At 42.0% G+C, this 102,683-nt stretch overlaps 2 protein-coding genes across 2 annotated transcripts; both read left to right on the top strand.

Moving 5' to 3' along the window:
* The first annotated feature begins 9,069 nt into the window (after positions 1 to 9,069).
* On the top strand, positions 9,070 to 72,039 carry lap3 (leucine aminopeptidase 3). Its single transcript, XM_041190661.1, has 13 exons — positions 9,070 to 9,316; positions 25,400 to 25,515; positions 29,067 to 29,121; positions 35,305 to 35,410; positions 38,298 to 38,457; positions 41,759 to 41,923; positions 48,149 to 48,307; positions 49,948 to 50,072; positions 50,938 to 51,026; positions 55,516 to 55,618; positions 57,139 to 57,218; positions 59,097 to 59,206; positions 71,586 to 72,039. The coding sequence occupies exons 1-13, from the start codon at positions 9,086 to 9,088 to the stop codon at positions 71,779 to 71,781; spliced, it is 1,695 nt and encodes a 564-aa protein (XP_041046595.1). The 5' UTR covers positions 9,070 to 9,085; the 3' UTR covers positions 71,782 to 72,039.
* A 7,306-nt stretch (positions 72,040 to 79,345) lies between these two features.
* Positions 79,346 to 101,731, top strand: med28 (mediator complex subunit 28). Its single transcript, XM_041175568.1, has 4 exons — positions 79,346 to 79,545; positions 84,477 to 84,543; positions 93,782 to 93,894; positions 101,162 to 101,731. Exons 1-4 carry the CDS (start codon positions 79,381 to 79,383, stop codon positions 101,357 to 101,359), a joined length of 543 nt encoding a protein of 180 aa, XP_041031502.1. The 5' UTR covers positions 79,346 to 79,380; the 3' UTR covers positions 101,360 to 101,731.
* Positions 101,732 to 102,683: the final 952 nt, after the last annotated feature.

Genomic DNA, 102,683 nt, shown 5'->3' on the forward strand with positions numbered 1-102,683 from the left:
CTCCACCCACAATTGCATCGATGAGGTCACGGATGCCATCTTTGCGAGGGCACACAGCTTTGCACATTTCGCCCGGGACCTGGACAGCCAGGAGAAGAGCAATTGGATTTGCCCAGATCTCAGGTTCCTCACAGGTGCAGGGTGTCATTGACTGCACTCACGTGGTCAGGTCTCCGTCACAACACGCAGATAACTATATCAACCACAAGGGATTCCATTCGCTGAATGTGCAGCTGGTGTGCAATCACCACAAAAGCATCCTGCAGGTCTGCATAGGGTTTCCAGGGAGTGCGCATGACTCCCACATTCTTAGTCAATCACAGATCCCTGACGTATTCCAGGGTCCACAGAAGCTGCAGGGATGGCTACTTGGGCGAGGGCTACCCACAGAGGATGTGGCTGGAGCAAACTGCCAGGATGCTGAAAATGGGGTTCCAGTGCCTGGAGTCCTGCAATATAGTCCACAGAGGGTGTCACACATCATCGTCATCTGCTGCACCCTTTACAACCTGGCACTACAACGAGGAGAAGAGCTAGCTGAGGAGGAGCTGGAGGTCTCCTTGGCTGAGGAGGATGCTGAGGAGGTCCTCAAAGGACATGATGATGGGGATGAGGCCATTGCATTGGCCAGGCGAGGCAGGCCCGTTCACAAGGCCCTCATAGCTGCTAGATTTGTGGAGGATGATGACATGCAGTGAGGAGACCCCATAGATCCTCACACTGCATCTGCGAACATTTAACTCCAGAATGGCTTCTGGCAATGTACATATCCTCTGTGATAATGCTCCTGTCATGGAGATGCAGTGGAGGCCATAATAGTCGTTCGATTGCAGGAAGATGATAATGACACGCAGTGAGGACACACCATAGATCTTCACATAGCCTCTGAGAATGTCTGACTCCTGTCTGGCCGAGGGCAGCTCGCTTGTGCTCTGTGATCAGGGTCATATCATAGAGATGAAGCCATGAAACTTCAGAAGCATCTGATCCTTTGTCTGCCTTCAGCACCTGACCCCTTCAGCACCATCGAGGTGCAGGCATCAGTAATGTGTCCAGTGAGTGTGACGCTGGACCATCACTTTGGTCTGAAGACTGCACAAAGCACAGGGAAGAGGCCCTGGACTGAGACACCTACCTTTATCTTGTACAGAAAGGTTTCACATCTGAGTAACATGAACATTGCTCTTCAGATCAAGGAGCCATAAGCAGGGAGACATTATTGGGAGTTTATTTACAATGGTGAACATTATGTACAAATGATTAACACATGCCCTGGCTTTGCAACTACATCTTAACTTTCCTAACCCTGCCACTACGTCTTGGTGCTCCCTGGGCATCCACAGCAGAGGTGGAGGCAGCCTGCTGACAGCAATGCCCTGTCTGTGATGACTTTGGCGGGCACCTCTGGAGGGCCGAGACTTGAAAGACCCCAGCCTGCTGTGGGGCAGTGGCACCCTTCTTGGCCTGTGCAGCTGGAACTGCTGAGGACACAGGAAGAAGTGAGTCAGATGGGCCAGACACTCCTGGAGTCATCTGGATGGATGGCCCTGGGTTGGACACCAGCTGATACTCCTCCCTATGGGTGCTCAGGATTCCCAGGCTGACTCCTTGAAGAGAAGGGGAAGCTGGAGTGAGATTGAGCTGTCCTACACCCCTCTCGCGTACACACTGTTGGAGGCCAATAATGAGATCAGTGATGGAATTGAGCCCAGCGCAAGGAGCGATGTCCTGGACCAAGGTCTTCATGGTGGCCGCCATCCTACCAGTGTTGACCTCGGTGCATTGACATGTCAGTGCTATCACCTTAGCCTGAAGGCAAATGGACTCCTCCAGTGTGCTCTGCAATCTGAGGAGTGCAGTGGACATCCCTACCTGATGTTCCTGAGCTTGCCTTTGCTAGTCCAGCAACTGGGACGTGACCAAGTCCAGAGGTTTGTCATCTGACTCGGACTCAACAAATTTCTAGCCTCCAGCTGTCTTCTGAGTGCCAGAGGCCGGGGAAGTCCTTGCCACTGCCTGCTGTGGATGAGACAGTGCAATGTGCTCACCAGATTGTGATTCCAAGGCTACTCCAAAGCTAGGTCCCACTGAGGTGTGTGTCTCTGTGCTGGTATGAGGTGTGGGTGAGCTCTGTGATGGGACTCCAAGGATTCCTTTTCAGAGGTTTCTTCAGGACTTGATTTTAGGCCCTGGGTTGTGGACTCTGTCAGCTGTTTGGCAGATGTGCCTGCGGAAGCAAGGGGAGATAATTAGTGCATGGCAGTGGTCTGTGAAAGAGGATACATCACTCACGGCATGGTTGTCTGATGGATGTTGCACTGCTAGATCCTCAGTTAGTAGAGTATCACTGACCTCACCATCAGCACAAGACCGGTCCAGATTCTCGCCGGCCAGCTGGATGACTCTATTTTTGAAGTTCGTGAGGACCTTGATTTCAGGCATTCCTGCACCTGTGACCACTCCCTTTTGTTGTGTGCCAGCTTATCCTGCATGAACAGAGATGGAGAGAGTGTAAGCAGGACGCCTGCCAGGCCAGATGATAAGTATGCCTGGCATGTGTGGGTGGTGTGTGGTCCCATGGATGGGATGAGGACAACGAAGGTGTGTGTGAGAGGAGTAGTAGAAAGGAGGTTCTGCTGAAAGAATTTGAACAGTTAGGAGTTAAATTAAAAAGCAGAACTTCCAAGGTAACAATCTTGGGATTGCTACCTGAGCCACGGGCAAACTGGCATAGGGTAAATAAAGTCAAGGAATTAAATGCATAGCTCAGAGATTGTTGTGGGAGGAATGGGTTTCAGTTCATGGGGCACTGGCACCAGTACTGGGGTAGACGGGGATAGGCTTCACTTGAACCGTGCAGGGACCAGTGTTCTGGTGAATCGAATAACTAGGGCTGTAGAGAGGACTTTAAACTAAATAGAGGGGGAAAGGGTTCTGGAAAGGGGATACGTAGGCTTACAAAGTGAAAGGACTTGGCAGCCTTCCAGGGCAGCTATTTAGGTAATGGTACCCAATGTGAAAGTAAGGGATGGAATGTATAAACATAAGAAAGAAACAGAAAATAGGGTCAAAAGGGGAAAAAATGGTAAAAAGGCAAAATTAATGGCATTTTACTTAAATGCATCTAGAATTTGGAACAAAATAAATGAATTAATGGCATAAATTGAGGTTAATGTGTATGATCTTATAGCCATTATGGAGATGTGGTTACAAGGAAATCAAAGCTGGGGACAAAGGACAGGCAGGAAGGAAAATGTGGTGGGGTAGCTTTGTTAGTGCAAGATGGAATAAGTACAATAGCAAGAAAGGATCTTGGATCGGAAGATGTAGAATCCGTATGGGTGAAGGGAAGAAATAACAAGGGGAAGAAGACACTGATAGGAGTAGTCTATAGGCCCCCTGACAGTAGCTATACTGTAGGACAGAGAATAAATTAGAAGATAATGAGGGTGCGTAAAAAAGGCAGCACATTAATCATGGGTGACTTGAGTCTTCATGTAGATTGAGAAAATCAAATTGGCAGAGGTAGACACAAACAAGAATTCATAGAGTGTACTCAGGGCAGTTTCTTAGAACAATATGTTGTGAATCCAACTAGGGATCAGGCTATTTTGAATCTAGTAATATGTAAAGAGGCAGGTTTAATAAATAATCTCAAGAGTAAAGGGTCCCCTAGGAAACAGTGACCGTAATATATTAGAATTTAGCATTCAATTTGAGAGTGAGAAACTTGGGTCAGAAACAATTGTGCTAAACTTAAACAAGGGTAATTACAAAGGAATGAGGGCAGAGTTGGCTGGAGTGGACTGGGAAAGAAGCTTAGCAGAAAAGATGGTTGATGAACAATGGCAGACATCTAAGAAAATATTTCATGATTCTCAACAAAGATATATCCCAGTGAGGAAGAAGGATTCAAGGAAGGGGATAAACCAGCCATGGTTAACCAAGCAAGTTAAGGACAGTATCAAATTGAAAGAAAGAACGTACAATGTGGCAAAGATTAGTGGTTAGCCAGAGGATTGGGAAAGTTTTAAAAACCAACAAAAGATGACCAAAAGAATAATAAAGAGGGAGAAAGTAAACTTTGAGGGTAAACTAGCAAGTAATATTAAAATGGACAGCAAGAGCTTCTTTAAATATATAAAAAAGGGAAAGAGAGGCCAAAGTGAAAATAGGCCCCTTAGAAAATGAGGCTGGGAAATAATAATGGGGAACCAGGAAATGGTAGAGGAGTTGAATAAATACTTTGTTTCAGTCTTCACGGTAGAAGTTTTGGATTAGCATTCCAAAAATACTAAATAATCAAGAGGCAAAAGGTGGGGGAGGAAATAAATATAATAACTGTCGCTACAGAATAAGTACTAGGGAAACTAATGGGGCTAAAGGCCAATAAATCCCTGGACCTGATGGGTTGCATTCCAGGATATTAAAAGAAGTAGCTACAGAGATAGTGGATGCACTGGTAGTGATTGTCCAAGAATCCTTAGATTCTGGAAAAGTCCCGGAATATTGGAAAGCTGCCAATGTAACACCCTTATTCAGAATTGGAGGGAGACAAAAAACAGGTAACAATAGGCCAGTTAGCTTAACATCTGTCATTGGGAAAATGATGGAATCTATTAGAAAGGATGTAATAGCAGAGCATTTAGAAATACATAAGGTAATCAAGCATGGCTTAATGAAGGGGAAATCATGCCGAACAAATTTATTAGAATTCTTTGAGCAGGTTAACAAGCAGGATAGATAAAGTGGAAGCAGTAGATGTAATATATTTGGATTTCCAAAAGGTGTTTGATAAGGTACCGCACATACGGCTACTTAATAAGAGCCCATGGTGTTAGGGGTGGTATGGATAGAGGATTGTCAACTAAAAAAAAGAGAGTTGGGCTAAGGGGGGCATTTTCAGGATGGCAACCTGTAACTAGTGGAGTGTGACAGGGATCAGTGCTGGGGCCTCAATTATTTACAATATATATTAGTGACTTAGATGAATGAAGTGAATGTACTATCGCCAACTATGTGGATGACACAAAAATAGGTGGGAAGGCAAGTGGTGAGGATAACACAAGGAGTCTACAGAGGGATATAGATAGGTTAAGTGAGCGGGCAAAAATTTGGCAGCTAGAATATAATGTGGAAAAATGTGAGGTCATGCACTTTGGCAGGAAGAATAGGGGAGCTGAATATTATTTAAATGGAGAAAGACTGCAGAAGGCTGCAGCACAGAGGAATTTGGGTGTCCTTGTGCATGAATCACAAAAAGCAAACACATAAGATCAACAGGTAATAGGGAAGGCAAATGGAATGTTTATTTCAAAGGGAATGGAGTATAAAAATAGGGAAGTCTTGCTAAAACTATATAAGGCAATAATTAGACCACACCTAGAAAACTGTGAACTGTTTTGGTCCCCTTATCTAAGGAAAGATCTACTGGCATTGGAGGGAGTCCAGAGAAGGTTGATCCCAGGCATGGAAGGATTTTCTTATGAGGAAGGTTGAGTAGGTTGGGCCTGTACTCACTGGAGTTTAGAAGAATGAGAGGCAACTTTATTGAAACATATAAGATTCTTAGCAGGCTTGACAGGGTATATGCTGAGGGGTTGCTTCCCCTTGTGAGAGTCTAGGACCAGAGGGAATAATCTCAAAGCAAGGGGGGGTGCCCATTTAAAACAGAGATGAAGAGGAATTTCTTCTCTCTGAGGATAGTTACTCTGTGGAATTTTTTACCGGAGAGGGCTGTAGAGATTGGGTCATTAAATATCTTCAAGGCTGAGAGTGACAGATTTTTAATCGGTAAGGGAATCAAGGGTTATGGGGAAAAGGCAGGAAAGTGGAGTTGAGGATTATCAGATCAGCCATGATCTTATTGAATGGCGGAGCAGACTCAATGGGCCAAATGGCCTACTTCTGCCCCTACATCTTATGGAGAGGGTGATTGGTGATGTCCCTTGAACTGGCAGTAAGATCCCTGTCAATATGTGATAGGTGTTAGAGTGTGAGTTGAGAGCGTGAGAAGAGTTACTTACCCTGGTGGAATGGAGATCATTCATCCTCTTGTGGTACTGGATGGCTGTCCTCTTTTGAAGGGTGATGGTGCTGACCACAGCTGCCATCGCCTTCCAAGCCTGGTTGGTCATACTGCTGCCCATCCTGCAGCCAGAGCAGGGATAGAGGACATCACAGCGGGCCTCCACGGCATCCAAAAGGCAATCCAGTGATGTGTCGCTAAACCTGGGGGCTGCAGCCTTCTTGCCTTAAGTCGACATCTTCCCTCCATTAGTGGTGGCTTGGGAGTACGGCTGCACTTTAAATATGGCGCCCGGCATGATGATGGTGGGCAGGTGAATGAGAGCCCGTCGGCCATGGAAGCAACACATTTCCTGGCAATGCACAAATAATGTGGCAGGTTTGGGACAATACAGAGTGAAAACCCGCCATTGCGGCCTGCGGGTCAAACATTCCTACCCGCTACCGCACTTAGTACAAATCTGGGACAATTCCGTCCACAGTCTTGAAACATAACAATCTTATAAACCTCATCTTTATAACAACTAATAAAATGAAGAGTTAGTCTCACTGAGAATCACTAAGCCAAGTCACTGAAATATTAATAAGAATATTAGAAATGGAGCAATAGACCATCTGGCCTCTTAATCCTGCTCCACATTCAATAAGAGCTAATTTCATCACAGCCTCAAGTCCACTTGCCAGACTGCCTGCCCCCCATAACCCTTGAATCCCTTTATAAATCAAAAATTTCTCCAACTCAGCCCTGAATATATTTGATGACCCAGTCTCCATTGGTGTTTCGGGTAGAGAATTCCAAACATAAACATTCCTCTGAGAAAAGAAATTCTCATCTCCCCTTATTCTGAAACTGTGCCCTCTAGTTCTAGATGCCCCCATGAGGGGAAGCATCCTCACTAGATCTACCCCGTCAAACCCCCTCAGAATCTTACCTGCTTCACTGAGATCAACTTTTATTCTTCTAAACTTCAATGAATATAGGTCCATCCTGCTCAACCTTCACTCAAAATACAATCCCTTCATCCCAGGGATCAACCTAATATGGGATAGATTTCATTAATTTGGAGTAACAGTTTAATTTATTGGGTACGGCATGGGGCAAACTGAGGATCAAATTTATTTGGGATCGAAATAATTCTTAAGCTTAAGAGGAGGGAAGAAGTGTTTGGCTTTCTGAGGATTCAAGAATATGTCTAGTGAAGCTTTTGGAACAAGTTAGTGGAAAAATTCATTAAGTTATTTCTTGTAGCTCCGAAAAGGAATCATTCAAAGAATTCATGAGCTTATCAAACTTGCCTCTAAGATAATTTATTGAAGGCACTTATTATTGAAGGGATCATATTTACATGATAGCAGTTTAGGAATGGAGAATATAATAAAACTGAATTTATCAAAGAAAGCTGCTGGAATTGGCACTCAGCAGCTGGAGTGATTAATTTGCACTCAAGTCTCAGATAAGACCATAAGACATAGGAGCAGAAATTAGGCCATTCGGCCCATTGAGTCTGCTCCGCCATTCGATCAGGCTGATAAGTTTCTCAACCCCATTCTCCTGCCTTTTCCCCGTAACCTTTGATCCCCTTATCAATCAAGAACCTATATATCTCGGTCTTAAATACACTCAATGACCTAGCCTCCACAGCCTTCTGTGGCAATGAATTCCATAGATTCACCACTCTCTGGCTAAAGAAGTTTCTCCTCATCTCTGTTCTAAAAAGTCTTCCCTTTACTCTGAGGCTGTGCCCTCGGGTCCTAGTCTCTTCTACTAATGGAAACATCTTCCCCATGTCCACTCTATCCAGCCTTTAAGTATTCTGTAAGTTTCAATCAGATCCCCCTCGTCCTTCTAAACTCCATCAAGTATAGACCCAGAGTCCTCAAACGTTCCTCATATGTTAAGCATTTCATGCTTGGGATCATTCTTGTGAACCTCCTCTGGACCATCTCCAGGACCAGCACATCCTTCCTGAGATACGGGGCCCAAAATTGCTCACAATAGTCTAAATGTGGTCTGACCGGAGCCTTATAAAGCCTTAGCAGCACATCCCTGCTTTTATATTCTAGTCCTCTTGAAATAAATGCCAACATTGCATTTGCCTTCCTAACTACCGACTCAACCTGCAAGTTGGACTCTCAAGTCCCTTTGCACTCCAGATTTCTGAATTCTCTCCCCATTTAGAAAATAGTCTATGCCTCTATTCTTCCTACCAAAGTGCATGACCTCACACTTGCCCACATTGTATTCCATCTGCCACTTCTTTGCCCAATCTCCTAACCTGTCCAAATCCTTCTACAGCCTCCCCACCTCCTCAATACTACCTGTCCTTCCACCTATATTTGTATCATATGCAAACTTCGCCAGGATGCCCGTGGTTCCTTCATCTAGATCATTAATGTATAAAGTGAAAAGTTGTGGTCCCAACACTGACCCCTGCGGAACTCCACTTGTCACCGGCCGCCATCCTGAGAAGGACCCCCTATCCCCACTCCCTGCCTCCTGCCAGACAGCGAATCTTCTATCCATGTTAGTACCTTGCCTCTAACACCATATACCGATAACAGATAAATGCCAGAACATTCAGTTTTAAGGTGAGAAGTTTGGGTGTGAAACTTGTGCCTTAAACCTAAATACAGGCATGGGGATGAAGATAGAATTGGCTAAAGTGAAATGACAAAATAGGTTAAAAGGTAAGATGTTAAAGAAGCAGTGGCAAACATTTAAGGATATATTTCATAACTCAATAAAAATATATTCCATTGAGAAAGAAAAATTCTACAAGAACGACGCACCATCTATGGCTAACGTAGGAAGTTAAGGATGGTATCAAATTGAAAGAAATGATGAACAATGCTGCAATGATTAGTGGTAGGCCAGGAGATTTGGAAAATTTTAGAAGCCAGCAAAGCATAACTAAAAAATAAAGAGAAAGGAATTGGAATATGAGAGAACTAACAAGAAATGTAAAACCAGTACACCTCGCCTTGAACAGCGCTGTCCCGGGAGCATGTAGCCTTCAGCATTGTCGAAGTTCGCTATGTGTGGCGCTGTTCCGGGAGCATGCAACCTTCAACATTGCAGACTGCCCGCCTTGAGCGGCGCTCTTTGGGGAGGCTGCTGTTTGCAGGCGCCGCTGTTTTGCACGGGGTCAGGGCTGGAGTCGGTCGCTCGGTGTGGGACATGACGGTCGGTGTTTGGAGCAAGTCGCCTCTTCGGTCCATCCTGGGGACGGGTCTGGCTAGGAACCTACTCCGCTTGTCTCCGCTGTCCCGGCCTAGCAGCGGCTCCAAGGTCCAATTTAACATTGACGGTCACTGTTATGTGGCTCTGATTTATTATTAACATTCATTGTTCTTTGGCCATTTCTTTATCCAGCTCAGAATTAAAGAAGCGCGGGTATATTTTCCTCTGGGTCGACAATTGATGGCCATTTCGTAGAATAATACAATAGTGAAGGAAGCCATTCGGCCCATCGTGTCTGTACCAGTTCTAAAGCAATCTAATTAATCTAATATTCCTGCTCTTTCCCATAGTACTATTAATTTCCCCATTCAATATTTATCCAATTCGCTTTTGAAAGTCATAACTAAATTTGCTTCCACCACCCAGTCAGGCAGTGCCATTCCAGATTGCAACGACTTGTCATGTAAAAGAAAAGTTTCCTCATGTCGCCTCTGCTTTTGCGAATCACCTTAAATCTGTGTCCTCTGGTTACCAAACCTTTCTGCCACTGGAAACAGTTTCTCCTTATCAAAACATTTCATATCACGTATTCTCTTAGTCCTTACTTGGTCTACACGTGACTCTAGATCCACAGCAATGTGGTTGATTCTTAACGGCCCTCTGAAGTGGTTTGGCAAGGCACTCTGTTCAAGGGCAATTAGAAATGGGCAACAAATGCTGGCCTTGCCAGCAACACCTACATCCCATGAAAGAATGAATAAAAAAACTTAAGGTGAACAACCCCAACTACTCCAGGTGGGGAAGTTTTTAGAAATGATAAGTCGAGACAAAATGAATAGTCACTTGGGCAAATGTGGGTTAATTTTGGAAAACCAGCATGGATTTCTTGAGGGAAAAATCGTATTTAACTAACTTTCTGGAGTTTTTTGAAGAGGTAACAGAGAGGATTGTTAAGGGTAAGAGGCATTTGATTCAGTGCTGCACAACAGACTTGTGAACAAAATTAGAGCTCATGGAATAAAAGGGCTAGTCGCAATATGGATACAAAATTGGCCAAGTGACGGGAAACAGGACAGTGTTAATGGTTATTTTGCTTGTTAGAGGAAGGTTAATAATAGGTTCCTCAGGGATCGGTGTGAGAATCCCTGTTCTTACTGATATACATTGATGTACAGGGCACAATTTAAAATTTGAAGATGATACAAAATTTGGAAGTTTTGTGAATTGTGTGGAGGATCGTGTAGAGCTTCAAATGGACATAGAATGGTGGAATGGGTGGACAAGTGATAGATGAAATTTAAGGCAGAGAAGTAATTTTCTTAGAAAAAAAAGGAGAGACAATATAAGATAAAGGGTACAATTCTAAAGGGGTGCAGGAGTTGAGGGACTTGAGTGTATAAGTGCATAAGTCATTGAAGGTGACAGGACAGGTTAAAAGAGTAGTCAGTAAAGCATACAGCATCTTAGGTTTTATTAATAGGGGCATAGAGTACAAAAACAAGGAAGTTATGTCAAACTTGTACAAAAGACTGGTTTGGCCTCAACTTGAGTATTGTGCCCAGGTCTAGGCATTGCACTTTAGGAAGGATGTGACGGCATTAGTATGAGTGTATAAAAGATTGACAAGAATGGTTCCAGGGATGAGGAACTTTAGTTACATGGATTGGAGCAGTTGGGACTGTTTTCCTTGGAGAGGAGAAAGTCGAGAGGCGATTTGATAGAGGTATTAAGAAGGGATCTGGACAGAGACGATAGGGAGAAACTATCGATGGAAAGATTGATGGAAGGATTGAGAACCAATGGGCACAGATTTCAGGTAATTGGCATAAGAAGCAATGGTGACATGAAAAACTTTTTCACGCAGGGAGTGGTTTGAATCTGGAATGTGCTGCCTGAGACTGGTGGAGGCAGGTTCAGTCGAGGTATTCAAGAGGGAACTGGCTTATTATCTGAAAAGGAACAATGTGTAAGGCTATGTGGAGAAGGTAGAGGAGTGGCACTGGGTGAACTACTCTGAGAGCTAGCACAGTGACAATGGACTGAATAGCCTTCTGTTCTGTAGTCATTCTATGATGCTGTGTCTTTTTAAAGTCCATATTTACATCAACTGCTCTATCATCATTAACCCTCTCCATTACTTCATTAAACATCTCAATCAAGTTAGTCAAATATGAATTGCTTTTACAAAATCCATGCTGACTTTCATTTATAAGCCCATATGCTTATAGGAACAGGAGTAGGCCATTTAGCTGCTAAAGCCTATTCTGTCATTCAGTAAGATCATTTAAAAAAAATTAATTCATGGAATGTGGGCATCGCTGGCTGGGCCAGCATTTATTGTCCATCCCTAATTGCCCTTGAGAATGTGATGGTGAGCTGTCTTCTTGAACTGCTGCAGTCCATGTGGTGTAGGCACAGCCACAGTCCTGTTAGGAAGGGAGTTCCAGGATTTTGATCCAGCAACAGTAAAGGAACAGCAATATATTTCCAAGTCAGGATGATGAGTGACTTGGAGGGGAACTTCCAGATGGTGGTGTTCCCATCTAGCTGCTACTCTTGTCCTTCTAGCTGGTAGTGGTCATGGGTTTAGAAAGTGCTGTCAAACGAGCCTTGGTGAATTCCTGCAGGGCATCTTGTAAATGGTACACACTGCTGCTACTGTGTGTCAGTGCTGGGGGAAGTGAATGTTTGTGGATGGGGTGCCAATCAAGTGGACTGCTTTGTCCTGGATGGTGTTCGGCTTCTTGAGTGTTGTTGCAGCTGCACTCATCCAGGCAAGTGGAGAGTATTCCATCACACTCCTGGCTTGTGCCTTGTAGATGGTGGACAAGCTTTTGGGAGTCAGGAAGTGAGTTACTCACCACAGATTCTTAGCCTCTGTCCTGCTCTTGTAGCCACAGTATTTATATGGCTAGTCCAGATCAGTTTCTGGTCAATTGTAACCCCCCAGGATGTTGATATTGGGGGATTCAGCAAGGGTTAGATTCTCGCTTGTTGGAGATGGTCATTGCCTGGTATGAATGTTACTTACCACTTGTCAGCCCAAGCCTGAATATTGTCCTGGTCTTGCTGCATTTGGACATGACTTCTTCAGTTTCTTAGGAGTCGCGAATGGTGCTGAACATTGTGCAATCATCAGCGAACATCCTCACTTCTGACCTTGTGATGGACGGAAGGTCATTGATGACGCAGTTGAAGATGGTTGAGCCTAGGACACCACCCTGAGGAACTCCTGCTGTGACGTCCTGGAGCTGAGAGGATTGACCTCCGACAATCAAGCTTTCCCCAAATCCCATTGACCGTTTTGCTAAGGCTCCTTGATGTCAAGGGCAGTCACCTCACCTCATGCCTGGAATTCAGCTCTTTTGTCCATGTTTGAACCAAGTCTGTAATGAGGTCAGGAGCTGAATAGCCCTGGCAGAACCCAAACTGGGCATCAGTGAACTGGTAACTGCTAAGCAAGTGCCTCTTGATAGCATTGTTGATGACCCCTTCCATCACTTTACTGATAAGAGTAGACAGATGGGACAGTAATTGGCCAGGTTGGATTTGCCCTCATTTTTGTGCATAGGATATTCCTGGTCAATTTTCCACATAGCTGGGTAGATGCCAGTGTTGTAGCTGTACTGGAACAACATGGCTAGGGGAGCGGCAAATTCTGGAGCACGTCTTCAGTACTATTGCCAGAATATTGTGTGGGCCCGTTGCCTTTGCAGTTTCCAGTGCATTCAGCCGTTTCTTGATATCATGTGGAGCGAATTGAATTGGCCGAAGCCTGGCATCTGTGGTGCTGGGGACCTCCGGAGGAGGCCGAGATGGATCATCCACTTAGCACGTCTGGCTCAAGATTGTAGCAAATGTTTCAGCCATATCTTTTGCACTGATGTGCTGGGCTGCCTCATCATTGAGGATGGGGATATTTGTGGAGCCTCTCCTCTGGTGAGTTATTTAATTGTCCACCACCATTCACGACTTGATGTGGCAGAACTGCAGAGCTTAGATCTGATCCGTTGGTTGTGGGATCGCTTAGCTCTGTCTATCACTTGCTGCTTATGCTGTTTGCACACAAGTAGTCATGTGTTGTAGCTTCACCAGGTTGACACCTCTTTTTAGGTATGCCTGGTGCTGCTCCTGGCCTGCCCTCCTGCACTTCATTCAACCAGGGTTGATCCCCTGGCTTGATGGTAATTGTAGAGTGGGGGAAATGCTGGGCCATGAAGTTACAGATTGTGGTGATTAGAATTCTGCTTTGTTGATGACCCACAATGACTCACGGTTGCCCAGTCTTGAGTTGCTAGATCTGTTCAAAATCTATATCAATTAGCACGGTGGTAGTGCCACATAACATGGGGTATATCCTCTATGTGAAGACAGGACTTTGTCTCCACAAGGACTGTGCGGTGGTCACTCCTACCAATGCTGTCATGGACAGATGCACCTGTGCAGGATGAGGCCAAGTTTGTTTTTCCCTCTTGTTGGTTCCCTCGCCACCTGCTGGAGGCCCAGTCTAACAGCTATGTCCTTAATGACTCGGCCAGCTCTGTCAGTAATGGTGCTACCGAGCCACTCTTGGTGATGGGTATTGACACCCCCCACCCAGAATACATCTGCGCCCTTGCAGTAAGATACCAATGGACTGGTCAAGTTGGCAGTAAAGTGGCATTCAATACATAGAAGTTTTCAGTTAATACATTTGGAGAGGAAAATGAGGCAAGGGAAATACACAGTAAATGGTGGGATACTGAGAAACACAGGGTTCTTGCAGTGGTTCCTTCAATTGGTGCTTAATATGGAGGAGTACTGATTCATCAGCTGAGGGAGCGCAGTACATGGTAATCAGCAGGAGGTTTACCCTCATGGGATCCGGTATTGATGTTGATGAGGGCAACTCCCTCCCAACTGTATATCACTGTGCCGCCACTTTTGGTGGGTCTGTCCTGCCAGTGGGACAAGACATGGTGGTGATGGTGTCTGGGACGTTATCTGTATTCTGTGGGTATGACTATGTCAGGCTGTTGCGTTACTAGTCATCCCTCCCAATTTTGACACCACCACCCCCCCCCCAGATGTTAGTGAGAAGGACTTTGCAGGGACAATAGGGCTAAGTTTGCCTTCCCGTGCCTAGGTCAATGCTGGGTAGTCTGTCCAGTTTCATTTCTTATTAACTTTCTAGCAGTTTACTACAACTGCATTTAAGAGTCAACCACATTCCTGTGGACCTGGTGAGGACTGCAGATTTCCTTCTCTAAAAAAAATTAGTGAAATGGATGGGTTTTTACGACAATCGACAATGGTTTCATGATCATCATTAGACTTTTGATTCTAGATTTTTATTGATTGAATTCAAATTCCACCATTCCCACCGTGGTGGATTCAAATCCGGGTACCCAGAGCATTATCCTGGCTGCCTTGATTACTTGTCTAGTGACAATACCACTACGTCACCGCCTCCCCCTATCATGGCTGATATGCGACCTAACTCCAAATCCCTTTGCTCCATACCCCTTGATACTTTTGATTAACAAAAATCTATCAATCTCAGATTTAAAATTAAAGGTTGTTGTGACGTCAATTGCTTTTTGTGGAAGAGAATTCCAAACTTGTAGCACCCTTTTTGCGTAGAGCTGTCTCTTAATTTCACTTCTTAATGGCCTGGCTCTAATTTTGTGGCATTGCCTCCTCGACTCCCCAAACAACGAAACGAGTTTCTCTCTATCTCATTTACCTACTCCCTTTACTTTCTTGGAAACTTTGATCCAAGCACCTCTTCTCTTTCTAAATTCTTGGAGATGCAATGCTGGTTTTTGTAATCTCCTCCTAAATTAACTCTTGGAATCCAGATATTATTCTGGTAAATTCACACTGCACTCCTTCCAAAGCTAATATATCCTTCCTAAGATGTGGTGCCCAGAACTGCTCACAGTACTCCAGGTGTGGTCACAGCTGGCCACATGGCACTGAAGGATGTCATCTGGCTCATTCTGCCTGTTCTGGCTGAAACACAGCTATCTAGCCTAATCCCATTTCCCAGCTCTGTATCCATAAGGTTGTGGGTTGCTATACTTAAAGTGCAGATCTAGGTACTTTTTAAATGCGATGAGTGTTTCTACCTCTACCATTCTTTCAGACTAAGTTTCAGACTCCCACCACCCTCCATTCCTCCTATCAATTATTTTAAATCTGTGTCCCCTGCTTAGTGACCTCAGCACTAAGGGAAATAAGTCCTTCCTATCCATTCTATTTAAGCCCCTTTTTAATTTTATTCAATTAAATGTCCTTCACCACCCCCTCAGTTCCAAAAAAACCCCCAGCCTATCCAATCATAGCCAGAAATTCTCCAGTCCTAGCAACATCCTTGTAAATCTCTGTAGCCTCTCTAGTGCAATCACATCCTCTTGTAATGCGGTGACCAGAACTATATGCAGTACTCTAACCGTGGCCTACCAGTGTTTTATATAATTCTAGCATAATCTCTCCGCTCTTGTATTCAATGCCTCAGCTAATAAAGGCAAGTATCCCTTATGCCTTGTCAACCACCTTACCTATCTGTTCAGCCGTTTCCGTGAATCTGTGGACACGCACTGTAAAGACCCTCTGTTTCTCTATAATTCTCAATATCCCACCATTTATTGTGTATTCCCTTACCTCGTTTCTCTCTCCAAATGTATTAACTTAACATTTGTGTATTGAATGCCACTTTACTGCCCACTTGACCAGTCCATTGATATCTTACTGCAATCTCCAGTTTGCTCCCTCACTGTCAACCACATGGCCAATTTTTGTATCATCTGCAAAGTTATTAAACAAGCCCCCTTCAAACACTTAAATCTGAATTCTTGATACACAGTGCAGTCAGTAAAGAACCTCGTACTGATCCCTGTGGAATCTCATTGGAAACAACCTTTCAGTCACAGAAGCAATTGTAACTTTACGTTTTGCTTCCACTGAGCCAATTTTAGATCCAACTTGCCACTTTCCCTCGAGCCCCATGGGCTTCTACGTTTCTGACCAGTCTTCCACATGGGACCTTGTCAAAATCCTTGCTAACGTCCAGGTAGACTACATCAGACATGCTACCTTCATCAACATTCCTTTCTACCTCCTCAGAAAAATCAATTTAGTTAGATATTTCCCTTAACAATTTCATGCTGACTGTCCATGATTAATCCATGTCATTCTAAGTGCCCTTCAGAATTTTTTTTACAATAGTCTGTCCACCATTGTGGTTAGACTGACTGGCCTGTACTTACTTGATATGTCCTTTGCTCCCTTTTTAAACAATGGATCAACATTAACAGTCCTCTGGCACCATGCTTATAGCCAGAGAGGATTGGCAAATGACGGTCAGAGCCTCCATTTGCTTCTCTGAACAGGCTGGAATATGTTTGCTTTGAGCCTGCCAATTACCTACTTTCAAAGATGCTCAACCCCTTAATATTTCCTCTATCACTTTGTTTATCTCATCACACTCCTCTAAACTACAATTTTATATCCTACCCCCTTCTTCGAAGACGGAGGTAAAGTATTTGTTAAAAACCATTTTCACGTCTTCTACCTCTACACACAGGTTGCCCTTTTGGTCTCTAAAAGGCCCTCTTGGTTATCCTTTATCTGTTATGTATTTATAAAACATCTTTGGGTTTTCTTTGTTTTGATTTGTCACTATTTTTTCATGCCCTCTCTTTGATTTCCTAATTTCCTTTTTAATTTCACCTTTGCACTTATTATACTTCCCTGGGCTTTCTGCAGCATTGAGCTCTCGGTTTCTGACATTTTTTGCTTTCGCTTACCCTTAATGCTCCTTGACATCAAGAGGAATCTAGAGTTAGGAGTCCTACCTTTTTACTTTGTGAGAGTGTATTTGTTGTGGACACTCACTGTCTCCTTGAATGCCTACTGCTGCTTTGGCATTGATTTTACCTTTAACTAGTAGTTTCCAGCCCGCTTTTCTGAAATCACAAGTCAGTGAGGGAATGGTAGCGTAGTGATTATGTTATTGAACAGAGGCTGGACTAATAATGATCCAGAAATTTGAGTTCAGATCCTACTACGGGAGCTGTGGAATTTAAATTAAATAAATCTGGATAAATAAAAAGCCAGCATCAGTAATGGTGATAAAGAAACTACCTGATTGTTGTAAAAACCCATCTGGTTCACTAAGTTCTGATCCTTTAGAGAAGGAAATCTGTCATCCTTACACTGTATATCCTACAGCTGACTCCATATCCAAAGCAATGTGGTTCACTGTTAACTACACTCTGAAATAGTTTAGCAAGCCATGATAGAAAAACCAAAAGTGAGAAAGGACCTGGCATCGAGAGCTGAACTACAGACTTGTCGAGCAATGGCCTGACATAAGCTTCCAGGGTCTGTCATACTCACAGAATCATATCTTTCAGCCAATGCTCTAAATATTCCAGGGTGCTTTACTTTTAGAAATTATAGACAAAATCTTAGAATTATTACAGCACAGAAGAAGGCCATTCGGCCCAACATGTCCATGCTGTCTCTCTTAAGAGGCAATTCAAGCACAGGCACTCCTCCGCCTTCTCCCCACATCTCCGCTACATTCCTCCTTTCCGGATATTTAGAAAATACTTTTAAAATTACATCACAGGAGGGGGCCACTCTGTCCATAGCTGTGCTGGCTGAGAAACGAGCCCCTCGGCCTAATCCCATCAACACTATCCAGGACAAATCAGCCCACTTGATCGACCTCCATCCACCGTCATAAGCATTCACCCCCTCCACCACCATTGCAGAGTGGCAGCAGTGTGTACCTAATCCCATTTTTTTTCCAGAATTTGGTCCGTAGCCCTGGAGTTTACGGGACTTCAGGTGCACATTCGGGCACCTTTTAAATGAGTTGCAGGTTTCTACCTTTACTATCCTTTTAGGCAATGAGTTCCAGACCCCTACCACCCTCTGGGTGAAAATATTTTTCATCATCTCCCCTCTAATTCTTCTACTAATCACTTTAAATCAATGACCCTAGTCACTGACCTCTCTGCTTAGGGAAATCAATCTTTCCTATCAACTCTATCCAGGTCCCTCGCAACATAAATACACTTCAGTCAATCCCCCCTCAGCCTTCTCTGTTCCAGGGAAAACAACCCCAGCCTATCTAAACTTTCCTCATAGCTGCAAGTTTCTTGGCAATATCCTCGTAAATCTATTCTATCCCTCTCCAGTGCAATCACACCCTTTCTGTAATGAGGTGATCAGAACTACCGGTGGTACTCAAATTTTTGCATAACTGATGTTTTATATAGCTCCAGCATAACCTCCCTGTTCTTATATTCTATGCCTCGTGTAATAAAGGAATGTATTCCACATGTCTTCTTAACCACCTTATCGAACCATCCGGCTACCTTCAGGGATCTGTGGACATACACTCCAAGGTCCTCACTTCCTCTATACCTCTCAATATCCTCCCTTTTATCGTGTTTTCCTTTGCCTTGTTATCTTCCCAAATGCATCACCTCGCACTTCTCAGTATTGAATTACATTTGCCACTTTTCTGCCCACCTGACCAGTCCATTTACATCTTCCTGCAGTCTACAGCTTCCCTCCTCACTATTAACCATGCCACCAATTTTTGTGTGTCTGCAAACTTCTTAATCATGCCCACTACGTTTAAGTCTAAGTCATTAATATATACCACAAAAAGCAGAACACCTAGCACTGATCCCTGCGGAACCCCACAGAAAACAGCCTTCCAGTTGCAAATAGAATAGAAGGTGAGTTAACCCTGGTACTAGAGGATGAGATAAGGCAGTCATGAGAAATGGTCTTAGCCCAGAAAATCAGGATTTAGAATCAGTATAGGTGGAACTAAGAAATAGCAAAGAACCAAAAACATTGGTGGGAGTAGTTTATGGTGTCCCTAATGATAATTATAGTGTTGCACGGAGTATAAATAAGTAAATTAGAGGAGCATGTAATAAGAGTAGTACAACCATTCTGGGGAGCTTTAATCTTCGTATAGACTGGGCAAACTAAATTAACGAAAGTAACAGGGAGGATGAATTCATGGAATGCATTCGAGACAGTTTTGCAACCAACTAGGAAACAGGCTATTTTAGATTTAGTATTGTGTTTTGAGACAGGGTTTATTAGTAATCTTATAGTAAAGGATCCTTTGTGAAAAGTGATCATAATATATATTTTCATATTAAGTTTGAACTTAAGAGTGATATGGTTGTCCAAATCTAGCATTTTAAATTCAAACATGAGGGCGAATTGCTGAGGTAGATTTGGAAATTAGTTTAAAAGATATGACGGTGAATAAGCAATGACAAAGATGTAAAGAAATAATTCATAATTCTCAACAAATATTTTGAGTATGTCTTCATAGTAGGAGAAAAAATGAAAATATTGGAAAGTATGTTAAACCAAGGGCCTAACAAAAGTGAGAAACTTGAAAGTAATTAATATTAGTAAAGACAATGTGCTGTAAAAATTAATGGGACTAAAAGCCAAGACATCTGGACCTGATGGCCTACATCTTAGATTTTAAAAGGGGTGCTTGCGTTAGTTTTGATCTTCCAAGAGTTCTCTAGATTCTAGAATGATCCCTGTGGATTGGAAGATAGCAAATAAACCACCGTTCTGAAAAGGAGTGAGAGAGAAAACGGGGAATTATAGGCCAGTTAGCTTGACGTCAGTATTAGGGAAAATGCTAGAACATTGTTAAGGATGTGATAACAGGGCACTTAGAAAATCACAAAATTAGGCAGGGTTTTATAAAGGGGATATTATGTTTGACAAATCAGAGTTTTTTGAGGGTGTAACTAGCAGGTAGATGAGGGAGCCCTGTGGATAAAGTATATTTGGATTTTCAGCAGGCCTTCAGTAAGGTATCATACAATAGGTCGTTACAGAGGATTAAGGCTCATGGGATTGTGGACAATATATTAGCACGGGTTGAAGATTGGTTAATGGCCAGAAAATGAGGAATAGGAATAAATGGGTCATTTTCAGGATGGTAGGGTGTAACTAGTAGAATACTGCAAGGATCAGTACTTGGGCATCGGTTCTTTACAATATTTATCAGTGACTTACATAGGGACTGAGTGTAACATACCCAATTTTAATGATAATACCAAGCTAGGGTGGGAATGTAAGCTGTCAGAAGGACAGTCTGCAAAGGGTTATTGACAGGTTATGTAATTGAGCAACAAGGCACTGGAGTATAGTGTGGGCAAGTGTTAAATTATCCACTTCAGTAGGAAATATGGAAAGGCAGTATATTTTGTAAAAGGTGAGACTAGAAAATGTTGGTATTCAGAGGAAGTTTTTGTTTATTGCTTAATGGGATATGGACATCATTGGCAGGGCTAGCATTTATCGCACACCCCAACCTGCCTTTGAGAAGATGATGATGAGCCACTTTCTTGAACTGCAGTCCATGTAATGTAAGTACATCCACAGTCCTGTTAAGAAGGAACAAATCACAGAAAGTTAACATGCAAGTAAAGGAAGCAACTAGTAAGGCAAATAGTATTTTAGCCTTTATTGCAAAGGGGTTGCATAAAAAGACATGGAAGTCTCAATGCAATTATATGGGGCTTCAATGGAACCATATTTGGAGCACTGTGTACAGCTTGGTCTCCTTACCTAAGGAAGGACAGCCTTGCTATAGAGAGTTGCAATGAAAGATTGATTCCTATGGTGAGGAGGGTGTCTTGAGGAGAGATTGACTAGAATGGACCCATGTTCTCTGGATTTGATAAGAATTTGAGGTAATCTCATTGAAATGTATAAAATTCTTAGAGGGCTTGAAAGGGTAAATGTTGAGAGGCTATTTCCCTGGCTGGACAGTCTAGAGCTAGGGATTATAGTCTCAGGGTATGGGGTCAGTGATTTAGAATTGAGGTGAGGAGGCAATGGCATAATGGTATTGTCACTGAACTAGAAATCCAGCAACTCAGGGTAATACTCTGGGGACCTGGGTTCGTTTCCTGCCATAGCAGATGGTGGAATTTGAAAATGAAATGATGACCATTGAAGCGATCGTCGATTGTCACAGAAACCCATCCGGTTCACTAATGTTCTTTAGGGAAGAAAATCTGCCGTCCTTACCTGGTCTAGCCTACATGTGACTCCAGACCCACAGCAATTTAGGACTAGGCCTGCCCAGTCTGTAGTGGTGCTACCGAATCACTCTTGGTGATAGGCATTGAAGTCCCCACCCAGAACACATTCTGCACCCTTGCCACCCTCAGTACTTCCTCCAAGTGGTGTTCAATATCGAGGAACACTAATTCATCAGCTGAAGGAGGGCTCTCTCAAATGCCCTAGCTCAGTTGTATCAAACCGCTACAAAGAAACCGCCGGACCACCCGGCATTGACCTAGGCACTGGAAACAACAACGGCAAACTCAGCCCTGTCGAGCCTGCAAAGTCCTCCTTACTACCACCTAGGCGCTAGTGCCAAAATTGGGAGAGCTATCTCACAGGCTAGTCAAGCAACAATCTGACATAATTATCTTCACAGAATCCTATCTGACAAATAATGTCTCAGTCATCACCATCACCATCCCTGAGTATGTCCTGTCCCAACAGCAGGACACACACAGCAGAGGTGGTGGCACAGTGGTCTACAGTCGGGAGGGAGTTGCCCTGGGAGTCCTCAACATTGACTCCGGACCCCATGAAGTCTCATGGCATCAGGTCAAACACAGGCAAGGAAATCTCCTGCTGATTGCCACCTACAACCCTCTTTCAGCTGATGAATCAGTGCTCCTCCATATTGAACACCATTTGGAGGATGCACTGCGGGTGGCAAGGATGCAGAATGTACTCTGGGTGGGGACTTCAATGTCCTCACCAAGAATGGCTCGGTAGCACCACTACTGACTGAACTGGCCTAGTCCTAAATGACATAGCTGCTAGACTGGGCCAGCAGCAGGTGGTGAGGGAAAAACATACTTGACATCATCCTCACCAACCTCCCTGCCTCCGATGCATCTGTAACCTAATGAGGTAGATTTGGAACAGATCTAGCAACTCAAAACTGGGCATCCAGGAGGCACTGTGGCAGCAGCAGCAGAATTGTACTCGAACACAATCTGTAACCTCATTGCCCGTCATATCCCCCACCCTACCATTACCATCAAGCCAGGGGATCAACCCTGATTCAATGAAGAGTGCAGGAGGGCATGCCAGGAGCAGCATCAGGCATACCTAAAAATGAGGTGTCAACCTGGTGAGGCTATAACACAGGACTACTTGTGTGCCAAACAGCATAAGTAGCAAATAATAGAGCTAAGCAATCCCACAACCGATGGATCAGATCAGCAGTCCTGCCACACCCAGTCGTGAATGGTGGTGGACAATTAAACAACTCACTGGAGGAGCAGGCTCCACAAATATCCCCATTCTCAATGATGGGGGTACCCAGCACATCAGTGCAAAAGATAACACATTTGCCACAATCTTCAGCCAGAAGTGCCGAATGGATGATCATCTTGGCCTCCTCCAGAGGTCTTCAGCATCACAGATGCCAATCTTCAGCCAATTCAATTCACTCCACCTGATATCAAGAAACAGCTGAAGGCACTGGATACTGCAAAGGCTATAGGTCCTGGCAATATTCCAGCAATAGTACTGAAGAGTTGTGCTCCAGAACTTGCTGTGCCCCTAGCCAAACTGTTCCAGTACAGCTACAACACTGACTTCTACCTGGCTATGTGGAAAATTGCCCAGGTACTTCCTGTACACAAAAAGCAGGACAAATCTAACCCGGTCAATTACCGCCCCATCAGTCTACTCTCGGTCACCAGTAAAGTAATGGAAGGAGTCATCAACAGTGCTATCAAGCGGCATTTGCTTAACAATAACCTGCTCACACTTGCCCAGTTTGGGTTCCGCCAGGGTCACTCAGCTTCTGACTTCATTGCAGCCTTGATTCAAACATGGACACGAGCTGAACTCCTGAGATTGAGGTGAGAGTGACTGCCCTTGACATCAAGGCTGCATTTGACAGAGTGTGGGATCAAGGAGCCCTATCAAAACTGGAGTCAATGGGAATCGGGGAGAAAACTCTCCACTGGTTGGAGTCATACCTAGCACTAAGGGAGATGCTTGTAGTTGTTGGAGGTCAGTTATTTCAGCTCCAGGACATCACTGCAGGAGTTCCTCAGGGTAGTGTCCTCGGTCCAACCATCTTCAGCTGCTTCATCAATGACCTTCCTAACATCATAAGGTCAGAATTGGGGATGTTCCTTGATGATTGCACAATGTTCAGCACCATTCGCGACCCCTTCGATACTGAAGCAGTCCATGTCCGAATTCAACAAGACCTGGACAATATCCAGGCTCGGGCTGATGGGTGGAAAGTAACATTCACGCTACATAATTGCCAGGTGTAAGAGTTAAAGAGCAACTTCTATTAGTAAAGCTAAAGGGCAGCATAATTCTCCAGGCAAACCTTGTACACCATGGGGCTGATGTTAGCAGATCTCTCCAGAAAGACCTAGGGGACCATAAGGGATTAATTGGTTAAGATACAGCAGGGAGGGTGAGGATAAACAGATGAGGGTAAAGACAAACAGTGGCAGGGACTGGAGACATATGTTTACCATGTGACAATGTACTGACAAGATTGGAATTTGAATAACGCAATGTGTACGTTAATAGTTGTGTATAAAAAAGATAGTTTTCCTGTAATCGGTAGAGTTCTGTTTTAGCCAGTCTAAGGCAGACTCTCCCTGTGTTCGCTTGAATAAAACAATCGTTAACCTGTATCTGAGTCTCCTGTAGTTGATTCTTAGAAGGCACTACAACATTTGGCATTGTTGGCAGGATACTCGTCTCGAACCTCGGTGCTGCAAAATGGGTGAGTATAGTTTATTTACCACCCGTAGCTAGTGAAGTAAACTGACTCGAGGATGGTCCAGCCGAGTATCAAAGAATCTAAAGGGGAACTCGATACAGGAAGCGTGGAAAGAAGGGAGGTTGCTAGTGATGGGCCAAATCCATGCAGGGGCTGAAAGGGAACCAAATACACGCTGGTGGTATCCGTGCAGGGGCTGAAAGGTAGTCATATTTGTGCAGGGGCTGAAATAGAAGACCGAGCCGGTGGCATTTGTGGAAGCAATATCCTAGGGGTTACCATTGATCAGAGATTGAACTGGACTAGCCATATAAATACTGTGGCTACAAGAGCATGTCAGAGGCTAGGAATCCTGTGTCAAGTAACTCACCTCCTGACTCCCCAAATCCTGCCCACCATCTACAAGGCACAAGTCAGTACTATAATTGAATACACCCCACTTGCCTCGATGAGTACAGGTTCTACAACACTGGAGAAGCTTGACACCATCCAGGACAAAGCAGCCCGCTTGATTGGCACCACTTCCACAAACATTCAATCCTCCACCACTAATACACAGTGGTAGCACTGTCTACCATCTACAAGATGCACTGCAGGAATTCACCAAGGCTCCTTAGACAGAACCTTCTAAATCCATGACCAAATCATCTGGAAGGACAAGGGCAGCAGATAGATGGGAACATCACTGCCTGGGCATTCCCCTCCAAGTCACTCACCATCCTGACATGGAAGTACATCAACGTTCCTTCACTGTTGCTGGGTCAAAATCCTGAAACTTCCTCCCTAACAGCACTGTGGGTGTACCTACACCACATGGACTGCAGCGGTTCAAGAAAGGCAGCTCATCACCACCTTCTCAAGGGGGACTAGGGATGGGCACTAGATGATGGCTCAGCCAGGGAAGCCCACATCCTGTGAATGAATAAAATAGAAAACTAAATTCTTCATTCAGAAAGTTGTAAATCTTTAGAATACTCTGCCCCAGAGGACTGTGAATGCTCAGTCATTGAATATATTGAAGACTGAGAGCATTGGATTTTCAGCTCTAAGGGAATTGTGAGAAATGAGGATAGGGCAGGAAAATGAGTTGATGTAAACTTTTAACCATGATCTTCTTGAATGGTAGAGCAGACTTCAGTGGGGTATATGGCATACTCCTGCTATTTTTATCTCTTGATCAAGATTTTGATCACCAGTCCTCTTGTCCCCTCCTTCAGCTTTGTCAATTTTTTTGCCTTATTCACCCTTTACTATGTCAAAAGTGCTATATAAATGTGAATTTTTGTCATTGATACAGTTTTTGCAATTACAGTATATTGTGTTTAATTTTTATTCCTAACATTTCTCTGTAGGGTCTGGTTCTTGGTGTGTATGAGGGAGAGAAAGGGGATGGCTCGGTTCAGTTCACAAATGCAGGGGAAGTTTTTAGTAATTCCACATCTGGAAGACTTAGAGAACTTCTGACCATGTAAGTATAGTATTCTGAAGTAAATTGGAGACGGTAGATTATTGGGAAGACTGATGGATTAATTTATTTGTTGTACTTTTGCGAAAAGTTTCGTTTTTTGGAGCACTTTTTAAATAAAACATTATATTTGAACTGCATATTCATTGTTTGCACTGAAATAGTAACTCATTGATTTTTATTTTGAAAAAAATGTGAAACATTGTTATGTGGGATATAGTATGCCTATCTTTTGTATTTTTGTCTGTACATAACTGTTACATTAATATATGCGCAGGTATAGATAAAATGCACAAGGTGTTTTGTTCTGGGTTGCAACACAGTGGGGTGAGTATTAACCTTACCTGTCAACTGGGCAGCAGGGCAGTTAAAAATGAGCATGTTAGTTACCTGCTCAAATCTTGACTGTTTCTGACAATTTGCAGTGTAATCTACAGTGGTTTGCAGGCAGAAGAGGCCCAAAGCAGGCAGGAGCCATATTTATTAATGCAATTTGGGGATGAAATTTGATACTGGCCTTGAGGGAGTTGGACCTTTCCTGTGAGGTAAGAAGCAAATCCGCAACCAGTCTGGAGGCAGAATATCTAAAACTTTCCTTTGTGGAGCCAGGAGGAACGGGGTGCTCCTCTGGGCCCTACTCGAAATGGTGTGGTCTCCCCTGCTCTGGACTCTCCTCACCTTCATTCCTGTGAGATCCTCCCAAAGGTGAGGTCAGATGGTTAGAATTATTATAAATTTCTGCTACCTGTTGGGTAGGAAATTAACCCAGTAATGTCTGCACCAGTGTTTAAAAATTGATAGTTAACATATGCCTTTCAAAATGCATAACCTTCAAATGTGAAAATAGAATCCTGAATTTGTATTGCTCTGTATCACTTCCAAATGCAGAGAATTACTTGAAAGTGTTGTGACTAGTGAGGCAGCCATTGTATAAATTGCTTAAAAGTAAAAGATTAATGACCAGTTAATTTGGCCGTTCGTCTCAGTTTGTGGAATTTATAAAAGACAGAAGCTATCATGTTTGGCCTCTGATGGACTACATCCCGGGGCTTAAAAGAGGTGGCTATTGAGGTATTAGATGCGCTGGTGTTAATTTCCCCAAATTCGCTAGATTCTGGAAAGGTTCCATCAGACTGCAATGTAGCAAATATAACCCCTCTATTTAAGAAGGGATCGTGACAGAAAACAGGAAACTATAGGCCAGTTAACATGACGTCTATCATGGGAAAGTTGTTAGAATCGATTGTTAAGTAGGTTATAGCTGGGCACTTCGAGCAGCTCAAGGTAATTGGGAAGAGTTAGCATGGTTTTGTGAAAGGAAATCATGTTTAACCAATTTAATGAAGTTTTTTGAAGGAGTAACTTGCGCTGTGGGTAAAGGGGAAGCCTGTACTGTACTTGGATTTTCAGAAGGCGTTTGGAATGGTGCCACATCAAAGGTTATTGCAGAAAATAAAAGCTCATGGTATAGTGGGTAACAGATTAGCATGGATGGAAGATTGGCTGGCTGTCGCCAAACAGAGAGCGTGCATAAATGGGTCTTTTTCTGATTGGCAGGATGTGACAAGTGGAGACCCGCAGAGGTCTGTGCTGGGGCCTCAATTTTTCTCAATGATTTAAATGAGGGGAGAGATAGCATGATAGCTATATTTGAAGGTGACACAAAGATAGGTAGGAAAATATGTTGTGAACAGGACATGAGATTGTAGATGGAAATAGATAGGTTGAGTGAGTGGGCAAAATTTGGCAGATGGAGTATAATGTGGGAAAATGTGATGTTATTCACTTTGGCAGGAAGAATAAAAAAAGCAGAGTATTACTTAAATGGAGAATGGCTGCAAGATTCTGAGGTGCAGAAGGATCTAGATGTTCTGGTACATGAGTCACAAAAAGTTAGTGTGCAGGCGCAGCAAGTAATTAATACAGCTAATGGAATGCTGTCCTTTATTACAAGAGGAATTGAACATAAAAGGATGTTATGCTTCAGTTGGTGGCATTGGTGAGACCGCATCTTGAATACTGTGTGCAGATTTGATCTCCTTATTTAGGGAAAGATGTAAATACGTTGGAGGTGATTCAGAGGAGTCTTACTAGATTGATACCTAGAATGAGTGGGTTGGCTTATGAGGAAAGGTTGGACAGACTGGGCTTGTTTCTACCAGAGTTTAGAAAAGTGAGGAGTGATTTGACTGAAGTATACAAGATCCTGAACAGTCTTGACAAGGTGGACATTGAAAGGATGTTTCCTCTTGTGGGTGAGTCCAGAACCAGGGGACACTGTTTTAAAATTAGGGGTCGCCCTTCTATAACAGAGATGAGAATTTTTTTCTTTGAGGGTTGTGCAACTTTGGAACACTCTGCCTCGGAAGGTGGTGGCGGTGGGGGTCATTGAATATTTTTAAGGTAGAGGTAGATAGATTCTTGTTCGGCAAGGGAATCAAAGTTTATCATTCTAGGTATCAACCTAGTAAGACTCCTCTGAATCACCTCCAACATATCTACATCCTTCCCTAAATAAGGAGATCAAATCTGCACACTGTATTTGAGATGTGGTCCATTAATGCCCTGTATAACTGAAGCATAACATCCTTACTTTTATGTTCAATTCCTCTTGTAGTAAACGACAGCATTCCATTAGCCGCATTAATTACTTGCTCTCCTTAAAGTGCACGCATTTGACCCAGGTTTTTGTCAGCCCTCTGAATATCAAGGCCCTGGGAGTTGTCTTCCTTCTCTCTAAATGTTGCCATGGAATACAGGCGGACAGGACCTGTTTTAATTTACATTCAAACAATAGCACCCCCAGCAACACAGCAGTCCCTCAGCGCTGCAGCCAGGCTTAAGGGCAGAGGTTCTGCAGGGAGGCTTGAATTCTTGCCCTCTGAAGCGAGCCATGGGGAAATATACAATGTATTGACTAAGCTGCTTAACATTTCATGACAATCTGTTCAAAATTGTCTTTTCAGGAAACCAAGGAAAGAGATTATCAGTTAAATGGGGCGAGTAAGAGAAGTGTGGTGATGTAAAGGATTGTTGTCTTAGCCAGTGAGCAAAACATGCTGTAGGGAGCTTGCATTTTTAAGTTCTGTACCATTAGTTTCTTGTCTTAATGTTTGCCTTAGAACCCAATTCAACAATTGGCACGTTCATAGCAATTCTGGCATAGGAAAACAATAAGGTGCTTCATGGGGATGGTGGGATACTGAGCAGGATCAAAGAGAAGAATTACATAAGTGGCCAAAGGTGAGACTGAAGAGATGGGTTTCGCAGAGGCTTTTGAAGGTGAGGAATGACGTATCACGGTGAACCTGATTTAGGGACTAAACCATCATGAGTTTATAATGGCTGACAGTGCAACTGATTGTGCAGAAGAATGGTGGGTGGTAGGCAAGGAAGTACACAATAGGCTGGTGAGAGGAAAGTAGGGTGCAACCTGGAATCTGAGCTTGGTAGGTGATCCAGTGATGAAGCAAGAATTTGGAGGGATTTACAAGGGCAAACATTTACTTATTTATATTCCTGTTTTTATTGAAGATTATTGCTTTCTTTTTTAGATCTGGACCTGCGCTTAAAAAAGGCAGAAGTCGCATATTTTATGGGCTGCATCAGGTATAATTTCAGATTAAGTATATTTCATACTTTATTAATGTTACTGTGGGAATGTTAAATTTAATTTTACTGATGTTAGTACTACTCTTGATATAAATAGCATATACTGAAAATGATAACCAGTATATGATAATTATAATGTGGAATTGTAGTCCGGATTTTGTAGATGTTTTTGGTTGTATCTGCAAATTCCAGAGCTTCCATGACCAAGTTAGTAATGTTTTATTCTATAACCTAATTAGCAATTACCAAACATCTAGAAATTGCATAATTTGAGACATAGTAATTACAGTACTGCAATCTGAAAACTGATAAGTTAAATTCTGGACAAAAACTGAACTAATAAATACAAGGAAATTATTTTACACTTGGGATACATAACCCTTCACATTGATTCTTTCAGTAAACTTCTATGTTGGAAAAATAAAGTAATTATGCATTTGAATAGTACCATAACATGTCCCACCAATTAACCTGGATTTGAAAGCTAGCCTTCGTAATGGGGGCCATGAAAATATCAGCGATTGTCGTAAAAACACTTTGTTTACTAATGTCCTTTAGGGAAGGAAATCTGCCATCCTTAACTGGTCTGGCCTAACTGTGATGCCAGACACACAGCAATGTGGTTGATCCTTAACTACCCTCTGAAATAGCCTCGCAAGCCTCTTAGTTGCAAGGGCAGTTGAAAATTGACAATAAATGCTTGCTTTGTCAGCGATGCCTACATCCCATGAAAGGATAAAAAAAACATGGTTTTCAAACTCCTCGAGGCCTAATTTTCAGCATGCACCCATTACTCTTTCATCTACTTTTCTACTCACCTAGTTCCATTCTTATCTATTTAACTATAGCCAGAGAATCACCTGTAGTGGCTTCTCACCCTGCTCATGCAACATTACTTCTGGCGTTCCCCATTATGTATCCTTGGACCCTTCCTAATTTTCTTCTCTATTCTGCCCCTTGGTGACATCATTCGAAAACAAAATGAGTTTCCATGTGCATGCTGACTACACCCGGTTCTACCTCACCACCACCTCTCTCAATCACTGCTTGCTTGTCTGACATCAAGGACTGAATGAGCAGAAATTTCCTCCAACTAAATCTTGGGAAGACAGAAGCAATTGTCTTTGGTCCCCACTAGCCACAGATTCCATCCCTCTCTTTGGCAAACGTCTGAGACTGAACCAGTCTGTTCCCAACCTTGGTGTCATACTTGATCTCGAGATGAACTTCCAACCACATATCTGTACTTTCACTAATGACAGCTATTTGCGCCTCCAAAGGTCGCCCAATTCTGCCCTTTTACCAGCTCATCTGCTGCTGCAACCCTCATCCATGCCTTTGTTAACTTCTAGACTTGATTTCCAATGCAAGCATGACTGGTCTTCCATGTTCTACCCTCCATAAAATTGAAATCATCCACAACTACTGCCTGTGTCCTGACACATGCTAAATTCTGTTCACCCAGCACCCCTGTGCTTATTTATCTACATTGGCTTTTGGTTAAAAAATGTCTCAATTTTAATATTCTTATCCTTGTTTTCAAAACTCTCTGTGGACTTGCCCCTCCTTCTGCAGCCCCATAACCCTGTAAGATATCTGCGCTCGTCTCTTCTGGTCTCTTGAGCATCCTCATTTTAATTGCTCCGCCCTTGGTGGTCATACCTTCAATTGCCAAGGCCTTAAGGAATTCCCTCCCTCAACTTCTCCATCTTCCTACATCTTATTTTTCTCCTTTAAGATTCTCCTTAAAACCTACCCCTTTGATCAAACTTGTTGTCATCTACCCTAATATTTCTTTATGTTGCTACCATCAAATTTTGTTTTATAACACTCCCAGGAAGTGCTTTGAAATGTTTTATTGCATTAAAATTGCTTTATAAACACAATGTGCTGTTCCTTGGCATATTCAACCATAAGACTTAGGAGCAGAAATTAGGCCCTTCGGCCAATCGAGTCTGCTCCGCTATTCAATCATGGCTGATATGTTTCTCAACCCCATTCTCCCGCCTTCTCCCTGTAACCTTTGATCCCCTTACCAATCAAGAACCTATCGATCTCGGTCTTAAATACACTCAATGACCTGGCCTCCACAGCCTTCTGTGGCAATGAATTCCATAGATTCACCACTCTCTGGCTAAAGAAGTTTCTCCTCATCTCTGTTCTAAAAGGTCATCCCTTTATTCTGAGGCTGTGCCCTTGGGTCCTAGTCTCTCCTACTAATGGAAACATCTTCCCCAGATCCACTCTATCCAGGCCTTTCAGTATTCTGTAAGTTTCAATCAGATCCCCCCTTCATCTTTCTAAACTCCATCGAGTATAGACCCAGAGTCCTCAAAGGTTCCTCATATGTTAAGCCTTTCACTCGTGGGATCGTTCTCATGAACCTCCTCTGGACCTTCTCCAGGGCCAGAACATCCTTCCTGAGATACGGGGCCCAAAATTGCTCACAATATTCTAAGTATAGTCTGACCAGAGCCTTATAAAGCCTCAGCAGCACATCCCTGCTTTTATTCTAGTCCTCTTGAAATAAATGCCAACATTGCATTAGATGTATTAGATTAGGGTAGATGACAACAAGTTTGATCAAAGGGGTAGGTTTTAAGGAGAATCTTAAAGGAGAAAAATAAGATGTAGGAAGATGGAGAAGTTGAGGGAGGGAATTCCTTAAGGCCTTGCCTTCCTAACTAGCGACTCAACCTGTAAGTTAACCTTAAGAGAATCCTGGACTAGGATTCCCAAGTCCCTTTGCACACCAAGTTTCTGAATTCTCTCCCCATTTAGAAAATAGTCTACCAAAGTGCATGACCTCACACTTGCTCACATTGAATTCCATCTGCCACTTCTTTGCCCATTCTCCTAACCTGTCCAAATCCTTCTGCAGCCTCCCCGCCTCCTCAATACTACCTGTCCCTCCATCTATCTTTATATCATCTGCAAAATTAGCCAGGATGCCCTCAGTTCCTTCATCTAGATCATTAATGTATAAAGTGAAAAGTTGTGGTCCCAACACTGACCCCTGCAGAACTCCACTAGTCACCGGCTGCCATCCTGAGTAGGACCCGCTTATCCCCACTCTCTGCCTCCTGCCAGACAGCCAATCTTCTATCCATGCTAGTACCTTGCCTCTAACACCATGGGCTCTTATCTTACGGAGCAGCCTCCTGTGTGGCACCTTGTCAAAGGCCTCCTGGAAGTCCAAGTGGATAACATCCATTGACTCTCCTTTGTCTAACCTACTCATTACCTCCTCAAAGAATTCTAACAGATTTGTCAGGCATGACCTCCCCTTGATGAAAACATGCTGACTTTGCCTATTTTACCATGCACTTCCAAGTATTCTGAAATCTCATCCTTAATAATGGACTCTAAAATCTTACCAACGACCGAGATCAGGCTAATTGGCCTGTAATTTCCCACCTTTTGCCTCACTCCCTTCTTAAACAGGGGGGTTACATTCGCAATTTTCCAGTCCTCTGGGACCCTCCTTGACTCCAGTGATTCCTGAAAGATCACCACTAACGCCTCCACTATCTCTTCAGCTATCTCCTTCAGAACTCTGGGGTGTAATCCATCTGGTCCAGGTGATTTATCCACCTTCAGACCTTTCAGTTTTCCTAGCACCTTCTCCTTGGTAATGGCCAATGAACTTTGGGGATGTTACTCATGTCTTCCACTGTGAAGACTGACGCAAAGTACCTATTCAGTTCCTCCGTCATTTCTTTGTTCCCCACTACTACTTCTCCAGCGTCATTTTCCACCGGCCCAATGTCGACTTTTGCCTCTCTCTTACACTTTATATATCTTAAAAAAAACTCTTGCAATCTTCTTTTATATTACTAGCTAGTTTACCCTCATATTTAATCTTCTCCCTCCTTATTTCTTTTTTAGTTGTCCTCTATTGGTCCTTGTAGGCTTCACAATACCCTGGTTTCCCACTGCTCTTCGCTGCATTGTATGCTTTCTCTTTAGCTTTTATGCTGACCCTGACTGCCCTTGTCAGTCATGGTTACCTCGTCCTTCCTTTAGTATGCTTCTTCTCCTTAGGGATGAATCTTTGCTGTGTCTCCCAAATTACTCCCAGAAACTCCTTCCATTGCTGTTCCACTGTCTTTCCTGCTAAGCTCATCTCCCAGTCAATTCTGGCCAGCTCCTCCCTCATGTCTCTGTAGTTGCCTTTATTCAACTGTAATACCGTTACATCTGATTCCAGCTTTTTCCTCAGATTGCAGGGTAAATTCTATCATATTATGGTCACTTCATCCTAAGGTTCCTTCAGCTTAAGATCCCTTATTAAATCTATCTTATTATACATCACTAAATCTAGAATTGCCTGTTCCCTAGTGGGCTCCACCACAAGCTGCTCCAAAAAGCCATCTCGTAGACATTCTACAAATTCCTTTTCTTGGGATCCACTACCAACCTGATTTTCCCAGTCTACCTGCATATTGAAATCCCCCATGATCACTGTAACCTTGCCTTTCTTACACACTCTTTCTATCTCCTGGTGTATCTTGTGCCCCACATCCTGACTACTGTTCGGAGACCTGTACATAACTCCCATAATGGTTTTTTCACCTTTGACGTTCCTCAACTCTACCCACACAGATTCTACATCATCTGACCCTACGTCATTTCTTGTTATCGATTTAATTTCATTTCTTACTAACAAAGCAACCCCACCCCCTCTGCCAACCTGCCTATCTTTTCGATCGGATGTATTTCCTTGGATATTTAGCTCCCAGTCCTGATCCCCTTGCAGCCATGTCTCCGTGATGCCCACCACATCTTACCTGCCAATTTCAATCTGCGCCACAAGCTCATTTACCTTATTTCATATACTGCGTGCAATCAGATACAACACCTTCAGTCCTGTATTCCTTTCTCATTGTCGTCCCATTACCTGATGTGCTTGAAGTTAGATTCCTAGCCCTTTCCAAACACTCTGTCCTATTTTGTGTTCTGGGGACTTTAATATCCTCTCCTGGGCTCTCCTTTTCAGTTTTTTCATAACTTTCCATGAAGTTGTATCCACCCCACCCCCAAACGCTAACCTGCTGCTTTGTTTCCCATTAGTCATACTTCTTGGAGCTTTACCCTTCCCTGCACCCCCCCCCCAACCAACTTTCTAGTTTAAAGTCCTGTTGACCAACCTATTTACACTCTTCGCTCGAATATTGGTCCCAGATCGGTTCAGGTGGAGACCGTCCCAACGGTACAGATCCCTCCTGTTCCAATACTGATGCCAGTGCCCCACGAAATGGAACCCCTCTTTCCCGCACCACTCCTTTAGCTACGTGTTTACTTCCCTTATTCTCGCGTCCCTATGCCACTTTGCACATGGCTCGGGTAGTAATCCAGAGATTATAACCCTTGAGGACCTGTTCTTTAATTTAGTTCCTAGTTCCTGATAATCCCCAAACAGGTCCGCTTTCCTAGTCTTACCTATGTTATTTGTCCTGACGTGGACCACAACAACTGGATCCTCCCCCTCCCTCTTCAATATCCTTTCAAGCTGGTCAGAGATGTCCCTCACCCTGGCTCCGGGCAGACAACATACCATGTGGGACTTTCACCTGCTTACAAAGGATGCTATCAATTCCCCTAATTATAGAATCCCCTACAACTACCACTTGTCTTTTTGCTCCCCCCTCTTGAATGGCCTCCTGTGCCACGGTGCCATGGTCAGCTGGCTTATCCTCCCTACAGCCCTGTTCCTCATCCACACAGGGAGCAATCATCATCAACGACCTGGCTGCACCTTTGAATCAGCTTCCTTAATCCTCTGCTAACCTCTCTTCTTGCTTTCAAAAACCTGTCTCTCCAACCGCTACTTAAGAGTTGTAAATTAATGACATTTCAATTCAGTTTCCCTTGTTGTATCTTGTTCAGGCCACTAGATGGAGCACTCTATTGCTCTACACCTATCTGAGAACAATATAGAAATGGTTGGCTGATCATGGAATCTATATGTTAGTAAGCCATAATCATGCAGCAATCCATGGTTCACCTAGATTGACTTGTTCTCTCAACTTAAGAAGGTGATGGCAGAGGATGAAGAATAAGATAAATTGCTAGCTAATACAAAAATGAAGCACTATTAAGTGTACAATTATATGAATTTTAACACAAGATTATGATGTTCATGTTCTTAATCATAAAAAAGATGTTTTGCTTTAATAGGATTTCCCTCATGTTGTAGTTGTTGGTCTTGGTGACAAAAATGCTGGAATTAATAATTTGGAACAATATGATGAAGGCAAAGAAAATATTCGAGCTGCCATAGCGGGTAAAGTGTGCTCTTGGTTAATTTGCATGTGATGGTTATTAACATCAACTGCAAATATAATGAGATCAGTGATATGTTAAAGTAAAACTATTGTTTGAAGTTTGGGGATATGTTTAAGCTGATGAAGAGACTTAGCCTAGAGAAGTATGGTATGTACTGGGTTGTTATTACCACTCCTTGTAGAGTTACTAGCTTTTCCCAAGGCCAGAAATGGATAGATCTTGGTATGAGACCAGGTAAAGGTTGGCTTCATTCATTGAATTGAAATTTAATGCACTTTAAAATTCACCAAACCTCAATGGTAAATGGCTTCAACATTGTGAGACACAGATAGAAGTAAAACGTAGATTTAAAAAAAAACAGACTTTCATTGCTTTATTCTCTGTAAAATGGACGATGGCCCACTTAAATACCAACCTTTCAGTCCTAAACTGGACAGGTGGCAATCTTAACCCTGTAAAGGACAAAACAAAAACAGAATTTTATCTCTGTAAAGGACTTGTTGGTTTCAGCTTCAGCTGTATTCAACTTAGTTTTAAATGAAAACTGAATAAAAGCATAGGACTGATATCTGAAAACTCTTCCTCACAAACAAGTGACCTACTTATGGAATAGATTCACTGATGGACTAATGGAGGCAAAAACTATAGAACCATTTCAGAAACAGTGTGAAACTGGCTTGACCTTTGATTCTTTGAGTGGAAGGGTTTAGATGGGCTGACTGGACTTCTTTACTTGTAACTATCTGATGAAATATATTCTTTTAAACACAGAAGTAACTAGAAAATAATGGTGGCTGTGTTAACCTCACAACCATTTCCTTACAATGTAAAACCAGCCAATCTACAATTATTGTTTGAGGTCAGGTCCTCTCATTATACAATTCTACATGACTGATCTGATTGTAACCTCTCTCCTACGCCCCCCCCCCCACCCCGGCCCCCGCCGATAACCATTCATTGCATTGTTAATCAAGAATCTATCTAGCTCTGCCTTAAAAATATTCAAAGACCCTGCTTCCGCTGCCTTTTGAGGAAGAGAGTTCCAAAGACTTACGACCCTCTGAGAGAAACAAATTCTCCTCATTTCTGTCTTAAGTGAGCGACCTCTAGTGACCCCTAGTTCTAGGTTCATCACAAGGGGAAATATCCTCTCCGCATCCACTCTGTCAAGGCCCCTCAGGATCTTAAAGGTTTCAATCAAGTCTTATCTTCCTCTTCTAAACTCCAGTGGATACAAACCTCACCTGTCCAACCTTTCCTCATTAGACTACCTGCCCATTCCTGGTATTAGTCTAGTAAACCTTCCCTGAACTGCTTCTAAAGCATTTACATCTTGCCTTAAATGAGGAGACCAATACTGTACACAGAACTCCAGATGTGGTCTCACCAGTTCCCTATCCAACTGAAGCATAACCTCCCTACTTTTGTGTTCAATTGCCCTCACAAATAATAACATCCTATTAGCTTTCCTACTTACTTCCTGTACCTGCACACTAGCCTTTTGTGATTCATGCACTAGGGCACCTTGATCCCTCTGAATCTCAGAGCTCTGCAATCTCTCATCATTTAGATAATAAGCTTTTTATTCTTTTTGCCAAATTTCACATTTGCCCACATTATATTCCATTTGCCAGGTTTTTGCCCACTTACTTAACCTACCTATGTCACTTTGTAGGCTCCTTACACCCTCTTCACAACTTATTTTTCTACCTATCTTTGTGTCATCAGCAAATTTAGCAACTGTACCATCTGTTCCTTCATCCAAGTCATTTGTATAAAAAGTTGAGGCCCCAGCACTGATCCCTGTGACACACCACTCGTTACATCCTACCAACCAGAAAAAGACCCATTTATGCCTACTCTGTTTTCTGTTAGCTAACCAAGCTTCTATCCATGCCAATATGTTACCCCGTACACCATGAGCTTTCATTTTCTGCAATAACCTTTGATGTGGCACTTATCAAATGCTTTCTGGAAATCTAAGTACAGTACATCTTCTGGTTCCCTTTTATCCACAGCACATGTGACTCCTTCAAAGAACTCCAGTAAATTGGTTAAAAGTGATTCTGCCTGATTACCCTGAATTTTTCTAAGAGCTCTGCTATAACGTCTTTCTAACACTTTCCCTATGACAGATGTTATAAGCTAATTGGCCTGTAATTTCCTGCTTTCTGTCTCCCTCGCTTTTTGAATAAAGAACTTACATTTGCTATGTTCCAATCTAATGGAACCTTCCCCGAATCTAGGGAATTTTGGAGAATTAAAACCAACGCATCAACTATTTCACTAGCCACTTCTTTCAAGGCCCCAGGATGAAGCCCATCAGGACCTGGGGATTTGCCAGCCCACAGCTCCAACAATTTTCCCAATACCACTTGTCCGGTGATTGTAATTTTCCTGAGTTCCTCCCTCCCATATTTCTGGGATGTTACTTGTATCCTCTGTAGTGAAAACTGATGCAAAATACCTGTTCAATTTATCTGCCATCTCCTTGCTTTCCATTATTAATTCCCCAGACTCTCTCTCAATAGGACCAATGCTCATTTTGTTAACATTTTTCTTATTTAAATGTCTATAGAAACTCTCGCTCTCAGTCTTTATATACCCAGGTAGCTTTCTTTCCTTATTAATCTTTTTAGTCATTCTTTGTTGTTCTTTATATTCTGCCTGATCTTCCGACCTGCCACCCATCTTTGCACAATTATATGCTTTTTCTTTAAGTTTGATACTGTCTTGAAATGTGAAAATTTGAAATCTGATGTGTAGCATTTGATTATAATGAATAACAGTTAAAGCAAATGTTTTTGACTGTTTTGTGGATCTGTTGTGCTAAGGAAGAAGCATATGCACAGTGCTTGAAAATTTAGCATCTAAATTTCTTGTAGTTGGATGCAGGCAGTTACAGGACCTGGAGGTTCCTGTGGTGGAAGTTGATCCATGTGGAGATGCCCAGTGTGCAGCAGAAGGATCTATTTTAGGTTTGTTTGAGTATAATGAGCTGAAGAAGAAAAAGAAGACACAGGTCACTGTGAAACCATTTGGAAGGTATTGAGACAATTATTTACACAATGCATGCTCTCAATTTTACCAAGGATATTCTATTTATTCAGTTGTACTTTGGGAAATCTGCACTTGACCGAAGCACTGAATTGCTAAGCACCCACTATCATTATTATTATGTAACTTTCTGTTCTTGGTAAGTTAGCTGTGACACTATTTGAATTCCGCAATAATTTAACCATACCTTTGAAGGATTTCTAATTTGTGTGCTAATTTCTAATATCTGTGCTGCTGACCCTGGATGTTTTCCTCTGATTTCAACTGCAATGCTGGTCAGTATAGTATTTATAGTTTCAGCTCTTTTTCTGGCATATTTATACCTGAATGTTGCCTGTTGTTTCCACAGATTTTGACTGGCTTGCAAAGTGTTTCCAGCTTTTGGTTTTGTTGCAGATTTCCAGCATCTCCAGATGTTTCTTTCATGTTTTATTTAACTAACTTACTTTTTAAAAATTTTGTAAAGAACATATCTTTTTATTTTTGTCGGACTGTGGACTAAAATTACAATGGCTGCAGTTTGAACGACATACCTACTAGAACAGGGTGAAGGATAAATACAATGTTGCTGTCCTGGAACAGAGTGTGCCATGAAAGACAGGATGGTGCTGAGGAGGAGTCTGGTCTAATGGGGAACTGCCTGGCAACAATGTTTTAATTGGCTCCTGATCAGGTGACCAGGGTTTGTGTGAGAGTAGTGCAGCAGAATAGCAGGAAAAGACCTAAAACTTCTTTCTCCTGTGTGTGTCAGGTTCCACTAATTCTACAATAATAGCTAACGGCTTTTTCTACTTATATCCCTATAACCTGCTCTCTCTCTGAAAACCCCTTTGTCAAGAGGCAAAGGGGAAAATCACTGTTAGAGACATTGAAAGGCAAGTGCTCAACCAGTGAACTAAAGACTGAAAGTACTGGAAAACCACCTTGTGTCATCAACAAAGAACTGAAAGGAATTGGGAAGACATCGATCAACACCGATTAAAGGATTTAGCCGGCAGAGATAGTGGAGGCATTAGTCAAAATATTCCAGAACTCGCTGGATTCCGGGAGGGTCCCAGCAGATTGGAAAACCACTAATGTGACGCCCCTGTTCAAGAAGGGAGGGAGACAAAAAGCAGGAAACTATAGGCTGTCAGCCTAACATCTGTTGTTAGGAAAAAGCTAGAGTTCATTTTTAAGGAAGAAATAGCAGGACATTCAAAAAAGCTTAACGCAATTAAACGGAGACAACATGGTTTTGTGAAAGGGAAATCATGTTTGACAAATTTGCTAGAGTTCTTTGAGGATATAACAAGCAGGGTTGATAAAGGGGAACCAGTAGAGGTAGTATATTTGGATTTTCAGAAGGTATTCAGTAAGGTGCCACATAAAAGGTTATTGCACAAGAGCTCACAGTATTGGGGGTAATGTATAAGCATGGATTGAGAATAGGTTAACACACAAGACAGAGTGTCGGGGTTAATGGGCCTTTTTCGGGTGGAAAGATGTAATCAGTGGCCACAAGGAGCAGTGCTAGGGCCTCAATTATTTACTATCTATATTAATGACTTGGAGGAGAGGGAAGAGTGTAATGTGTCCAAATTTGCAGATGATCCAAAAATAGGTGGGAGGGCATGTTGTGATGAGGACATAAGGGATCTGCAAGAGGATATAGACAGGTTGAGTGAGTGGGCAAAAACTTGGCAAATGGAGTTTAATGTAGGGAAGTGTGAGGTCATGCATTTTGGTTAGAAAAATCAAAAGGCAGACTATTATTTAAATGGGGATAGATTCCACAAAGTGTAGCACAGAAGGATCTGAGTGCTCTTGTGCATGAAACACAAAAAGTTAGCATGCAGTGCAGCAAGTAATTAAGGCAAATGGGATTTTGGCTGTATTGCTAGGGGGTTGGAGTTTTAAAATAAGGAAGTCTTGTTACAACTAAGTCTTGTTACAACTGTACAGGGCGTTGTTGAGGCCTTACCTGGAGTACTGTGTACAGTTTTGATCCCTGTATTTAAGAAAGGATATACTGGCATTGGAGGCAGTTCAAAAGAGATTCACTAGGCGGATTCCTGGGATGACAGGGTTGACTTATCAAGAACGGCTAAACAGGCTCTGTGTTTAATCATTAGAGCTTGGAAGAATGAGGGGTGTTCTTATTGAAATGTACAAGATCCTGAAGGGGCGTGACAGGGTAGATGTTGAGAAGATGTTTCCACTAGTGGGGGAATCTTGAACTAAGGGACATAGTCACAGAATAAGGGGACACTCATTTAAAACTGAGAAGCGAAGAAATTTCTCCCCTCAGAGGGTAGTGAATGTCTGAAATTCCCTACCCCAGAGAGTTGTGGAGGCTAGATCACTGAAAGTATTTAAAGTGGAAGTAGATAGATTTTTGAAATATCAGGAAGTTGAGGGCTATGAAGAATTGGCACGAAAGAGAAGCTGAGGCCTGGGGCAGATCAGCCGTGATCTTATTGAATGGTGGGCAGGCTTGAGGGGCTGAATGGCCTACTCCTGCTCCTATTTCTTATGATCATATTTTAAAATAAATCCATCGAATCCTGTACTCTGGAATCGGTGCTATTGAACTGTTTTATCCCACCTTTAAAATACATGTTTTTGTGTGTCTTGCATATGTGTATATAGGGATTCAAAAAGGGCTAGAGTTTAGGTTATAGAGTTGGAAATTAGCTGTTGATATTTCTTTCTTTTGCCATTGGTTAAAGACAATTTGTTTAATAAACAGTTATTTACTTATTAAGTTTACAAACCTGGTGCTCGTATCCTGTTAACCTAAATTAAACAGTTAGATGGGTTGATCAAACTCTTTCATACTTGTCGTGGCTCAGGGAGCAGTGGGGCTTGATAATACAGCACACTATCCCCTGTGAGTTGTGACAATATGGAATATAATTAAACCAATTTATTTACCCAAAATAAACACTTTCAAGGTATTCAGTATTGTAAATAATAAGGCAATAAGGTGAAACTAATATTTTTTGTCGATTTCTGTGGTTCGGTACAAAAACCCTTTAAAATGAGAAAAGCTTTGGTTCAGCAGCAGCTTAAATTGCTCACATTGTACTTTGTTGGCTATAACGTTTGGTGATTGTGGAAATTGCAATATAAATGCAAGTTTTTTTTTCTTCTACATAAATAAATACTGAAGATTCTCAATTAGATATTTTTTGACCTGTTAGCCTGATTTGATCATTTGGTTATTTAGATCTGAAAGCTGAATATTTTGGCTTCATTAAATTGCACTGTCTTTAACATACTTTAAAAAAAACTTTCTTTTTGCAAGTTTGGAAAATGAAACGTGGCAGAAAGGAGTTCTGTATGCTGAAGGACAGAACTTAGCACGACATTTAATGGAAGCACCAGCTAATTATTTAACTCCAGCCAGTTTTGCAGAGACCATTCAACAAGCACTGCATTCAAGAAGTGATAAAGTCAAAGTGCACATAAGGTAATTCTGACATATTGTTCTGGGAATGATAGTACTAAATGTGGAGTCACAGTATTTGTGAGAAAGGCTTAAGTGGCAGAGTGCAATTGATTCTCTTTTGGCTTTCAATAATTTATTGAAATATAGTAAAGAAAGGCTATGGATGGTGCAGTTAATGCACTAAAAGCTTCTCTTCTTACTATTTCCTCCAACTATATTGTTAATTTTAAGATACACTGTTCACTCTTGACGCCTATTGGTTAGGTGTCAGGACAGTTGTGCACGTGTAGTAGGCTTGCACTGTATCTGCTGGTGCACACATAGTTTCTTCCACTGCTGACATCACTGGAGTGCGTCTGTCAGCTGTGCCGGCACTAGTTTGCATCTGTATGTGGTGAGGTCATCACGCAGCTCACTCAGCCACTGTCTCCTGGACTTTGAGTAACAGTGTGCTGGTCACTCTGCTCCACCTCCCACAGCCTACAACTCGGGGAGCTTTTCTGTCCGCCATGCCATGGCCGTTGCCATGCTCCCTCCACCCCCCTCTCCTGAGTCCTTGTGCCCCTCTCCTGCACTCAGTGCCGCATGGTGTCCTGGTCTCTGGCTGTTGCCAGCCACAGTCAGTCGATCCCTATCTCGCCCCTGCTGGTACTTGGCACCATGCCCTGTAACCCATCAGATTCACTCTCCCCTTTTCTCTCTTTGTGTTTCCTGTTTAAAGTGATGGATCAAACTCCTTCCCATTCACTCCCACTGTACACATTCCCAATGGCAAACCCCTTCCCATTCTTAGATCTGCACCATCTTTGTTGCAGGCAGCTGCCTGGAACATACTGGGTTTGACATCACAGGCACTGTAACTGCATGTGTGTGAGGTATAGCATCTGCAGTAGCGGCATCACCAAACTCAACCTTTTAAGATTTTTGGCAGAATTTTAATGAGATGGACCTGTGTGCAGAGGATGGGGCAGGTAGGTGCAGTTCAGTAGGGTGTCAGGAGCCTGGTTGTTGTTGGAGCTAGGTTTATTGTGGCTGTTTAACACAGCCAAAGCACTGGCATCCACTTTGGGTTTCCTGACTAATCAGAGCATGGGAGTGAAGTTGGCCAGTGGGAGGGATTCTGTTTTTTTATTTAAAGGGACCCCAGCAGTGGTCAGGATGCCTGCGTCCTACATTGGCTTCAGGAAGGAAAAGGATGGAAGTAAGATGCAGGAACGGTGCTCCCTACTCCTCACCGGTTTTCTGACTTTTCCCTGGCGATGATGCTGGAGGCTGCGAGGGTTTGCAGAGAAGCACGGTTTCCCACAGACTGGTGGAAGTGACCAGCTTTACAGAACTTGCAGGTGTGGCTAGAAGTTGTGGAAGCTGTGAGTATCAGATGTGTGGTCCCTTGACCCTGAGTTCAGTGTCACAGGATTTTCAATGACCTCATAATGGCAGAAAGGGTGAGTGGCATGCCACTTTCACTACCTTACCCTTCTGATACTTGATCTATTTGTCCACCTTATTCCCCAGAACTAATTTCAGCAATGCATCCTTCCTGTTGGGCCGGAAGCATACTGATCAAGAAAATTCTTTTGAACACACTTCAGAAACTCTTAGTCTTCTCTGCCCTTTACTCTATTACTATCCCAGTCTACATTAGGATAACTGAAGTACCCAATTATCACTATTCTGTGAGGCTCTGTCTGATTATACCTACCCCTTCTGCATCTGTGTTGAGCTCCTCACAGATTTCATCAGCCTTACTCTCAACGCATAATTCTTGTCTCCAGGAACCTGCAAGCAACTCTGTTTGGAGGCACAAAGATATGTGGGACATGTGACGATCACAGAATTAAGAATCATGGTAACTTCCAGGATATCTTGCACAAACATGCAAGAAAATCTTTGGGTTGTCACATGCCAGCTGAACATCGATGGATTGGAATCTGTTTTGATTGACGGATATTCCTGGATAATCTAAGGCTGCCTTGATTGCCACGTGTGCTGTCTATGAATCCCTGATCCTTTGGAAATCCAGCTAATACAACAAATATGAGAGCGCTCTGGGTCTGACTGGGTCATCAGTATCATAGTAGATGTAGGAGGCAGCCTTGCCAAACATGGCATTGATCATAGGAAATACAATTGTGGAAGCAGATTGTGAAATCCTGCAGATGTCACCAGTAGACCCCTGGGAGGAGTGGGAGGTAAAGAAATACAGGGCTATGGTGACAGTGATGACACTGACACTGCACCCCCTTCCACAACTTGGAATTAAATCTTGTTCCAGGAGGCTGTAGATGTCAGCAATTTTCTGCTGCAGAAGACTGAGTCTGTTGAGGCACTCTTGCTCTGTTATGTTGAGGAAACTGTCCCTCTGTCTGTAGACTGTATGCTGGGAGTAATGCCTTTTTCAAGCTGGAACCCTGTGTCTATTTACTCTGTCCTGTGGAGTGACATGTTGCATTGGAGAAGGCAGCCGCTGTTGTTGTGGGTATTGCTGCTGCTCTTGTTCCTCATCAGAGGTCCATGCTGCAGAAGCTGTTCCCATGATGCAGTGAAGGCTGATAGCAGAGAAATGCAGATCACAGTGGCAAAGTCCAAGATGAGTGAAATACCTTCAAAGAGGTTGGAAATCACCTGTGAAACATTGAAAGCGCTTTCTCAAACAAGTTCTGTGAGCCTAAACCTTCTAAACCTTTCCCTTAGGCAGGGAAGCAATGATAGTTTTTATCTGATATGCTGAAAAGCCTTTAAAATTTAATTGTTCAATGCATCCCTGCTGTACTTTTGCCCTGCAAGTTTCACACAGCTCTAAAATCCCATGGGCTGAATTTTTCAGGCGGCAGGCAGACTCGGCGGGAGCAGGCGAGGGTGGGTCACAGAGCCGATCGCCACCCGCGATCAGCTCACCACTGCCATTTTATGTACGCAGGCCAATTAAGGCCCGCCCAGTGTAAGACGCAAGCGGTAGCACTCCACACTACCTGTGCGGGCAGGGGGAGGAGGGAGAGTTGGGGCCAGCCCTCTTTTGCGCATGCACGGAGCTGCTTCAGGGAGATTGAAGGGCTTTTGAAATGATTAAATAAAAGATTTGAAGATTTATTTAAACATGCCCCCCTCATGTGACTGTGTCACTTAAGATGGCACATGTTTTTATATTTCTGAATTTTTATTTATTTATTTAATAAAAGCTTTAGGAAACCTTAACCTGCTTGTGGACGAGGTTTCCTAAAAAACGCGATGGCCACTTGGCCTTTTCGCCTGCCCACCAACCTTAAGGTTGGACGGGCAGCATTAACGATTACTTCAATTACTTTTCTAATGGTGTTAATAGGCCGTTTACATATTGGCAGGCATGCAGCCGACTCTGGCACGTCCCCGCTGAATGAAACATTGCAACTCAGCGCAATGACGTTGGGACACACACCCGACGTCATCGCGTGTCATTTTACACACGGCATGTCAGGCCCACTCCCGCATGCCGACTGAAAAATCCTGCCCCATGTGTTGGCTGTTAACTTAGAAAGCTAGATTAAAGGCAGACTCAGGTGCCTCTTTGCATACGTAAATTAGAAACCTATCATTTCCACAGGGTTTCCCCCAATCCTCCAAATGTGCCCGTGGCCAGGATTTCCCGAGCGGGGAACAGGGCCCGCTCGTCGATGCGTGAAATGATGCGGGATGACGTTGGGTGGAACTCCCGACATCACACAATTGAAGCCATTGACAAAGTCATTAAACTAATTAATGGACCTAGCGAGCATTAGAAAAAGCATGAAAGCTCATCCACGGGCGGGATGAGGTTTCATGTGGGTTTTAAAAAATGTAATTAAATTGTATTTAAAAGCGATGGACATGTCCCAACTCATTTGACAGTTCAAATGAGGTGACATGTCAGGCAATTTTTTTTTCTATTTTTCAGACTTTTTCTTGTGGAGCCGATCCCCCTGAGGCAGCACTTAGCCTCAGGGAGATGAGTGTGCTCTTTCGTGCGCATGCACGAAAGAGTGCACTCTCGCGTCAGGGAATCCCACCCCGCCCGCACAGTGAGCACATAGCGCTTCCTTGCGGACGTCATGCTGGGGGGGGCCTTAATTGGCTTGTCCACGTAAAATGGCAGCATGCCCCCAATTGGGGGTGCCCACCGGAGGTGGGCCTCTGCGCACCCGCTCCTAAACTTTCCCCCCCAGCGGTGGGGGATCGGGGGTGGGGATTCTGCCCCTTGTAAAAGCTGAAAGTGAGTGGGATCACGTCGAGGTTCTGAGATGCTGGCATTTTGGGGGGGGTTTAACCCTCCTCACCCAAACTCTTGGCAGTTTAAATTCTGCCTATTGTGTTTATGTTGTAAATATAAACGAAGGAGTTTGTTTTCTCCTTCGAGACAGACAGTGGCAGTCTTATTACCTGCTGATGTAACTTCACTGATGGCTAAAACAGGTCTGCGTACATTTCTTAGCAAAGTACAGAATAACAGTAATTCAGTCTTTTTTTGTACTTGCTGCTACTAAAAACTGCCAAGGACAAACCTCACTCCATTAACCCAATGAGGTGAAGTAATGAATAGCTGCACGCGCAGACCGGAAAGATGAGAGGTGGAATTTCCCATTCCTTGTTGAGTTAGCTAGCAATACTTTGCATCAAAATTCATAATGACCATTTTGACGAGGTAATAGAGGGCACCAGTTGCTTGTGAAACCATACTCCAGAAAAAGGTGAAGACCTTTGGAAGAGAACCTGTGAATTTTGGTGAGATCGGGTGAAAGGCTCCAAGAAAAAGGCTGCAACCTACACTTCAGAAGGTCTGAACTGGAAGAATTCAATGCACCTTAGCACAGCTTTAAGCAACATTATTGTACAACTGTTTAATCAGATTCATAACTTTTAACAATTCTTAAGTTGACTAATAAAGAATTCGTGCCATCATCCATCACTTTGTTTCAAATATGTGCACAAGAGATTTTTGTGCACCCAAGAACTAATTCTATTTATATGGTTCACTACATAGGATTGTGGGAAAATCCACACTGAGGAAGCCCTTAACTGATTTCCAAAAATCACAAAGAAAATAGGCTGTAATTAGTGTAGCCCTGTACATTATTTTGAGACCTATATCAGTTATTAGTATTACCCTCAGTTGTGTTATGGTAGCCTGTCAGTTATGTTACTCAACTAGTAATCTAGAAGCCTGGACTAAATCTAGGAAATGTGTTCAAATCCCACCATTGCATTGAAAAACTTGAATTAAGTTATTAAAAATTCTAGTATCAGTAAAAACTTGGGCAGGAAGAATAGAAAAGCAGTATACTATTTAAAAGGAGAGAAAAAGTTAGTACGCAGGTATAGCAAGTGATTAAAAAGGCAAATGGAATGTTGGCATATTTTGCAAGGGGAATGGAAAATAAAAATAGGAAGTTTTACTGCAAATGTGCAAAGCATTGGTGAGGCCATATCTGGAGTGCTGTGTACAGTTTTGGTGCCCTTATTTGAAAAGGGATATAATTGCATTAGAAGCAGTTCAGAGAAGGCTCACCTGACTCATTCCTGGAACAAAGGGCTTATTTTATGAAGAAAGGGCCTACATCCATTGGAGTTTAGAAGAATGAGAGATGATGTTATTGAAACATAAAAGACCCTGAGGAAACTTGATAGGGTAGATACGGGGCAGATGTTTCTCTTGTGGGAGAGACTAGAACTAGGGGACACGGTTTAAGAATAACAGGTCTTCCATTTAAGACAGATGAGGAATTTTTTTCTCTCAGAAGGTCATTAGTCTTTGGAATTCTCTTTTCCAGAAAGCAATGGAGGCTGGGTGATCAAGGTTGATTTAGATAGATTTTTGATAGCCAAGGGAGTAAAGGATTATGGGAGGAACATAGAATGAAGGAGTTGAGACCACAATCTGATCAACCATGATATTTTTGAATGATGAAGCAGGCTTGAAGGGCTGAATGACCTGCTCCTGCACCTAGGACCTATGTTCCTATGCCACCATTAAAGCACTGGATTGCTGTGAAATCCCAACTGGTTAATTAATATCCTTCAGGGAAGGACGCCTGCTGTCTTTACTGAGTCTGACCTATATGTGGTTCCAGTTGTACACTCTTAACTGAAATAACCCAATAGGGGAACTAGGAAGATGATCACTGACAGTCTTGCCAGCAGCAGTAAATTAAAAAGAATGGGAATTATGTATGACATTTTATTGAAGGCCATTTCGAATAATGCTTCTTTTCCATATATTTCTCACATTCCTCATAGACCCAAATCCTGGATTGAAGAACAACAGATGGGAGCTTTTCTTAGTGTAGCTAAAGGCTCAGATGAAGAACCAGTTTTCTTAGAAATTCACTATAATGGTTCCAAAGTATCCGATGAATCACCATTAGCCTTTGTAGGAAAAGGTATAACATTTGACAGGTAGGTTCTGACTTTCCTTCATCATTCTCTGTAAAAAAAAATATTTAAAAAAATCTTTCAAAGTCATGTATTGGCTTTCCAACCAGAAAGTTGGTGATTAAATAATAGGCCAGAACTTTAACTGAAACAAACAGGCAGGTTTGGTTGAGGGGTGGGGCTGCTGGAGCTCAAGTTTCAGAAAATCTGTTTCCAACTCATATCCGCCTCCATTTTTGGCTTTAACTAAAACAGGAAGCTTAGTGGTTGAGCAACTTGACCCAAATGGCAGGTTGGAATTTTAAATATGATAATGAGACTGGGAATCTGATTTTTTTTCTTTTTTTGGGCTTTTGCTGCTGCTGATTGTATTTCCTGGGTGTTGGGTAACCCAGCAGCTTCGTCAAGGTAAGGACAGTGGATTCAGGCTCCACATTTACCTCCTGAATCAAATACCTGTCTGAGGAGCCGCTCCAATCAGAGGTTCCCCCAACTACCTTCCCCACTAGGTCCTCATCTTCTTCACAAACCAAGCCCTGATAGTTCCCACAAACCAGGTCCCAATCACCCCTACCGCCAGGCCCAGATCTTTCCCACAAACCTGGCCCTGATCTCCCCCCATTATCAGACCCCACTCTCCCCATAACCACCAGAACCTGATCTCTACCCCCACCTTCCCTCTAACCCCTGTATGAGGCATTGATTTCTCTACCACTGTCACTATTCTTCCCCAACCCCACCAAAGAGGCCTCTAATCTTGTCTACTACCGGGCCTCTGACTTTCTGCCTCCTCAACCCCCCACCCCAAGATCAGCAGGCCCCTCCATTCAACCCCACCGAGGACTCCCCTTTTGCCTCACCACTCCGATCAACCCTCCTCTGGTCAAACCTCTCCTTAATCGACCCCAAAACGTGATCATTCCTGGCATACCACCACCTGTCACTATCAGTGGCCATCACCCACCCTGACTGGAGGCCCAGCTATCAATCACGCAGGGACTCTAGGCAAGGAACCGATCCCTGATACTAGAGATCTGCTGAAACTGCACAGTGTTGAGGGAATCCCATTTCGTGCAGGTCAGGCCAGTAACAATACTGGCCATAGTTTTTACTGAAGGTCCCACCTGTCCATTATTGATTGAGGTGTTTTAGGACAGTGCTCTTCAGAAATTCTGACTGTGTAAACTCCCATGACAAAGGTAATTATTTTCCTAAATCAAGTTATTTTTTTCCACCTCCTTGTCTCATAATGTGAAGGCATTACGTACTCCAGTAGTTAAGGTTTTCATTGGATTATCATCCAAAGTAAACCACAGATTGGTGTATGATCCCACCTTACCACATCTTTAATCTACCCTGACCTAGCCTTGGTCATGGTAGAAATGGAACCTTGATATCCACTAGCATTTGAACTCAAACTTTTCTTGGTTGAGTTTTTGCAGGCTTTGGTTTAGTTACCACATAGTATTGGAAAGATAACTGGAAAATCCTGCCTGAGAGCACTATGGCCACAGCAATTCACTTAGGCTCTTAGCAAATTCATTCTAACTGAACTTCATACGATAGGAGAAGTTAGCTTTGATTGTAGAACAGAATAGCATTTCATATTTGTGCATGTGGAGTTGTATTTTAGCTGACTGTATCTCCACCTTCTCTTTTGGCAGTGGTGGAATTTCAATTAAACCTGCATCAGGTATGGATGCAATGAGAGCTGACATGGGCGGAGCAGCAACAATCTGTTCTGCCATCATCACTGCAGCATCTTTGAAGCTTCCCCTTAACATTATAGGTAAAGCATTGGGATATGATTCTCCCATAAGGCTGAAAACTTTGAGGTGTTACCAAAATGAGGATCTAGCATTTGTAGTTTGCTCTAGCTGCTCAATTTGAGTTTCCGAACATTGAACCCTTTGGGTACTGAATGCTGTTTCTTGCATTTAAAATGTGGGAGCATTATCTGTACCTACACAATTTATATTTCATCTTAATGAGAGCAGGTGTAGAATCTCATGGTTTATATTCTTGAAATAAATTGCATTTTTTGTGCTGCAAGTACCTTTCTGTTTATATTTTGTTTAGTTCTCAAAGGGTTAAAATCTACATTGCTAGAAGGCAACATTGGCAATTCCTTTGTAATAAAATTAGTTTACCCAAGCAAATCAATATTCTTTTTCTAAATATTTACCTCAGTTGATTTAATTTCCCATCCAGAAGTGGTCTTGTTCAATCTATTATTTATTACTTGAAGAGGCCAGCAAGGAAAGAAGAAAGATTGAAGTACTTTGCTCCCCAGCCTCCCATCCCAAAAGGAGGTAGGTTAGGTGTGCTCAGCACTTCCCCAGAAAGTCCTTATATAAACTATTCTCACTTCAATTAGGTGACCCCCTACCCCCACCCCATTCTATAGGAAATTAGTACTTTACTGGCATCAAGTGCAGCACTGCACCGAAGAATGTTTTAAAATCTGGTCAATGGTGTGTAATTTCTCTAAATTGTGAAAGAATGAGAAGAATCAGGTACTGAGCCAAAGACTTTACTTTGCTGAATAGGGCGTTGCTTTTAATTCTTACCATCTCCTTTAGAGGCTGCCAGGATATGGAAGATGCGTGCTGAGTTTTGGTGGAAAAGTTTTACTAATGACTAATATCTTTAAGGTCTGGCTCCTTTGTGTGAGAATATGCTGAATGGCAGAGCAAATAAACCTGGTGATGTAGTCAAGGCAAAGAATGGGAAAACAATACAGGTAAACCAATGTTTTATTGTTAAAATGCCATAAGCTTATGACCCATGTGTGATTTTGCTAATAATCTTTTGTGCAGAAACTTTTATCAAATATCTTCTGGATATCCATATGATATCCAGAATGTTAGTGACTCAAAATGTCAGACTGGACCTATCTATCAAAAATCCATGCTGATTCTCTGATTAGTTCATACTGGTCTGAGTGCTCAGTTACTCTGTCTCTGGGGATAGGTTCTAGCGATGTCTCCATAATTGATTTAAATTGACAGCGCTGTATTTTCCTGGTTTCTTCCTCTATCCTTGAATAATTGAGTGTCAGTTGCAATTTTCTACGACATCATTCATAAAACTAGAAAGCTTCAGAAAATTGATGAAAACATATCTCATCTAATCTAGTTGACATATTTAAAATAATAAAGTAATTCAATATCATAGATACAAAGAAAGTATTTACACTGATGAGGAAATCTTAAAGTATGTCATTCAGGAGTAAAATCAGAAAGCAGTTTTTCACATGACAGTTAATGGGGTGTGGATATCGTCGGCAAGGTCAGCATTTGTTGTCAATCTCTAATTGTACTTGAGAAGTGGTAGTGAGTTAGAAAGGGGGCACATTGCAAAGTAGTTTGTGAAGCACTGCTGCAGTCCTTTGCTTCACTTTGCATGTACATAATTCAGCAAAGTCATGTTTTGTTGTTAGTTTGGACTTCGTCCTGGATTACATGCACTACTGCATTAAATGCTGAAATGCTGAAGTCACTTTGGTGATTTGGTACAACTGCATGGTTGACAGTCTTGATGGTAATAAAAAGTAAACAAAGGGAAAATTAATGTTTCTACCCACTTGAAGGATAATAATTCCACCTATTTGAAGTGACCAAGAAGCAATTTGTATTTCACTACAGTTCATAATAAGTGCTCTAATTACATAATTCCTTTCTGCAAAAAAGTTTAGATCTTTTTGTCTTCGCTCACTCTCATCCCTGGATTTTGTCCTCCCCTTGTACTGTGAAACTGGATACAAAAAATTAATTTACTCGTCTGCCATTTCTTTATTGTCTGTTACAGTCTTGTCTTTAGCCATGCTGAATAGACCAAATATTGTTGAAATTCAGATGTCAGTGCCCTCTGTAGAGGAATTCTTTGTGTGATGGATCTTTTTAAACAATATTTATTTGAATAGCATAGTTTGAAAAAATTTTAGCATTATATTAAGACAGACCAGTGGATCACAGTATGCTGTACAGTAGAACAATTATACATCAACTGAGACTTCCATTAATGTCAATCAAAATCTCATTAGCACTACTATGGGCATTAAGCAGAGTTTAGAGCAGAGCGTATAGAAAATCAAACAACTAACTATTGAACTGTTGTGTATCTTTTAACGGCTGCCCATGGATCAGAACTGGTAGAGGCTATGTTCCCAGCTTGTCTTCTTGGAGGAAATGGAGGCAGAGTGCCATGGTTGATTTCTTTTTCCAGTGGTCGAAGGTCTGTGGAAGATTATAGAGGTCCAGCAGTTTTGAGGGGATCGTCTGGCAAGGACTGAAAGGCTAATCAGTTGTGGTAAATTGCAATGCATGATTGGAACTGAAAACAACTCCATGGGGCGGTGGGTTGGGTGGGGGCTGAAGGTCCACTGTGAGAGTGAAATTATTATAAATGAGAATGAAGTGGTGTGGGAATAGAGAGGACTTGGATCTTGGTGCTTGCCTAAGAACACAGGAAATACTTGACAGAACCGTAACTGAACCAGCAAGGAGAAAGGTTCCCATATGGGACAGGGAGTGCAAGGCTGATCCAGTAGACCAGGAAATGGAGGCTTTATGCCATGGTGGCCTGGGAAGCTGGATGAGGAATAGGTTACTCGGCAATTGCTTACAATTATCTTTGTGATTACTAAGTGGTAGGGTGGAGATCAAGTATCATCAAAGGATTTAGTCATTAGGTCATGCACAAGGATGTGATGGATAGCTTAATGGGGGTGGAATATTTAATTTAGAGTTTCTAACTTAGCATTAGTAATAATTACTAATATTTAGTTAAAAACTCTAATTAAAAACTGTAAAAATAATTAATACTTCCTCTACTGACATGTTTGTTTGCTCAGACACAAGACTGTTCCACATTGACACTTGGTGGTCAGAGCCTTCAAGCAGACTCCCCTCATGGTTTGAATGCTGTTGTTTTAGGAGATAACTTTATTTTCATTTTATTTTCATTCGGGGATGTAGGTGACACTGGCTAAGCAAATATTTATTGTCAATTCCTGGCTGCCCTGAGTTGACCAGGTAAACCATTAAACGGATGGCATGTTCTGTTCTTTGAAGCACATGAAGAGTCATTAGTGTTTTTATGAGAATAGTTCTTGTGCTCATGCATACAAATTACCAGGTTTATTGAATTGAGTTTTACAGTTTACCACAGTGGGAGTTAAGATCACGAATGCTGGGCTGCTGGACCAGAACGCACCTTAAACACAAGGCTACCATTCCTTTTTGTAGTGTGACACTTAATATTGAAAAAAACAATCACGATGCTATCTACAAGCATAATAGGTACAGGAAATAACTATGAACAATATTATAATATATTTCGTCATTGGCCAGTGATGTCCAATTTGTTAACCATGAACAATGTGTGACTAACTGGAAATCTAGATGTAGCTCATTGCATTTCTGATTTCAATGCTTTTGTGTACATTATGCATGTATACATTAACCTTTTTTGTGCATTGTTGCTAAAATGATAAGATGAATAACAGATTACAAGTGTGTTTTGATAGTTGTCAGTATCATACTTCCTTGGTTGCTGAATGGTCCTGGATGTTAAGTTAATACACACGTGAAGTACACTTATCTGTATTAAGTTTGCTATTAAAATTGGTGCATGCAGCTAAAATGATGTAGCAGTAGCCACAATTGTAGCTAGGGACAGATTCTGTTGAAGAGCACAACCATGGAAGGGGCCTAACACAGGAGTTTTCAATAGATGTTATGATCCACTCATTGATTTTAATATATAATAGATTCGTGTTTTATCAGATGCCTGAAGCATGCCATTAAGTGCTCTCATACAGAATAGCACTTATAACATCTACCCACTACCTCCCCTCCACCATCCCCAAGCATAAGACTAAAAATGGTAAATTATTTTCTTTGAATTAGTGGCACAAGTGTGATCATTGCATATAAAATTTTCAGGACTGTAGAACAGATGGCTGACAGTGACATCATCTGCAACAGACAATTCAGAGATAGAATGGGATGAGATCATGGAGAGGTTTCTAGGGGACGATAAGGATTTTAAATATAATTTGGGGGTCTACGAACTAATGTAAGTTGTCAAGAATATGATTGACTGATGAACAATGCTTTGTGTGAGACCGGACATGAGTGGCAGAGATTATGGAGCACAAGAGGCCAGAAAAAAAAAGGGTTGAAATAGATGAAAAAGGTATTTATACAGGTTCCATCAGCAAAGGTACAGCCAGAAGCAGATGGTATTATGGAGGTAAGCAAATGATCATGGTATGGGTTTATATTTATTTCAATTTAATTTATAATAAAGTGGTCTCTCCAAGTATCAGATGGACTTCCCCAAAAATGCCCACAAAGGAAACACATTTCAGGAAAGCAAGTTCAAGTTATTCTTCATAAATTGGAGGGATACCCGGCTCCTCCCACTTGGAGGGATCAGGATAAGGAAAATGACCAAAGACTGTGTCAGAATCATGCCATAGGTGCCAGAGAATCCAGAACCGCATGAAACCACTGAGAAACTCAGCCTGCAGTGCTTGACTCTTGGTCACTTGTGGATACTGTCGATGTTGGAGTTCAATATGGGCCTCACCACCAGCTCTCCTGATCAGAGGTTTCCCTGAGCTCCAACCCTGCAGTAGCCTGGACCCACTCCACAACATTGCCCGCAATGCCCTCACCGAGGACATGGCATCCACTGTGCCCAGACGAATCTCCTCCACAAGATCAACTTAATTAAACAAGACACTGATTGCAGCTGGCTTGATTCAGTTTGACTGGCTGGTTCGGAGTGGGGTGCGGGTGTAGAATATAAGGGGAGTGGGAATGTGGTGGGACTAAATATTATTCAGTCTCCTGAGCATCAGAATTGAACTCCATTCTTTAATTTGTTTTTATATATGTGATAGTGAAACCTGAGTTATGTTGTAAATTGAAGTGATGATGGAGGATTAAGTATTTCACACACACACAAAAAAAATTGCTGACAGTGTCATTCTGATTTGTGTTAACTGGTAACTGATGGGGTTGAAGATTGAAACTTGATTTTGGGAGGTGTTGTTTGTGGTTTCAAATTGATTATTTGTGAAACCATCAGAAGTAATTGACTTGAACCAGAATTCTAAGTGTTTGTGCCATCCATTATTTTATATGTTGGGGTTCCAGTTGCAGATCTTATTTAGGAAGTTTTCTAAATCCTCCCTGCTTGAATTCTCCTATATTTTTAAGGTGGATAACACTGATGCTGAGGGTCGTTTGATACTAGCTGATGCCCTGTGCTATGCACACAACTTTAACCCCAAAGCAATTGTAAACGCTGCAACGTTAACAGGTATTGTAATGCTGATTTTCTTTGATCTTGCACAAGATCAGTGAGTGCATGAGTAGAATAACAGGGACACCTTAATAATATAACCTAAAAGCAAAAAAACTGCGGATGCTGGAAATCCAAAACAAAAATAAAAATGCCTGGAAAAACTCAGCAGGTCTGACAGCACCTGCGGAGAGGAATACAGTAAACGTTTCGAGTCTGTATGACCACCTTAACAATGATGTTTCCTGAAGAATGAGAGCACTGAAAATGTTGTTCCAACTACAACATTTTGTCATTTTGACAGTGAAACTCCTTTGCTTGACAACTTTAGAAATCTGTTTAGGGTAAAACTTTTAATTCAGAATTAAAAAAAAAATAATTATTTGGATATGGGTGTTGCTGGCAAGTTTGGCATTTATTGCCCATACCCTATTTCGCCTGAGAAGGTGGTAGTGAACCTTCTTGAACCCTAGCAACCCAGGTGAAATTCTTTGTAGTGACTTGATTCAATTAAGTGAATTGCATGGCCACTTCAAAGGGGAGTCGAATCAACCATGTTTGTGTGGGACTGAAGTCATATGTAGGTCAGACAAGGTTTGAATATTCAATATTCCTTCCCTAAAAGGGAGTGGGAATGTGGTGGAGCTAAATATTATTGTCTACTGAGCCCAGAATTGAATTTCATTCTTTAATTTATTTATATATGTATGTAATACTGAAATGCAAGTCAGGAGTGTGATGGAATACACTCCACTTGCCTGGATGAGTGCAGCTCCAACAACACTCAAGAAGCCTGACACCATCCAGGACAAAGTAGTCCACTTGATTGGCACCACACCCATAAACATTCACTCCCTCTACCAGCAACACACAGTGGAACCATCTACAAGATGCACTGCAGGAACTCACCAAGCCCCCTTAGACAGCACCTTCCAAAGCCACCACCATTTAGAGGGACAAGGGCAACAGACAGTGGGAACACCACCATCTGGCAGTTCTCCAAGCCATTCACCATCCTGACTTGGAAATATAGTGCTGTTCCTTCACTGTCGTTGGGTCAAAATCCTGGAACTCCCTCCCTAACAGCATTGTGGGTGTATCTACAGTACATGGATTGCAACGGTTCAAGAAGGCAGCTCACCACCTTCTCAAGGGCAGTTAGGGAAGGGCAATAAATGCTGGCCTTGCCAGTGATGCCCACATCCCCTGAACAAATAAAAAAATAAATGAATGAATCATTTGTGTTTTTACAACAATCCGATGACATCTTGGCCTTTTACAGAAATCTTTTTTTATTTCTAGGTTCTTAAAAACTAAGTTCAAACCCTTAATCTGCCATGGTGGAATTTGAACTTGTAAACTCTGGATTATTAGTTCCGACTTCTGTCTAGTCCAGTAAAATAATCACTACCCTATTGAAATATATACAATTGTGATAGCAGGGATGTTGTTGCTTACGTTATGCAAAATCTTGATAGCTAAAGATTAGTTTTTTTTAAATTTGAGCTCCAGTGATTTCATTTGAGCTATTTTCACAGGTGCTATGGATGTTGCTCTGGGATCAGCAGCTACTGGGGTTTTCACCAACTCTGACTGGTTGTGGGGGCATCTCAGACAAGTAAGAATCGTTTATGCTATCTTTTATACCAAACATTGTAAAACATTTCTATTTAAAACACTTATTTTAAATGGAGAGATGAGGACTATTACTGCGGACTTACACTCGCACAAGAAAGCCAGGCTTGAAGGAAATGTAAGTTAGAGATGGAGCTTAAGTACTGTTAATTAGCCATATAAATTTTTAGAACAATCAGCCAACAGTATTGTGTGAATCTGTTAAGTAACCAGTTTCTATCATTGCCTGTACTGGACGATGATATTGTGATGCCAGCATGAATTTGTGAATAACTGTCAGCATCTGTTTCCTCACCAGATTAATAAGACAGTTTTTAGGATTGACCCATAAATCACAAGGTATAAGATGATCCCATTTTTCCAACCTCAGAAATCATGGGCAGAATTTTGCCCTTGGATAATGTGCGGGCCCCACCGGCTCGGCGGTGGGTGGACAGCTGACTCCCGTCACCGAAACGGGGCCTGCCACCATTTTGAGTGGGCGGGCCAATTAAGGCCTGCCCAATGGCCTGCTGTTCTCGGGGGGAGGGAATCCCCAACTGTCAAAGTGTGCACTTCTCCCTGAGGCAAAATCCTGTCTTGGGGAGATTCGTGGCAGGTAAGTAAAGTCTAAAAATAGAAAAATATTAAAATTATTAACATGTCCTCCTCATGTGACAATGTCACACGAGGTGGGACATGTTAATAACAAACGCTTAAAATTGATTACATTTTTAAAAAACGGACATGAAACTTCATCCTGCCAGTGGATGAAGTTTCATGAATAATCTGGAGCCCGCTGGGCCTCCTGGCCTGCCCACCAGCCTTAAGGTTGGACGGGCAGGTCTTTAAATACTTTAATTAGCCTGTCAATGGCCTCAATTGGCCATCGACAGTTCGGCAGGCGGACAGCTGATTACGCTGTACGTCCGCCTTCCTAAAAATTTAAAGGGACCGGATGACATCGGGGATTCCTCCTGACGTCATCCCGCGTCATTTTCCCCTCTGAGCTGCCCCGCCCCCAAATCGCCGAGGGGAAAATCCTGGCCCAGGTTTTTGGACATATTTGGTGTATAATTTGACACCCTTTTTAGCTAAGACATGCTATTAGTAGTCAGCCTCAGCTTTTCACCCCACAAATGAATGTTTTACTTACCTTATAACTGGGCACAAGGGATCAAGCAGGCAATTTGGGCTGTGTTGCGAAGATACGTGGGGATTTAAGACATATCCATTCCTTACGTGGATGCTGATGGAATTTCAAAATGGCGACCACCCACACCTACACTGGCAGTTCACTCTTATACTTGACGTGTAAGGTGAAGACCATTTTTGGAGGGATTTTTCAAGGCTTCAAAGGTCAATTTATACACCTGCATCTGCAGTACTGATTTGGTTACAAAAAAGGGACATAGCTTTATGAATGTAGAAAGCTATTTAAAATCAAATACCTGATTTATTATGTAAGTTGATGTTTCAGTATATTATAGGGCCATAATATTGTAACGAGAAAGGACCATTTTTGCATGCAGCTCTATCTTCCATTCAAGTCCTTTATTATCAGGGTGATTCAAAAAATGTTTATTTTGGAGATAATTTACAGCATTCAGAGTCTAAACCATTATGTACTCTTTGATGTTTTCATTATTAACAGTGCATGCCTAATTAGCTTGAAAAGTAGCTTGAAACTAATTTGAATTTGAAATGTATTCTTTATTTACCATTTTCTGTTTTAAAATGTAACATTAGGAATATGAATATAAAGTTTTTCATTGAGAAAAAAGGTTTAAATAATGTCCTTTTCGGTTTGGGATTGTGGAATTGATAATCTTCGTGCATTTTTAATCATGACTGTTTGATGCTGAAATGTACTATTCTTTAGGCTAGTGTTGTGACTGGAGATCGAGTGTGGAGGATGCCACTTTTTCAACATTACACCAGGCAGGTCACAGAATCACAACTGGCAGACCTGAACAACATTGGCAAATACAGGTGAGTACAGTATCATGCCCTAACTCAAAATAATTCTTACTTTGTTTATTTTGTATTACTTTTATGACATTAAAAGCACATCATATGAAACTGGAGAAATTAATCACAGGAATAGGAGGAGATCATTCAACCCCTTGTGTTTGTTCTGTTATTCACTGACAGCATGGTTAATCCATACCTTAACTCCATACACCTGCCTTGCTCCATGTCCCTTAATACCCTTGGCTGGCAAACCTATCAGACTTGGATTTTTAAAAGAATTCCATGGCCAGGATTTTCCCCTTGGCGATTTGGGGGTGGGGCCTGGTCGCCGAGGGGAAAATGACACTGGATGATGTCGGGAGGAATCCCCGACGTCATCCCAGGCCATTTAAATTTTTAGGAAGGCGGGCGGACAGTGAAATCAGCTGTCCGCCTGCCGACCTGTCGATGGCTAATTAAGGTATTTAAAGACCTGCCCGTCCAACCTTAAGGCTGGCGGGCAGGCCAGGAGCCCCAGCGGGCTTCTGATTATGCATGAAACTTGTTTCATGTCCGTTTTGTACAAAAATAATAAAGTTTATGTGTTCTTTATTAACATGTCCCATCTCGTGTGACATTATCACATGAGGGGGACATGTTAATAATTTTGTAATGTTTCTATTTTTAAAGTTTTTACCACTGTCTGTATTCTCCCTGAGACAGGACTTTGCCTCAGGGAGAAGTGCGCTCTTTCACGCACATGTGCGAAAGAACGCACGTTGATAGATGATAAATCCCTCCCTCCACCCCGCACTGGAGGTGCATAGCGCTTCCCGTCGGGGATGCCGCTGGGTGGGCCTTAATTGGCCCGCCCACTTAAAATGGCAGCGGGCTCTGTTCCAGTGGCGGGGGTTGGCTGCCCACCCGCCATCCAAGGGCAAGATTCTGCCCCACATATCTACAACCTTTTGGTGAAGAAATATTTCCTAACTTCTCTCCTGGTTCTGATTTTAAGATTATGTCCCCTTGTCCTAGACTCATCTACCAGCCGAAAATGTTTTTCTCTGTTTACCCTAGCAATTCCTTTAAAAGTCCAGGTTTCTCAATCACTTACCCCTTAACCTTCTGTATTCCAAGGAATACAAACCTGGTTTATGTAATCTCTAGTCATAATCTACCATTCTACCTTTCTTTTGTGTATCTCACAAAAGCTTTTGACACTGTGAGCAGGATGGGCCTTTACCACTTACTAGAGAAAATCAGCTGTCCTCTCAAGCTTTGCAGTCTCATACATCCTTCCATGATAACGTGCACGGCATCATTTAGTTCAACGGTTCACCCCTTGACAGTTTTGAGATCAAGAATGGGGTAAAACAGGGCCGCGTCTTAGCCCTGACTCTGCTTGGTATCTTCTCTGCCCTGCTGACCTATGCTTTCCCTGCTGCCAAGGGAGGAGGGAGCCTCCACGCATGATCAGATGGGAAACTCCTCAATCTATCAAGACTAAACGTCAAGACAAAAATGCGGCATGTCCTGATCAGAGAACTTCTGTATGCTGATGATGGTGTATTAGTTGACCAGACAGAAGACCAGCTCCAAAGGCTCATGGATTGTCTGCCCCATGCCTGTGTCATGTTCACCGTCACCACTCATGTCAAGAAATCTGTGGCAGTGGTACAGGGTATTGTGACTCTGCTTGTGACCAGACTCAATAACACCACTGGAAGCAGTAAGCAAATTCACTAACTTGGATTTATGGTGACAGACAACCTATCTCTTGATGAAGAGCTCAGCACAGACATTGGGCAGGCAGCCACCAACATTGGCCAATCAACAAAATGGGCATGGGAAAACAACAGGCTGATGGGCAGGACCAAAATGCTTATATCTGAGGCCATTATCCTCAGTACATTGCTGTATGACAATGAAGCCTGGAAAACCTACTCCTACCATGTTAAAAAAGATTAATAACTTGGATCTCCCACAGCTTGACATCACAGGGAAAGACAAAGTCACCAGTGAAACAGTCCTTTCTAGAGCATATGTGCTGTCAAGCAAAGAGGGCTTTACTGGCTTGGGCATGTGCATAGGATGGAAGATGGCTGCATCCCCAAGGTTATGCTATACCAGAAGGGCGTCCAGAGTTCCGATGCAAGGATGCTTCAAATGAGACGTGAAAGCTCTCAACTTCATTCATGACAAGTGAGAACCTCAAGCTGATGATTGAGGCAAATGGAGTCCGGAGTTTGCCACTACAACAACATACAACAACATGTGTTTTAAGAAGCTCCAAAGCAGACACCAGCTCTACAAACAAGGCGTCAGCAGAGATCATCCTGCACCCCTGGCAAGGAACAGCTTCATGTGCGGCACTCATGCACTCATGGTAGACATTGCCTTTCCAGAATTGGCTTGTTCAGCCATCAAACAAAGTGCAGCAGATGATCTCATTTGACTTCACCAAATTCTGAGGCTGCATTCCTATCATCTCTCGCAGATGAAGGATGCCAACCAACCATCATAATCTAACCCTGATACATGCGATCTGAAGTGCAGTGCACCAGAACTCTACAAAGTAATTTGCATGTGGTCTAACCAGAGATTTGTAAAGCTGTAGCAAAACATCCTCCCCTTTATGTTCTAGCTCTCTAGTTATAAAGGATAGGAAACTTCCTGTTGATTATCACATACTGCCCTCCCTCAGCTGATGAATCAATACTCCTCCATATTGATCACCACTTGGAAGAAGCACTGAGGATGGCAAAGTAACAGAATGGGTGCCCTTGGTGGTACCTCTGAGTCGGGGACTTGAATGTCCAGCACCAAGAGTGGCTCAGTAGCATCACTACTGACCAAACTGGCTGAGTACTGAAGGATATATCTGCCAGACTGGGCCTGTGGCAGCTGGTGAGGGAATCAACAAGAAGGAAAAATCTACTAGACCTTATTCTCACCAATCTACCCATCACAGATTCATCTGTTCATGACAGTACTGGTAGGAGTGACCATTGCACAGTCCTTGTGAAGACAAAGCCCCCACTTCGCACTGAGGATACCCTGCATCATGAGGTATAACACAACTGCCGTGCTAAATGGGATAGATTCAGAAACAATCTATCAACTCAAAACTAGGCATCCATCAGGCAGAAGCAGAATCGGATTCTACCACAATGTGTAACCTCATGGCCTGGCATATCCCTTAATCTCTACCATTACCATCAAGCCAACGACTCAATCCTGGTTCAATGAAGAGTGCATGAAAGCATGCCAGGATCAGCACCAGGCACACCTAAAAATGAGGTGTCAACCTGGTGATGCCACAATACAGGACTACTTGCATGCCAAACAGCTGAAGCAGCATGCAATAGACAGAGTCAAGTGATCCCACAATCAACCTGATCAGATCAAGACTCTGCAGTCCTACCACATCCAGTCATTTATGGTGGACAATTAAACAACTAACCAGAGAAGTAGGTTCCACAGAGAGCCTTCTTCTCAATGATGGAGGAGCCCAGCACATCAGTGCAAAAGACAAGATTGAAGCATTTGCAACCATCAGTGCCAATTGGATGATACATCTCTGTCTCCTCCATCAGTCCACAGCATCATAGATGCCAGTCTTCAGCCAATTTGATTCACTCCTCTTGATATCAAGAAAACGTTGAAGGTACTGGATACTGCAAAGGCTCTGGGCCCTGAGAACATTCTGGCAGTAGTACTAAAGAGTTGTGTTCCAGAACCAACCATGCCTCTAGCCACACTCTTCCAGTAAAGCTACATCACTGGCATCTACCTGACAATGTGGAAAATTGCCTGGGTATTTCATTTCCAAAAAGCCAGGACTAATCCAATCTGCCCAATTACCACCTCATCAACATCCATTCGACCATCTGTAAAGTGATGGAAGGCATCGTCGACAGTAAATCAATGGTGAAGGCATCACTATTTTTCCTTAGTTCTGATGAAGAGTCATTCGGACTCGAAACGTTAACTGTATTCCTCTCCGCAGATGCTGTCAGACCTGCTGAGTTTTTCCAGGTATTTTTGTTTTTGTTTTGGATTTCCAGCATCCGCAGTTTTTTGCTTTTATCTTAGTGAAGGCATCATTGCTGTCCATTGATTGAAAAATGATGCCTACTCAGGGTTGCAAGTTTCTGCCGTGGGTCTTCATGTGACTGAACAGGCCAGTTCTTGACCCACAGATCTTTGTGCATGTGGGGTAGGATATCCTATGAGGTAATGGGATCCAAAGTGCAGGATTTGCTTCCTATTCTATCCTTCTCTGCCGCCACTCTACCTCATCATTAGGCATTGGGACTCAAAGCATGCTACAGCTTGATAGACAAGTTGTTGCCATTCTGAACGATTATCATTAAGGTTAATTATTAATCATTAAGGTCATGCTTCAAAGATAGCTTCAGAGTGCCTGTGAAGTGTTTTCTTTGGGCTTGTTTCCACTGGAGTTAGAAGTGTGAGGGGTGACTTGATTGAAGTTTATAAGATCCTGAACAGTATTGACAAGGGTTACGTGGAAAAAATGTTTCCCCTGGTGGGTGAGTCCAGAACTAGGGGTCACTGTTTTAAAATAAGGGGTTGCCCTTTTAGGACAGGGACGATGAGAAATTTTTTCTGACTGTTGTGCGACTTTGGAACTCTCTGCCTTAGAAGGTGCGGAGGCGGAGTCATTGAATATTTTTAAGGCAAAGGTAGATAGATTCTTGTTTGGCAAGGGAATCAAAGGTTATCAGGGGTCAGTAGGTGTGTGGGATTCAAAACACAAATAGATCAACCGTGATCTTATTGAATGGTGGAGCAGACTCGAGGGATAAGATGACCTACTTCTCCTATTTTGTATATTTGTATATTAGAGGTGAGGTGAGAGTGACTGCCCGTGACATCAAGGGAGCATTTGATCTAGTGTGGAATCAAGGAGCCCAAACAAAATTGAAGTAAATGAGAATCAGGGGGAAAACTCTCCGCTGGTTGGTGTCATACTGAGCACAAAGGAATATAGTTCTGGTTATTGGAGGCCAATAATCTCAGACCCAGGACATGGCTGCAGCAGCTCCTCAGGGTAGTGCTCGTCAAAGACTCCATCATAAAGTAAGAAATGGGGATCCTCACTGAAGATTGCACCATTTGCGATTCCTCAGATACAGAAATAGTCCGTGTCCATATGCAGCATGGACAACATTCAGGCTTGGGCTGATAAGTGGCAAGTAATGTTACTGCCACACAAGTGCCAGATAAGAGAGTATTTAACCACCTCTCCTTGACATCACTGAATCCCCTATAGCAAAATCCTGAGGTTTACCAGAAACTGAACTGGACTAACCATATAAATATTGTGGCTACAAGAGTAGGTCAGAGGCTGGGAATTCTGTAGCAAGTAACTAACCTCATGTTTCCCCAAAGACTGTCTACAAGGCACAAGTCAGGAGTGTGATGGAATACGCTGCACTTGCCTGGATGAGTGAAGCTCCAACAACACTTGAGAAGCTCAATACCATCCAGGACAAAGCAGCCCGCTTGACTGGCACCCATCCGCTGCATTAACTATTCACTCCCTCCACCACTGATGCATAGTGGCACTAGTGTGTAGCATATACAAGATGCACTGCAGCAACTCGCAAAGCATCCTTCGGCAGCGACTTCTAAACGCGCAACCTCTACCACCTAGAAACACAAGGGCAGCAGATGCAGGGGAACACCACCACCTGCAAGTTCCCCTCCAAGCCACTCACCATTCTAACTTGGAACTATATTGCCATTCTCTCACTGTCACCAGGTCAAAAACCTGGAACATCTTTCCTAACAGCACTGTGGGTGTACTTGCACCATATGGACTGCAGGGGTTCAAGAAAATGGCTCAATACCACCATCTCGAGGACAGTTAGGGATAGGCAACAAATGCTGGCCTTGGCAGTAACACCCACACCCCCACAGAAGAATAAAAAAATACTGTTCTGTCTGTTAGAAATAAAATTAATGTAAACACCTCTATATTTTTATATTAACATTTCATTAGTCTATTTGATTTTTTTAAAAATGTATTCTTTCACTGAGATGTGGGCATCGCTTGCAAGGCCAGCATTTGTTGTCCATCCCTAATTGCCCTTGAACTGACCTTTCTAGGTCATTTCAGAGAGCAGTTAAGAGCCAACCATAGTGCTGTGGGTCTGGAGTTACAGGTAGACCAGATCAGGTAAGGATGGTAGATTTCCTTCCCTAAAAGACATTAGTGAACCAGGTGGGTTTTTATGACAATTGATGATAGTTTCATGGTCCCTATTACTAGGGCTGGCTTTATATTCCATATTTATTAATTGAATTCAAATTCCACCAGCTGCCATGGTGGGATTTGAACCCCTGCCCCCAGACCATTAGCCTCAGTCTCTGGATTACTAGTCAAGTGACATTATTGCTACATCACCATCTCCCCAAGTTTTTGTACCAGACCATTACATTTTAGTGATCTATGTACATGGATCTCTTTGGACTCCACTGTTGCTAGCTTTTTACCATTTAAAAAATATTCGGATCTAACCTTTCTTGGTCCAAAATCTATGTGTTCACAAACTGCTTTGAAATCTATATGTCAGTGTTGCCTACTTAATTTTTGTAATTTTTTGCTTCCACTACTAACTATGCATCATTGTGTCATTGGCAAACTTGGATACTGGTCCTATCCTTTCATTGAAATTATTGGTTCTCAAACTTTTTTTTCCGCGGAGTACTTAGACGGGACAGAAGATCCTGCAGGCCACCTACAGGTCCTACCCCAAACACTTTCACTTGCAACCGCAAAAAATATACTCACCATAACAATTGGGAAGAATGGTGCTGCTTTTGATCAGAGACCAATGGGGTTATGATGGTTCTAAGCTGCAAAGCTTCAGTCTCATGTTGGGCTCCATGTTCAGGCTGTTCCCGTTGTTTGCAGCCCCATAAGTCTTGAAAATCTGATCTCGCAGTTGTATGTTGTAATTGTTGGATAAATTTTATTTATAAAACTTCATTGTTGTCGTTCGTGCTGATGATTAGCCCTGCCACCCATGTGGGAACTAGTCTGATTGTGTGACATCATGATAGCGGTGGGATTGAGAGTTCTGGCCCGTTCTCTTGTATAACCTCAGCTGTGCCTTTGCATGTCATTGGCTTGCATTTTGGACCAGCCCGTGGGCTACTTGGAGGACCCTAACAGACCACGGGCCATACTTTGGGAACCATTGATCTAAGTCTTAATAAATAATGAATAGTTGAAGCACCAGCACAGGTTCTTTTGGGACACCACAGTCACGTCCTTCCATTCGAGTACATCCCTGTTATACCTACTTGCTATCTTCTACCGCCTAACCAGTCTCCCAACCAGATGAATGGTTTGCCTTGAATTCCATGAGCTTCAATTTTTGCTAATGGTTTTATGAAAAGAACCTTATTAAATGCCTTTTATAAGTCCATGGACATTTCCTTGTCCACTACTTTAGTATTTGCTAAAAAAAAAATCAGTCAGGCTTGCTAGACATGACATATTGACAAATCCATGTTGGCTCTTTAATCGGCTTAACGACATATTGTTTACAAATCCATGTTGCCATTATTCGCTTACATATCCACACCCTTATGCTATCAGCTAGTTTTATTTCTCATTAATACAAAAATGTGTAGTAGAAACATAACCTTTGCAGGTTCACTTCAGATACAGTTGCTTTCAGACTTTTAGCAGGCTACTCAGCAGAAACTTCCAATTATCTGACATCTGTTTGAATTTGGCACTGTCTATGGGAAATCTATGGTATCAATGAGCAGGGCAAGCAGCAGGGAGCCTGTACAACCAATTAAACAACAAGCAGACAGCAAACCATGCAGTAGAAAAACAGAAAATATAAATTATATTTAATTGTTTGAACAGGAATCAAAATAAATGTTTTGACACACACTTGACATGAAGAGAAATAGATAAAAGAGAAGAACAGTAAAGATACTAAATTTAAGGTTTATTTTTAAAGAAATCTACAACATTATTTTTCTACTGAGGGAATAATACTCCACATTTGTAAAATTATTTTTTCAGGGCCAAAGTGTTTTTCAGGGTAATTACCACGTAATATAGCTTTTTCCACAACTCACTGGGGATAGTGTGCTGTAATATCAAGCCCCACTGTTCCCCGAGCCGTGACAAATGTGAAAAGTTTGACCAAACCACTGGATTGCCTGAATTCTACCTAACTGTTTAATTTAGATTAACAGAATATGAGCACCAAGTTTGTAAACTTAATAAGTAAATAGCTGTTTATTGAACAAATTGTCCTTAACTAGTGGCAAAAGAAAGAAAAATGAACCACTAACTTCTAACTCTATAACTTAAATTCTACCCCTTCTTAAACCCCAAACAAACACACACACACACACACACACACACACACACATAAAACACACAAAACATGGATCTTAAGGGATCTTCGGTAGCACCAATCCGGAGTACAGAATTAGATGGATTGATTTTGATTGATGTCTTCCAAATTCCTTGCAGTTTGTTGTTGATGACGTGAGGTGGTCTCCCAGCACTTTCAGCCTGTGGTTCACTGGTTGAAAAACTTGCTTTATAATGTCTCTACTGGTGATTTTTTCCTGTTTCCTCTTGACAGGGGTTTTTGGAGAAAGCAGATTACAGAGATGTGAAGAATAGCTAGCTAGCTACTATGGCAGAATTACTGGAATATTATAAACACAGGAGAGAGAGGTTTTGGGCCTTCCCTCTTTGCAGGCTAGAAGCTGTTCTGTCTGCACTGTTACCACACAAACCCTACTCACTTAGTCAGGAGCCAGTTAAAATGCTGTCGTCAGGCAGTTCCCCTTAGTCCAGGACTCCATTCCAGCATCACCTTGTTCTTTTATGGCACACTCTGTTCCAGAATAACAACATTGTAGACATTCCTCACCCTATTCCAGTGAACATGTCTTTCAAACTGCAGCCATGGTAGTTTTTAAAGCCACTGTGCAAGAAAAACAAAAATAGGTTCTTTACACTTTAAAAACTCAGTTACTTTAGATTTTACAAAGCCTACCTTTTCTATCAATCTTTAGAATGAGACAACTGGATAATTAGCCTGATTTCATGTCTTCACAGTGAATTTTGTAAAGATTTCATCACCAAAGATGGTAACAGCGCAGCCTGTGGAGAAGCAGTGTATGACTGACAGCAAGTTCCAGATTTGAACATTTAACTGTGCATGTGTGGATGTTAGAATTTGCTGTCAGTTTTACAGTGTTATGACCACAGCCGGTGTTAATTGCTGCATAACCAAATCCAAGAGGGAAACTTGATTTACAGGCCACAACCTTTTATTTTGTACTCTGAAAAAGAGATGACGCACCAATCTCAGCAGTAAGAGGTCCAGTAACAGTTTTGGGTTTTTAAAAATTAAAAGTAAAAGTTTTATTAACAAAAAATAAAAGAAAGCTCAAGCACACAAGATTTCAGTTACAAAATTAAGTTTAGTCTTACAAAACATTCCCCCAAAACTCTCTACTTGGTCAAACCCACAAGTAAACACTTCCAGGCAACACTCCCTTATTGATGTCGACTATGAAATCCAGTAATACTACACAAGGCAACCTTCAATAAATATAGCTTCAATAAATTTGTACGACATGAACGTTACTCTCTTCCACTCTGCTGTGCAATCCGTTTCAGAATAAAATTGCTTGCTGCAGCCCAAGACTTTTCTAGCTTGACTGGATAGGTGATTCAAACGGTATCCTCTCCCAACCCAGTGCTCCAGCTAACTCAACAGCTCCAGCCATCTCTAGCTATGTCTCTCTCAACAGCTATCCACAGTAACTCTAATATACCTTTTTGCTCTTTCATCTCATTTTCATTGCTCTCACACCCCTCTTTGAAACTCAAACCCTTCCAAATATAAGATCTTTCATGTTTCCATCTTGTCTTTGTTTTTGGATCAATAAAATACCATATCCCCACTACTTATTTACCAATGAATTCCTGCAAGATGCAAACATTTTTCTTCCTATCTTTGACTCCCCTTTGATATTCAAACAAACTCTCAACTTATCTAAAAATGTAAATATTCGATCTAACCTATTTACTTATACCTCAACTTTACATCTCTGCCCTTTTCATGTTTCCAAACCCCAGACAACCTGAGTCCTATCAAACTCTTCCCAGCTTAATTAAATCACACACTCAGACAAGCCAGCCTCCTTTACAGAATAACACAATATTTCCCAAAATATTTTTTAAAATGAAATCCATTCTCATAACAGTAATAATGGCAAGTGCTGACAGCCTCACTGCTATTAGAACAGCAAAATCCAGGCTGTTTCTCAAATTTTATAGAGGTCAAATAACATCTGAAAGAAAATTATTAATTAATGTTTCAGCTGGAATCTTTATTATATCATTATTAAATTTAGGATGTAAATCCAGTTCCTGTAGTCTTATACTGAATTATAGAGTTAAACTGAACAAATTCATATCCATTAGATGGTTCCTATTTTGTGTGAACTTACATTCTGTGGTTGATAGGCTTTGTGTTAAGCCATTAATATTTTTCAGCATTTTTTTAGATAAACAGTATTAACATTCATGAACTTGAGTAGTGCCACTGTTGTGTGGTAAAAGAACTGCAAAGTATTTTCTGTTTGGATTTGATACTGAAAGTTCCTAAGGATATATTAATGCTCTCCTGCCCAATCTCATCCTGCACCTCTCCCATAAACTACAGATCATCCAATACTCTGCTGCCCATAACCTACTTGCGGAAAGTCCTTCTTTCTCACAACCCCTATCATCACTGACCTACATTGGCTTCTGGTTCCCCAGTGTCTCAAATTTAACATTCGCATCCTCATGTTTAAAACTATTCGTGGTTTCATCCCTTCCTATCTCTGACTTCCTCCAGCCCTACAAGCTCCCCACAACTTTTATGCACCTCCCCCACTAGCCCCACAACTGTTTTTAGCCATCTTGGTTCTGAAAGTCCCTGCCTCAGTCCCTTTGCCCTACTACCTCTCTCAACTTTTTTAAAACCCCCTTAAAACTTACCCCTTTGACCAATCTTTTGTTGCCTCTGTTAATATCCAATTTGACGCAGCATACATTTTATTTGATTAAGCTTCTGTGAAGAGCCTTGGAATGTTTTCCACAGTGAATGCAATTTGTTAATATAGATCTAAGCTAGAGTTTAATTTTATTTTGTGCAAATCATATTATAGGGACAGATTTTCATTTTATGACCATCCTGCTATATAGGAGAATGAGATTTTGGGTTGGGGGGGGTTGGTGCTGGAGGGGAATCTCTGGAACTCTGTCTTTTCAGATTTTCTGTTTACCCTTAATTTAGGCTGTAAACAGGTAGAAGCCTGAGTAACATTTGCAAGTTGGGGTCAAATGGTATTGTCAGTACTGCAACAACATTTTTGTATAATTTGTTAGTTTGTAGGCAAACTGGGAGTTGGCTATATCCAATTGTATTTAAAAGGATAACTAGCTTCAATCAGGGAAAGCTGGAAATAGGGGATTTAGGGGTGGTTAATAAATGCTGTCCTGGGCAGCGATGCACACATTCCGTAAACAAATAAATAAAAAGGTCTGACAGTCAGTTTTCCTACAGATTCTTGTGTATTATGAACAATTATTTAATGTCTGTGCAGCTACAATTTTCATTTTCCTGAAAGCTGTTTCATTTGACTCCCACTTCCCCTCTCTTTTCTAAGGTGCTACTGGAGATTCATGATGATCAGCAGTGTCACTGGATCTCCTGCCTTCCAGCACATTGCAATTAGCGTTGGCCGCTTCCCTAATGAGGCCTGATCATGAAAATTAATTAGATCTCAGCTGATGTCATTGTGATTAGAGTATCTCTATCCACTACCTGCCCAAAATATGCTCAATGTGAAAATCCATCCCATGATGTGTGGCATAAGATGTTATCTAAGAATTGAAACAGTTGAATGTAAGCCTATAGTCATTAAACTGTAACTGTACCATAGCAGAAAAAATGCAAAATGTGACTAACATTGAACCATTTCACCCACCGTTCAAAATAAAACAAAAATTTAAAAGCATTCTCTCAGTAAATGCAAGTGAAAATATAAAGAAGGGAGCTTGTTAGATTCAACTGGGTTGATGCAGTGATGACCCAATCACTGCCCATTAGGGCAGAGTGACACTTATAGCAGCCCTGTCTGCTGTGTTTCACTTGATGATCAAGTGGATAAAATAAGAATTTGCTGGGAAAGATGTGGAGGAAATGCAATAAAAAAAGATTTTAAAAAAAATGTTGTGAATTTTTCAGGAAAGGAATTTACAATATAAAAAAATCAATTGTGAACTTTCAAAGAAGTGTATTTGCTGCCACTTGATAATTTCACTCTTCTCTGAAATGTTCTACAGGTCTGGTGGTGCATGTACAGCTGCAGCGTTCCTGCGAGAGTTTGTTACAGTCCCTCACTGGGCTCACCTTGACATAGCTGGTGTAATGTCAAACAAAGATGAAGTTCCATACCTGCGAAAGGGAATGGCAGGAAGACCAACCAGGACGTTAGTGGAATTTACAGCCTACCTGAGTCAAGAAAGCCAAAAATCTTAAATTGCACTTTTAAAGATGAGCCCACATACTTTTGCTTTTGTATTTTTCCGCTTTGTCAGTTTCATAATTCTAATACCTACACAAATATCTTTTTATTTTGTATTTGTGATAAAGTTTACTTTTGATTTTATTTCTTTTGCAAGTGGAAAGATGCAACTTAAATGAAAAAGGGACTTACATACTTTATGAATGAACAATCTTGTGATGATTGACATTTGTTTATAAATACATTAAACAGTGATTTTTATCTTCTCTAAACCATGACTGCCATAATTCATTATGCAACTACTCTGCAGTAACACGAAAGCTGCAGTGCCTTTTACAAATACTGAAAGCGTGAAAACCTAAGAATTTTGAAAAAAAATGATCATATTCGAAAAGTCTACTGAAAGGGAAAGCTAACACATATCGAGCCTTCAATATGGCTAGCCACCAGTATTTTTGTAATGTTGAAAATGATGTTGAGACTGTACAAGCCAAAACAGTAAAGGAATATTAACTAGACATAACAAGACTTTCTAACTGATCACGACTGTAATTACAAAATATTCCGTATTGACATTGTCAAGGTCAGAGGAACTCTAACTAATGGATGCAAAATCATTCCAGAATGTACACAATTCTTTTGATCCATCTTCAATAGAAGTAAATGTACAAAGGAATAATTAGAGACATAGAAAATGTTTGGCACAGAAGGAGGCCAGTCGGTCCATTGTGTTTGATCCAACCAGAAAGGGCTACCCAGCCAAATCCCACTTTCTTGTTTGGTCCGTAGCTTTGTAGCTTACGGCACTTGAAGTGCATATCCTAACAGTTTTTGAATATGATGAGGATTTCTGCCTCTATCTCCCTTTCAAGCAGAGTTCCAGAGCCGAATCGACCTCTAGATGAAATAATTTCGCCTCAACTTCCCTCTAATCCTTTTACTAATTACTTTAAACCTACGTCTATTTTTATTGACCTCTCTGCCAAAGGAAATAGGTCCTTCCTATCCACTCCATTCTAGATCCCTCATTTTATACACCTCAATTAAATCTCCCTTTAGCCTCCTCTGTTTGAAAGAAAACAACTCTATTTATGTGATCTTTTCCTCATAACAAAATTTCTCCATTCCTGACGACATCCTTGTAAATGTCCTCTGTACCATCTCCAGTTAGATTACATCCTTCCTGTAATGCGATGACCAGATTGTATGTAGTGAATGGTAGCATGGCAATAATGTAACTAGACTAATCCAGAGGCCTGGACTAGTGCTCCAAGGACACACGCTCAAATTTGGAATACAAAAATCTAGTTGCAACAGTGATGTTCATGAAACTATTGGATTGTCATAAAAAGCCATCTGGTTCACTAATGCCCTTCAGGACAGGACATCTGTCATGCTTATGCAGTTTGGCCTACGTGTGACTCCAGACCCACAGCAATATGGTTGACTCTTAACTGCCCTCTAAAATGGCCTAGCAAGCCAGTATGTTTTATCAAACAAAGACAAAAAATAGTTGTTTAATAGTACAAAACTTGAATATTTTCTACCCCGGAGGGCGGTGGAAGCTCAATCATTTAGCACGTTCAAGACAGAAATCAATAGATTTCTGGAGACTAATGACATCAAGGGATATGGAGATAGAATGAGAAAGTAGCATTGTGGTAGATGATCTACCATAATCTAATTGAATGGCAGAGCAGGCTTGAAGGGCTGAATAGCCTACTTCTGTCCCTATGTACCTAGAATTGCTGAAAAATGAGATGTTATCGCGCAAACTTGAATGGGCATAAGGCCACCACTTTTGGTTCTGAAAAATACCCAGTCTACCTCAAATTACCCTGGAAGGGTAAGGTGTCTCAAAAATTTGAGCAACAGGTGAAGCTAGCTGTTGCACACTGTTACTCTGCTGTAGTGATTACATGAGTGATGTTCTCTGCTAACAGGATGCTGCCAAAAAGATGTTCTGCTCATCATGCAAATGAGCAATGTGGTATATGAATTTCAGTGGTGGTCTGATGCCAGTTATATAGATTGTATGTCCCAATGATTGGCAGATCAAAAGCATATCCCTTCAGCTTGAACTGGCAAAATACTACCCATACACAACCAGCCTGTGCTTGCAAAACTCAAAACATAGTGTCCAACGTTAGATGGGATTCCATGATTGGACAACACCTGCTAAACAATCCTGATTATGCTAAGAATTACGCTGGAAACCAATTTAAGATTGTCAGTCAGGCTTGCAGTTTGGCATACTTACACATGCTAGAAGCCACACTTTTCACATACAAGGTCCTGACCTTTGCAGACAAAAGGAACATTTTCACACATTGTGCCATTTTCAACTAAACTAAAGCTTAGGAATACTCATTCCCTAGGGCAATGTCCTGACCAATCAGAGTCGACCTGCCCAGTTTGAATTTGAACAAAGCTGGGCAGTAAACTGTTCCTCCATATTCTCCATGGCAACACCTCCACCAATCAGAGTCCACTTGACAACCAGTCAGCACTCTCATGCAGTATATATTGTTGTTCCCCCATTACTGTTGGAAAATTCTTGTGAGCTATCCTGATGAGTGCAAGATGAAAAGTTCAATAGCATATCTCTTTTTTCAGCAATCAATACAGAAAAGTCAAATAACAATAAAACTGGATGGACCACTGGAAATGGCAAAGGCCTAGTCAAACCTGCTAGTAGGACAGATCCAGCAGAGGCAGCAGCACAGTGGTATACAGTGGGGAAGGAGTTGCCAGGGAGAGAAATCATGGGCCCTGATGCTTCTGCTTCTGTGTTCCTTAACCCCCTACCCCACCACCTTTCAAGATTCACCAATCATTTTGCTTTAATTTATGCTCTTTATGCACAATCATAGCCTCCATGTATTTCAAATATTTGAATTTTATTCATCTATTATAGATATCACGCAAGTATGGCTCAGTTTTTATGTGTGCTTTGAGTTTTTTTTAACAAGTATTTCTAAGAAACTAATTGAACTGAAAATTTATAGAATGAAGAGGCAAACTGAAATTGGAAAATTTTGTTTGAAACAAAATTTAGTTCTCAATATTTGAAAATATAGGAGTGACACCAGGATAAGAATTAAGCATTGAAATGAAAGTGAATCAAGTGTATCTAAAGTAAAACACCTTTTCTAGTTTTCTTGGCAGAAAGCAAATCAATGTCATCGAAATTAATATTTCTTGCTAATTCATTCTCAGTGCTTAAAATTGTTAAATCATCTAATCTACTGTTAGCAGGCCAGACAGCATCTGTAAGTTTCAGTTGTTTAAATTTCAGTTCTGGACCCATAGTTCAGACTACCTATATGTAAGGAACGTATCTTTTTATTTCTGTTGGACTGTGGATTGAAATTACAATGGTTGAAGGAAATGTCTACTGGAACAGGATGAGAGATATATGCAATGTTGCAGTCCTGGAACAGAGGATGCCATGAAAGACAGGATGGTGCTGGAAAGGAGTCCTAGACCAAAGGAGCTGCCTGGCAACAATGTTTTAATTGGTTCCTGACCAGGTGACCGAGGTTTGTGTGTAAGCTGTGGAAGAATAGCTTCCAGCTTGAAAGAAACAATACTTAAAATCTCTTTCTCCTGTGTTTGTAAGATTCAGGTAATTCCACAATAATAGCTAGCTGGCTTTTTCTCCTCATATCTCTATAACCTGCTCTCTCTCTGAAAACCCCTGTCAAAAGGCAAAGGGGAAAATCACCATTAGAGACATTGAAAAGCAAGCACTCAACCAGTGAACCAGAGACTGGAGGACCACCTTGTGTTATCAATGAGAACTGAAAGGAAATTGGAAGACATCGATCAAAATCACCCCATTGAATCCTATACCCTGGAATTGGTGCTATTGAACTATTTTATCCCACCCTTAAAATCCATGTTTTTGTGTGTCTTATATGTCTTGTATGTGTGCGTATCAGGATTTAAGAAGGAGTAGGGTTGAAGTTATAGAGTTAGAAATTAGTAGTTTATATTTCTTTCTTTCGCCATTGGTTGATGACAGTTTGTTCAATAAACACTTATTTACTTATTAAGTTTACAAACCTGGTGCTCATATTTTGTAAACCTAAATTAAACAGCTAGGTTTGAGGCAATCCGGTGGTTTGGTCAAACTTTTCACATTTGTCGCGGCTCGGGGAGCAGTGGGGCTTGATATTACAGCACATTATCCCTAGTGAGTCGTGACATACAGACCATGCTGGTATGCCTTTATAAACTTCACACATTTATTAAGTAAGTCCCAATAAGTATGAAAATGTGACACTTAACAAAAGCAATGTTTTACAGTCATTTCACCCTCCAACAGAGCTTGCAATCCTCCAGTTGATTGCAGTGCTGTCTCTTGTTCTGTTGCTATCTTCTTGCTTCCCTTCCTTGAGCTGTGTGCTATGCTACTGAAAGCTGGTGCTTACTAACATTTTTTAGACGCAGCCCTGTGTATAATCAAATGGTATTCCTGAACTCTGATTTGGGTGGCGTATGATCGTTCCCTAATTGGTTTGGATGGTGTGTTAGCAGTTTCTGATTGATTTCTTATGGGTGATGGTCATCTGCTGATGTCACTTCCTGTTATCTCCTGACTGGTTCACTAAGGTGTCAAATTACTTGTGGGAGAGTCCGTCTCATAGCTTTTTCTGCTATTTCATTAACTTTTATGGCTCTGTACTGAGATAATAGGGTGCCTTAGATCTGGTTGGGGTCTGAATGCACCGCCTGAGAGTGTAGTGGGGCAGGTTTAATCAAAGCATTCAAAAGGGAATTAGACAGCTATCTGAAAAAGAATTTTGTGTTGGGTTCAGGGGAGAAGGTGAGAAACTGGCACTAAGTGAATTGCTCATTTAGAGACGCAATACAGACATAATGAGCCAAGTGGTCTCTTTTGGCGCTGTAACAATTCTATGATTCTGTGGGTCGTACAAAATAGAATAGTGCAGCACAAAAGGAAGCCATTCAGCATATCGAGTCTGCGCCAGTTCTTTCAAAGAGAAATTCAGTCAGTCCTCCCAGTACCTCCCTCCATCTGTTCGTTCCCTATAATGTTTTTCTACAAGCATTTATCGAATCTCCTTTTTAACACCAATTTGATCTGCATCTACCACAATATCAAGGATTGCATTCCAAATCCTAATCACTCACATCATAAAAGTTTTTCCTTTTGGATCTTTTGCCAATCAACTTAAATCTTGGCAATCTGATCTTTAAGCCACTGGAAACAGTTTCTATTTATTCTGTCTAAACCCTTCATAATTTCATACACCTCCATCAAATCTCGGAATTCTTGGCCCTAAGGAGAACACTTAAGCTTCTCTGTAATCCCTCATCCTTGGAACCGTCCTAATAAATCTTTCCTGAACCTTCTATAAAGTCTTCATATCTTTCGAGTATCCAAAATTGGGAACCATAGTCACAGTGGGGTTGAACAGTTTATATAGGTTTAGCAAAACTCATTGGCTTTGGCTTTTGTACTCTAAGCCTCTATTTATAAAGCCCATCGAAAGCTCAGGTTTCACTATGTCACGCTTTACGACCATGGCTTTGTCCAACAATTACGGACAACTTGGCATTCATATTATGCAACCAGCTCTGCTTCTTTGAACCTGACCCTATGCAATATCCAGACAGCAAAATACAAAAGATTTGAAAAGCACCATATACAACAATGCCATGTACAAATGAGAACATCTTAAACTAACAAAATCTTCTGGCAAATTAGTAAATTGGCATGCAAAAGTGAGCTATTTATATCCACAAAGTGGCCTTTGTTAACAGGAAAATTACACTTTGCATTGAGTGATAAATATGTTCTCATTTTAAATTGAAACTAACCATATTTACAAGTAAGTGCCCAGCATGAAGCATATAATAGGAAAGCAAAATACTGCAGATGCTGGAAATTTGGATATAAACAAAACATTTTGGAAATACTTAGCAGGCAGGCAGCATCTGTGGAGAGAGAAACAGTTAATGCTTCAGGTTCACGATTTGCACGGGTTATGAGAGGACACTGACCCCTCTGTTTCTCTGCATGGATGCCGCCAGAGATGCTGAGTAATTCCAACAAAAATAACCCCCTTTGCCAGCCCTTCAAAAAGCAGCTAGACTTCTTGTGAACCTCTCATTCCTCTTCAGCAAGAAATCCAGCAGCAGCTGCCTGAGATCCAGTATGGCACAATATTAAACAGGAATTTCAAAAACAAAAAATTAAGGTGTAAAGAAAACTTGCTAAGCATGCCAAATATTAATCTCAAAGCAATAAATGAATATTTTTAAAAAAATTAATAATTAATAAAAATTACCATTAAAAGTGCCAATCAACAGAGGTAAGTAAAAAAACCATGTTTGCCTTTTCACTTAAGCAAAGCTAGAGAGAGAGATTAAGCCCCAAGGCCTGATCACCAGGGAAGGGGGTGAGGACTGGGGCCGAGCTAATTAGTTGGGTTGTCTGTGGAGAGAGAAACAGTTAACATTTCAAGTCCATATCGCTTCTTGAGAGCTGCTCTGATGAAGAGTCATACGGATTCAAAACGTTAACTCGGTTTCTCTCGCCATAGATGCTGTTAGACCTGCTGAGTTTTTCCAGCATTTTGTTTGTTTCAGATTTCCAGTATCCACAATATTTTGCTTTTATCTAAGGAGTTGAGTTTATCACACTCGATGCTGGCCTCAGCAGAATTCATAGGAAAGTGAGGGTCGGAAGCGGGTTTCTTTTCAGCCTGCGTTTTCCTTCTCTCCCGGCCCAGCGTGTAAAGGTTTTTGGGGAAGGAGAAGGAGGAGGGTGCGTGTGTTTGATTACAATGTAATAATGTGAATGTAAATCACATCGGAGTATAGTTATGCCACGCCTTGCATATCATGTCATTATTATACAGGAAAGGTAGGCCATTGCTGCGATGTGCCCCCAAATCAAGTTTTTCATTGAAAAATTGCAATATGCAAATAATTATTCTTGCAAACAATTTAATTTTGTTTGATATAAATGCTATGAATAAAACACGAATCGCAACATTTCTTACCTGGAAAAACTCAGCAGGTCTGGCAGCATCGGCGGAGAAGAAGAGTTGACGTTTCGAGTCCTCATGACCCTTCGACAGAACTTGAGTTCGAGTCCAAGAAAGACTTGTTTCTTGGACTCGAACTCAAGTTCTGTCGAAGGGTCATGAGGACTCGAAACGTCAACTCTTTTCTTCTCCGCCGATGCTGCCAGACCTGCTGAGTTTTTCCAGGTAATTCTGTTTTTGTTTTGGATTTCCAGCATCCGCAGTTTTTTTGTTTTTATCGCAACATTTCTTGCTTAGGCTCTGCCAGGTCCCCAACACAGACTCTGATCCCATTACCCTCTGCAGATACATCCTCCCTTCCGCAGACCCAAACCATTCCATTCCTCCTCTACCCCACGCCTCTACCTCCGCCCCATTTATAGCCCCGCCCACTCCCACAGCCACGCCCCCTCCAAGCCCCACCACTCTAGCTATATCCCATCTCTAGCCCCGCCCCTCCAACCCCATCGCTATAGCTATAGCCCCGCCTCCTCCCCATTCCCCGAACGTCGTCGTCGTGGGGCTACGCGTGCGCAGACAGCACTACGTAAGATGGCCGCCTCGCTTCCCGGGATGTTTCCGCATCCGTCGCAGAATCCGCCACCTCCGCCTCCTGGACCCGGACCTGGACCCCCAGCACCCACCGGGGTCAGTCTCACTGCAGCTCCGCCTAGGCCTCCTAGCACTCTTGTTGACGAGCTCGAGGCGTCATTTGAGGTAAAGGTTGCACCCGAGTGAAGGGAGAGGAGATGGGAGATAATAAAGGGTAAGGGACAAGAGGCGATCGGATAGGGGTGTAGGAGCACGGTGAAGGAAGGGCGAGGCGAGGGGTGGGTGGGGTGGCGGAGTGGCAAAGCGAGTGCGCGTGAAGGAGCTGAGATGGGTAGCCGAGGAGCAAATGGAGTCGGCTGAAGGGTGGAGAAGAGTAACGGAGGGTCAAAGGGAGTGTATGGGGGTGGAGGGAGGGAGGGGGATTGTGAGGCAGGCTGCATGGAGGGAGGGGGGTTTACAGAGCGGCAAAGGGAAGGAGGGGGTTTGCAGGGTGCGGCAAAATGAGGGAGGGGGTTTGTGGGGAGCCAGCAAATGGAAGGAGGGAGGTAGTTTACCGGGGGCAGCACAGGGAAGGGGGGTCGTGGCGGGGAAGGTGTGTTGGGGGAAGGTAGAGAGTGGAGCTCGGTGGCGACGGGAGAAGTGACAGGAGAGTGGGCGCGGGACATGGAGAGTGGGCAGAATAGACTGCAAAGGGGGAGTGGGCGTGGGAGGGGTGAAGGTAGAGTAGTCAGGGGGAGGGGACCGCGCTAAGGCTGAGGTCAAGGAAAGGATAGATTGGTATAGTCACAGTGTAAGGGTAAAGAAGGGACGAACTCCTGAAATGTGTGCGAGAACTTTTCCAATCAGTATGTTTCCTGCCCAATGAGGAAGAAAGCAATGTTTTCATTCAGTTCTGGTGAATGAAGTGGAGTACGTTTCATTGAGAACACATTTGAGGAACAGTAATCACTATCATATTTAGAATAGTTCTCAAAAAGGATAATGTATCTTCAAGAGTAAAAAATATTTAATTGGAGGAGGGCTTATCTCCCTAAGTTATAAAGAATCTTGTCTGGGTGGATTGGAATCAAAAATTGGTGGGCAAAGTAGTAATTGGGATGTCTTTATAGAGGAGATAGCTTGGATACAGAAAATGCACATTTCCATGAAGGGAAAAGGAAAGACATCTCTAACATTTGAGCTCCGGGGTGACTAAAGATAAAGAAGTTAAAATGAGACAAAAAGGCTCATGGCTATAACAACAACACTGATGAAGAGTCACACAGACTCAAAACTTTAACTCTGTCTTCCCCTCCATGGATGCTGTCACACCTGCTGGGTTTTTCTGGTGATTTTTGTTTTTGTTTCAGATTTCCAGCATCTGCAGTATTTTGCATTTATTATTATGGCTATAATAACTTTCATATTACAATAAAAAAAATTGGGAAGTTGAGAGATCAGGAATGATGGGGTTGATTTGGGAGCCAAAAAGGAGACTGTCTTGTGGAGGCTTGATAAATGTTTTTCAAACTGGGAGGAAGTACATTGTTGTGTTCCCTGTGTCAGTGTTGCAACCACTGCTTTTTTTCATTTATGTTAATGACCTGGACTTGGGTATTCAGTGCATCATTTAAAAGTTTGCAGATGATATGGAACTCAGAAATGGAGTAAACAAATAGGATAATAACCAGTTTCAAGTGGGGCTTAGTTAGACATGTGTTAAAATGAGCAAACAATTTGCAGATGAAAGTTAATGCAGGGAAGTGTGTAGCGAAACATTTTCGTACAAAGAATGAGGAGAGAATATGAGTTAAGTGGTACAATTTTAAAGGAAAGTGCAGGGACAGACACCTGGGGGTGAATGTACATAAATCTTTGAAGGTGGTAGGTCAAGTATAGAATGTTGTTAGAAAATCGAATGGGTTCCTTGGCTTTATTTATCGAGGCATAGCGCCCAAAAGCAAAGAAGTTATACCTTTATAAATACAGGTTAGGCCTCAGTTGGTGTATTGTGCCCGCTTCTGGACACCGCATTTTCAGAGCAGGATGTTAAGGCCTTGAAGAGGGCACAGAAGAGCTTTACTAGAACGGTACCAGAGATGAGGGACTTCAGTTATGTGCAGGGACCAAAGGAGCTTGGGTTGTTCTCCATTGAACAGAGAAAGCTAAGAGAAGATTTGATAGAAGTGTTCATTAATCATGAAGGGCTTAGAAAGAGTAAATAAGGAGAAATAGTTTCCAGTGGCAGGAGAGGAAACATTTTTACACAGCATCAGAACTGAACCAACAGCACTGCCTGAAAATTCAGTTGTTGTATTCAAAAGTGGATTGAATAGCTACTTGAAGGGAAATAATTTACAAGGCTATGGGGAAAGACTGGGGTTATTACCAACGAGCTGGCAAAGGCACAATGGACCAAATGACCAAATTTCTGAGGGGCGGCACTGGGGTCAGGAGAAGGCACTTGGTGCACAGCATTGGACATCTTAATTTAAGAAATGAAAAGATGTGGAAATGGTTCATTAATCATGAACAATGAATTTAGTTATTGAAGAGACACTGAAAGCTTGGACTGTTCCATTAGAATAGAGACAGTTAAGTGCGGAAACCATTTATGTTCAAAATTTTAGAACTTTGAAAAGGCAGATGAAGAGCATTTGTTTCCAGTGGTTGGTTAAACATTGAAGATCACCAAAGAAACAAAGTTGGAGACAACAGAAACATTTTCTAGCGTTATTAGATTCTACCATATAGTGCTGATAGAGAATTACAATCACTTTCACAAATGCAACCAGCTGAAAGGCCACTTCCTCTTCTGATTCAAGATGCTAGATGTTGGTTACATTTAAGTTGGGAGATGTATATCAAACATTGATTGCATTTTGATTAAGTGGATACTCAGGTGCTCATTGAATCCCTGCGTAGGGACTGCATTGTTTCTGTTCACTGAGTATTAGATATGTAGCAGGCGTTGACTGTAGTGTATATATTGGTTGATTTTGTATGAAATATGTTTCAGTTTTGGGTATACAGATTGTTAAATGAAATCTAAGTTGTAGGATGTCAGGAGTGAGCAGTGGGTATGAACCAGAGTCAAGGGAAGGCACTGTGATTCCGTGATTGGACATTTGCTAAATAATCCTCAGTGTGCTAAGAGTTATGCTGACAACCAACTTAAGATTGTCAATCCTGCTCGCAGTGTGGCACATTTGTGTGTGCTAGAAGATACATATATTACTACACAGGAGCATCATCTTTGCAGACAAAAAGAACATGTACACACATTGTGTCTGTTTCAGCCAAACAAAATAAATGACAGCCATTCGCTGACTTATTCCTCAGGGCAATGACTTAACCAATCAGGGTCAAGCTGCCTGGTTTAAATTTCAAACAGTGCTTGGAAGTTAACTGTCAGGCACCATACTGGTACATTCTCCATGGCAATGCCTCTAACATTCAGAGTCCGTTTGCCAGCCAATCAGCACTATCTTCTCATACAGTCTAAATTGTTGTTTTCCCCTTATATTGGTATTCTTGTGAAGCGTCCTGACAAGTGCAAGATGAAAAGCTTCAACGTGTCTTTTTTTTTTCAGCAATATTCAAGCTCTGTACCCCCAAAAAGCAATTACTCATGGATTGCCCTGGTGCTTGTTCACAGCGGAAGGGTCACTTTCCACAGTAGTTGCTGATTCTTTGGTTTCTCACTGGAGCAGTCGTGGCTTGTTGATTCTCTTTTCTTTTGGAGACAGCGGTGTTGATTCAGAATCCTCCTTTAAGAACTCTGTTTGCAGCAGTGAGGTCTCCTGTTGGGTTTTCAAATCATAAACAGCTCAGCTTTGTTTTCAGAGAAAGAAATGAGGGGTGGGTAAGGCTTTTGCCTTTTCTATCCCTGTGGCAGTCTATCTCACTATTAGTTCAAATCCAATATATTGTACTCAAGAGCTAGGTCACTTGACCTGTCTCTGGTTTCAATTTGGATCTATCTTAGCCACTGCCTTTGATAGCTCTGTAGACTCTGTCTCCATAAAGCAGCTTGTGTGCTTTGCAAATGCAACATAGTAGCTGCAGTAGGACAGTGTCCTATGTTTAGCAAACGTGTTCTTTGCAAAATGTTCAATATATATGTCCACTGATGACATTGGTTTCCATATCTTTAAAAGGGCATGGAGGTACTGGAAAAAGTGAAAAAAAATTACCAGAATTAAACCAGAACCCAACTATCAGGAACAATGAAGAGGCTGTGGCTCTTTTCTCTAAGAAAAAGAAGACGGAGAGGTAACCTGAAACAGGTCTTTAAAATTATCAAGAAGTTCAGTAGATATTTGCACTTGTGCTTAGTCTGAAAATAGGGGACACGCACAAAATAGTAATTAATCCAATAAAGAATTCATGAGAAACTCAGAGTGGTAATGATATGGAACTTGCTACCACAAGGAGTGGTTGAAGTCATTAGCATAAATGCATTTATGGGGAAGCTAGTTATGAACATGAGTGAGAATGGAATGGAAGGGTTTTTAGATAAGGTGAGATGAAGTAGGGTGCAAGGAAGCTCATAAGGAGCAGAAATACTGGCATGCATCAGTTGGGCCAAATGGCCTGGTTTTACGCTGTGTATAATACTATAATGCTGCTGTGCCCTTCTGCTTGTCATCTCTTGGCTCTCGGGTTCTTTTGTCTTTGCCATGATTTCTACCATCTTGTTTCATTTCTGTTTGAGCTCTAGGCTTTCAAGTACAAATTGGATTTAAAATCTCTATGTGGAACAGTTCCATCTGCTTCTTTACTGGCCCGGATTATGTCACACCTCAGAGTCTGTTGGTTGCTCTTTCAACACCTATTGAATGATCTCCATTCAGCTTTCCCAGGCAATGATCTATTTTACATACTTTATACATTTTGTGCTTCGTTTCCACAGAATCCTTGTAATTGGATATAAAAGTACCTGCTCTGAAGAATAGTCATAAGGACTCGAAACGTTAACTTTGCCTTTCTCTCCACAGATGCTGTTAGACCTGCTGAGTTTTTCCACCTTTTCTGTTTTTGTTTCACACTTATACAAGATTGTTTGTTGACTAAATGTTGGAAAATTGGAAGCATTAATTGTGAATTTCTTGTAGGCATGCTTTGCATCACTGGTCAGTCAAGACTATGTGAATGGAACTGATCAAGAGGAAATTCGAACAGGTGAGATGCCTTGGAAAAATGCACATAATTATGTAATATATGTTTGTTGAACATATTCGTAGATCTTTTAGTTCAATTAACAATTAGCTTGTCTGTGCACTTTGTTGCTTTGCTTATTGTAAGGGTCATGTCTTAAATTCTGTGGGTTGAAGTAAGGTACTTTATTTTAAAAAGTATCTTGTATTCTGACCTGAGATGCAGCAGTTGGATTGGCTATGAAAGTTCTCAATGTTACATTGTGGAAGAAACTTTTCCCAAAGCATTTTTGCACTATTACAAAGGTGGTGTGAACTATTGTAACAATTACCTTAAATAATCCTTTTTTGCATACATAAGGTTGAATATGCTATTCAAAATCATATAGTGCAGGGGACAACATCTACTTTTGATTATTAATGTGGTCTGATGATTGACAAAGGGAAATATGACATAAAATATGCAGATGATAAGATTTAAAATTATGCCTAATGTTCCAACTCAAACCTAACTTGATTTGTATGGATGTAGTGTTACCTCTGTTTTTGTACTCCAGATCACTTTTTATAAAACCTAGGATTGCATTCATGTTTTTACAACTCTATCAACTGTTCTTATGCTTGATAGAGGGGAGGCTCTTCTTATAATTTACTCCTCAGTAGAGTCCACAACACTAAAAGTTAGATGTCTCAGATTTATTAAGCACATAATTAAACATACACTTAGCAGAAGCAGTTAAGGAAAACCTTGTGTGTTTTATCCAGAGAATTCAAACATGCTATAATTTTAAGCTTGTTTTTCAGGTGGATCACCTTAATTGAATTCTATAGTATTTGTTCCAACAGCCATTCTTGTACCTTTTTTTTTACTCCTTATGTCCTAATTTGAATGTTTCATCGGATTACCAAATACAACTTCGTAGTTTTAGTGGTAGCAATGACAGCAGAACTATCAGTTTTCATTGTCATTAATCCTCTGAGATTATATTGCAATCCTGGCTAACTATGTCTGTGATAAGTGTCTATAGTTTGTGCAACTTCAGCTCAAAGGTTGCTGAAGTTACACACACTGTGGGCATCCAGGAGGGGAAGAATTACCTGGACAGAAAATGAAAGGTTATTTATCCGAATGTGCAAATAATCCTCAATAAAATAGATATACTGGTGGCACAAATAGAGATAGATGGTTTTGATCTAATTGCCATTTCAGGGAGTTAGCTACAAGGTGACCAAGGTTGGAAAATAAATATTCCAGGATGTATAGCATTTCAAAATGACATACTGAATAGAAAAGGAGAAGTAGCCCTGATAGTGAAGGATGACATAAGGACAGTTGTGAGAAAGAATCTTTGTTCAAAAGATCCAGATGTAGAACCATTATAGGTGGAGATTAGGAAAAGCAAGTGTTAGAAAATGGGAGTCGTGTCTCTCTCTCTCTCCCCCCACCCCCACCATCAGTAGTCATACCTGTTGGACAGAGCATTGGAGCTTGTAACAAAGGCAATGTAATAATTTTGGAGGGATTTTAATCTCCAGACACTAGGCCAATCAATTTGACAAAAGTAGTCTGCAAGATAAGTTTGTGGAATGCGTTCATGATGATTTAAACAAATTGTGAAACTAACTAGGGATAAAGCTATTTTAGATCTAGTATTGTACAATGAGGTAGGGTCAATTAATAATCTCATAGTAAAAGATCCACTGGGAAATAGTGATCACAGTATAATTGAATTCCATGATCATTTTGAAAGCGACATATTCTATCACGAGCAAGAATCTTAAAGTCAATTATATAGGTAGGAGGGGAGAGCTAGCTAAATTTAATTGGGTAAATAGACTAAAAAGTATGTGGTAAATAAACAGTGGAAAACATTTCAAAAAATCATTCAAAATGTTCAACAAAATACGTTCTGTTAAAAACACACACTCAGCAAGAAAATCCATCCGTAGTTTACTAAGTATTATCTTAAAAGACAGGCTTATAATGTTGTAAAAAAAATAGTAAGTCTGAGGATAGGGATTGTTTTAGAAACTAGCAAAAGATCGCCAAAATGTTGTTAATAAGGGAAAAAAATAAAGTAGCCAGGAATATATTGGTGTAAGATTGACAACTTCTGGATTCTGCATGAACAGTTAAATATGGGAATCCAGAATCTGCTATCATTAAATCCATGCTTCTCCATAGCATGTGCTGTTCAAACCCCCTCAGATACAGTCAATTAGAAGTCACTGAAATAATGAGAGCCTCGCCTTTTATACTTTAATATTGCTATTAGAAAAGTCTTGAAGTTCATACTTTGTTAATGAGGTAACTGAATTTTTAAATGTACTAAATTCACTAATGTCCTTTGGGAAAGGAAATCTGCTGTTCTTACCTGGTCTGGCCTACACGTGGCTCCAGGCCCACAGAAATGTGGTTGACTCTTAAAAGTGCTCTGAAATGGTTTAGCAAGCCACTCACCCAATTGTATCAAACAGCTATGAAGTCTATAAGGAATGAAACTGGGCGAACCACTTGACATCGACTTAAGCACTGGAAACAACAATGGCAAATTCAGCCCTGTCGACCCTGCTAAGCCCTCCTTACTAACATCTGGGGTCTTGTGCCAAGATTGGGAGAGCTGTTTTACAGACTAGTCAAGCAACAGCCTGACGTCATCATACTCATGGAGTTATACCTTATGGTGGTCCTAGACACCACCATCACCTTCCCTGGGTATGTCCTGTCCTGCAGGACACACCCAGCAGAGGTGGCAGCACAGTGGTCTGCAGTTCAGTGAGAGTTGCCCTGGGAGCCCTCTGCATCAACTCTTGACCCCATGAAGCCTTATGGCAGCAGGTCAAACATGAGCAAGGAAATCTCCTGATTACTACATACCGCCGTCGTGACAACACCCCCCCCCCCCCCCCCCCCCCCCACCCCCAACCAAAGCAGCTGATGAGTCATTACTCCTCCATGTTGAACACCACTTGGAGGAAGCACTATGGGTGACAAGAGCACAGAATGTACTCTGGCTGGGGAACGTCAATGTTCATCACCTAGAGTGGTGCGGTAGCATTGCTACTGACCAATTCCTAAAGGACATAGCTGCTAGATTGGGTCTGCGGCAGGTGGTGAGGGAACCAACAAGAGGGAAACACATACATGACCTCATCCTCCCCAGTCTGCGTGCTGCAGATGCATTTGTCCATGACAGCATCGATGGGAGTGACCACCTCACAGCCCTTGCAGAGACCAAGTTCTGTCTTCACATTGAGGATACCCGCCATCGTGTTGTGTGGCACTATTGCCATGCTAAGTGGGATAGATTTCAAACAGATCTAGCAACTCAAGACTGGATGACTGAGGCTCTGTGGGCCATCAACAGCAGCAGAATTGTACTGGACGTAATCTATAACCTCATGGCCCGGCATATCCCCCAATCTACCATTGCCACCAAGCCTCAGGGGTCAACCCTGGTTCAGTGAAGAGTGCAGGAGGGCATGCCAGGAGCAGCACCAGGCATACCTAAAACTGAGGTATCAACCTGGCGAAGCTACAACACAGGACTACCTGCATGCCAAACAGTGAAACCAGCATGCAGTAGACAGAGCTAAGCAATCCCACAAGCAACAGATCAGATCTAAGCTCTATAGTCCTACCACATTCAGCCATGAATGGTGGTGGACAATTAAACAACTCATTGGAGGAGGGGACTCTACAAATATCCCCGTCCTCAAAGATGGGGAAATACGTCAGTGCACAAGATAAGGCTGAAGCATTTGCAACAATCTTCAGTTAGAAATGCCAAGTGGATGACCCATCTCGGTCACCTCCTCCGGAGGTCCCCAGCACCACAGCCGATTCGATTTACTCCACTTAATACCAAGAAGTGGCTGAAGGCACTGGATCTGCAAAGGCTATGGGCCCTGATAAAATTCCGGCAATAGTACTTGTGCTCTAGAACTTGCAGCGCCCCTAGCCAAGTTGTTCTAGTACTGTATCTACCCAGCAATATGGAAGATTGCTCAGGTATGTCCTGCACACAAAAAGCCAGACAGATCCAACCTGGCCAGTTACTGTCAGTCTAGTCTTGATCATCAGTAAAGTAATGGAAGGTGTCATCAACAGTGCTATCAAGTGGCACTTGCTTAGGAATAACCTGCTCACTGACGCTCAGTTTAGGTTCCGCTAGGATCACTCAGCTTCTGACCTCATTACAGCCTTAGTTAAAACATGGACAGAAGAGCTGAACAACAGAGATGAGGTGACATCAAGGCAGCATTTGACCGAGTGTGGCATCAAGGAGCCTTAGCAAAACAGGAACCAATGGGAATCAGTGGAAAACTCTCCACTGGTTGGAGTCATTCCTAGCACAAAGGAAGATAGTTGTGGTTGTCAAAGGTCAGTCATCTTGGCTCCAGGACATCTCTACAGGAGCTCCTCAGGGTAGTGACCCAGGCCCAACCATCTTCAGCTGCTTCATCAATGACCTGCCTTCCATCATAAGATCAGAAGTGTGGATGTTCGCTGATGATTGCACAATGTTCACCATTTGCGATGCCTCATACTGAAGCAGTCCATGTCCAAATGCAACAAGATCCTTACAATGTCCAGACTTGGGTTCATAGGTGGCAAGTAACGTTTGCAGAACACAAGTACCAGGCAATGACCATCTCCAACAAGAGAGAATCTAACCATCTTCCTTTGACATTCAGTGGCATTACCATCACTGAATCCCCCACTGTCAACATCCTGAGGGTTACCATTGACCAGAAACTGAACTGGACTAGCCACATAAATACTGTGGCTACAAGAGCAGGTCAGAGACTAGGAATCTTGTGGCAAGTAACTCACCTCCTGACTTCCCAAAACGTGTCCACCATCTACAAGGTTCAAGACAGGAGTTTGATGTAATACTCTCCAGTTGTCTGGATAGTTGTAGCTCCAACAGCACTTTGGAAGCTCAACACCATCCAGGATAAAGCAACCTGCTTGATTAGCACCCCATCCAAACATTCACTTCTTCCACTACAAGCACATTGGCAGCAGTTTGTACCATCTGCAAGATGCACTGCAGAAACTCACCAAGGCTCATTAGAGAGCACATTCCAAACCCACAACTTCTACCTTCTAGAAGCTAGAAGGACAAGGGCAGCAGATGTATGGAAACATCACCACCTGACTCAGAAATATATCACCATTCTTTCACTGCTGGCCTAGCCAGAGACACCCACATCCCATAAATGAATTAAAAAAACGACTTAGTCTTTGGCTCTTGATGACTAATTTTACGAACATACAAATTAGGAGCAGGAGTAGGCCACTCGGCACCTTGAGCCTGCTCCGACATTCAATAAGATCATGGCTGATCTAATTTTAACCTCACCTTCACACTGCTGCCTACCCTGATATCCTTTCACCCCCTTGCTTATCAAGAATCTATCTATTTCTGCCTTAAAAGATATTCAAAGACATTGCCTTGACCACCTTTTGAGGAAGAGAATTCCATTGTGTCAACTGAGAGAAAAAACTTTTCCTCATCTCCATTTTAAATGAGTGATCTCTTATTTTGAAACAGTGGCCCCTAGTTCTAGATTCTCCCAAAAGAGGAAACATCCTTTCCATATCCACCCTATCAATTCCCCTCAGGATTATATATATGTTTCAATCAAGTCACCTCTTACTCTTCTAAACTCCAGCAGATAAGACAACCCGCCCATTCCCGCTATTAATCTAGTAAATCTTCTCTGAACTGCTTACAATGCATTTACATCTTTCCTTAAATAAGGAGATAATACTGTACACAGTACTTCAGATGTGGTCTCACCAGTGTCCTGTATAACAGAAGCATAACCTCCCTACTCTTGTATTCAATTCCTCTTGCACTAAACAAAAACATTCTATTAGCTTTGCTAATCATTTGCTGCGCCTGCATACTAACCTTTTGCGATTCATGCGCTAAGATACCCCGATCCCTCTGCATCTCAGAGCTCTGCAATCTTTCAACGAGTATATAATTTTTTTTATTTGTCCTGCCAGAATGGATAATTTCACATTTTCGCACATTACACTCCATTTGCCAGATCTTTGCCCACTTACCTAGCCTCTCTATATCCTTTTGTCACCTCCCTATGTCCTCTCCACAACTTACTTTCCTACCTATTTTTGTTTCATCAGTAAATTTAACAACCATACCATTGGTCCCTTCATCCAAATCATTTATATAAATTGTAAAGAGTTGGGGCACCAACACTGATCCCTGTGGCACACCATTCGTCACATCCTACCAACCAGAAAATGACCCATTTATGCCTACTGTTCCAAGTTAGCTAACCAATCTTCTATCCATGCCAAAATGTTACGCCATACCATGGGCTTTTATTTTCTGCAATAGACTTTAATGAGGCATCTTATCAAATGCATGCTGAAAATCTAAGTACAGTACATCCACCAGTTTCCCTTCATCCACAGCACCCCTGTTACTACTTCAAAGAACTCCAATAAATTGTTTTAACATTATTTCTCTTTCACAAAGCTATATTGACTGTGCCTGATTACCTTGAATTGATCTAAGTGTCTTGTTATAATGTCTTTAATAATAGCTTCTAACGTTTCCCAACGACAGATGTTAAGCTATCTGACCTACAGCTTTCTGTCTATCTCCCTTTTTGAAAAAAGGAGTTACATTAGCTATTTTCCAAGCAAATGGGACCTTCCCTGAATTTAGTGAATTTTGAAAAATTAAAAGCAACACATCAGCTATCGCGAGATAAAAGCAAAATGCTCCAGATGCAGGAAATCTGAAATAAAAACAGAAAATGCTGAAAAAATTCAGCGTGTCTGGCAGTACTAGAGAGAGAAACACAGTTAACATTTTGAAGCCATATGACTCTTCAGAGCTGAAGAGAAGCAGAAATATGTTGAAATTTATACTGTGCAAGAGGAGCTAGAGCACGTGGAATGAGGAAGGTCAGGGTTAGGTGGGAGCTCAGGAGAGATTGACCAAGGTGTAATGGACATAAGGCAAAGGGAGTGTTAAAGACTAAAGGTGCTGACAGTGGTATAAAGGTAAGATAGCAGAACAAGAGTCAGCGTTCTGTGAAAGCACAACATAAAAAAACACTACAGATGACCCTGTGGATGGGGGGTGGAGGGTAGTGTTGGGTAAAAGGATAAAAAGAATAGAAAAAAATGGATAAATACTTAAATAAATGAACAAATATAAAGGGATTAAAAAGGGTCGAAGATGGAGGAGAGAGTTCATGGTCTGAAGTTGTTGAACTCAACATTAACTTAACACTGACTTAACATTGAGTTTTCCTTTTCCCTGCAGTGCCTAAAGCGCCATTTCTAACTATTACCCTAATCTCTTCCCTTTTGCTTGCTTGCAAGCTGTTACCCACATTACCTTTCTCGCTTGAGCCCTCCGCCCCCGCCACAACCGTCAAACTCCACTTACTGGTTTGAAGCTTCTATGACCGTCCTATTTATCCTTTCCGCAAGAACCTTGTTTCCAATCTGGTTCAGGTGGAGCCCATCTGAAAAGAACATTTCCTTTCTATTCCAATGCTGATGCCAGTGTCCCATGAAATGGAACTCCTCTTTCCAACACCACTCCTTCAGCCATTTGTTCACCATCTGAATCTGCTGATCCTCGCACCAACTTCCACATAGCTTGGGTAATAGCCTTGAGTCCTAGAACTCCTAGTTCATGGTATTTTCCAAACAGGACCTATTGCTTACTCTTTCTTATGCTGTTGGTCCCGATGTGGAAAGCAGCAATGATATCCTCCCTCTCCCTCTCCAATATATTTCAGGCTGTTTTGAGATGTCACTCAGACGCGGCACCAAGTAGGCAACAAACCACCTGGGAGTCCCAAACCTTACAAGGGTTTCGGTCTGTACCCCGAATTATTAAATCCCCGCCAACTAATATATTTTGCTGCCTGTCCTTTCCCCTCCCCACTTTGGACAGCTTCCTGTTCCAAAATGCCAGCGTCTACATTCTGGTTGTCCAACTGATGGTCTTTATCCATATCCTCACAGGTCGTACTGTTGGGGGTGATTATGATATCCTGGCCAATATTTGTCCCTCAGCATCACTTGCAGGAAGAACAGATTTATCTGGTTATTTATCTGATTATGTTTGAGAGACGTTGCTGTGTGCAAATTATCTGCCATTGAAATAGAACAATGACTACACTTCAAATGCAATTCATTAGTTGTAAAGCACATTGGGACTCCTGAGATTGTGAACTGTGCCATATCAGTGTAAAGTCATTCTACTTTTCTATCCTTTGATGTTTGAGAGCAAAAAATGAAGTTTGTACCCTAATCAGCTCCTGTTCAAAGTTACCTGTTGTTTGTCCATTGCCTCATTTGGCAGTTTTGCTTTATATTGTCCATTTCCCTTATTAGCTAGTTGATTTTTTCCTCCACTGTCCAGTATCTTTTATCTTTGTTTCCTTTTTCTCTTTTTGTATTGATTCTGATTTTACAGGCATTGTATCTTCCAAATTTCCCTAACTGTCTGCAACTAAATATAGGTTGCCTCTTATTATTGTGGGCTGACTAAAGTCCTTAAAAAATCTTTGTTTACATAATATTTTTGTTATAAAAAATTGTAGTTTGATATTTTCCTGACATGATTTTGAATTACAAACGTGATCCTCTGATTTAGGGCTTTTGCAAGATAAATTTTGATGGTGCAATTTAAAACCCTTGTTTTCCAAACATTGTGTTAGACCACTTTCCATAACATTGCAGCCTGCTTTGTCAAAATAATGGGAATCTTGATCTGGATCTGTGATTATCTATTCAGTGTGCTTCAGATTCAAAATTGTGGGACTTCGGGCAGGGACTGAGTGGAAGATAAACACTTCCCACAAGAAGGTTAGGAGAAGAATTAAAGAACCAGTAGTTCTGTTTTAATTTGGCCCTTTTCCAATGCTTCATGGAAGCTTGTTTTCCAGTAGCAATTTCTTTGCTATCTTTTCTTAAGAGCAAGGAAAGAACAAGAGACTGCATTGATTGCTAGATTAAGCAACATAGTACAGCTGACTGGGCATATTGGACAAGCTTATCTGCTAAGGACAACTAACAAAGAGGCCAGATAATTAGAAGGTTATGTTATTATCAATGTGACATTTTTCACTTTTCTTCACTATTTCTCATTTTTCTTAGTTATATTGATACAGGTTTTGATGTATTTGTATTCAGATTATTATAATTTTTTTCTAAAGTAATTTTTCTATAAATGTGATGATTCATTTTCCCATAGGTGTAGAGCAATGCATCCAAAAGTTTTTGGACGTCGCCAGACAAACGGAGTGTTTCTTTCTTCAGAAAAGGCTACAGCTTGCTGTACAAAAACCTGAACAAGTCATAAAAGAGGTGAAGAGACTTTATTTTCTATGGCTTTATGCCTTTATTTCCTTTTTCTGAATAAGTTGTCCAGAGGGCAAAATCAATTGAGAATTGAGTAATGGGTATTTTTTTTTAAACTTAAGATCCATAATAAAACTTAATGGAGTTAGCATTTCTGGATCTAAGATGCTGGTCGGACCACTGAGATATCTTATTAGTTTAAAGAGAAATACTTGTTGAAATGTGTTTACTCAGGGAACTTATTAAATGACCAAACACTCGTTCGTACTTCTACTATCTGTCAAAAATATATGATGTGTCTGCAAATTATAAAATCATCAGCTGCAGAATTTGACTCCATTTTTGGGGGAGATGCCTCCTCACCTCTGGATTTCAGTGGCAGAAAAAATATGGATTTGTGCCCACAGGAGTCAGTTTTGGCAGCCCAAAAAAATTTGAATCTGACTAGGGGAGACCACACTCAGTTTCTCCTGCCATATCCCTTTTTTTCTAGCAGCTGGAGCAACCATGATTAGAATGAGTTACTTCCCACTGCTGCTTCGACCTACCAGCATTTGACAGTTGAAACATGTATTTTTGCTTCTGTAACTTTTATATTCATCAAGTCCTGGGGGACTATCCACTGGGATCAGTGATTGACTTATCAGTGGAAGTCTAGTCACCAACTACAGCTTTTTCAGTTAAAAGCAAAAAACTGTGGATGCTGGAAATCCAAAACAAAAACAAAAATACCTGGAAAAACTCAGCAGGTCTGACAGCATCTGCGGAGAGGAACACAGTTAACGTTTCAAGTCTGTATGACTCTTCAACAGAACTAAGGAAAAATAGAAAAGAGGTGAAATATAAAATAAAAATACCTGGAAAAACTCAGTAGGTCTGGCAGCATCTGCGGAGAGGAACAAATATAAGCTGGTTTAAGGGGGGGTGGTACAGGTGGAGCTGGATAGAGGGCCGGTGATAGGTGGAGATAACCAAAAGATGTCATAGACAAAAGAACAAAGAGGTGTTGAAGGTGGTGATATTATCTAAGGAATGTGATAATAAAGGTACAGATAGCCGGGGCGGGGTGGGGGGGAAGGGATCGAAATAGGCTAAAAGGCAGAGATAAAACAATACATGGAAATACATTTAAAAATAATGGAAATAGGTGGGAAAAGAAAAATCCATATAAATTATTGGAAAAGTTGTGGGGGGGGATTGGAAAGGGGGTGGGGATGGAGGAAAGAGTTCATGATCTAAAATTGTTGAACTCAATATTCAGTCTGGAAGGCTGTAAAGTGCCTAGTCGGAAGATGAGATGCTGTTCTTGTCATGGGAAGGTGCTGTGGGAGGGGGTTGAGGAGTAGGGGGTGATGGAGGAGTGGACCAGGGAGTCCCGGAGGGAACGATCCCTGCAGGATGCCGCTGGCGGGGTGAAGGGAAGATGTGTTTGGTGGTGACATCATGCTGGAGTTGGTGGAAAAGGCGGAGGATGATCCTTTAAATACGGAGGCTGGTGGGGTGATAAGTGAGGACAAGGGGGACCCTGTCATGGTTTTGGGAGGGAGAGGAAGGTGTGAGGGCAGATGCGCGGGAGATGGGCTGGACACAGTTGAGGGCCCTGTCAACCATTTGTGCCAACTCCATGATGCCACCTCCAAACACATCTCCCCGCCCCCCCGGCATTCTGCAGGGATCGTTCCCTCCGGGACACCCTGGTCCACTACTCCAACACCCCCTGCACCTCAACCCCCTCCCACGGCACCTTCTCATGCAACCACAGAAGGTGCAACACCTGCCCCTTTACATCCCCTCTCTTCACCGTCCAAGGGCCCAAACACTTCTTTCAAGTGAAGCAGCATTTCACTTGCATTTCCCTCAATTTTGTCTACTGCATTCGTTGCTCCCAATGCGGTTTCCTCTACATTGGAGAGACCAAACACAGACTGGGTGACCGCTTTGCAGAACACCTTCGGTCTGTCCGCAAGCATGACCCAGACCTCCCTGTCGCTTGCCATTTCAACACTCCACCTTGCTCTCATACCCACATGTCTGTCCTTGGCCTGCTGCATTGTTCCAGTGAAGCTCAACGCAAACTGGAGGAACAACCATATCTTCCAACTCAGCACTTTACAGCCTTCTGGACTGAATATTGAGTTCAACAATTTTAGATCATGAACTCTCTCCTCCATTCCCACCCCCTTTCCAATCCCACCCCCCCCCCAACTTTTCCAATAATTTATATGGATTTTTCTTTTCTCACCTATTTCCATTATTTTTAAATGTATTTCCATGTATTGTTTTATCTCTGCCTTTTAGCCTATTTCGATCCCTTCCCCCCACCCCACCCCCATTAGGGCTATCTGTACCTTTATTATCACATTCCTTAGATAATATCACCAGCTTCAACACCTCTTTGTCCTTTTGTCTATGACATCTTTTGGTTATCTCCACCTATCACTGGCCCTCTATCCAGCTCTACTTGCGGGGCCCCCCCCCCCCCCCCCCCCCCACCCCCCAACCAGCTTATATTTCACCTCTTTTCTATTTTTCCTTAGTTCTGTTGAAGAGTTATACGGACTCGAAACATTAACTGTGTTCCTCTCCACAGATGCTGTCAGACCTGCTGAGTTTTCCCAGGTATTTTCTGTTTTTGTTACAGCTTTTTCAGTTTTGTCTCAGGAAATGATTGAGGTTCACACCTCAGTGCTCTGCTGTTATGCATCTCTGATCTGGACATCAGTTTGTTTGCTGATTGTAATCATGCCTTTGTAGCTTAGTTACCCAAGTGTTTATTCATGTGCGTGTTTTAGCTGCTCCTTAGATGCCTAGATGAAAAACTCTTTAACCTCTGTCACCTCCATGCCAGTACTAATCCACAATTTGCAGATGACTGCAGTGTCATTGCACACCCTGCACCATATTTGTAAGCCACCCTCAATCTCTTCAGCTCTACGTACAAGAAACTTGGCCTGCCCTTGAAAGTTGCCCAAAAAAATTAACTTCGATACATCGGCCACTGTATCCGCGTGGCTGAAAATCATCTCCTGCGCCAGGCCCTGTTCTCTCAGTTCTTAGATGGCCAATGTTCCTGGGGAGGGCAAATAAAATGCTTCAAAGATACTCTCAAGTTTACTTTGAAGGGCGGCAACATATAACTTAATGACTGGCAGGAGCTTGCCAATTGCTCTGAATAGTGACAACTTGTCCATTAAGTTACATTACACTTCGAGTCCCAATGCCTTGATGATGAGGCAGAATGATGGCAGAGTAGGAAGGAAAAAAAGCAAATCCTGCACTTCTGATCCCACTACCTCATGGGACATCCTGCCCCAGTTCCCAAAGATCTGTGGGTCTAAAATTGGCCTGCTGAGTCACATGAAGACCTATGGCAGAAATGCATGACCCTGAATAGATATCATCCTCAAATTGAGTGACAGTCACGGACGACAATTGACCAGAACATCAGGGATAACTCCCCTTCTTATCATGTCCACAGACAGGCTATACATGGCCCAGCTGGAACTGGACACATTTTTGCGCCTTGTTGAATTCGGCAAGATCTGCAACAGTGCAGGGTTCCTCTAGCGATAGGCATTGCAGGAGATGTTGCATAGTCTGTAGCTCAGTTCCACATTCACAAGTTGTCGGGCTGGTTGTATATCCCCATTTGCTTGGTGACACCTTTGAACGACCCACACCAGTCCTAAGTCTGTTAAGGCACTTCCAGGTTGCCCAGTTGCAATTAGCTCCTGGGGGAAGGCTTTCATCCAGTAGAATTTCCATCGCTGGGGGTTGTTTGAGACTGGCGAGCCAGTCTTTCCAAAAGGCGATGCAGGTTTCAGATGGGGTTGATTGTGATGGAACAACACTGTTCATGAAGCTCTTACTTGACTTTAGACTGCTGGGTGTAGGTGTACGACCATGTAGAGGGTGCCTCTCATCTGATGTTTGACGGAGTCGTTCTTTCTTGCTGGCTACCGTTCTTCCTATATCAGGGGGAGCGATACCCACCAGGTTATATAGACTGTTGGTGTTTGTTGGTTTTAAACAACCTGTGATAAGTCTGCAGCTTGCATTCAGAATGGCATCCATCTTCTTAGCATGAATAGATCTTTCCCATGCAGGGCTCCCCTGTTCTTTGAATAGTATTAAATGATATTTCGTGTTCATCTGAGACGAAAGACGCGGCCTCAGTTTAATGCCTCTTCAAGAGACGGTATCTACGACAATGCAGCACCTCCTCCGTAGTGTGCTGGAGTATCAGCCTAGATTTTTGTCTGCTGGTGTTTCTTGATTGGATCCTTGAATCAGTAACCTTCTGACTGAGGGGTGAGGGTGCTATCACTGAGGCACGGCTGACGTATAAAAAGGGGATTCAAGCAGTGGAATCACATGGCCAAACCGGGTAAGGACATTAGTGAACCAGTTGGGTATGGCAATCCTGTAGTTTTCTTGGTCGCCATTATGAATACCAGCTTTTTAATCCAGATTATTTAATTAAATTTTAATTCTCCATCTTCCAAGGTGGGATTGGAACTCCAATCTCCAGATAATTAGTCCAGGCCTCTGAATTACTAGGCCAATAATGCAACATAACATTATGCTACTGTCCACCGTACTTTCAAAAGTTAAAGTGCAAGGACCCGGATTGCTCAAACTAGGGTTGTATGCTCTGTAATTCTGAGGGTTAAGGGGTAATTTGATTGAAGTTCTCAATATGTTAAGGGGTGTATAGAGAGTAAATAGAAAATTGGTTGGGGAGTTTAGGACTAGTGGAGATAGCCTTGAACATAGAACCAGACCTTAAAGCAGGGAGTCCCAAACTGTGGGTCGTGACCCCGACGAGAATTTGGAGTTACAATTTCTGAGGCAACAATAGCTGCTCTGGAGCTCAGACTGAATGTTAACAGCTGCAAGGCCCCTTTAAATCCTCGCATTTTTTTCTAATGGTGGGTATGGCCTAACAGAGACCTTTGAGACCTGATTGCAATTGTAAAATCAGCCAGTGAAATAGTTTCTTTTAAAAGGATGCAGTTTAAACATCTACCACATTCAACTTCATTTCCCCTCCCACTCAGCTCAAGCCCACCTCTGCCACTCCCCCAACCCCTCCCTGCTGAGCAGCTTACATACTCCCCAGGTTATCACTGGGGCGTTAAAATGGGGTCACACCGGGCAAATGTTTGAGAAGCGCTGCTTTAAGGTGAAACATTTCTACACACCAAAGTGGAAGAAGCTTGGAACCTTTTCTACGAAAGGCAGTTGATGCTTGATGAATAAATTTAAGTCTGAGATTGAAGATTTTTGTTAACAAATTGTATTAAGGGTCTGGAGCAGAGGTGGTGGGTACCCAGATATAGATAGGTGAAATGAGTGGGCAAAAAGTTGGCAAATGGAGTATATGATGTTGGGAAATGTGAGGTTCACTTTGGCAGGAAGAATAGAAAAGCAGAATATTATTTAAATGGAGTGAGACTGCAGAATGCTGCAGTACAGAGGGATCTAGGTATCCTTGTACATGAATGCAAAAAGTTAGCATGCACGTACAGCAAGTAATTAGGAAGGCAAATGGAAGGATGGCCTTTAATGCAAGAGTTTTGGAGTATAAAAGTGTCATGGGTCTGCCAGTTCCACTGCTTTGTTCTACTCGACTGTGTATTTTGGAAATTTTTGCCTCAGTGTATATTAACAATGTATTCCTAACCACATTATGCCTTATTAGTATTTAAGCATTTGACTGTTGTTGAAAAACAGACATGCTGTTGAGGTTTTTTGTCTTGCACTCATCAAGACAGAATCGTAAGAATACCCAATTTCAAAGAGAACAACAGTTTATACTGCATGAGAAGAGGGTGCTGATTGGTTGGCAAGTGGACTCTGCTTGATTGAAGCCTTGCTAAGGAGGATGCACAGGGAACAGTTAATTGCCAAGCTATTGTTTAAATTTAAACCAGGAAAGTTGACTTTAGTTAAGGCATTGCCATAGTGAATGAACCAGGGAATGGTTGGCTCCCAAACTTTTGCTTAATTGAAATGTTGGAATGCATGAACGTGTTCTTTCTGTTTGCACAGGACAGGGCCCTATGTGTGAATGTGTGGCTTCTAGCGCGTATAAATGAACCACACTGTGAGCTCAACCGATGATCTTAAATTGGTTGTCAGTGTAATTCTTCGCGCAGTCAGGATTGTTTAGCAAGTGTTGTTCAATTATGGAATCACATCTGATGTTGGGCATAGTGCTATGAGTTTTGCAAGCATGGGCTGGTTGAATACAGTCAGTACTTTGCCTGTTGTGAACAGCCAAAGGGACGTGCTGTTTGATACGATCTAGCAGCCCTTGGGATGTACAGCCTACATAGCTGGCATTATATCAGCACTGAAAATTCATAGACCACATTACTCTCTTGTGTTGTAGGCAAATCCTTTTTTGGCTTAATGCCAGGATACCAACTCGTGTTGTTACTATAAAGTAGCAGCATGAAATGGCTAGTTTCACCTGTTGCTCAAACTTTTGAGACACCCTACCCATACAGGGTAATCAGGTAGACTGGGCTCTTTTCAGGGCCGAAAGTCCTAAGACTTTCTTCCTACCACACAAATGAGTAATGTGATATATGAATTTCAGTACTGGTGTGATGCTATGTATGTAGTCATATGTCCCAACGACTGGGTCATATCGAACGCATCCTTTCGGTTGTTCGCAACAAGCTAAGTACTGACTGTACTCAACTAGCTCATGCTTTCAAAACTTAGAACATAATGTCCAACAATAGATGTGATTCTATGATTGGACAACACTTACTAAACAATCCCATTTATATGAAAAATTACACTAACAAACAATTTAAGATTATCAGTCGGGCTTGCAGTATGGCTCCTTAACGTGGACTAGAAGCTACGTACACTTGCACACAGGGCCCTGTCCTTTGCACACAAAAAGAATGTGCGGATGCATTCTGCCGTTTTCAGCTAAAAAGCTTGAGTGACAACCAATCTCTGGTTCATTTTACATGGCAACGTCTTGACCAATCAGAGTCGACTTGCCTGCTTTGAATTTAAACAAAATGTTGTTTAATTGTTCCCTGGTGTATTCTCCATGGCAATGCTTCAATCAATTAGCACCCTCTTTTCATGCAGTATAAATTGTTCCCTGTGCGATTTGGTAATCTTGCGATTCTGTCCTGACAAAAGTTTCAGCTGCATGTCTTTTTCTTTTCAGCAATACTCAAATTTAAGCATTAGATTCCTCTGTATTTTGGACAAGTTCTTAAATATGTATATTGTTTTACAGGATGTTTCTGAATTAAAAAATGAGCTACAGAGAAAGGAAGCCTTGATCCAGAAGCACCTAAGCAAGCTGCGCCACTGGCAACAAGTCTTGGAAGATATTAATGTGCAGCCCAAAAAATCAGCAGACCTAGCTCAAGGACCTTTGGCCTATCTTGAACAAGCATCTGCAAATATCCCAGCTCCACTAAAGCAAACATGAAAATTATACACATAGGCCAAGATGTTTGGAACTGTTTTACCTATTCTGCTACCCCAGTGACGCCACCCTCCTGGCTCCCCCCTGCAACTCCCCCATCAGTACAAAACAACAGTTCCAGTTAATTTCTTGAATAGAGGGAGATGCCAAATATACATATACAGTGACTAAATCACTTTGCAATTACTTTCAGTTGGACTGTAAGGTATAAATTACTGATACATGCATCTTCAGATCAGTTGTCAATGTGAAAATGTGTTTAATTATATTGTTGACATTGTTATAAAGCTGTACAAAAAAACTATGTATTGCTATTATGTATGTTGCGGAATTTCTGCAATTTTCAGAGCAATTAAAATAAAGGATGCTATTGAACTTTTTTCTAGGTAGCTTTTGTTAAACACATGGAATTTTTAAAAACGTGTTAAATGTCTTGTGGAATGCAGTTAACCTGTTCACATTGGCAATCCTTTTCAATAAGAGTCCTTGATGGAGACAGCATTTAGCTGGTATATTTGGACATTGAGACCTTGATGCCACTACCACTGTGTACACCTGGCGGTAAAGTAAAAGAATGGGCCTTCAAATCAAAATCAGGCCTTGATTTCTGTGCTTTAGAATTTATTTAAGATCTCTAGATTTGGCAATTGTGCCTTTTGGATTGGAAATTTGCAATTGCCACTACTAAAGCCAGGAGGGAGGAACCAAAAAACCGCAAATCAATCAATTCAACATCAGCCATGTGACATTACTCAACTTTGTCCCCAGGATAGAGTGATTGAACACTTAAACAAGTCTGAGCTGATCAGAGGTTTGGGTATCTCAGATTTCTGACTGAAACAATTCACACACCTTCAAGATCAAGCAAACCTGTGAGTATCTGGTTTGCAAGACCCTGGCGGGAACCTTTTCTGGATAATGGCTTGGATGTTTTCAAAAGGCCTCAAGACATTGATGTAAGGTTGCAGGCTTGTCTATGTACTTTTTTCAGAAATCTGGAACAGCTTCTGATACATTTATCTTGCCAAAAACTAAAAGTTTGTAAATACTTCCTGTCTGCAAAACTTGATTTCCTGTTGTCATTCATTGTTTTTGAGTCAGTTTTTCCATTAAAAATCTGTGCCCATCTTTGTCATGGAAATTTCCTAACAAAGTTTGATATTGAGTACAAAAACAAAAACAGAATTACCTGGAAAAACTCAGCAGGTTTTCTTTTCACTCAACTCTTTTCTTCTCCGCCGATGCTGCCAGACCTGCTGAGTTTTTCCAGGTAATTTTGTTTTTGTTTTGGATTTCCAGCATCCGCAGTTTTTTTTGTTTTTATTTT

This window comes from Carcharodon carcharias, chromosome 1 (genome assembly GCF_017639515.1).
Source record: "Carcharodon carcharias isolate sCarCar2 chromosome 1, sCarCar2.pri, whole genome shotgun sequence".
Classification (NCBI taxonomy): Eukaryota; Metazoa; Chordata; class Chondrichthyes; order Lamniformes; family Lamnidae; genus Carcharodon; species Carcharodon carcharias.

Coding starts and splice junctions, on each gene's coding strand:
- lap3 (XM_041190661.1), top strand. CDS start 9,086: ATGCAACCTTCAACATTGCAGACTGCCCGCCTTGAGCGGCGCTCTTTG. Junction 29,122..35,304: donor TATTTTATGGGCTGCATCAG/GTATAATTTCAG, acceptor TTGCTTTAATAG/GATTTCCCTCATGTTGTAGT. Junction 55,619..57,138: donor AAACGCTGCAACGTTAACAG/GTATTGTAATGC, acceptor CTATTTTCACAG/GTGCTATGGATGTTGCTCTG.
- med28 (XM_041175568.1), top strand. CDS start 79,381: ATGGCCGCCTCGCTTCCCGGGATGTTTCCGCATCCGTCGCAGAATCCG. Junction 84,544..93,781: donor TCAAGAGGAAATTCGAACAG/GTGAGATGCCTT, acceptor ATTTTCCCATAG/GTGTAGAGCAATGCATCCAA. Junction 93,895..101,161: donor CTGAACAAGTCATAAAAGAG/GTGAAGAGACTT, acceptor ATTGTTTTACAG/GATGTTTCTGAATTAAAAAA.